The sequence below is a fragment of the Rosa chinensis genome, chromosome 3, assembly GCF_002994745.2.
Source record: "Rosa chinensis cultivar Old Blush chromosome 3, RchiOBHm-V2, whole genome shotgun sequence".
NCBI classification, from domain to species: Eukaryota; Viridiplantae; Streptophyta; class Magnoliopsida; order Rosales; family Rosaceae; genus Rosa; species Rosa chinensis.
In genome coordinates, this window is record NC_037090.1 from 868,904 (window position 1) to 994,056 (window position 125,153).

The following is a 125,153-nucleotide window of genomic DNA, read 5'->3' on the forward strand; positions in this document are numbered from 1 at the left end:
GTTTCAATATGTTGGGTTATGAATCGACCATGTTACTAATCACATTGTTTTGGTTTAGGATTTCATTTCATGGCAATTAAGTTTAGTTTTTGTAACCTTACTAGGGTTTGATTTCTCTCTACGTATTCTATCTTGTCATGTGTAGACTGTTGAGAATAAAGTCCATAAACATTTACCTCTGCAAACTGAGCTCAAGCCATTTCACATGGCTTCTGGTCATGTAATATGTGCTGTTCAAGTGTTCATTATCCACATGCATGACCATCCCCCTCCTTTTGCAGCTTGGTGCTACAGCAAATGGACAAGATCCCTTATTAATGGGGGTTTTCACTTCTCCAAAAGTACTATTATCAAAAAATCACCTTTTCACCTGTCTAGATTATAGAACCACCCACCACACCCAACAGTAGCACCAGCAGAAGCAACCAAAAGTTTTTGCAGCAGCTATTCACATTTAAAACTCAATGCCCTTTTCAACTTGTCCATACCTCCTCTCATGCTTGTGCTACAGTTGAGTTGAATTCACTCTTTCATAAAATTAAAAATCTGTTTCAGTGCTGGCCCCCCACCTGTCTGGGAGAAACCTTGTTTAGAACTGCCATATTTATAAAGGTCTCTCTTCCTCTAGGCATGGCTGCAATGTGGCACTGGATTCTTGGATACATCCATAAGTCCATAACCACTGAGTCAACTAAACCACTTCCCACCACCACAAAAGCTAAAAGCAGCTTTTCTCCTCCTCCTTCTTTTTCTTATTAGACCAAAGTCCAAACCAACAACTCTCTCTCTCTCTCTCTCTCTCTCTCTGCAATTGTAAGCATAAAAAGTCACAGCTTGCTAGCCCATTCCCCTAAAACAAGGCCCCTTTGTTGCTCAGAACCTCAGCTGCTGACCTAACTGAGCTGTATTGCCATAAAAGTCTAAGTAAAGATCTATCTATCTCAGTACCATCTCTCTCTTTTCCCCTAGATTCCCTCTTCTTCTCCTTCTTCACATTCTGACCCAGAAATTATATCCTCTTCTGTGGCTTCTCTGCACAACCCCACCTCCCCCTTGTGCCTCTTCAAACCTATTTGCTCCCTTTATAACTCCCCACCATTTTCCCTTCTCCCATTCAATTTCCACACTTTAGCTTATTGGGTTCTTCCTCTCTTGGCCATTTCTTCCACAATGGATGTAAGTCATTTTCTTTAACAATATTTCAATGCTAGCTTTACTTGTTTGATTTGTGTGTGTTTAGTTTATCTTAGTGATCTATGGTGGATGTGGTTGATGGTGATGGCAGGACTATTGTAAACGGAGCGGCCAAATTCCGGCGTTTGGGGACTGGGATTATGCCAATGAGCTGCCCATCACTCAGTATTTCGAGTGTGCGAGGCAAGCCGGTTTGATCAGGTTCAGCTCTTCTTCCGGTGAGAGTGATGCACAAGCAGCCTATCTGCATGCTGACTTGTATGCTGTTGATGTTAAGAAGATGAAGAAGAAGCCTTCTCGAATTGTTGCTCCCCATACTCGAAAGGTTCTCACTTTTACTACTCTGCTCCCTTAAAATTTAATTGTTGTTAGTAATCTGTATTTAAGTATGGGGAAAAAAGGTTGCATTTTGTCACAAAATTTCATTCCTATGGTTATTGGGGATATTTGTGTTACTATTGAGTGGTTGAGTTTTAATGGTCTCTGCAATTTTGGTTGGTGTATAACGAGCCAGGGACGTACTAGCTAGGTAGTCCTCTTTCATTTCTTAATTAAATAACCCCTGACATTATGTTTTCACTATTATGTACTTCATATAAGAGAGACTCAAGTTTTTAAATTCGAATGCCAATGCATATGATTTAAGTACCCATTTCAGAGACATGAGCAAAAAGCCTTTGTAGCTTAAGATTTCTTGATATTTTTGAAACGATTTTGAAGAACTTGATTTTCTAGTGATTTTCTTCTAGTACATTATTTACTTGTCCATATTTTCTTATTTTCCAACTCCATTTATGTGATTGTTTCAAACATTTCCTCTTAATGTGTCACATTATAAGATCAAATCAAACTCGATCAGTTTTCTCTTTTGGGTTACCAAACATCTACCAAACAAACACCTAAGCATCCATCAATGTCATTTACCAAGTAAAAGTTGTTGATGGATTTAACTTGATGGTATGATGACCAGTGAAGTGATGTCGTTTTATGACTGCTCACGAGTTATGATGTGATGGTGACACTGTAAGTGCAGACAATTGCAAGAGGGAGAGAAAAGAGATCCACTCATAATCCGCATGTCAAGGAGCAAAAGAAGCAGCAGCAGCAAGCTAAGGTCTATGACGACGTGACTGAACCGCCAAGAAAGTTACACTACCAGCAGTATCACACTCGAAGCAAAGACACCGTTGTGCGACCGAGTAGGCCTCCTAAGCCTGTTGACGAAGACCTCTACAAGATACCCCCTGAGCTACTTCGCACTACCAAGCGGGTAACATATATTCTCATTCTCTATATAATATGAAATTATATGAGTCATGACGCACAAAGTTTCTAAAGTTTCACATGATGAGTTTGAAAAAAATGGCCTCCAATGGCTCCCAAGTTCAAAGTCCAAAACCATTATCGACTCTGAATTGACTAATTCCTACTTTAGGACTTAATCTATGCTGGTTAAATTATTATTTATCATTGTGTTTTTCTCAACATTGGCTGCTGGTTTAATAACTGTACTCGATGTTATTTTGTTTTTTGCAGAAGAAAATGCTGGGATTATTCTCTTGCTTGGTGCCTGCTTGTGCTTCATGAGTTTGGAATCCACAGGGAGGGGTTTCATTTGCTCATAGGAAAGGAAAGAATGCCCTTATAGGATATATTTCACAAACAGTAGTGCTGCTCTGTTTATTTTGATGGGGATGTATCAATCAGCAATGAGATAAAACTTTGACGTTAATGCCATTCAATTTCTCTCTTTTGTTCCTTTTAATTTTGAGTTAAATATCCTACGTAGCTTTATCAAAAAAAATTCTAGAGGCGAAAAGTTACACCATTAGTGTGGTACATGCATCCAAACAACTTGTAATGATATTTCCTTACTGTGATCACCCTCAAAATTATCTCCTAATGTTATACCATTGGTGTGGTACGTGCATCCAAACAACTATCATCAAGAAACACAAGTCAAAACTAGTAGATCTCAACCTTCTGACTATAGAGCTTTCACTGCAAGATGCAAATTGGAGAAGACAATGCTGGAGCTCAAATGAAATTGAAATGAAGTCCAACATCATTAGAGATAATACAATGTTGTATCGAGAATACATCAGTCTAGCAAATATACTAACTACATCATAACAGTTTTAATAATGAAGCGAACATAACTAAAACAGACAAAATCTTGCACCAACAACTATCAATTGCACTAGGCGAAGCTTAAACCCTAAACCCTAAAAGAAGTTAAAAACTTAAATCATGACAAAATTTGAAACTCGAGTATGTAATTGGAAATACTCTTGCAGTACATAAGATAAATTGTACAGGTTTGGTTTGGTGGGATATACCGCCCTCATTTTTTTTTTTTTTGTACTCGTGATTGGTTGGGTCTTCCTAATTTTCGTTTCTGTTAGTTGTTTGTCTGATTAGTTTGTAGAAACGAGGTTTTTTTTGTATTTCATTTTTCGTGTTCTGCTGGGGTAAGGTTTATGTTCCCCTCGAGTGGCTGTCTTCTTTTCTTTTTCTAATATATTTCCTCATTCATCGAGGTTTACCAAAAAAAGAAGAAGATAAATTGTGTTTATTCCTAGATATAAGCCGTAGTGATGCATACAAATTCAATAGATGAAGGCACTTTTCCTTTTAAGGCGTTGCATAGCATGATTTCTTGCCTCTTAACTTCTTTTTCCTTCTCCACTTTAGGCAGACCCAGATTATATATAGGTTTAATAACGATTTTCTCCAATGCCAGGGCATTATTGATCAAATACATGACATGCTTAACGCATGGTCTACCCCGATACGGCGATACCCTTAACCCTTCTAGTTCAAGTACCTTGAGCTTGAGGTAATAATGATTAATGAGGGCAGTGGGCCATTTTAGCATTTTCTTTACGTTTCCTATAAACTTGGAATGTCAAGAGGATCGCACATCGCTCCATCTACACAAAGAAAAAAATTCCATCAAACATCAAATGCTGGAGCAATAACTCAAATAGCAAAGTTAGAAATTGGTTGAGGAAGAGCCATAAAGGGATGTCAAGAATCAACGTGAGAAAAGACAATCACAAATGGTCAATCAGTTTCAGTCCTTCTTTAATCCCAACTCTTTACCATTCAAATTAAACCAAAGATAACAGCTCTCATTATCTCCTTTACCATGATCTCAATTCCTTGTTTGTGTAGTTGAATCAGTTGATAGCTTCTAGATTAATTATTATGCATTATTACATTAATGACAATGAATAGTCTTTTTTCAACTATGGAGCCAAGTAACATACCTTCAACACAAGTTTTTCCAAATAAGGAGATGCCTGCAGGAAAGATATGATGCGGGAAGCGTGAACACGATAGTAAGAGGCTCCGTCAAGCGTCGAAAGCCATATGAGATGAGCTAGAATCCACTAGCAATTACGAGCACAGCCGTAAGAAAAATAGAGAAACTTCTCTAAGATTTGTTTTTTTTTATTGATAACTTGAATGAAAATTACAATCTAAGAGGTGCCTTATATATAGGGCACATAACATAAACCTAATACAACTAGAAAACAAAAAGAATAATTTATTATAGACTAAAACTAGAAAACCTAATTAAACCTCATTAAATAAAATCAGAAATAGAATCCTAGATACTAAAGAATATTACGCAAATATATAATTGGAATCCCAACCAAGATTTTGTTCGAGAATCCCGATATATCCAAAATAGTAATTTATGATTAATTCCATCATTAAGAAGCCTATTTGAATACCAATTTCCAATATTCAAATTATTCTTCTTAATGTGAAGACGCTTCTTTCTTTTCGGGATTCTTTGTTGAAATTGGCTAAAATCTCGTCCTACATCAGTCTCCTCCACTTGAAAAGAACTCGACCTCGAGTTCCTCTTGTATGCAGCTCGATCATTAGTAGGAATAAAACATGATAAGCCATCAACTTCAATATTCTCGAAATTAAAAGGAATCACCATGAATCCAATACCGTAGACAAGTTTAGAATAAGCATCTTGAAACTTGAACTCCTCCACTTGAAAAGGAATGGGCAATGACTTCTCCTTGGGTTGATCTTGAACACAATTAGGCATGCATGACATGGATATCGATGTGATGAATGAATCAGCTTCCTTATCCTTAATGAGTTTCTCTTCAATCTTCAAAGTTGCTTCTTCATGTTCCTTTTCACACACCTCAAGATGGTCATTCTTGATGTTCTTCCTTCTAGGCTTGATTTTAATTTTGTGCGACTCCCACCTAAATAAATATGTGTTGTCTTTGCAATAACCACCTTTGACGCTTTCATGCCATGGTCTTCCAAAAAGCACATTAGTGTCGTCCATGTCAATCACATGACAAGTAATCTCTTCTTTATAAAATTTTCTCATAGAGACAGGAACTTTACAAACCTCTGTTACTTGTGAATATTCATCCTCTCCAAATGGAATCCAGTATGGATCACTCAGCTTCACTGTCGGCAATTGAAAATAATCCACAATTTTGTTTGCAACAAAATTCTCTCGTAGACCACTGTCAATTATTACAGAGCATACCTTGTCTTTGATGACACATGTAGTTCGGAAGTCGTCGTAATCCGGCGTTGTGAATATCCAATGTTCCATGTTTCTTCTTTCTTTCTTTTTTTTTCCTTTTTTTTTTTTTTGGATTGATGAGGTTGTCCTAGGGCAAATCCCTTGGTATGTTCCTCTTCAACGAAACTTTCTTGGATAGATACTCTACGACCAGCGTTGTTGAGGTTGGTGGTAGTGAACTTCTCCCTTGGATCGTCGTCTGCTAAGAAGCGGGCGAAACCCGCTTTGATACCAAATGATGCGGGAAGCGTGAACACGATAGTAAGAGGCTCCGTCAAGCGTCGAAAGCCATATGAGATGAGCTAGAATCCACTAGCAATTACGAGCACAGCCGTAAGAAAAATAGAGAAACTTCTCTAAGATTTGGTTTTTTTTATTGATAACTTGAATGAAAATTACAATCTAAGAGGTGCCTTATATATAGGGCACATAACATAAACCTAATACAACTAGAAAACAAAAAGAATAATTTATTATAGACTAAAACTAGAAAACCTAATTAAACCTCATTAAATAAAATCAGAAATAGAATCCTAGATACTAAAGAATATTACGCAAATATATAATTGGAATCCCAACCAAGATTTTGTTCGAGAATCCCGATATATCCAAAATAGTAATTTATGATTAATTCCATCATTAAGAAGCCTATTTGAATACCAATTTCCAATATTCAAATTATTCTTCTTAATGTGAAGACGCTTCTTTCTTTTCGGGATTCTTTGTTGAAATTGGCTAAAATCTCGTCCTACATCAAGATATCAGGTTCCAAAGACACCTGTAGCTGTTCAACCATAAGTTCTAAATGCTTGAGATTTGCAAAATTGGGAAATACAAGACTGGAATTGTAGTCCTGAAAACAAAGTACAGTAAGAAACAATTGTAATTTTGGACAATGGTAGGTGAATGAATCACATTTTGGTGAACCACTTTTAAATCATTTGATGTGACACTGTCTAATTCTACTGTGTTTGGTATTTTTTTTTTTTTTTCACATCGATGCAGTTTAAAACTTTAAATGTGGTACACAAATATATTCCCAAAAAAAAAAAAAATATGTGGTATACAAATATATTGTTCACCTATCCAGACAAAAAGAAAAGAAAACCAAAACACTAAAAATATGTACACTAACCATTCCACAAATATTCAGCATGAGCATCTCCAGATGAGTACAGCACGAAATTTGAGTCAAGAAATTCGCTAAATCCATGGATATCAAAAATATTTTGTGGGAGACCTCAACAAGTGATGGTACATTACTGAGAAGTAGGCTAATCTCAGTAGCTCGAGAAATAGTTAAGGAAACCAGGTTTGTGTCACAAATCTGAACGCTTTTGAGGCCATCAAAATTGCTTAGCACTAAATACTTCAATGCAGTCGAGGGTCCAGCTACTCCAGCAACTCTCAAACCAACCAAACTTCTGGTAGAATTCACATTTAATCTCTCAAGAACTGTACATTTATACAAGAAGTCAAGAAGTGCTCAAGAACTCCTTGGGTAAGTTAAAGTTCCCTGAAATGAAGAACTCTAAGAAAATTAAATCCAATATTGTATCCAGAGGAGTGTAGACTTGGAGTGTCAGCAGAATCCAAATGCTTAAGCTTCAAGTCAGACTCCTTTTCCAAACCTAAAAGTTTTTGGGGAAATGGATACATATAACTACGAATCTATGATCCATCCAGTTACATCCTTTCAGGGTATATACGCTCGAAAATTGCAATTCAATTATTTGAACTCTCTTATTCATTGCAAATTCAATCCATCTATCAATGTACGTTGCAAAACGACGATCTAATTAAAGCAAACACTGAATCGTTTGATGGTGCATGGCAGCATGAGGGCTCTATGGTGTCCTATCACAGTGTCTACCCAATCGATATATCTGCGGCTTTCCTGGTCCATTTCTTCGGCTTCCAGTTGACTATAGCGAGCAAGAGGTTCACCAGGCTCAAAATTGACGCCAAATTAAGAGGGTAACTAAACTTCCATGTTGGAAAACAATTGGACTTGGTCATTATCTAAATGTATTGAGTTAATAGTTTTGATTTAATATGAAAATAATTAACAGAAATACAACCCTAGAACTCTATCTTGTTATCCAATTGAGGTAAATGTCTCTCAATGGAAGTTGGAACCTTATCTGTTAATTAACCTGATTGACATTAAGTCTATAGGATAAACATCAAGTTTCTGCTGATAAACTTTTTTAGTAAATCTTGGACTCCTTCTGGGATGAGCACAATGTTAGTGCTAGGCCTCTATATATATCATATGAAAGTCATTAAGTTCAAACTCATTCTGAAAGCTTTGAGCAGCATAACATAGATTTGTTAAAACCAAACGATCCAACAACCAACAAAACAGAAATATTGCATCGTTTGGTTTTAACAAATGGTATCAGAGCCATGCTGTGAGTTCTCACACTCCCATTTCCACTAAACTTAAGGTCATTGAACTTTCTTGACAACCTGGCTCCCTCTGCTTTATCACTTTCTCTGAACTTCTGAGCTATGGCTTCCATGAAGTCAACTGCATGCTCAGATTCCTTAATGCAGCCTCTTACTATATCTGACATAGTAGTTCTAATCACATTTTTGGCCATCCTATTTACTCTATGCCAGTCTCTATAGCCCTTCCTGTCTTCCTTAGTGCTCTCATCATCTAATTCATAGGTTGCTCGTCAGGAAGGTAGAGGTTCATAGCTAAGTAACTCTGCTTAATAAGGCAGAGCAACCTATGAATTAGATGATGAGAGCACTGAGAAAGACAAGAAGGCCTATAGAGACTGGCATAGATCAAATAGGATGGCCAAAAACGTGATTAGAACCACTATGTCAGATATAGGCTGCATTGAGGAATCTGAGCATGCAGTTGACTTCATGGAACCCATAGCTCAGAAGTTTAGAGAAAGTGATAAAGCAGAGGGAGCCAGGTTGTCAAGAAACTTTAATGTGAGAATGGGAGTGTGAGAGCTCACATCTTGATACCATTTGTTAAAGGCTTGGTGACCAGTGGCGGATCCGGGATTGGAACCTTGGACGGGCTGGATTTCTTAACAAAAACAAAAGCCACAATTTTATATGCACAATGAAAAGATAAGAAAAAAGTATCTTGGAAAGCAATAAGCATTAGATTGTAGCTCCTTGAATAGGCCGTAGATCCTTATAAAATTAAATAAAATTAAAGTATTAAATAAAATTGAACTTACAAAATTAAACAAAGCAGCTCCTTGAATAGGGCGGCGAGAGGAGGAGGAAGTGGGAGAGAGTGAGACTGTGAGAGACGATCGATTCTCCAGTTGACCAGTTCGAAACTTCCAATAGACCGTAGATCCGTAGTCGATGAGTGGACTAGTGGAGTCGGGAGAGCCGGCTGAGCAGCAGGCGGCGAGAGGAGGAGGAAGTGGGAGAGAGTGACTGAGTAAGAGTCCGTAGTCGATGTCTCGATGAGTGGAGTCGGGGACCCGGGAGAGACTGAGAGAGTCACTGGGCTTCTATTGTCCGGACAAACCCCAATTAAAAAAATAAAATAAAAAAGCATACATCTATTTTTTTTTTTGTGACCGTCCTAGTCCGTGAATGGATCCGCCGGTGTTGGTGACCAAGAAATTAATGGTTTGCTGATCAACTGAACATCTCTATACTATAATAGTATAATGTCCTTCAATAGTATTATGAAAAAATTTGACAAATGTTCGGACGTACCCTCTTCTTGCTTAATGCCTTCATGAGTTTGAAATCCAAAGTGAGGGGTTTCATATGCTCATAGGAAAGGAAAGAATGCCCCTATAGGATCGATCAATAGGGAAATTAATGTCACAAACACTAGTGCTGCTCTGTTTTATGTTAATGGGGATGTACGAGTTTCATTGCTGATTGGATAAAACGTTGACATTAATGTAATTTTTGTTAAGTTTCTCTCGCTTGTTCTTTTTAATTTTGTGAGTGGTTGTCAAAAAACCAAAAAAGCTAGGTTATTTTTTTTTTTTTTTTTTTTTTTGAAAGGGGTTTGGAACCCAGCCTAACTGGGAGGCTCAGCCCCACGCCCGGTTCCATTTATTGAAATAAAATTTTGCATCGGGGGGACATATAACCTGAACCCCGAGCTACATAAGAAAGATTACATTGATCCTCATAGAGAACGTCCTGAATGATAACAGGCGTCTCCTCTAAACAAAATTCATCTAAATTCCCACATCTAGCAAGGTGAGCTAATCTATTAGAGGCGAAAGATTCATCAAAAATTTGAATATCTGTCATTCAAATAAATCAAAGGGGCATTCTTCCTGGGAAAACTTTACTTACGATTACCCACCCACAAGCACCACATCACTAATGATTTATGGAAAATGTAATGTCCCAACTCGGACAAAAAAAAATCATCAATGTGAGAATGGGAGCCAGGTTGTAAAGAAACTCCAACACAGATCAGCTACATGCTTGATGGCCTCGTTGTCTTCATCGTGGTCGTCGCCTGTGGTGCTGCCCATAGTCATAGACTCATAGAGAGATTTGGAAGGGAATTGCGTACAGGTGCTCAGTTAAAAAATACAAGGAAAAAACTCAAATTTATATGGGTATGTGAGGGTTAAATCAGAGTGGTCAATCCCCCCTGCTCGACTCTATGGTACATTGGTAATTTTAAGTTACATGCATAGAAGTTTGGTGTGAGAACTCATGAGATAGTCACCTTGGGTTCACACTCATTTCATTAAACATGCAATTACAAAGTGTATACATAGATGGTTGTCTTATCCTTCATGTTTTCCATATCTTAATCCATATGTCTAATCCCAGGGCAAGTTTCGTGTTTTGCTTCCATGAAATGGTCAACAAAAAATTCAGTGTGGGCTGGGCCCGTACTGGTCGCAAATCGGCCTGGTGGTTTCCACTCTGGCATACGACGTTGCTAATCTAGATCAAATGGCGGCCTAATTTTTGCCGGAGGACTTGTTGACCCATTAGGTCATTATGGGCCTTATGTGCCCTCTTGTGGGTTTGGGCGTATACATACTTTTATTTGAGCGAGTTTGTTTATTTTTTGTCATTTAAACTTAAGAGTGGACTGTCCGTTGATTCTTATTTGAGCTGTCAATTCTTACACAACCTGATAATACGACTCGAAACTCACACGAAATAAAACGGGTTAAACCCACACGATTAAAAAGTGGGTCGGCCGCGCATCAACCCACCATGACCCATTGAATAAATGGGTTAGTCATGGGTAAACCTGTCAACACGAAATGAATCCGTATAACATATTTATTAAATGAGTAGGGTTATGTATTTTATATAATCATGTAGACGACCCATTTAAAAAAAGTAATATTATATGTATATAAGGGTTGAATAAGTCATTTTCTCACTTTAAACTAGGGTTGCCATCTCCCCATTAACATTATAAATTCTCAAGTGAAATTATGCATTTTTTTAGTTAAATGGATCACACTGTTAATCCTTAAATGTGTCATTTTTGTTGGAGAGGAAATATCTCACATTGGAAAAGTGACAAATAAAATATAACTTATAAGTGGGTGGATCTCACCTAATTGTACCGAGACTTTTTGTAATTAAAACTCAACACCTAACAGGTGGTTAAGTTGAGACAATATCGGTACAATGGTAGATCACGGGCCACGCTTCTCGCTGTTTAACATGGTATCAGAGCGGGTCTCTCTCCAATTGAGTCTCCAATTGTCATCGGCTCGAATTTGGGTTTCATATATTACCATCGGAAATTTCTGATTGGATTGTTACCAAGTGTCCGATGTGGGCCTTGGATTGTTATACTGGCCAAGTCTCCAATATGAGACTTATGTCCCAATTTCCAATGTGGGAATTGGAATTAACCGTGCAGACCTAGAGTTAGGTTGCACGTGAGGGGGCGTGTTAGAGAGAAAATATCCCATATTGGAAAAGTGAAAAATAAAATATAACTTATAAGTGGATTGATCTCACCCAATTGTATTGAGGCATTTTGTAATTAAAACTTAACACCTAACAGGTGGTTAAGTTGGGATAGTATCGGTACAATGGACCAATGGTGGACCACGGGCTACGCTTGTCGCTACCAATTTATTATATGGGTTAAGTGGGTTGGAAATGGGTAACCAGTTTAATAAATAGGTTGGATTTGAATTTAAATTTTTGACACGATTATTAAATAGGTTGAGTTTGGATTTATCTCTTGTGACACGAGAAATACTTTGATCCGACACGACTGATTTACGGCCCTAATTCCCACCACCACACGTACTGTAAAAGAGACATAGCTCCCGGATTTCCCTCTACTTAGTTCAACCGTAATCAAACATGTGTATTTCGCTCTTACAGGTCAAATTGGCCTCATGGTTGTGCTGTTTTGCTGATGGTGCTCTTGCTTCAACGTTGCAAATGTTCATTGGATTGAATCGTGTCAAAATATTAAACATGTCACAATAGATAAATTCAAACTCAATCCATTAATGCAAGCAACGAAGCATGCCCCATGAACTCCTCTCGGCTCCCATATTTTGTGGCAGAAAGAAGACTCGCACACAATATGATTAGTATCTGAAAAGCTGTGATTCTCCGCTGATTGTGGGCTTTCATTCTACAATTCCGCAAACATCTTTATTTATGGCCTTGTCAGACTCAGAGCAACTCCATCATCCCCTTACCTCTCGAGGAGAGGACCACTCCAACCGAAAGCAGATCAAAAATTGCTGCTTTGACTCTCACTAATTGGTATGTACTACGTAGTCTAGTAGACAATTGTTCAATACATGTCTACTACATGCGAGACAAATAAAATCATAGTCTACCATATGCGAAACAAATGAAATCATAGCCTACAATATTACTCAATAGGATGACTAAACAATATTTAAGATAAAATAAGTTTCAAAAGATGATGTAGAAAATGAACACTTTGATTTACAAAATTAGATTAGAGGAAGAAAAGAACAAATCAGGTTCCAAATATCCTTTGTGAATTCAGATTCCTCATCTTCTCCTTTTGGTATTCAAAAGTTCTTCATGAACTTTAGCTTTTTAGCGAGGATGGGACCATAAAATGACATATGATCATAGGCAGGCTGCAGCATATGAGTGAACTGATTGTCCACTTGTTCTGGTTGGGTGCTATACAAGTGACATGGATAGGGTTTGCAATGTCCTCTAGTGAACTGTGGTTAGCATTTTCCCATGTGTTACAATCTTGGGGGTAAGACTTGAGGTTTTCCTTGCACCCCCAAAGGCCGCCCCAAAGTAAGGAACCTAAATTTCTGCACCATTCAAAAGGCCAATTTGCCACCCGTATTAGATTCTGCAGCAGCAGATGTTCACCTACTGTCATGTCATGTAGACATGTACATTATTCACTATACTTCCCTTTTCAAAACCAAAGTGGCAGCGGAGATTATGGCTGTCATTAAGGCTATTGAGTTAGCTCAGGTCCGGGACTGGAAATTTATTTGGTTAGAAGTGGACTCGGCTCTTATCCTTTCATACCTTCATTCTCCTCACCTGGTACCTTGGCAGCTAAGAATTGAGTGGCATAATTGTTTGCATCGTATCTCTCAGATGCAATTTCGTTGTTCACACATCTATCGTGAGGGAAACCAAGCTGCAGATGCTCTTGCTAACATGGGTCTTTCTTCTACTGGTTTAACCTGGTGGGACATACCCCCAGATCTTATTCGTTCTCATTGTCGGAAGGACTCCTTGGGGTTGCCTAATTTTCGTGTTCGTTAGTTACGCTTTTTCTTGTACTTAGCATTTGCTTTCTCTTCCTTTGGTTCTATTTGGAGGAGTTTTTGGCTTTTTGCTGTTTTCTTTGGAGGAGTTTTGGTTTTATGTCCCCTCCTCCCTTTGTTCCTTTCTTTTCTTTTAATCGAAATAATCTTCAATGGGGGATGAGCCGTCTAGGCTAATCCTCTGTTTAAAAAAAAAAAAAAAAAAAGTATCATGGAATATCTTGATACACACGGAGTGAATAAAGATACAGAAGAATAATCTAGATACATAGCCTTTGAAGACAAGAAGAGACAAGTTGTAGAACTTGGAAGGTCGAAGTAACAAGAAAAAACTTCTTATATATGCAGGGTTATGACTTATGAGTAATCCAAGTGAATCAAGGTTCACCTTATAGATTCATTTTCAACTAGATTAGGAGATATAAGCAAATACCAGATCCAAGAATAAAATATACATAAAATAAAAAATAAAAACACCAAAACTATCTCTGGTTTGCCCACAATAGCACCTAGTATCAAATTTTGAAAATAGATTAAAGAATGTGATTACTGACATCATTGCTGTAGCCAACTAGAATATCGATCCACCTAAGAATTGAGAAGCCATTTGATTCTAGTAGTGGATCATGTACTAAAATATAGAGTTTGTTGTGAGATTAGTAGTTCTAAATTCCTAATAACAAAGAGAAGACAAATGAAAACAGAGAGCATCAGAAGTATTCTTTTTCCAAGAATATTCAAGATGAAGTAGCCTAGCTTCTCTAGGTGTTGCATCATTGAATTTATATTCTACAATTCACCTACCTCATTTAGATTTGTAATGTGATCTTGTTGATGGAATAATGAGTCAGCTGCAGCATGAAAGACCAGATTTCAGCATCACTCTCCTCCCAAATTACCTCTTTTTCCTTCCTTATTAAAGTTAAGCAAAAATCTTATGGCACCTTCAGAAAAAGTCATAATCAAACATTAAAGTTGAATACTTTGTCCACTAATTTGGATTAGTGCATTAACACAAAAGAGGTTTTGAAATTGTGCAGTATAGTGCCTCAGATTTTTTTGAGAATATAATCAATATATAGTGCCTCAGCTTGCCGACACTCTAAAAGTTGAACAAGGAAGACCCTACAGATCCCCCTAATTCAATAGGCCTTGACCAGGTCCTTTTTGAATAAGGACAAGATACCAAATACCATCATTATATTGAGCTAAATACCATCATTGGAGTCGAATTATCCAAATGAATTAATGTTTGCATTTCAGAGAAGTAATATTCACAATTGGCTAAAACAGGACATGTCGGAAAATAGAAAATGATACCGAGCACAAAATCCAAATATGATGGGACATTTTATGGAGCTTCGAAATATTGAAATTCTTAAGATGTAATCCATTATATTAGTTCAATGTATAATGCATTGCACAAGTAGTGACTAACATAATGATTCACGTCTCCGCAATTTCAAAACTATGGAGCACTAAATTACTTTTGAAATAATGTCAATACGTGTGGAATTCTTAGTGAGGAAGGAGAGATTCCAATGAGATTTGCATGAACAAGAGCAACATACCACATAGGAGGCATATACCATCATTTCAGTCAAATTATACAAATGTATCAATGTTGGCACGTCAAATAGCAGCTGGCACAAATTGGACATGTCAGAAAATAGAAAATGGGACAGCTAATACAACTCAGAAAAACCAAATACTAGTGAATTTCATAGTGATGAGATTTACAATGTCTATAGTCCTCAAATGGACCAAAACTTGACTGGGTTGAATTACAGGTAATGTATGACTACTTTTGTACAGGTTATGAAGCTGAGATTGGGGAGTATAGTAGCAAACTGTAGCAGCATTTACATGGGGTCATGGGGTAATGTACCTTCTTTTTTCAGGGGTCGAAAAATGAAAAACAGAAAGTACCATTTCCATCAAGCAGTGTGTGTTACTGAACCAGTTTTATTCAACCTCTCAAGAATTCCAATGGCTTTCCTCTTAGCTCTTGAAGTTCCACTCTGTGCAAGCCTAGAAAATGTACCATTTACCATTTCCTCGTCCTTAATCTCCTTCAATTTGGAGCGACCACTAAAGCAGATATTGTAAAGGATTACGATGCAGTTCTCCTTGTCACGCTCACAATCACTCTCCCTTATGATCCTAATCAAGCAAGACACAGCGCCAAGCTCACACATTTCCTGAATAGCCTTCTGATTGGTTGAAATTATTGCGAGTATAGCCAGCAACTCAGCGACCAATACACCATCCATTATCTTATTCAGAATCACCCACACCACTCCAGCATTGACGGCTCTTCCTCTATTTTCAAGGTCTGTACATAGGCGGAATATGGCCGTAGCAACATCCTTCATGGCTAATGGATGCCCCTCATGCAACAGGTCAATCAAAGGTTTGAGAGCACCAGATGTTCCAATAACAATCTTGCTGGAATCGATGGCTGATAGTGTGAAGAAAGTTGCAGCAGCATTGCTTTTTGTTTGAATTGTTCCAGATATTAAGGAATCAATAAGGAGAGGGATCACCAAGGGGTTTTCAGCAACTAATCTCTTATTGTTGTCATGAATCGAAAGGTTTAGTAGAGTCGTGATCACGTCTTCTTGAAGGTCAGGATGAGTGGCAACCTGGCCTTGTGAAAGTGGACTCAGCAGTTGTGGAATGATCTCAGCAGACTCGCCAAACAATGCCCGAAATGATGAACTCCTCTTTGTTAGCAGCCGAAGTTCCTTTGCTGCTTCTTTCTGATCAGCCAGGGATGATGATGAAGTCTTGTTGAGCAGTGCATTCAGATAGTTTCGGTCTGCCTTGGTGACAACTTCCTCACCAGTATCCTGAACAGGTTTCGGAGACTCAATACCATGCTCCTTGCACCATTGTGAAATCATTTCTTGGACCAAGTTATTTGGGGTCAGGATAGTGTGAGCAAGGACTTGCTTGGTCTGAGGGCATGTCCGGCTGCCTTCATTCAACAACCTCTGGATGAATGGCCTATCATAAGTCTGTAGTTCATCACAAGAAATTAAGAAGGATTAGAAATTGCACAAACTTCGTACGGAAAACAAACCCTATTGATCCGTTTCTTCACCAGAATCTCCGTTTTCATAGCAAAACCAATTCGAGTAATCAAGAAAGCCAATTTTCTGCCTTTTAATTCTAATAGAGGAAGAGAGCAACATGTACTCGCATGCTTTTCAAATCAAGAAAATTCTTTGTTTATATCAAAGTGGTGAATTGAAAAATAAAAACAAAAAAATTGCATACAGTTACTCACATCTACAAGAACAGTGCCAGAGTTGACAAGTCCTTAAATTCACGAAGTAGATGCTCCAAATTAATTTTCTTTTCTGGGTTTTGAAAGATCAAGCAGAAATACCAGAACCCCAACTCCAAAAACACATGAATGACATTGATACCCAATTTTGATGTAAAACAAAAAGCGAAATCCCAGAACTAAGAATGACCAAAATCTCAATTACTACATCAACTTCTTGCATGCATAGTCATATTGGTCAGAAATCAAACAAGGGTATTCATACAAATTCCAAACCTGTCCAGTGGCCAAGACAACAGGATCAGTCATGAGCTCTCCAGAAATAGGACACCTAAACTCTTGAGGAACATCAAGAACACCAAGTTTAAAAGAGAGAGACTTTGTAGACCTCTGCAAGTTCTTTAAACAAGACAAGGCCCTTATAGCCTCATCAGCAGTCTCTACCCTGTAGTCTTCTTCTTCAACAATCTCCTTGACCAGTTTCCCCAACTGCTTCTTTATCTCCATGGCTGCTTCTTTATCAGTCTCTGCCAAGACACCTGTCCTGGCCATTTGTGAAGAAACCCAAGAAAATTACAGAGGAGAATTGCTTACTGGCTTGTTCAGCTAATGGGATTTTGTCAGAGAGAAAATTATGAGCTTCTTCTTCATCATCTGTCAGAGCAAAACAAGAAGAAGAAGAAGAAGAAGAAGAAGAAGAAGAAAGAGTCTCTGTATTTTGTTTGCTCTGTTGTTTTTGGGGTATCTGAAAGAATGTGACACGCAAACTTGAGTTTCAACTGACAAATGGTATAAACTAGTTACAGTATGTTATGCTAGAGAGGAGAATGATTGACTCACGGGGTGTGGTTGGCATTTACCTCACTGTATGTATGTGCGAAATTGAATTATGTAACACATTGAGGGTGCAGTGGAAATCTACTGGACTTTTTTGCTTTATTGCACTCTGCACCCTTGTGTATGTTTGCTCGTATAGAAGGAATTTTTAGTCGGATGACACAAAATAGGTTACAATCGGATTTCAGTCTATTTTCAACGTTCAATCTGGCTCCAACTTTTAAAAGTCCAAGTGGGTCAGCTCACATTGGGAAATAGTACTTGCTAGATCAAATTAACAATGTATAAAAATTTTAACAAAAATTAACGGTTTTTAACTTCACATATCTCGATTAATTAGTCGTTTTTTTTTATGTGTCATTACTAATTTTTCCTATATTTTTTCTATTTATGTTTAAGAAAGAAATTAAACTGTTCACTTCTTAGTTAAGTAGATTGGCACCATAGATTTTTTTTTAGAATTATTTTCAGTGTTTAACGCCTTGATAGATTTCAATTTATGATCAACTTTTGATGAATAATGTATAGCATAAATTCATTTATTTTCTTTTAATTGATGAAAAGTGTCAGTTCAAGAGATCCCCCTGTAGAAAAATTTTATCAACCGATTGTCAGTACAAATTATTCTCGTTTAGAAAATTATGATAAAAAAGTCGTCCATACAAGTCATTTTTTTCATTTACATTCTTGTTACCGACTAGTTTTTGTCAATAAAAATCACCCCTTGTGCAACTTTTACAACTTTTACCGACAAAAAAACCTGTCGATATAAGTCATCTCCTCAGATTGTTATCTTACAGACTAGACTTTTGTCTACGGGCCATGCGTTAGTCTAGTGATTTGACTTCTAACAAGAACCGAAGGCGTTGTCTTGTCACGCCAGTAATGAGGAGCAGCACCTTACCTCTCTCCTATAGCGCTGCCTTCCAGGTTGATCAATTTAGGGGTGGTTGCTCTAGAGGGTTTACTTTCTGTTATTCCTTTGTCCATCAAAAACAAAAAAATGGAAGAGGAAAATAGAACCCGTGTTCTCAATAAGGAGGTTCCATATATAAAACCAAAAACGCGTGGATAGAGGTACATGAAATTCAAGTCGAAACTGGCAATGTCAAAAACATCCATATAAATACCAAGCAAGAATACTTGAATACAATTTCTTCCATTTGCATATTTAAACGGGGGAAGAAGCCAGGCGCTATGTTAAGACTAGTATAAGGACTTGTTATCAGCACTGAACTGCATTCTTTGAGCAAAGAATTATTACATACAATAAAAGCTCAAGGGCCAGTAGTCTGCTGCATCCAGCTTTCTCATCTTGACCTTCACGCAGGCCAGAGAAGCTTTGAGCAGTTGACCAACCATCATATTGCCTTCTTTACCAATCTAGTAGAAGCTGTGTTCTTGTAGCTACAAGCAAGGAGAAGAGGTTTCAGTAAATTCAACCAAATACAGGTATCTGAGAAAAGCAAGTAAATTTCATCTATAAATCAATAAATAAAATGATAACAAAATTAAGAGGGCAATTACAGCTTCCCAAATGGAAAATAGTATGATGCTCTGCTTTGCATCCAACCGCAAACCTGTCAATCCTTATGTGCAGAGGAACTTGCTGGCCTTTGGTAAGGATCAGTATATTAAATTATTCTCCTAGACAAACAGATTAAAAAGATGTCGCTTTAGACTTGCTCCGAATATGGCAATAATTAGTTGCTAGAATCTTGAATGCCATTCACTCAGTGTAACCAAAGCAGCTAATTTAATGGGGTATAGGGGACTATGCCACAATCCGTTGGATCAGATGTTATACTCCACCCATGTTGGAGAAGCTTCTGCTAGACGGAGACAGCTAGCCCATCCCCTAGTATATTTTTACTATCATGATTCGAAATCACATCAATGCTGAAATAACTAGATCTGATTTGGTTTTTCCTTCTCTAGAAGGTAAAAGATGATCTACATACAAACAAGAAAGACTTCAGTCAACTAAGAGGGTTAATGTCTTAATGATAACCATGATATTCATGGAAACTATCAAGCCACTACGAGCAATATTTTGTTATTGTCTATTCAGAATAAGAATGATTAAGAAACTAGGATCAATGAATTTAGATATAAATGCTTAACAGCTAACAAAAGAACAGTCAAGGATACAAAGGAGGATACAGATGAAGTTAAAATTGCTGAAACCTGATGACTTCGTACTGCAAAATTGTGTCAATAAACCATGTCATAAAGGAAAGGTCACTCTCAGAATCAAATAAGAGCATACTACAAATACATAGAAGAAAAGCAAGGACAACTTACCCCAGATTGCACTCTGATTCCTAACTGCACTCCGGACTTTGCTCATTTACTGAATATCTGCCTGCTCTACCATACTTTTTGCTAGAAGAGACATCTTCTACATATCTGTCATGAGATTCCAAGGGATCATATCTATCGTCAAAAGTATTGGAATCATATCTATCGTCAAAAGTATTTATCTTCCGAGAGTTTGAACGATGATTCTCATATGTTTTCTCATCCCTTTTAATTTTTGACTTTTGGTGCGAGTTTGACAGAGAAGATGATCTACTATCATGATACTTAGATGACCAATTGCTTTCATGATGCTTGGTATTGGTCCCCTGCCGATGGTCTTGTTCACTCTGCCCATGTGACCATCCACGACTTCGGGAGCTTTCTGGGCTTCTGGAATACTCTGTGTCACGCCTGTTTCTACTGAGACTTCTCGAATCTTCTAGATATTCTCGGTGATGACTCTGTTTTGGTTTCTCTTGATCTTTAGTTGAAGCATGCCTGGAAGTTGTAGAATGGATAGCATAGCGTGAATGTGATTGTTTTCTGTCACGACTTGGGCTACCTCCCTCTGACTCATTATTTCTTTTTGTTGGATTGTCATCAGCAGTGGTGAAGTCAGTAGCAGCAGGTAGTTTGAATGGAATGCTCCCTTGCCCTTCAGTTGCTCGCTCAAAGCATCCAATCCCTCCAGCTTGCTTGATTTCCTCCATGTATTCCTCTATAATATCCCTGGTAACCTTTGGAAGGATAAAAAGTAATTATAAAGTATCAGTAAATTAAAAGGGCAGGAAAAAGAACTGATGCCAATATTTCATGATTTTTCTTGAGTTCGTCTTAGCCTCCTACCTTCAGTGGACAGTGCCCCACAATAACACATGGTGTGAAATAGTAACAACAACGTTTTTAGCTCTATAGGCTATATTTCAACTGACAATATGGTGAAAGACTATTTTGTGTGACAAAATAATAAGAAAACTGAAAGCCAATACTATTTTAGCAGCTTGACTGCCCTTAAGCATACTACTTGCTAATCAGGCATTAATCTCAAATGTAGGGCTTTATATATATATACATACTAGCAGACCCCACCCACTATGTGTGTGGAGAGAAATTAAAGTAGTGGAAAAACTTCCTGTACAACTACCACATTTTCTGCTTTTTTTTTTCTTTCTATTTTACAATTTACCATGTTATCCTTATTGATTAATTATATTTCATAGTTTTTTAATATATAAAGGTTAAATTAGTAACAAAAATCTATTTTGGAGAGCAAGCTCTCTTCTCTTAATAATAGTATAGATATATATATATATATATATATATTTTCCCCTTAGCTCTACCTTAAGACTGTATTCCATTTTTGATTGTTCCATTGCTTTACATTTTGATTAGAATACAGTAACAAAAGCCAACAAACTAATGAGACATATCTAAGTTAATCAAAGGAGGCATATGTCATAATATATGTAGGCAAACAAGAAGAGTTAAAAATTAATATTATAATGAGATAAACTTGATCCCTTACCTGCAAAGTTGTACGCTTCACTTTTTTGCCACGATATGACATTCTTCGTCGTTTGTAGTCCCTTTCTTCTGCCAATAACTCTTCTCTTGTCTTGGTCTTGTTTGTTTCCTTGTGTATAACCAACAAAGAACAAGGAACTTTAGAGATTCTAAGAGTGAGACCAATTTTCTAATATTCACAAAAGGTTGTTTTAAGAAGTAATGCCTGAAGATAACAATCTAGTAAAACATCATATAAAAATGCATGAGAACCAAATTCCACACTATCACTATGTTTATTCCTTTAGGCGATTACAGCCATATATACACTTAACACTACCAGACAGGTATTATGTTTCTTCTAATTTATCCCAAAATAATGCTATTACCAAGTACCTGGTTACTTGATTGTTGCCGAGGCAGCCCATCATGGTCAATAATAGGTCTATACTGACTTCGGTTTTTCCGCTCCTCATCAGCTCTTTGTGAGACATACTCATGCTCAAGCACTCTACAGAGAAGGAGACTTAGAATTTATTACATTGGAAATCTAATTAAATGAGCATTTTAAGTTACCATACTCATGCTCAAGCACTCTACTAGTTATAAATTCAATTTGATTTTAACATATTAAAAGTAAAACCTGCAAGCAAGCTCAATATAAAAGAAACTGAGCATAATGTCATACCGTTGATGTCTAGTGAGGGTTTGTGAAACTCGTTCTCCCTTAATTTTTTCTTCTAGCAAGAAACGTTCATGCAATGCTGCAATGGCTGCTGCAACCTGGGACACAAATACCACCTTATTGATAATGTTTCCCTTCATCATACTATATGCACCATCAGTGCTTAGTGATTTCGTAACTTCATCATCCTTAACACAACTGCCATCAACCTCCGAATTCAATGAACCTTCTTCTAAAGTAGGAGACTCTGTCACCTTTTGCTCCAATGGGAAAACTAATGAGCCCAAGGCAGCATCTAGTATGCAATGCTTGAGACTGTTTATGGCAAATAATTTTCCATTCAATTCACCATAGGGTTTGGAAAGCTGAGATCCCAACCACACTAATGCCTCAACCAAAGTGGGACACTCAAAAGGCCCACTCTCTGAATCTCTATACTTTACCTTACTTAAAGCTTCCCTTACAATTGCTCTTAAGCACAGGGTAATGAGCAAAACTATATGATCTTTCATGGGCACGTCAATCACAATCCCATACTTGGGCGAATTTGCTATTACCCATATTGCCAAATCACACTCTCTAACCACACCTAACCCCAAAATGGCACGTAGCACACAGTTTGAGTACATAGAAGGATAATCATTCCATCCCTGAACTTCTCTTTTATAGCCCAAGACTCTGATGGGAGAAATCTACTACATCCCTTGTCACAATCCATCATCTCACTCTCTTCGCTACCGGAAAAATTTGCACACTCAGCTGACAAAACTGAGGGAAGTGTGAATGTTTTGTTGAAACCATCCAGTGCGGAAGAGTTAACAACACCAGGGCAATCACGGTAGAAAAAATTGCAGCCAAATTCTGTGTAGTACTGCTCCAAGGACAAGCACATATCAGCAGCGTCGGAGCCGTATTGCGTTTGAATAAAACTTTTACCAGTTTGTGACTGGTCAGGGGATTTGAGGGTTTTGGGGTAATGGAGCGGTGGGAGAAGGTGGTGGAGAGAGCGGGGGCAGCGCAGGGAGTGGGAGAAAAGGGAGTGGGGGTGCACACGGTGGTGGGGGTTAACAGGGCAAGGAACGAGGCAATCATTGTCCCTAAAATCCTTTTGGCTCGGGACAGGGAGGAGAGTGGAAAGTGAGTCAAGGGTCCGGGAAGATTCACGAATGAGGCTACTTAAAGATGAGATTGTAGTAGAAAGGTCAGGAGGCAAATGGGGAGTGTTGATTTCGGGTTGTGCATTCTGCGGCTGGGAGTGGAACACATTGGGGTTAGGATTAGAGTTACGAATTGAGGGAGGGAAAGTGAATGGTGTGTGGGAAAACTGAGCCGGGGTGCGGTTCATGGCATATATATATTAATCTAAAAGCTGCACTAACACTTATCCGAAAAGGCGAAAATTCCCACCTGCATTATCAGGAGTTAGAATCTCCTAAAAACACTTTTCCTCTATCCAAAAAAACAAATCTTTATAGCTAAATATGAACATCCATGAATTATATATAGCTAAATATGAACATCCATGAATTATATATAGCTAAATATGAACATCCATGAATTATATAGATTTACCCAGATTGAAATTCAACATGATTCGAGATTAAGCTAATAAAAAAGTAAACTTGATTTTGAAATTTAGAGAGCAGAAAATTATCAAATCAAATGGTGGAAATTGAGAGCAATTAGGGTTCCATGTAGTTCTACTGAAGCCGAATTGAAAAGTAGCAGAAGGAGTTACCAAAATCGGCTGCGACGTCGTTTCGTTCCAACTCAATAGCAAGGTGGTGGGAGCTGTAAGTGCAGAAACTCCAGCGCGCTCTCTCTTCTTTTGTTGAAGAATGAGAAGGAATGCAAGCCGACGACGTCGTCTGAGTATCAAAAAGGATTACGAGCAGGACGGCGTCGTTTCCCTTCCTTTATTGGTTTTTTTTTTTTTTCCTTTTCTTTTTGGCAATGTTTTTTTAGAAGAAAATGTTTTTTTTTTTTAATAAAAGGCTGGTGCGGCTACCCTCAAGCCTTGACTGATGAAACTGTCAAATACAAGAGGGGGACATTGAGCCTAAACCCCAATCCCTGATTACAATAATAAGCATCTAGAGAAACATAGGTGTTTTTTGTTTGGGTATACTAGGGAAACATAGTTGTTTTTTGTTTATTAGGAAAGATAGAGTATTTCATTGATATAAAATCATACGATCATGTTAAGTCAAGTTAGAGAAGTCAACATCGGCAAGAATCTTCATAATGTCGAAGCCAAAAACAGTTGGACCATATTCCATCCAATGAGGACTTCTCAATACACATCAACATGCGCAATTGTTTAGAGACTGAAACCCAAAACAAAAAGGATATATACACAAATACAAATATGCTCATACTTTACAACTGCTGGCTCCAATATTATGCAAACATAGACACCTAAGAACATCATAAAACAACTTTGTGTTTGATTATTTCATGAAATAAAATAAATTTGTTTCATATAAAACATATGAGTAAACAAATATCGTTAGGTTCAACCATTATGTTTGAACTTCACCACACTCTAGTAAGAGAAGAGAAGAAAGGTTGCTCTCCAAAACTGAAATTTTTTACCAATTTAACCTTTATGTATTAAAAAACCAAGAAATATAATTAATCAATAGGAATAATATAGTAAATTGTAAAATAAAATAAATAAAAAATAATAAAAACAGAAAATGTGGTAGTTGTATGAGAAGTTTTTTCATTATCTTTAACTTATCTCCACACACATAGTGGGTAGGCCTTCCTAGTATTCATAATATAAATTTAAAGATGCACCAAACAGTACATATCTAATCATCTCTTTTAGTTTTCAACCTTGAAGAATTTTTATTTCAGAAACAGATTGGATCGATTCCCCACATGGAGCAAAGCAAATACTTTAACTTACTAAAGGCATGAAAATTCTATACTCAAAAGGTCACTTTTCATTGGATCAGCAAGAGTTTACTTTGGAACTCATCAGACTGCATGAAGAAATATGGAGTCACAGCTGAAAGAGGAACCTCCCAGAAGAAGTAAATCCTTCGCAAATCTACGGGCATACAAATTCTATAATAGAAGGAATTTCTTCCTCAAGGTGTGTCAGAGCTCTTGCTTTCGCTTCATCAACTATTACCCTAGTTTCCCTATCCATTTTAGGGCCATAAAGCCAACGCTTGACAGGATCCACAATAATTTTCTCCAGTGCAACGACATTGTTTATCATGTACTTAACATGTCGAAGAGTATGTTCATGGCAGCGATAACCAACTATTTCTACCACCTTGAGGTAACGATGGGGACATTCGACAGCTTTCTCCGCCCTTCCTCCATATATGCAGTAAGGAGGTGAGAAGCCCAACTGCGCACCAACGAAAACAAACAGTACTTTAGTAAAAGTTTAACTTGTGCTTTCCATTAGTTCTTGTACGTGTTACTACAAGTTTTACCAGATGTAATTTATGCATACCTTCAACACAGGTCTCTGCATATATGGAGAAGCCTCCATGAAAGAAGTTAAATGTCGAAGACCCAAATCATAATCTGGATGAACAAACAACTCCAAATGCTCCAGATTTTCTAGGATTGGAAATGCATAGTTCTCATTGTTGACCTGAAAGCCAAACATGGATGGAGTAACTGCATAACTTGAAACCCAAGAAAACAATCATAAAAACTCATACACACACACACACTAACCATCAGTCCACACATATCCAGTTTCAGAATCTTTATCTGGGGAAAACAGATAGAAAGTGGGTTCAAGGCAAGCCCCATGAAATCATAATGACGCTCCCGTTTAACAATATCAACCTCAACAAGCAATGGCACATTACGAAGAAGCAGGTCAATCTTACGACCTACAAGCAAATGAAACAACATTTGCTTCACAAATCTCAATGCCTTTGAGCTCAGGACACTCTTTGATCACCAAATACTTCAATGCAATAGATGGACCGACGACTCTAAAACTGACCAAACTCTTGGCAGCATACACAGATAATCGTTCAAGAGATGGACAGTTAGACAAGAAGTGCTCAAGAACTTCTCCTGTCACACCAACCTGTTGGAAAAAAATAACTTTGAGGGATTTGATAGCATAACCTCCTTCAAGACCAAGTAGCTTGCCGGGAAAGGTATAGTTTTCATAGGTATCACGAAATCTTTTCGCAAGAAACTGCAACTGGAGTACCTCGACTCTTTTTTCCATTGCAAACTTAATCCACTTATCAATGGATCTCCTAAATCTCTTATCTAGAAAAAAGCAAGCCCTGAATCGTTCAAGGTTTTCCTCTATGATGTTTCAACACACCATCCACCCAATCCACGTAGTTATGGCTCCTCCGATACCTTAGCTTCTCCATTAGCGACTTGAAGCGTCGAAAAGCATCACCAGCAAAAAAGTCAGTACGTTCAAGGTTAAGAGTCATGGTGTACTCCCACACATTCTGCCATCGTCTCGAAAGAATACTAGTAGCTGCTGCTTCCTTTATCTCCAAGAAAGACACGATACTAACAAGAATGTCATCCGGCAATGCACTGATTCGATCCACCAAGTTGTACTTGCCTCTAGCTTTCCTTCTCTTGCCCATCTTTTTCTGGTTGCTATAATAAATGGTCTAACCAGAAAAGAGAAACGAAGAAAAAATAAGAATCAATTCGAGAGTACCGATTTGATTCATGACTCCACTAAAAAGTTCAATGTGATTCAATATTCCGGACCTCATAAATCATGATCAAGAAAACATAACAAAGATAATAAAACCAAACCAAAACTCAGCTCAAAAGGGCTTTTAATTTTGTATTAACTAAACTGTTTGACCAAACCAAGTTAGACAGATTTCTACCCAAAAAAAAAAAATGGGATAGCTGCGAAAGAAAATAGAAAACAGCCAGATGTTTTACCTTGTCTTCGGCAGATTGAGAGGTTGGGGCTACTGTAATTATTAATCTAGGGTTGATTGGGATTGGATTTGGATTTAGGGACTTAGGAGGAGGGTCTCCCCGAGTTATTTATTAAATACATTATCGCAAAACGATCAACCCTCTTAAACTCTTTGCGCTAGTAGAGTTCGACTCCTAGGACAATTGAGATGTAAAAACCAGACATCAGCCCATCGAATATCAATTGCCTTTGCGAGCCTTGACCGACATTTGCACGAATGAGGTGACTAGGGCAGGCCACGGTGAGAGAGCAAACCGAAAATAAATTTCAAAACAGACCGAGCCGGTATTGGCATTAGTATGGTTTTGAAGTTGTTTTCAGCTTTCATATTTCAGGCTAAAATTATTATTTTCAAAGCCTGCGTGTAATTAGGCTAATTGGCGCAAAACCGCAAACCATCTCCTCAACTATTTTTTTCCCATTTTCATTGAAAAGGCATTACAAAATATTCAAAAGACCATTTAGAATGGGTAATACGAGAACGTTACAATTTTGGCTGCTGCAGAAAATAAGAAAAAGAAATCCCCTACCCAGTAAACCCAGAACTCACCGGTTTAAAAACATAATGTTACAAAAACAAAAACCCTGGTAAATGACGCATAATTGCCAAATCAAAGCATAGAAGCAGATGAACCATTGCATTAACACTACAATAATGTTACAAGGGCAGTTGGTGGTTAACGCCAAAGATACAATCAGTATGGAACTCTAACATACAACAGCTAGAGTTTTCCACTCCATCTTTTGGCAAACGTAATGGGCATTAATTTTATCTCCATTATTTAAAGCACGTACAAATCATGAGATCTTAAAGCGGGGAGGGATGCTTCTTTAAACTGGAAACATGAAAAGAGCACCATTTCATAGTTTAAGAATTTCCTAGAGCATAGAAGTGACCTTCCTAATTTGTCTCTCCTATTTTATCTACAATCCCGTCTAATGTCCTCTCTATCTATCATAAGGGAAATCCAAATCATTCTCAGCAACTTTAAAATGCTGGGGACGCTGGCCTGAGCAATGCAGATTCCACATTTTGAAATAAGCCCTTTCCAGATTCCTCACCTGCAGCAAGTTGTTTCAAAAGCTTATTCAGCACTTTGTTCTCTGTATAGCTCGGGAATACTTATTTTTTACTAGCGAAGTTACTGCTTCCATAAATAACACTATGAAGACAGAATTTTACAGATACAGTTTCTACAAGACTGGAAGTTAGAATTCAGACTCACCCAGCGTGTTGTGTCAAACAGAGGGCAAGTCATTCGGACTGCCTTGAGTTTGTTGGTAAGCGCCTGGAGCTTTGAGGGATTCAATGCCAAAGATACTGCCTTCTCTTCATACTCTTTCATACTGCAGGAGCAACACGGGAAAATTAGAATACTAGATTTACATTTAACCCAACCTCTCAAAAGCAACCTGGAAGTAAACAGCTCACAGACTAACAAGGCTAACAAGGGTACTTCTACAACAATTATCGAACGTCTAGACTGAATTTTTGTCCCCCTACTCTGCTACCAGTGAACTACTCACACATGCTATAGAACTCCACTAGCAGCTTAACATACAGAGACCTAAATTTATTTTGCCATTAAAAAAAAAAAAAAACTCGGTTGCCTGATGACTTCCCATAAAAAGGAGCTTGCGAACCAAATGACATCTAACCAGAATCAACATTTTGTTTTTAATGACAACTAGTACAATAAATTTTCCAAGTTAATGACAACTGTTGCTCCATTACCCAAAAGCACAGAAAGCTTCTGTAATTGGACAATTAGGAAACACTACTGAAACTTTACGCAGACCAAGAAGTATGTTCCAACTTCCATCAGATATGTTTAGGGACTAAGAATCATGTTAAACTCTGATTGTTTGACATAAATACTAATGAGACCTACCTGCTAACTATCATCTCCTCCCCCAGTCCAGTGGCGAGACACAAAGATCCAGCAACCCTGGTGGCCATCTTCTCAAGGGGAAGGGTCACCATTGGTAAACCGGCCCATAGAACATCTGTGCCGGTTGTATGTGCATTGCATAAAGGCCTATAATGAAAACACACAGCAATCAATATTCCAGGCTACTGTGTGGAAAAAACAAAGGAGAAACACTTGAGAGTTTAAATGAATCAAGGGAAAAGAAGATTACGTGTCAAGGAACAAATCTGCTAAAGCACTGCGCCTGATATGTTCACCTTTCATAGCAACATCTGTAAAAATAATCTGGTCTGCTTGCACTCCTTGAGCAGCAGCATCTGAATAATGTCCAATAATGAACAAAAATAACAAAAAAGAATGTTGATAGATGGATTTTATTTTAGTCACAAAAGCAAAAGGATTGCATTATTAATTTCTTTAAGTAGATATTCACAGTTTGATTTAAGGCTGACAGACGGTAAATCATAGCATACATGTACGGAGTCTCATTTCGCCTGCAGCTGGGAATCTGAGGAGCCAGAGTGCACTGTTGGGTACACGTTTAAGAATATTGCACCTAGAACAGAGAGTAACACTAGTGAGATGCGAAAATTTTGCAAATGCACCTCTATGTTTTAATTTCTTCTAAGCAACGCAGTTCAGAAAATGAATTAAGGACCATCATGTTCTTACCAAGTATTAAATATTTCAGGATCCATTTTGTACAACTGATTGAAGGTTGCAAATATAAATTTATCCTCTGGGAGACCATAATCTGATCTTTTGTGCCGACAATTTGGATCCAATACATCCAGATTTTTCTGAAAACAAAAAACAAATAATTCAGGTGTCATGCAGCTATGCTCAACTTGCACAACAAAAAGATTAAATATACTTCTGGGAAAAGTACCAACCTGCTTATAGTCATTCACAAAGTAGCAATGTGGAAGATGAACAAGCTTCTCAGAGTAAATATGTGAGAAGCGCAAAGGGGAGACAAACTGAAAGCAATGACAGCATATCAGCCAATTACAACGAACAGAAAATCAAGCTATATGACAAAAGTGGCTCAACCCCTACCTCATCAGTGACCAAGTAATCAATGTAATTTGCCCCAGTGGTCCCAGGGAACCCCATGTATGAAACCTGAACAGGTGCAGGCTGCATAGCAAATATTTCATTTCTCGCCCCCTGCATGATTCAAGTGCCATGAAGTTATTCAAACATGTAACAATTGATGTAGATTGTGCATGAAACATTGCTACATTTTCAATGTGCTCATATTGCACAATAATGAGCCACAACAACAAAGAGGTATAAGAGCTGGAAACATCAGCAGAAGTATACCTTTGTATAACCATTAAGATTAATTAAAATCTGGATGTTGTCCTCATTAATCATTTTGGCAATCATATCTGATGTCATAGATGAGACATCAACAAAGTGCTCTGCTTCAGACTGGGTACGCTGTCTCCATTCCGTTCCATCATTTGGACTCAAGGCATAACAGAAAACCTATACAATAATTCTCAGTTTGTCAAGGTAGTAACACAAATAGAAAGAAATGTATGCTTTCCGGTCAAAACTAGAGTCGAAAATCACAAACCTCAACATTCTCCTTGTTGTGCATCCCAAAAACAGATCCCATAAGATGTGACAATGGGTGATTACCAAAGTCACTGCTTACATATCTGCAGATCAACAAAGTTGTTTCATACAGTTAGAATAGTAGTAGAGACCTAATGAAATCATATTGCGTAACAAAGAATTGATACAGTCAAAACATACCCAACTCTAAGTCTCTCGAATCCACCATTACACTTTATGGGAATTGGAGTAGGATGGTTGAAGGCAGTCAATCCAAACCGGGATGCAATTATGGAGCACTGTGCAGCATATTTACGGCTGCATAAAAGAAAAAGAAAGTTTAAATGAGAAGAAATAGTTCCTACACACTGCTTACCAACTATTAGCAACAATAATAACCATACGAGACCATACCTAATATCAAGTGCAAGCATTGGATCAATAGGATATGCTATTGCGTGGAAAGGCTGCACACTAGGCAAGAGAGACATCTGAAATAAAAGGAAAGTAGGTCATACCTAGATATAGATATGAGGGTATAAAAGGTAAATTTTCATCACATGAGAACTGACATTGATCTGCCTCCTGATAATCCCTTCAACTTCAGCGAACATTTTATCACGGTCCTCCCAACTGCACACACACTGGAACAAATAATTGAATTAAATTAGTTAAATGGAAACAGAAAAGTAGTATAAGGCATTATGTCTAATTCATCCATGCTCCAAGTGCAGTCTTTACAAAAAAGGACATGTCGGTCAAATTGATTTATGTACTACAAATAAATGAACATAAAGGCACTTTTTAGTCGTGAATTAGAGCTTCAAAAACGGCCGGAGCATATTTCAACAGGTTAATGCACTAAGTACATAGTATAATAAGTAATTAATTCAATCAGATTCTACATCCGCATTTAATTGAAACATTTGTTAAGAGGAAGACAATGACCACATAAACCTTGCACATTGGACGAGCTTCTAAGAGCATACATAGCACAGAAGACAGACATGCCTAACCGATTGAACACAAGCAAGTATGCACACCGATAACTTTTTCATCTGCCGAACCTTAAGGGATGTTGTCATTCTTAAAATAGGGAATTACTAAATGCACTCCTATTTATCATATTGTACTTCCAGATCAATCACTTTTAATGTTGAAAAGAAACGACAAAGAACACAATATTATATGTCAGTCTCATTTCAACAAGCATTTGGGCAAATCTCTAAACCAGTTGCAAAACCAAATTAAGACTATAAACATTAGCTGGTCCAGGAACAGATAATACCTGTAACGTATGTAAAAGATTACAAGTTGCCTCTGGAAAGTCCGGTCGAAGATGTAATGCCTGTTTGTAGCTCTTAATAGCAGCCTCCACATGTCCACTGCAACAGATATGTACTGGAGAAACTATAATTCCACTCAAATGGTTTTGACTCCACCACCCCTTAAAAAATGAAATGCTACAAGTGGAGTTTGTTGGGCCCTGACTAATAAATATGTGCCTCTTCCAGAGGCATTAAATCTAATCATTTGGAAAGAAAATTTGTAACAAAATCCTTTTGATTGAATTATAGGGTGACTTTCCTCAGGGTAGTCCAGTTAGGGTTAGGGTAAAACAGATTCTCAGAATCAGAGAGCTAATTAGTAGGATTCATGCTCTGTAGCTACATAAACAACAGAAAGAACAGAAAAGCATACCTATCCTTGTAAGCTGAAGCCAAGTTTGCATGAGCTTCTGCCATAGTTGGCCGGACAGATATTGCATGTATGTAATCCTGAATTGCCTCACTAACTCTACCAATCTCCTTGTAAGTGTTGCCCCTATTGACAAGCCCATCAGCTGCCAAAGGATCAATGCGAAGAACCTCATTGTAGCAAGAGATTGCATCTGCGTAATTTCCCTGTGATTAAAGCAAACATAATACAAATTAAAACTGCACCGAGGCAATATTGTTTTATGAATCATCCTAATGTGATCAATTAAATGCTGTTAAGAGTATGAATGAGTTCTTAGCCCACATCCTAACAGTGTACTTTTAAGGAAACAATGATACACTGATAACTATATCAGAGCAGGAGATATTTAACTTGAATACCTCCCATCTACAATGTCCGATACACTGATAACTATATCAGAGCAGGAGATATTTAACTTGAAAACCTCCCATCTACAATGTCCCATTTATAAATTAAATTTCCATCTTGGCCATATGTACCAAGGAAGGAGAGGGTTGCATGTTAACATATGTAAAGTGGTTGGCAACATGCTAAGAGCTTAAATAGTGGTGAAGAATAAACTTCAGACATTCCGTATGTCCTCTTGGATAAATGCCCAATTTATTTGTATTCTTAATTTTACAAGTTAAGCTTTCCCTGTGAGAGGGTCTCACCTATAACTAACCATCCTGAGAAAAGGGTCACTCCCTTTCCTCCCAAACATCCACCAAGGAAACTTTCTTTATAGCGTGACTAAATGTGAAATAGATCTCTAATTACCATGTTTCCAAATACTTTATAAAGAAAAGTTGGAGAGATGAAAAAATGTTGAGGTGAGGATTTTATGCATTAGCATAAAAACGGGAAGGTCATGCATTTATGCAGTAAAGCAACCAATACCTGTTGTTTATAAATTATAGCAAGATTATTGAAAGGAGCAGACAACCCAGTTGTCACAGTCAACGTGGCCTTATAGTAAGAAGCAGCAGCAGCTACCATGTTCCTATAAAAGGCAACATTAATTGTTAAATTCCATTCAGCACTAGTTGTCTCGATATTAATAAAGATTCATAAATACTTCAGAATCACATACCATTCCATATAAATATTCCCGAGGTTGGTAAGTGCTTGTGGATGATTAGGTTGTAGAGTGAGGCATTGCTGCATGCAGACACATAAAATGTTGAAGTAAAATGAAAGATATCTACAAGCAACCTTAAGTAACTTAGAAACAAAACTGGCATAGTCAGATGAACCTACATTGTAGCATTGAATTGCTTCGTCCACTCTGCCAATGTCTTTCAAAGCATTACCCTTTAAGTGGTTGGGAAAATAACAATCAAGTCAGTGGAAATTCAAATTGCAATTCAAAATTCTCAATAACATTCTGGTATCACAAGAACGAACCAAATTATTGTAAGCCTCCAAAAATCTTGGATCACAAGCAATGGCTTGCTTGTAATGTAAGACTGCCAAATCCAGTTGACCTTGCTCATAATACGTACTGGCCAGATTACCTGCTCAAGACATTTCAAAATACGGTAAAGTAAAAAAGAGTAAAATATTCGAGACTGAAAATTGTAGTTACTTTTTTTTAGTAGGTTGCATACGAAAAACTCTTGTAAGCCATTTACACACTCAGCTAAGCTTATTAATGTACAAAGTTGACACAAATGTAGTTGACAATTTGTAAATTTTTTTCTGCTATTTTATTTTCTATGTAAAGAACATGTATTTGAAGTTTAAAGCACTTAGTTGAGCCAAGAAAGTAGGCATCAACTGAGCTCAACTGACTCATCAGAGAGCAGTATTTTCAGCAATGCTATTTTCTTTTGCATCAACCAGGTGGCACTACCAATAGGACAATATGTATCTCTTAACTAGGTGGCAGCAACAACTAGATATGAAACATTGGATACAAACATAATGCATTGCAGATTAAAAATTTGCCTTACTATAAAGAACACAAAAGGGAAAAAGATTCAATAAAATTGTAAGAATAGATTCTTTACAGTAAGGACATGGTACAGTAATACTTACCGAAAGCCATGGCATAGTTAGGTCTTGTCTGCAGGGCACGCTGATAACACACAATTGCCTCTTGAGGCAATCCCAAAGCCTGGAAAAGGCAAAAGAAAGAGCTCGTTTTTCTCCAATACAAGTCCAGCCACTTGCACCTATCCAACCTTACTGGCATTATTCATGACAGCTTACCTTATAAACATTCCCAAGGTTGAGATACGCATCCGGAAAAGCAGGTTTGAGTTTCACAGCCTCCTGAAATAGTACAGATAAATCACATAACATCAGCAGAAGCACAAAATTTCAAAACAGTTAAGTATGACGAGAAAATGAGCACTAATAAAAACTATTAAACCAACAAAAATAGCCAGCAGATATGAAACACGGGAACTCGAACTTGGTATACCAACAACACGTTAAGTTCAACTGATTAAAAGTTGAAAAGAAAGTGGATACCTTATAATACTGCAGAGCTCTATTAAGATCACCAGACTCCATGAAAAGGCCAGCAAGATTTGACCAAGCAATAGCAAAATTTGGCTGTATACGTAGAGCCTCAAGGTAGCAACTGTATGCCTGCACAAAAGGTTAGATTCTGACTATTTGCAGTCTTGGAGATGGTGGTTAGAACAAGACCCTGAGCCCTGGCTTGAGGATAACAACTCGATATCTGTTTGAACTGTGTCAAACTGTGAATTCAAGCACAGTTCAACACATGATTATTTCCATCAGTACCTTTACTGGAGAAGCATTAGTAAAATAAATTATGAAATGGAATTAGTCCTTCCAGCAGACTACTGAGGAAATTAATATTCATTTAGCCCCCACACAGGCTGTGCAGGGCTGAGATTGAGCCAGGAGAAAAATCATTTCAGCACTAGGTCAGACTTATGTACTAAATTCAGTAATAAATTGTTTCCACTGTCATCAGAACAGGGAGTGATACATGAGTATCATAATTCTAGCCACATAGCATGGCACCTTGGAAAGCATAGATTGTACTAGAAAAAAAGTACCAAGTCCTATATATTGTAATGCAGATCTTAGCTGCCACTGTATATGAAAAGACTAAGAAAAGAAATCCAAAGCACTGTATTTTATTGTTAAGACTTACTTCTTGCACCAAGCCTCGTGCTTTCATTAAATTACCAAGGTTGCTATGGGCGTCAACCTGATTGCCAATTGGTGATTGTAAGTCAACTTGCACATATCATTGACACCAGAATAATGTGTAGCCTTCCATCAAAGTAAATAACAAGAAAAACATCACATAGACAGTTAAATCAATCTAGATTGAACTAACTTACCAAATGGGGATTCAGCTGAAGCGCCTGATGACAGCACTGGGCTGCCTCTTCAAGCCTTCCTTTCCGCATGTACGCACTAGCTAAGTTTGACCATGCATCACAGAAATTGGGTCGTAGCTGCAGCGAAACGAGACTAAGGTCAAACAATTAAACAAAAATATGAGAATGCAAGAACATTCATCTTAAGCACTGCATTCGAGAGCTAAATCAGATCAACTTGAACTTTAAAACAAAGGACATTACTGGAAGTGAGTACAAACCTCAATGGCAATCAAATAGTAGCGGATCGCAAGGTCACTATTGCCTTTTTCCTGTATTAAGAGCATAACACCTCTAATACCATGAGAATTGTTCAGGTATAACAGATAAACTACCTCCAGGCAATTTTGTATTTCATAACATTACCTTCCAAGCATTGGCCATGTTGCCATAACACTCAGCAAAATGTGGTTCAATTCGAAGGGCTTCTTCATTCTTGGCAATACACATATCAAAGTCATGCAGCTGAAGCAAAACAAAGAACACGTACATATTATTAATTGCTTTCAAATTCCCAAACCTACTTAACAAAAAGAAAATATCAACCAGACAAGTCTTGAGTACAAGGAAATAAAAATCAAACCTGATAATATATTGCACCCAAAAGAAGGAGGTTATCAGTTCGAATTGGATTCCTCTCATATACGATATTGCTACGCTCCAAGGCCTCTTTATAGTTGCCGGACTTGTACATTTGGTGAGCAATAGCCAAATGCGCATCCTCATCCACTACACAATCAAATAAATCCACCATTTCAGATTTGACTTCAACAAAAATCAATAAACATATTAACATAACACAGAGCCAGAGGCTAGCTCAATATATACACTTCTCATTTGCCATAACAGAAAGTTCACGATCCCTAGAACTATGCTCCATCCTAATTCCAAACCAATAGACAATTGAAGCTACTAACTTGCAAGAAATTTAAGCTTTGATGAGGACTATCTCAACAAAATTCACAACTCCAAGCAAAAACTGATCGAAACAAAAATCGATAAACATATCAACACAACACTGAGCTGAGCCATAGACAAACAAATTAACACCCTAGCTCAATATACACAAATCTCATTTTCCATAACGGAAAATTCACGATCCCTAAGAACGAAGCTCTATCCTAATTCCCAAACAATATGCAATTGAAGCCACCAACTCGAATGAAAACTCGCCTTCGATCAGGACTATCTCAACAAAAAGATGATCGCGAATTCACAACAAAAAAAAAATGATCGAAACAAAATTCAAAATCGCGGATCGCGATTACCTTCATGAGAATCAGGAGGCTTGAAGGAGACTAAGCTGAGCGAAGAAGGCTCAGGCTTAAAAGACTCCACACCAAACTGAGCCCTAGACGCCACCGCCTGGGGCAGCCTCGCCTCGCCGTGCACCGTCATCATCGTCCTCCTCCTCTCACCCCTCCGATCACAATCATCAAACAGCGATCGGACGGCCACCGACGACTACTCTCCGAGCTGCCTGCTCCTCTCTCTGGTTCTCGCTCGGTCTAGAATTTTCTGATTAGTTTCTTCTAGAGAATTGGGATCGCGGCTCTGGTTCTCTCTCTCTCTATAAAGCTCCGTTCTTTGGGTGCGAACAGGGACAGCGCGACAGAGAGAGAGAGGGGTTTAAATATAAAAGGGTAAGAGAGAGAGAGAGTGAGGGATTGGGGTGTAAATTGTGTGAGATTCGGTTAAACTGACTTGGACACGTAACCTTTTAGGTTACCGCGTTTCCATAATAAACGTAATTATTATTTTTTAATTGCGTTGCTTAATTTAAGAAAATTATTAAAAACTAGAAATATTCACGCACCCAATGATCGTTTAAGCATTCTTTTTTTTTTTTTTTTTTTTTTTTTTTTGAAATTGAAGTTGATTGCATTAGATCAACAGCCATGAAAAGGCTAGAGACTAACAACACTTAAAGGTTAACGATATTGGCGGGGAAACAACCAAACATTCACCCAAGTATCGCAGCTCATTACAAACCATTCCGCTCGCTTAAAGCAAGCCTAGTACATGTTATAATAACCTCGCCTCCTAAGGAAAAATCAATCATCTACGCCTCGCTTGCCAGGCACGCAATTGTGGTACAAGCGACACATAGAAACATCTTAGAAAGCTCCTAGAAGCTACCATCACATACGCACCCAATGATCGTTTAAGCATTCATAATTGTGAAATACTAAATATAAACACGAACAGTTCAGGTTAGACATATTCGATTTGTCCATTGATTTGATATAATTCAGTATCCGAACGATCATCAATTTGGCTGAAAATTTGCATAAGTTGTCTACTTATAGGGGCCTAAAAACTGAACGGTGGAGATGTCAATATGTGACCGAAAAGTTAGTCTAAAATATTGTTAGCTTCTTAATACGAAGCTAATCGGGTAGCACTAAAGTGCTCCTCTTAGAAATTTGGGTGGAAAATGTGGACTATTAAGCTTGTATTTTTTTTTCTTTTTTTTTTGGTTATTTGTAATTTGACACTTTTATCTTTTTTGATTGATTTGGTAGTCAAAGTAATTTAAGGGATATATTCAATTCAGATTTCCATGCTAAGTTTGTTCTTTTGTGTAACTTTGTTGGGATTGGCTTTGGTTTTGTCCTCCATCCCACTTGTACTCTTTTGCTTCTTTAATCAATTTCTGAGGGATGATGTGTTCAGTCCTCCCCTCGTTTACCCCAAAAAAAAAAAGTATTCAATTCAGATTTTTAAACATTGTATTTGAGTTTTTTAGATTCAATGGATTTACAAAGTCCACGCATTGTTGAAATTTCGTATGGACTCAGATTGATAATAGATAGATTTATCTGTATTAGATTTTAGTAGGTCATTATGATATTTTTGATAATGTTTTTTTTTTCTTTTAATTGAGCAAATGGATATATGAATCCAATGATATTGCTATATCAACAACAAAGAAGTACCAATGGCAACAATTCTCCCCTTCTTCATGTTGTCTGAAAGAATAACAATAAAAAACAATTAAGACGCAGCCAGAATAAGAACTGATGAGTGCAACGGTTAGGTGGAACTTACCCTTGTTACAGGAGGTGTTCACAGTGGAAGAAGCAGTTGTCATTGCTGCAATTCCCTTGAGTAGGAGAGCAATGAATGATCGGCTTTGTTGAAAGCTTTCAAAGGATGGAAACTTCTCAGTTAAGATGGCCTACAGGTTTGCTTTCTCGAAGTCTTCCTACTATCATCCACTGCAACTCCCAGTGGGTCCGGTTTTTTGGAAAAAATTGTGGAAAGTGGTCATTCCCAATAAGGCCAAAATCCATGTCTGGAGGGCGTGTTTGGATATACTCCCTTCACTGGATAGTTTGGCTTCGAAACGAGTGGTCTTGGACTCGCAGGTGTGTGTCTTATGTGAGACTTACAATGAGACGACTCTTCATTTATGCAGGGACTGTCCCTTTACAAGGATGGTGTTGCACAAGAATGCCTTGCTTCACCGGGTATGTTATAACCCTCGCAATATGTTGGGGGATGTCCTTAGCTGGTTGAATCGGTGTGCTATGGACTTGTCGTTATCTCAGTTTGGTGAACTTTTGTTCTATCTATGGGGGATTTGGAAGGAAAGAAATGATCAAGTTTGGAACCAAAAGAGGTGTGAGGCTAGGGATGTTAGTTTGGGGATTGTTTCCAGGCTGCAGGAGTTTAGGTTTCATAATTTGAAGTCTTCCCAGCCCAAAACTACATGCTGAGCTGTGTGGAGAGCTCTTCCAGTGGGGCTGGTTAAGATCAATGTGGATGGTGCCTTCCATCATACTACTAGGAAAGGTGGTTTTGATTTTGTGATCAGAAATGAGTCTGCGATGATGTTAGGGGAAGGTGCTTGGCCCTTGAGTGGTTTGACTTTTCCGGAGCATGTTGAAATCTTGGTGTAGGTACAATTCTTGTACATATCGTATTGGCATTCCCATACAAAACTATGACAAAACCCTTTACTGATCTTGGAGAGTCACAGGTAATTGCATCTGCATATGCATGGGATTGCAACGTGTGTTGCAATCCCCGAGTCAGCTGTCAGTTTTATGTGGAGTCCGATTTTGGAAAGTAGGTTTTAGGTTTTATGTATTTATGTCTTTAAAATATTTTTCTGAGTGTTAAAATCGTGGTGTTGATGCCCTAGGGTTTTTAGGACTTGTCTATTCCTAATTGATTTCTCTTAAGATTTGTTGGAGTTCATATATGGGAAGTTTCTTTCCAAATTAATTAGGAATTAGGGTAGAATCTTTGCATCATCTTTGAGTAGTTGCCGCTGGTCTATTATATGAGGAGAAATATACACGGTCTGAAGACACATCTACAGAGGCAAGAATTTTGATAGAGTCTTGCATGTTTGTTTGAGTTTGTGTCTTCACAAAGAGTCAAAACACTTGGTCCATGTATAAGTGTTTGTGATCATAGTTTCATATGCATAATACTCTCTCAAGATCAGTAGGGAGACTGTGAAGAAAGAAGAACAAGATTTGAAGATCGTTCAAGTGAAAGAGTTCAAGAACGAAGACAAACTTTGTATTGGATTTTGTGTGAATCTTATAGCCGAGCTAGTGCTATTCAAAGTTTGTAAAAGAACATATCCTTTTCAATATGATGATCTTTATTTTGGGTTCTCATGAGTAAGAGCCCCGCAGTGTTTTTTTAATCTCATATTTTGAGATTTTCACTGCGTAACCAAAAGTCTGGAGTTTGGTTCATTGTTTCTGATATCTGCCCAGTAGGGATTGATCCATACACTGCAATCCTCGTTTTCCAGAAAATCATATTCTGTCCTTGTATTTTCAATTGGCATCAGAGCAGGTTCTAAAGCTTTTTTAGTTGATCCGTGGTCAAGGATGGAACGTGAATATAACAGAGCCTCTAGTTCTATAAATTGCCCGCCTTTGTTTGATGGTGAAGACTATTCACAATGGAAGATTATGATGAGGGCTTTTCTCTACTCTCAAGATGAAAACATGTGGAATATAGTTGAGAATGGATGGGAACACTCAACCAAGGCCGAAGAATCAAAGAAAGTAGAAGGGTCCTCTGCAAGGGTTCTCAAACCTAGGAAGGAATGGACAGAAGAAGAAGTTCGTGATAGAACTTGTGACTTTAAGGCAAGGAATTCACTATTCACAGCTTTGTCCAAGAAAGAGATGATGAGAATTAGCCACTGTGACACAGCCAAACAAGCTTGGGATCTACTTCAGGTTACTTATGAGGGAAACAAGAAGGTTAGAGGTCAGAAGCTTCAAAGACTCGTATTGGAATTTGAGAACATGACCATGGGGGAAGATGAATCAATTGATGATTTTCATGCTCGACTTCTCAATGTGACAAACCAATGTTGTAGCCTTGATGATCCATTTGAGGAGCATCGAATAGTCAAGAAATTTCTCAGAGCTCTTCCTTCAAAATTTCAAGCCAAGCAAATTGCAATAGAGGAGACTCAAGACCTGGACACCTATTCTCTTGACGAACTTATAGGTAATCTCAAAACATTTGAGATGAGGATCAAGCCCGAGAAAAAGGTAAAAAATATTGCTTTCTCTTCTGTTAAAAAGAAAGATGTTGTTGATGATTATGTGGATTTATCGTTGTTGACAAAAGAGTTCAAAAATTTTCTGAAAAATAAAAAATCCTTTGGAAACTCTTCGAAAATTTTACCTAACAAACCTAAATGCTTTGAGTGTGGTGGAATTGGTTACCTTGCTGCCGATTGTGGCAATAAAAGGTATAATTTGCGTGGAAACAAGGCTCTAAAATCTACTTGGAGTGATAGTGATGAAGGCTCTCAGTCAGATGGTGAAGAAGTAAATCTTGCTCTTACTTCCTCTCTTAATATTGATGTTTCTGATAATTCTGATTTAGAAGATGACATTTTTGATGAAGAAACAAATGTAAAATGCAAGCAATTGTATAATGCCTCAAGAATTGCATGTTCTTAAGAAAAATAATAAACTTGAAGAGGAAATTGAATTCTTAATGGGTGAGAAAGAGAAGATTGAGAAAAGATTTGAATTATCCTTGAAAGAATGGGAAGATGAGCGTACTGACCTTGTTGCTAAGATAAATGTTTTGCAGGGTAAGGTCAAGTCTCAAAATTGGGACAAGGAGCATGATGAGATTACTAACAAAATCAAAGTTTTGCAGGTTGAAATTAAGGCTCAATCTTCCTTAAATGTGTCTCTAACCCTTGAGAATGAGAAATTGCAGGAAGAATTATTGAGGGTCAAGGAAAGCTTTAACAAATTCTCCATTGGATCTGAAAAAGTCTCTAAGATGATGGGAATTGGCAAAGCTCATGGCAATAAAGAAGGATTAGGATATGATGGTGAATCATGCAAACCAGTGGCTTTTGTAAAAAGTAAGGGGAGTGAGAGTTCTTTAAGTCAGTCACAAAGTTCTTGTGAAAATGGGTCTGGTTCCAAGTTGCTTGAAAATTCAGAACCACGTGTGGCTCACCAAACACTTCAGAAAAGCTCCTCGGTAAGTCCTGACAAACTTTGTCAGCCCAGGTATATTCACAACTCCAAAAACTTTGTTCCTACTTGTCATTATTGTGGAAAATTAGGACACATACGTCCTAGGTGCAATATGCTTCGTATGGTTACTCAAAATCAGAGGAAAATGATGAGAATTAACTCACCTGCCTCGTTGCAAGCTGAGTTGAAAGAGGGTCTGAATCTGATCGCCAGGATTGCAAAGCTGGCTTCAATCCCAGTGGATCTGGAAACAAAAACGAGGCAGAAGCAGATCTGGATTAAAAAAGGTTCAAATAATCGTTTTTCTACTCCTATGGATAATCTTGATAATATGCTTGAGCGTGCTTTTGTTCCTACTGATCAGAAATTGGCTAATTCGGTTACAAGGCCTTTAGACATAACTTAATTTGAATCACTTAGAAGCACCGTTGGTGGATGCTCTAAGTATTGATACTCTCACTTCATTTGATCCATTTTGCATGCATTCATGGTGTATGTCTTCATGATAGTATAGGTGCATTTTCTTTATGTTTCTGCATTGTTAGGTTCAGTTTGTGGAAATTTAGGATTGAAAAATAGTGGTTTGTATCCCTGAGTGTCTGACATATTATTTTGAACTTAGATTGACAAGGGCCATACTCTTTTCTTTAAATATGTGTGCAATAAGGTGCCTAGCACGTTTTGAACTTGTACTTACGTCACTCTGTAATTGTGAGCTTGAACAACATATTCTCTACAATCTTGAAACCTCACATGCACACATACTCTAAGTGGTCTTAATTGATGGTTGGCTTGTTCTCATTGCTCATGTACGAAATTACTCTTGTTGGTTGCTCCTTGATATATATATAAAAAAAATTTAAAAAAAATGTAGTTGGTTAATGGAGCATGGCCAGGCTATTCCCAAAGTAAACAGGCTTTGGTCGTGACGAACGATATGAGGATTGAGAAGAAACAGGAATGGTTTGGTCACCCCGGTGGATTGTGAAACTATTGACTCAAGTAGATGTGCTCTTTGGGATGTCCTTGTTACATCTAGTACCCTAAAGTCATCTGACTTGGGAGTTGCTAGCATAATACTTGTTACATGGGTCGTAGTCTTCTTGAGAAAAAATGTTACTTTGTGTGAAAGGCAAAAGAAAAATTCAAAATCATGCCCACACGGTGTTATAAGGGGGAATAAAGTTTATGTGCTTAAATGTGTTTCGTATGTGAGCCTTGCTTTTCAGGTTTCCACAAATATTACACACCCCATCTTGAGTTATGTTCACTATTCACAACAAGAGGTATAGAATACTCGATCACTCTCTATCTTACCTTGTGATTGTCGGAATCCATTCACTCGTGTGAACTTATTTTGTTGCACTCTTGTTTATGGTTAAGTGGTATTGTTCTTGTTGGAAAAGCTATGCGAATTAGATCTGTTCTTAGCATTTGGATACAACCCACTCATTGTGTGTTTGCATTTCATTCTTGCATCTCTCATCACATGATCACACTTAGGGGGAGTATTAATACTTGGACTATCTTCCTCTGATTGATTCGCCTTGAGCACCTTCTATTTGTGCTCCTTCTACATCGCTTCCGCTACGTAAGTTGCCTTTGTCATTCCTATTCAAAAAGGGGGAGAAGTATATGATGTTAAATGTGTTGTGTGATCTGTTGGATTTTCATGCTATATATGTTTAATCAGTGGTATCATTATTCTATCTTGTGAATTCTACCAATTGTGTGATAAGTGTTTCAGGAAAATTATGGATGATGAATTGTGTTGTCTCTCTTGTACTTGTTGAGGGGGAGTTTGCATGGATTAGATGTGTTTTGTATAGGAATGCCAAAGGGGGAGATTGTAGGTACAATTCTTGTACATATCGTATTGGCATTCCCATACAAAACTATGACAAAGCCCTTTACTGATCTTGGAGAGTCACAGGTAATTGCATCTGCATATGCATGGGATTGCAACGTGTGTTGCAATCCCCGAGTCAGCTGTCAGTTTTATGTGGAGTCCGATTTTGGAAAGTAGGTTTTAGGTTTTATGTATTTATGTCTTTAAAAGATTTTTCTGAGTGTTAAAATCGTGGTGTTGATGCCCTAGGGTTTTTAGGACTTGTCTATTCCTAATTGATTTCTCTTAAGATTTGTTGGAGTTCATATATGGGAAGTTTCTTTCCAAATTAATTAGGAATTAGGGTAGAATCTTTGCATCATCTTTGAGTAGTTGCCGTTGGTCTATTATATGAGGAGAAATATACACGGTCTGAAGACACATCTACAGAGGCAAGAATTTTGATATAGTCTTGCATGTTTGTTTGAGTTTGTGTCTTCACAAAGAGTCAAAACACTTGGTCCATGTATAAGTGTTTGTGATCATAGTTTCATATGCATAATACTCTCTCAAGATCAGTAGGGAGACTGTGAAGAAAGAAGAACAAGATTTGAAGATCGTTCAAGTGAAGGAGTTCAAGAACGAAGACAAACTTTATATTGGATTTTGTGTGAATCTTATAGCCGAGCTAGTGCTATTCAAAGTTTGTAAAAGAACATATCCTTTTCAATATGATGATCTTTATTTTGGGTTCTCATGAGTAAGAGTCCCGCAGTGTTTTTTTAATCTCATATTTTGAGATTTTCACTGCGTAACCAAAAGTCTGGAGTTTGGTTCATTGTTTCTGATATCTGCCCAGTAGGGATTGATCCATACACTGCAATCCTCGTTTTCCAGAAAATCATATTCTGTCCTTGTATTTTCACTTGGCCTGTAAAGCTGCGCTAGAGTTTGTGGGGGAGCACGATTTTGGTCCAGTTGTACTGGAAACTGATGCTATGGAGGTTCAGCGTCAACTTTCATTGCATGACACTGCTAATCTATCTTTACTGGACAGAATATATGAAGATGTAGTGGCTCTGTTGGAAGCACAGAATGTTGTGCAGGTGCTACACGTAGGTCGCCAAGGTAATGGAGTAGCACATTTGTTGGCTAATCATGCCCATTCCCTTCGGCATAATGATTTTTATTTTTCAGTCCCAGAATTTTTACAAGCTGTGATTGCAACTGAGCTTTATACTGTGTAATTTTCTTTTCTTTTAATAAATGGCTGACCTCCATTGATTAAAAAAAAAACAATAAAAAACAATTACAACTTGAAACAAAAGAGTTTTATACTTGAGCTGGAGTATCAGAGGTGATTTGATTTTGACAACCAAACGAGCTAACGACTCCAAGTGTTAAAGAAACACATCACTAGTTTGTAATTTACCCACGTCCTCTGGTTACATATCTCTTACACCTAAATAATTATAAATTAATTTCAACTTTCTAGTTCAATTACAAAGAACAAAAAAAAGATTAACATTTGAGGTAGTAAAGCAGGGTTTTATTAGTTTGGCATTTGCACTTTGCAGTTATTACCATTCCATTGACTCATATTCTCCTTATATTCTCCTTCAAAGTCATTAACTTTTGTAGAGTATTATGCTTGATTTTAAAGTATTTCACAACTTTAGGCATTGGTTTTCCCATCTCTTCATAATATTACATCAGTAAAAAAGTTACATAAAATTGAGGTAGTGAATCAATGACATAATTTATCATTTTCATGTCTAATTTTACTGAAAAACACATGTGTTAATGTCTAAAAGTTCGGCGGTAGCTGAACCTTCGTTAACGCTGATCCGATGGGCGGATCGATACTTGCGATGTTCTCAAAGCTTCCGCTATCTGTCAAATAAAATACAAAGGGACGTCAGAGGGAGACCGCGTTGGGCGGTCTTCAACTCTCCGATGCCTAAGTTAGTCAATGTATTTATGTTGACAAAGTAACAGTAGGTAAGTATTAAATGCGTAATTAATGAGGAGAGAGGAGAAAACCTTTTGTAGGTGAGGAAGAGGTTGATCTTCTCTTTGTTTTCGATGTGGGACTGATGTGCTTCAGTTCCCAGTTTCAGAAGCTTCTGATGCCATCTTGGCGCGACGCGTGGCGGCTCGTCGGCGGTGATCTGGAGGTGGTCCGACGCTGAGGCTGTAGCCCGCCTGGCGGTGTGTCTGCATGTCATTCCTTTGGTTGGAATTAGTGATAGGAGCATAAAATGCGACGAATTCATAGTTTAATCCTTTACACTTTTGCTTAGTTATTTCGTTAAAAAGATCAAACTAACTTTGTTATTTTCTTAGGAGGTTTGTGGATCAACCATGGAAAAATAGGAGCTCAATTGTGGAAAGTTATGGCTCAGATATATAATAGTGATGCAAAAGATGAAGGACAACCATTTATGTGGTCAGAAACAATAAGGAAAGCTTGTGGAAAAATTCGTGCAAAACAGTTGCTGAGAAGCAAAATATGAAAACTGGAATCTGCCTTATTTTCTTCTGTATTTGGACCCCATTTTGAAGATATTTTGAGTGCACCATGGAAGCAATTCTTGACTACATTTGAAAACCAGATATTTCACTACAATAAAGCCTAATCAAGTGATCATAATAGTCAAGGATGAAGTCTGAAACGTTGCAGAAAGTTGGCATCCTGATCAGCTTTCCACCTTCAGTCTTATCTAGGAAGCATATTGGAGCTGTCTTTTGGAGACTTTCTTGGAAAGTCTTTTGGAAGGTTATTGTTTGGACGTCAATAAATGATGCCATAGGGAACTATAGCCCTAAGAAACGTTCAAAAAGATAGCTACAAGGTCGGTGTACAAGCCCATAAATTTGACCAGAAGATAAGGAAAATCTGGAAATTTCTGACAGACCTTATCTTGAAGGCTTTTCAAGGCTGCTTTTGGGCAAGAAGTTAAGGGGATATTTAGAAGAATTTTGTACACCCTTAAAGGTCACCATCAAGGGTGTTATCTTGCTGAAAATCACATTCAAAGCTGAAATGAAACCTGGTTAAAAGAAGGGCTAAAAAGGCAATCCCAAGTGAGGCAGATAAGTGAATCACCTTCCTTATCTCTTGGCAGATTGTCTTGAGGCTTCTTGGGGATCCTTTGCTGAGTTGTATACGTTTTATATGAGCTGTTAGCATGCTTTATATCAGCTGTAAAGGATCTACAAGTCAAAGAATTCAGCCTAAGAAGAGAAATTCAAATAGAACAAGTAAACAAACTTGGTCTAATTGCAAGAGTGCCCTTTAACTTGCAACTCCTATATAAAAAGGCCTCCTTCCACATTTTAGAGAGTGACCAACCACATACAGACCATATCACATAAAAAGAACCAGAGACACACCAAAGAAGAAGAAAAAGAAGAAGAAGCAAGACTGCAAAATCTCACCAAAGACGATCGATCACTGCTTCTCAAAGATCGATCGTTGATCGTATTTTTCCCAATTTCTGATTTTTGTTGTCTTCCTTTTTCATGATCTCCTTTGTGTTTTTGATTCCAATTATTTGTAACTAAATTTCCAGTAGCTAGGGAGCTGTTGAAGCCCCTAGACATGATCCATAACATGCTTTGATTTTCGGTTTGTTTTCAATTAATAAAGTTGAGGTTTTGTTTACCGATTTCTCATTGAGGAATTCTATGTTTGTATACTTTGGAGTACTACTTAGTATGCATGCTAGGGTTCTAATACTTTGATTGTTTGATGCCTGGATCAATAGTTGGATTCCTCAAATTATCTAGAGAAGTAATTGGTAGTTTTCACTAGCAAGTAAACAAAACCCTAGGTTTAGCAAGACTCTAAGTTATTTGCGATGCCTAATGATTGCTCAAACTCTTTTCAAACTTAATGATCTCTGCATGTTTAATCTAATAAACATACCTTTAGGTTGCATTGCTTGGGAATAGTCTAGGTGTAGAGCACTTCCTGCCTAGCGTACAAAGTAAGAAAGAGTAATAGGTTGTGTTCAAGCGTACCGAGCCAATCTGAGCATCTTCAACTAAGTTAATTGGTGATAAATTGGACAAAGTGTGTTGTGTGTGATTGTTAGGGGTGGATACTTCTTTCCTAGCTAGTTTCATTATCTTGATCTCAACCAACTTCAAATCTGCTTCAGTTTTGTTTTCTTTCTGTTCTCTGTTTTTCTGTATTTTATTTCCATAGCAAATCAACTCTAAAATTCACCAAATTTTGTACGCTAGACTCTTTACTTGTCTAGTATACCTCTGTAAATTTTCGTATTTTTCTGGGTTGTTTTAGTTAGGTTTTTAGTTTGTTTTTCGACTGCGGTTCAGTAGGAGCTGCAGTCACGTTTTTGTTACTTTTTATTATTTTTGTAAATAATACTTTATTATTTTAATTCTTTATTTGTTTACACAATTACAAGTGTACCCTCAATCCCCGGTTTGAACGATCCCTATTTACCATATACTAACGATGACATTTTACAGGGTTAAATTGCGTGCTACTTTCTAGCGTGTCAATTAGTACCTTTGGCGGTACAATGAGCGTGGCCCATTATAGCTAATTATGCTTGCAAATGTACATGTATGTAATGTATCATCTTAACAGTATCATTAAAAATGAGCTTAATTCTAGAGCTATAAGCTTATAATAATGAAAATAATTTTTTTTTAAGCGCCCGTAGGCAAAAAGATATATTCATAAGCCAGAATAAGTCATTACATACCCTTCCGCTATCATCTAGACAGACACGAAGATAGTGGTAGTACTCACAGTGGTACATAGAAAAAGACATACTCATTGTACAATCAAATACGTAGACAGAGCGAGATCCCCCTTTAGTACTACGCCGGAGGCGCTAGAAGGATCTGACTCTCCCAACCTAACTATTACCCAGTAAATCTAGTCGCCTAGAGACCTCAATTGATGTACAACTAGAGACACTGAGAATTAAGTCGACCAGAGCAAGACCCATATATAAAACTAGATGCACACAAGTGCCTAAGTTGTCCCTGAAAGTAGGGAATTATTGAAAAACTAAGCAAAACTAAATAGGGTCTAGGTCAAACAACCCAGCCCAAAAATTGCAACCCAACAGTCCAAGAAAGAAACCCAGCTCAGGCCCAACTATGAACAGCTTGAACCAGGCCCACCGTCTATCTTCAACCTCACCAGTCGTCCGCCGCCATAGGATACCAGACCGCAACAACGCAACGCCCGGTCACGCTGCCTCAACCCACGTCGAAGCCCGACCAAGCCACATCAAAACCAGTCTGATGCAGTTCGATCCAGCACACCGCCACCACCGTCCAGCCCCTCCATCATGTTGCCAATCATGGAGATCAAGGAGGTACCTCGGCGACGCTCAACCTGCGATGTGTCGCCTCCCACTGAGCCCAAGATTTCTTCCGGTGGTCGTCGCCAAAACCATCCAAAGCCGGACTCGAGCCATAACCCCTCTCCAAGAAGCTGTCGGGCCTCTAAGTTTCAAATTCCCGTCTAGCAACATCCTCTAGCAGGCGAGGAGAGCCAACGCCGCCCAGGCGCTCAGCCAAACAAGAAGAAGAGTGCAAACCCTAGACCAAGAAACAGTCCGGATTTTGTGGAGCTATCTGTTTTTTCTTGATTGCTTTTGTTTAGGCTTTTTAGGAAATGTAGTAGATTATAATAATGAAAATAATTATTAGATGGGAGGATAGTGTGTAAATGGGTCCAGGACAAAATGGATAAGCATAATCTATTGAGATAGTCATCATAGTGAGGTTTTCATGCTTTGAGGGAGAAAGAGTCCATCAAACTCTCTTGAGAAGTCGCTGATTTTTTTTTTCTAGAAGAAATATGAGAACTCTTTTATTGTTCAACAAAATTATACATAGCGATTTATCCCAATGGGGCCGACAAAAAATCACCACCTAAACAATTCTACTTTTTAAAATGAATACTGAAGCTCATCCAAAATTGTTCAACATTACCCATAAGATATCAAAAGAGGCACATATAATGTGAACACCCTTGGTGTCATATATTCAACCTCAGCCATTGGTTTTTCCATCTCTTCATACTACTAAATCAGTCAAAATGTTACACAAAAAATGAGGTAGTGAATTAATGACATAATTTATTATTTTCATGACTAAATTTATGGGGGAAAAAAACATGTATGCACTGTATCATCTTAACAATATCATTAAAACTTTGGATTCTATGCAATGAAATGATTTTGGGTTGGTAATAATGAACTGTGAATGAGAGTGGTCTGATTGAACTTTTGAAATTATAGTGCGTTGGTGATAATTTCATTTTGTTCGTTGATTTTTGTGGCTTCATTTTTTTTTTCGAGGAGGAAAATAATTACAACTTAAAGCTCATACTACAACCATAATTAAAATGATCAAAATTAAAAGCAGACAAAGCTGAGAAAGGCAACTTTTTTGACCGAGTGATAGGAGTAGATGACTTGTGACCCATATTTGTAACAGCATCAACAACGAAGTTGGCTTCCCTGGGAACATAAGAGAAGGAAATAGCTTCGAAATTGCTAGCCAGACTCAAGATGTCTTTCACAAGAGTATGAAGACGCCAAGGTGAAGCACATTTCTTGTTGATAGAGTCTATAGTTAACTTGGAGTCACCTTCGACATAAAGTTTTCGACATTTAAGGAGGAGGCATGATAAAGATCATCACGAACAACACTTCCTTCAGCAATGGGGACAAAAGCACGACCAATAGCTCTTGCACATATCTCCCTCATATGTATCATTTATTTTCTTTAATAAATTTGGGAGTATTAGCTACCTTCTTTCACCTCGTTTCAGTTTTTTTAAGAGAAAAAAAAAAAGAAACTGAATAGGGATATATAGTTTAGTTTTCAAGAAATAATACTATTAATGATCTCTACTTTTCTTTACAAGATGTTCCCTCCCTCTCCTTTGAGCTATAGACATTTGTAACAGGACCGAGAACAATCCTATTCAAGAGGTGTTACAAATTATATCATGAACAGCTTAAAACATCTATATGGAGTGGAATGCATGTGAACATAAGGTATGTACAAGGTACTTAATGGAAGTTTTCTATACTCGTTCAAATAATACAAGGATGGATATACCTGCTGATCAAAATCACTACACATTTAGATATTAGAACATCAAGGTTCAGTACATCTTAGAAGTCGAATTCGTATCAGTATCATCACTTGGGGACTCATTAGCAAACTGTACTGTTTCTTTCTCATTCGACCCAAGAAGCATGGAAACAACTTCTCTCATGGTCGGGCGTTCAAAAGGAGACATGCTTGTGCACAACAAAGCAATTTTCAAGACAGTAATCATGTGAGAGACAGTAGCAGCAGCTTCAGCTTCATCTTCATCTTGTAAATTCAATCGAGCATCGAGTACTTCTGATGACAATGAATTGTTGAGAAAGTATGTTCTAACCCAAGTTACCAGGTCGCCGCCTTCGTCTAATGATTGTACTGGTGTTTTACCAGTCAGCAACTCCAGAAGGACCACTCCATAGCTGTAGATGTCACATTTTTCTGTGACTTTCATAGTGTATGCATACTCTGAAATTCACATCATATATCATTAGCTACATATATAGCATAATTAACCAGAAATCAGGTTCAAAAACTGAACTGATACATAAACAAAATACTTGTAGTAATTTTGCAGATCGAATTCACTGTTGACTAAAAAGGGCTCAAAAGAAAGCTTACCAGGGGCTATGTATCCATAAGAACCTGCTACTGCAGACATTGACTTCGAATAGGGCATGTCAATCACCTTTGCTAACCCAAAATCTCCAACATGAGCTTCAAACATTTCATCGAGGAGAATGTTGTTGGACTTTATATCACGGTGAAAGATCCGAGGTTTGCAATCATGATGCAGATAAGAGAGACCCTGGGCAGCCCCAAGAGCAATATTGAACCTCGTTTGCCAATCAAGATTACAAGATTTTCCATGAAGTAATTCTCCTAAGCTGCCCCTTTCCATGTACTCATAAAGCAGAAGATTGGAACCCTGGTGGTAGCAGAAACCATACAGCTTCACAATATTTCGATGCCTGATATTTCCTAAAGTTAGAATCTCTGCATGAAAGCTACTATCCACATTGTTTCCTTCCCTGTTGGATACTACCTTCTTGACAGCAACTGTGTGACCGTGAAACAAGACGGCTTTATACACAGTTCCAGAAGCTCCCCTTCCAATTGCAAATCTCTCGTCAAAGTTTTCAGTCGCCATAACCAAGTCTTGAAAAGTGAATCCTGCCTTTGGCGAAAAGTACACATCTAAAACTGGAGAAGAGAGTGGTTTTTCTTGCGCAGAAGTTACTACATTGTCTACAGGACGTCTCATCACATATATAATGATTACGATTAAGATAAGAGAAACACCACCAATGGCTGCCGCAACAATAGCAACAATCTTCCCTAAGCGGGTTCTTTTGTTTGCCACATTTGGAGGAAAAGAGAGTGAAGATGGTGTTTCACAAGCACCAAGAGGGCCACCGCAAAGTCTTTTATTCCCAACAAAGCTGCTAACATCCATACTCTGAAAGAGTGGTAGAGAAGGAATAGGCCCTATCAAGTCATTGTATGAAAAGTTGCAGCCAAGTAAACTTGACAGGTTGTCAAAAGAACCTGGAATTCCACCAGTCAAATGGTTGTTATCGAGTAGAAGCAGTTCCAGTAATATAAGATTTCCAAGTTGAGGAGGTATCTCCCCAGAAATATTGTTATAACTGAGATTTAATCCAATCTGGAGGCTTGAAAGGGCACCCAACTCAGCTGGTATACCCCCAGAGAATGAGTTGCCACCCATTTGTAGCTCAGTCAAATGCAAGAGATTTCCCAGTGCAACTGGGATATCCCCCGAAAGATGATTATCGGAGAGCTTGAGAAGCTCCAACTGAGAAAGTGCTCCTATCTCACTTGGCAAGACATCCGAAAAGTTGTTGCTACTCAGATCAAGCCGTTGAAGCATTTTACAATTGAAAATTTCAGGTGGTATCCTGCCAGAAAGTAAATTCGATGAGATATTGAAGATCACCAACTGCGAGAGCTCACCAATCTCTCTTGGCAACTCAGATGTGAAGTAGTTGTCTGCAAGTAGTAGTCTCTGCAAAGTTCTGCAGCTACCAATTGCTGGAGGAATCGCACCGCTGAACTTGTTTTGATCCAACTCAACTGCAGAAAGGTTAACCAATTTGCACATTTCAGTTGGAAGAGTCCCTGTAAGGTTGTTTCCCACCAGACGGAGCTGCGCCAATGACTTGCAGCTTGTGACCCCAGTTGGGATATTACCGGTGAGCCTGTTAGACCCCAAGTTTAACAAAATCAGATTAGAATTTCTGCAGACATGACGGGGAATTCTTCCTGTCAGGAAGTTCTCAGATAAGTCAACCACCCAAAGTGGGCTGTACACCCCAAGTCCTTGAGGAATTATGTCACTCAACCTATTGTTAAACAACTGTAGCATGATCAGCTCATTCATGTATTGAAATCCAGTTGGAATTGAACCAGTGAGAAAATTTATAGACAGGTCGAGCTTTGTCAGGTTTGTCAAGCTTGTGAGCTCCTCTGGAATAACACCTGTGAGATGGTTTTCGAAAAGATAAAGCAATTGCAAACCCGATATCTTACTGAGCTCAACTGGTATCTCTCCGGACAACAAGTTCTCAGAAAAATCAATCTCCGTAGCAAGAGAAAGATTACCAATCTCTCTTGGAACTGTCCCATTCAGCATATTTCTGTACACATATAGCTTCTCTAGAAATACAAGACTCCCAAGCTCCTTTGGTATCTCTCCTTCAAGCTTGTTCTTGTAGAGGGCCAGAGTATACAAATTTGTACAGTTGCCAAGCTCCTTTGGAATGACACCAGAAAGCAGATTTTCCCAAAGAATTAAAACACTCAAATTCTCGAGCATTCCAATCTCTTTCGGAATTCCTCCGCTTAACTGATTTTGAGCTAGACCAAGATAGTTCAAGCTTTCACATTCACCAATCTCGGAAGGTAAGCTTCCTGATATTGAATTCTCCCCTGCCCGGAAAGTCTTCAATCTTTTGAGGTTGCCGATAGAACGCGGCAGTGGTCCACTAAGATTATTAGTGTATGCAATCAATTGCGACAGAGAAGAAAGATTTCCAACTTCTTCTGGGAAAGGCCCTGATATTCTATTATTGCACACATTCAAGACTTCTAAATAAGAAAGTCTACCCAATCCTGTGGGAATTTGACCTTCAAACTTATTGTTATTTAAACTAAGAACCTGCAAATAGGAACAATTCCCAATGTCTTCAGGTATACTCCCAGACATTTCATTGAACGAAAGGTCAAGATAATTCAGGTGAATCATTCTACCAATGCTTGGAGATAAAGAACCCGAAAGATTCATGGAACTCAAGTCAAGAGACAAGACCACCGGATACAATCCTTCGCTACAATCCACTCCCCTCCATCCACAAGGTGTTGAATCATTGGAATTCCAACTACTAAGATGGCCAAATCCGTCAACAATTCTACTCTTTATTTCTAGAAGGTATTGACACTGATCATTAAGCCCCTCAGATTCATAAACCATCAGGGCAGTAACAAGAGCAACTACAGTAATTAGCAAACCCACTGATATCTTCGCCATGAAGATCAAGCGAAATTGAAAACAATAACCCTAGTTCTAGCACTCAAAACATCACCGGCTGAAGAGAAAACTTCCCATGCAGATGTCCAAATAACTTTTGGTGAAAATTTACAGTTCAAGGGCGCAAAGAAACATGGACAAGGACAAAGCAAAGCCTCAGAAAGATACAAGCATGCCAAACTACACGAGGAAGCAATTATTTTACATACCTCAAGTTGATGACCAAGAATGGAAAACAAAAAGAAGCCATCAAAGAGAGCCAACCAGTTCTCTAGGAACCAACAAGAAATATACTTCAGTTTCCCAGAAAAAGAAAATTTACTGGGAAAAATCATTGGGTTTTGATTGCACAGAATGGTGCATTGAAAATGGTGAGCTTCTCCTTCCTCTGAATTGCCACCTTTCTTAAGAATAATGATGATCCTAAAGAACTAAAAAAAGCCATGTATTCATTTGGTCCCCTGCAAAATGATTTGCATGATTCCACTTTGTGTGAATGACAAGGATGATATGAATGAGATCGAGAGAGAGAGATAGTGAGGCTGGGATGGCCGACAAAGCATGCACAATATTTTAGTGTTTCACAAAGCCAACTGAAATAGTGAAATTGCTCTCCATCTCTTTCTTTTTAGTTTTTGACACAGAATACAGACAAAGCAAAGACTCCGAAATATTCTAACGCTGTTTCTTAAGGCAATATTAAACTGGTATCAAAGTTTTGAGCAAGTCAACCTTGACCTCGTGGAGGACACCATTTACATCGAGACAACTTCAAGTTTCTGTAGTTTATATTTTATGGGAAACTTAGCCAGTGCTAGTCGTCAGAGACCCGTACGGTTTTTCCATAGTATTTGTTTTTCATAGGCTAACGCGTAAAGCGTAGTTTGTGCCAGAGCTTTTTTTTTTTTTTTTTTTGGTTTAACCCTCGTAAGAACGAGGTTATTTATTGAAGAAGATAAAAAGGAGAGGGTTATAAACACCAAAACCTCTCATATAAAAAGTGAAACCCAAATTATCGAAAACGAAAATTAGGAAGTCCAGAGCATAATACTGGTTTTGGATCATTAATCATACTTTGGATATACTTGAACTCAGGGTTGACTAAGACTTCAAGCATAATAAAATGAGAGTGGGAGGGTGGGAGGAGGAAGCGCATATGAACACGTTAGGATTAGACTATTATTAAGTTATAGACTTCTAAAAAGATTCTAATCAAATCATGAGCTTATGAGAAAACTACGAGTTTCATGTTTGGAACAGCAAACTAATTAATGATGCTCTGAGCATATGTTTTTCAAAACTTAGGCACCAGAATTCCCATAATATGGCTTTGATGTATACCACCATACCTCGGTGTATGACATATTCTACGTTTTTCACCAGTATACAGGTGTTTTCCGGTTGGTCCAAGGATGAAGACCCTTGGCCTACCGTGTGGTAGAAACTATAGAATTTCCAATAACTTCAACACACATTTCACATAATGTCATTGCTGACGACCTTTCATACAAAATTCTTATTTGACATGGAAGTATTACTTCAGTACGTAGTGGTATGCACTATCCAAGTGGGGAAGGATTTGTGTGGTGGGCCGCTGACCATTTGCCGTATACCACCATACCTCGGTGTATGACATATTCTAAGTTTTTCACCGGTATGTAGGTGCTTTCCGTTGGTCCAAGGAGGAAGAACGTTGGCCTAATTTATGGTAGAACTTCACATATAACGTCATTGCTGACGACCCTTCATACAAAATCCCAGACTTCAGTAGTGGCATGCACTATCCAAGTGGTGAAGGTTTTGTATGGGGGGCCGCTGACCATTAGATTGGCCAATAAGAAGATGACACGCGTCAAAAGTAAGATACTTAGGCAAGTTTGGGATAGTTGCAGAGGATATTTGGGTAGTGGGGTTTGATGTTTGCAAACGCGGCCTCTTCCCTGTTGGCTCGTTTTTCTAATATAATTCTCATTGGAGCTGTGCTAAGTGGTAGGTGGCTCGTAAGTGCGATTCATTTTCATTAGTGGTAAATAATTTCTTCAACAACAATGATCGTTGTCGTATCGTACTCTCTTTATACACGTACAGAATTTGAGTCCTAACATGATCAAGTACAGAAACCAAAAGGAAGAAAAGCAACTAGCACAAGAAGTAATGCGCGGGACCTGATTGGTTCCCATTCAGGCCTCTTTCTGTGGCAGTGTTTCAAATGCAGAGACGGTGTTCTCAAACTTGATCCGGTGCAGAGGGGCACCACTTTGCTTGATGGCACAAGCTGTTTTATCTTCAAGAGGGCAACGCGCCTTTAACATGGAGAACACATGGTTGTTCAACCTCCTTGCTTTCTTCATTACTTCTAACAGGCCATCCCATCCCTTCTACCACACAAAGAAACCAATAAAAACCAAAACCAAATAGGCACGCAAAGAAAATTGGCAGCTAAACCGAACACCTGTAATAAGTTTATCACATGCATTAACTCTGCAAACTATTATGCAGTTTACTCATGCGATAAAAAAACGGTCGAGAATTATATGCGAGGGTGATCATCTAATTACATTATGTTAGAATAGCTCATACCAATAGGGGCTCAATACTATAAAAGTTTAGCTATGCATGTAGAAGTCTATTTAGTTCATGATGTCATTCGCTCAAGTTTTATCCAGTGTAAAACTTGGTATGAGAACTGATAGACATGGTAACCAATTAGTTTAGAGACAAGCAATTTATTCAACAGAAGTTGAGAACAAGAAAAATTGTGTCGTTTCTATACCTGAACATAATGAGGGCTCTTATGGGTTTGGGTAATTGATGCAACCTCCACTTCAGCAACATTGAGGACCTGATATGAAAAATCCAAGAGCTCGAAATGCAGCTGTTGCCCAAGCAAGTAGATTATGGTGCAACCACCCCAAGCTACAGAATCACCCAGCACTTCTTGATTGTTTGGCAATACTCGAACAGACTCCTCTAGATACCACTACAATTTAAGAATTAGAACAGGTTAAGCAATATAGCAGCACATCAAGTTCACATTCTCCCACAATCAAACTAGGTATACTCAATCTTAGTTATCAACATACTGAATCTTAGTTATAGACAAACACATGGTCACATGAACCATTGAAAATTAGCCAATTGTCCAAACTAGCAATGTAGTTCATAACTATTTTCAGTCACAAACTTTTATGCCTGGAGGTATTGATGTTTATGTTAGTGCATTTTGTGTGATTGGGAGTGTTGACTTTGAAACATCACAAGGGCATCCAGGCTAAGATAAACATCCTCAAGAGGACCCATTCAGTAATAATTTATTGAGCAGTACCACAATTCCGATGGTTAATAGTTAACACTCTCTCTTAAAACATCCATGTTTATTGGCATCACCCACTACTACACCATTTTGGCAACACAGGGTACTCCCCAGAGTCTCTAGATCAGTATGTACTAGTATTAAAGACAAACCACAACCACAGGATACCAAAGTACTAAGCATTTGCATGTAAAATGGGATTCCTATATGTGTGTGTGTGTGTGTGTGTGTGTATTTGGTATCCCCATCTAGATATTGCAGAGATTACAAAATCAAATTGCTGAACTACACAAAAGAGGTTACCAAAATATGCCAATAGTTTTTATTTTTTATTTATTTTTATTGATTTATGGTCTATCAACTAAATGATTTAAGAGAAACATACTGTGCAAGGGTATTCCTTACAATTTGAAGGCCACTGTATATACGATAGAAATCCTTTGAAGTTGTGATATCAATAAACCCTGTTTTGGGAACAGCACTCCATTTACTACAGTATTTATCCAGTGCTGCACTAGTAAAAGCTAGAGAATATTCCAGCACGCTTCCCGTGTTCATGTTAGCCTTGTACAAAAGATCTGCAAAGAAAAGGAAAAGTAGACATATGACTTAATTAGAGAACAGCTATGAAACAGGAATCAAAATATAGTTATACGTTTCTCTAATTCCAGTTTCAAGTCAAAGCATGTGAAACTAATATTTCTAGAACAATTTACACAGAGAACTGCAACTGCACACCTGCAGCTTCTGCCTGCTTCGATAAGGTATTGAAGGAAGCCGGATTTGGACACCCAGGGTTTGACACAATAGCAGAAGTAGCTGATTTAAAAAGGTTGACAATAGGGCTTTCTCCACCATCTTGAGAATGTAATATTTGTCCATCTGCAGCAGGAAGCAAGCCCAACCAAGGGGATGTTTGCATGAAATGTGTGGTGTCTGTTTCTCTCTGCAAAGCATGTTAGATTGTGAGGGTATGGATTAAGCAGCCACAAAGATTAATTAAAAAAGTAACTTATATGATAGGCAAGTACTAGAATTCGCCTGCCGAATATCATATAGAAGTGATAAAACTTGTGTTCACAATATAATTAGATGCCTCATAAGTCACAACATTGAATTGTCTTGTCGCATTAAATGTGGAAATCTGGAAATGCTTTTATGTCATAACATAGATTCCTTGAGATTTACAGGAGAACACCTCAGACGTTTTCCCTGTTTTGTTTACTTTTTCTCCCCATTCAACAGTGAGTTTTTTCTTTCCACATAATGAGAAGAACCAATGTCCAAAGAAGTGACAGTACCTGAGTACTAATGAAAAGCCCAAGTGCTGAACTATGTATACAAACTAATTCTGTGCTTTCTGGAGATGGACAAGAAGGTCTATGGGTAACATGTATGTGCTAGCATAGACACACATGAGCATGTGCCTCTTCATGTGTATGATGCAGGAAAATCTAAAAACAAGAAGTTATGTGGCAAAATCAAAGTGAGATGTGGATCAATAACGTGCATATCTCAATTTGCATTACATCTTTGAAGTCCCTAGTAAAATGTGCATCCTTAATGAAGTTGTAAAATGAAGAATTTAGATCACTAACCAATACGATATCAAGAAGCCCCAGCCAATATAATACGCTTCCAATCTCCTTTATACCCCGAAGAACTTCTCCTTTGAGCTCTGATTTGGTTCCCCAAGTAAGCTGTTCCTTAACAAGCCTCATACAACCTGTGCAAGCACATATAAGCATAAACTATGACATATATTAGCAGGGGGAGGTGGTGCCAAATGTGCAAATTTACAACTCATTTTTATAATATCACATAAAACCTACAATGGACCTAATAAAAAAAGAAAAGGCCACAAAATTCAAGTAGAAGGTGTCGATTGCAATTATGTGACCACGATACATCATAATTATTGATCCACTTCATTTTATTTTTTCTATTTCTAATTGCAAAAACTGGACTGAATTTCAGCCTTATGAAGGAGAAACTGTGCTCTTTTCCATAAGAAAGCAGATATAACCTATCTATGCACCTGCAGCCGTGCATGTAAAAGTAAACAAAAATTAAAAAAATGCCATGTACCTGTCACGCCTCCATCAAAAGGAAGCAGTCCAATAGATTTTGGCAATGCTTCTTGCAATCCTGTTATCAAGGGTTCCAGGGTAGCTGTCTGTAAAAAGAACACATAAACCAGAGGCCAAACCTCAGTTAACCTTGCGCATTATCAAAAAACTACCGCTAACACAGAAAACCCTCTAACACTATGATGAATTCAGATGAAACATCTTAAAACTACCGCTTAGGAATTAATTAATTTGCATTTGCAATTTATCTGAACAACTGATCTATCTGCATGGCATGACATACCTTGTTAGATATATGATCTAGAAGTGCTCGGATTAGCCAGGGCAATGATCTGGACCCTAGAAGCCTTACAATGGAAAACATGTGAGGCATTCCAAAAAATCCACTGTGCAACCTTGCAAAACTTTGATGAGCTGCATTTAAATCCTTTCATGAAAACAGTAAAGTTAGAAAACAGCATGAGAATGAAGTAATAAAACTTGTTTTCGTCTACCTTATTAATAGCATTTTTTTTACAGGAATTACAAAAGGTGATACGAGAGGATTCATATACACTGAAGAAAAAGGGGTGATGCAGGTTACAGACCATATCAATTGCATATTACCAACAATTTAACAGATATAGTAAGAAATATTGCTTACTTGAGTACCACAATAGAAATTAGGCTTGGCGTGGGGAAGTGATGGCTTTTGAACAGGAACAAGAGGAACCTTTGCTGATCGTGTAAAACGCTGGGTAGTATTGCAAAGGATGAAGTTTGGCAAGAAATCATTCTGCATCTCTGACCAAATCTAACAGAAACAAAATGAGTAAGTGAAGACTGGAAATGGATGACTCAAAATTTACAGTTCCAACCTGCTAACCAAGATTATCTAGAGCAGGAACATACTCATTGTTACATTGGTTCCAGTAAGACTGTAGTAATGTCAAAAGCACATTACTTTGAATTTATTTACCGAAAAGAAAAAGTAATTTCATTTTGTGACATAAATGAACCAGAATGACATATAGGCTTATGATGCCACAGTCAAATGGTTAAGTAATTTTAATAATAAAAATTAAGAATGCATTGACTTAAGCACTGATGACAAATGACCTCAACCTATAAACCATAATGTCCAGGGTAAGTTGAAAGTACTTTGCATGAATTAAAAAAAAATGATAGAGAGAAACTTAGCCAAACCTGAGAGGCAAGTCTACTAGAATATGACACCAGTGATATATTTTCTTGCATCTCATTCAACATTAGACTGAATGAGTCTATTGAAAGATCTCTGGAGAGCAATTCATGGGCATGCTTTAAGGTATCCAGCAGATTTTCTAGTTCCTACCAACCAAATGTCAATTTGTTAACAATGTCTTTGCTGATTTAAACTAAGAGAACAAAGTGATGCTGTGAAACTACTTACCACAATAGCACATAGATCTTGAGACTCAAAACGATCATATAGAAACTCAATATTATCTCTGAAAACTTTGTTCATCCGCTCAGTAATCAAACTCCTTAAATCAATCATCCTTCCAAGCAACTGTACACAATCAAAACTATACTAAGTAGAGAATAGAAACACTAATTCAACTCATATGTACTTTATGATATGTACATTGCCAGTTATAACTTACAAGTATAGAACACGAAAAACTAAAAATTGGAAATCTCACCTTCACTCTGGTCATCTTTAGCAGTGTTGTGAACCTCATAGGCTCGACAGAGTATCTTTCTCCATTGTCCAATGCGAAAAGGAATGACGTATCAAGTAGCTTGCTGCAAGAAATGACAAGCAACATATATGAAAGGTTGCTCCACTGCTGACAGAGTAGCTAAAAGAAGTTAGCATACCTTGCTGCCCAGCTCTTGTAATATGTGAAAATTGTATCACAGAGTTTTGAAACAAAAATGTCGAAACAATGATCCACCTAAGAGGGGAAAAAAACAAATAAATCATCTAGGCGCAAGAATATTCTCAAACTATGACCCATAGTTGTTGGATGTAATAATGCATTAAATTTCATTAAAAATTACTGTAACATTTCAGCATGGCCTCACAATGAAAGATGGACAGGAATATTCTCTTGGCAACCTGGTGACCAAGAATTTGTGGTCACCCACTCAACCCTTGATATCAAATAATATCAAGGGTAGGTGAGCATGAACTTTTTGGTGACCAACAAGGCCCTTCAAATATGAAATATATTTAAGATCTAAACTTAGCTGCAGCTAACTTTCCAGCCCATGGCCACAAGGACTCCAGTGTGAATTAACCATGTTCAATGTAGCAAAGAACTAGGTAATCATGAATACAGTGAGACAACAGGTGCAACCAAGTGCACAAATTCAGGTACCTCAGCCTCAATTTCATCATAGAGGAACCGTTGCTTGAGCACAACCAATGCTTGCTGAGCAGAATCGTTATAGATGTCAAATGGTATCAAAACACTCTCTAGAATACCGGCATTATGTGACTCAAGCACATAATCCACCAACATCCAAGGAAGAGAGCATTCGATCGGAAACTGCACAGAGTGTAAAATCATCACATTTAAAAGGAATCAAATGACGAAAAACTGGCTAAAATATTCAAGGATACAACCATACAACTAAAACAAGAAAAGTTAAGCATATAAGCGAACATGGTCAAAAATAAACCAATAAAGTATATTTCTAACAATATTGGCTGCCTAAGTACCACTGGCAGAATTTATTTTTACATGAGTTCAAGAAATAATATAAAACGATAAAAGACACCCAGTTCATATGTGAAATAACGTCTTTACCTGAATAACACGAGAAGACTCCAAATAAAATTCTCTAAACCATAAGAAACCAAGATCCGTCAACATTGCGACAGTCGCTGCAACATAATTAAAAGGACAAATTTCAATTTTACTGTAGGTGACTAAAAATTATAACTTAAGAAATGATCGAGACAACTTCTTATCCGTTTCAAACAGAATAATCAGCACTGGCAACATGCACAGAACTAGCAGGTATGTGTGTTCATGCACCAATAACCAGCTCAATGATGAATTGCATTGGGCTAGAGCAATACCATAAATTTGCAAGAACATCAAGGTTCAATATGTTTTCTAAGCATCAAGATTAAGTTCATGAATTCTACTAAAAGGGTGCATTAGGTAAAAATAAGAACTGCTGGGATAATCTGATTGCCAAAGGACCCAAAACAATGATAACTCAGGATAAGTTCAACGAGTACGTTGCACTTCAAAGGTTACTTTAGAAAAATTGGTCCTGCTGGGATATGTAAAGCACAAAATCTAAGGCTCCTACCTAAATAAAGACAAAGTAGAGTTGGAATAATACCTGAATAGTCCAGAATATGCAGGAAGAAGCTAAGCTTGTAAAAAAATGTTTCTAACTGTTTTAGGTCATTAACAGGGATCTCAGAACCACTATTCCCAAAGAGCCCTCCAGGCTTCCTAAGGTTACCACCAGAAACAACTTCATATATCAGGAACTGCAAGCAGTGCACCTAAGAATAGAAATTGAATTGATCAATTAGCTCAATCTCAGGCGACAAAATTGTGTGAGAATGTACAATGTCCAATTAGTCATCTATTTAAACACAATAACATTGAGCAGTCATGAAAAGAGGAATGTGCATGCCATACGAGAACCATGCAGAAAAGAAACATTAAATTCAGATCAAGTCCCATTACTGATGAAGAAACTCTACAGAAAGACAATGCTTATATATGAAAGGACAACCCCAGTAAACAAATCATGCAGAAAACTTATCTCTACTGGTGGTTTTATAAAAATGGATTACAAAATATAAAAAGTTTCAGAAGTGATAGCAGGATGTGACATCAAAGTGCATATGCAATGTGTTGAGAATTAGTGCATAAACCCTTTGTCATCATGAAAACATTTAGAAATTCATCTGTCCTCCCCCGGGCAAGGTTCCACCATGCACATTGTACACATATCACGTAAGTATATATATGGGTCTGTAACCAGGTAGGTATTATGTGGAGATTCAATTTATGCAAGCATGAAAATGCAAGTTTCATGTGTACACATGCACATTCAAACGGGTATATATCCATGCAAAATGCTCATTAACAACTCTGCGGGCATGTATTAATGTGGTCTGCTATGGTCACTTTCAGGAGAAAAGTTCATATGAAATTCAATACCATGATTTGGAATTAAAAGGAATGACTTATTTATCCTTAATCTGCCTCCTTCTGTTATGTAAGATTATTAAGGAAATCCCAGTTAGATTATACATAGTAGTATTCTGATTAACTTCCTGTCTAAAAGAACAAATGGAAAGGGAAAATAAAATAAAAATAGCAATAATAGGTAAGGCAAAACTCTTGGTATAATAAAAACAACTTATATTGCATTAAATGAGCTGGATGATGAGGGAAACCTGAGCGGCTGTTGGTGCAACTGGCCTTGGATAAAAAACATTTCCTTTGCTTTCTTCACTTCCATGCTGAAGGGGTCCAGATTCAGACTTACTTGTATTTGCCATCCAGTCTGCTGAAAGAGTCCGCATATCGGAAAGGATCCTGAATTGTATCTAACTAGTTAGCAATTTAAAACTGATACCCCAAAACTTATATTGCATAAATAAGGTATTTCATTTTTCTTCACAAGAGACTAAACAATTTTAATAAACAAAAATTGATAAGGAATCATATGATATATTTAATCTATAAGCTTGCAACTTGGAATCATTTGATAACCAGAGTCATTCATTGATAAATCATCACTATGAGTCAGACTCAATAGAATTTGATCAATCTTTTTTTCTGTCATTAAGGTGGATAACGGGAGTTTCAACCGCAAAGTTTAAATCAATTTTAAGTAACTTAAATACCCACCTAGAAAGGTCCTTCTTCTTTCGAAAGGTAGTACGCAACATAGTGGCCAATGTATTCTGAACAAAATCTTGAACCTCGGCATGTATTGTCTCCCATAAAGCATCAGCTACCAATGTGTCACTAGACTGCATCATAGATCCTATGCTCTTTATGTAGCTAACAAGTTCCACCAGCGCTTTCCTTTCCTCCGCACTATAGTTATAACGTACCACCTAACATATATTCCAAGATTATGTCACTATCATCTAATACGATGGATGTGATCAACATATAGGCAGACAAGAACTGAACTGAACTGAAAAATCAGGATATGCGTATATTAGTTAATTGACTTAATTCAGGTTATATTTAGACTATTCAAGTTTCTTCCATACTGAACTGAAATACTTAGCATATGCATATATTAGTTAATTCAGGTTATTTTTAGATTATTAAAATGTATAACCTAAAAGCCATTTCTTAGGGTATTCAAGACCTTTTCATAGTCAGAAAATGATGCTGAAGCCTCTTGTGATTCGGAGGGAACTATATCCTTGCAGGGGCGAGAAAATTTCCATGCACATTGTTCCCAAATGCGTGCAGTCCATCTACTTAAAAGCTGAAAACCTTCAACAATCATATCATATATATTTCCCTTGACTTCTTTGCACCACTCAATATCGGCACTATCTGTTGACTTCAACAACAATAGCTGCATAGAACAGAATGAACAAAAGAGTAATGGATTTCAGAAAATTAAAAATGAGTGCAAGTAAGAAGAAATCATATTAGTAAATACAGGACCTTGAAAAGGAGGACTGAGGAGGAGGAAGAGGAGAAGAAGAATACCTGATTCATGGAGGAAGCAAAACGAATTGTGAAGTCATCATGTTCGGCACGGATGGATCCAATATGATTGATGATTAGATAATGCCTCTGATAAGTAAATGAAGTCAAGGTCTCACCGGAAAGGTTACCTACCTTAGCCATGCTAAAAGGTTATCATGTCAATTCAGTTAACAAACTGACAAAAAAGATAAACAAAGGATATTCTTGTGCCTCACGGGCTGGAAGCTCATGAGGTGATGGAAGGCTGAGAAGACGAGTTTGGGCAGAAAACTTTTGGAAGTACATTGACAATTCTTTCATGATTGCAGCAGGAGAAAGATGGAGATCTGGAAATGCAGGAATTACTGGATCATTCTGCAAAAAATAAAAAAATAAAAAAATAAAAAAAACAACAACAACAACAAAAGTGTTTAGATTTTTCTTTTTCTTGGGGCTCTGGGGGAGGAGGTGAGAAATTGGCTACTTACAATCTTGTGTAGCTATATCTATACATTACCTTGAATATGTTAATAAGTCTGTTGATTTTCACTCTCTTGTACAAAGACTCGCTATCTTTTTCTGACGATGTAGCTAAGACAACTAGAATCGGCAGAACACGAAGAAGAATGTGCCGCTCTGGGAACAGAAGTGCAAAATCCAGCTCTAGTGACTCGACAGCAAAAACTATGAGTACTTGAAGAATATCTTCTACGCTATATCGAGTCAAGGAACGCAAAATAGACTAACTGCGTCAGCGTGTATCCTCAATTGTAAATGTAATGATAACAACAAAAGACATATTACTATATAACCTCTCGACAAGATAAAATCTAGAAGCTCATAAAAAGTAGAATAAGAATAGATGCAAGTCATCAGTTCTTCTCTTCATGTCAACTATAACTATTGAACACAGGATACTTGTTCACACGGAACATCTCAGCATGCAAATTCAACAAGATGGCCCACCTTGTGCTAAGGAAAATCTGCAGCAGTTAATTAAGAAATAATTAGAATAGTTCGATTATAGGGCCTGATGTCATATCACACTACCAAAAACAAAAGAAATGAAAACAGTTTCCAAGATGGAAAAACTTAAATAGTACATACTCATCAAAAGCTGTATAACGGGACGATACTAAGATAGAGAAGGTAGCTCTGCCATACCTGTAAGTCATCCAACTCCTCTCTCATTGAATCAGTATCATGCCACTGTACACTTACTTGTGTGAATGTCCTGAAAAATTCAGAATAGGTCAAAAGCATGCAATTTAACCACTACCAAAGTAGCATCAGATGGAGGAAAGAGAGGATGTTGCAAATACAGCACTAGTAAACAAGCATTCGTATCACATGCTAGACCTACTTTTTCAGTTTTCCCCTATTTCCTTCTTTTCTTGGTAACTCATCTTACAGATGAGTATAGAAGCAGTATAAAATTTCAGTAATAACAGTTTATTAACTAATTCTAGTGCTAGTGATTTGAAACCGTAAACTATGCGTTGAACACTAGAACCATATACAATAAGCTAAGCGAGAGAAACTTAAAAGGAGGTATTCATACTTTATAGAAAATCAGTTTGTCCAGGATCACATGGCATGTCGTATAGTCCGCATCGCTATAGCAACCATATATAGAGCAAAAATAATTGGCATACCTTTTATACCAAGAGAAATCATTTGGTATGCTTGCCTTTGCATTTTTAAGATGATCAAGTTGCACCAAAGTGTCAAGTAACTTCAACATGGACCTGTAATGAATAAATTAGCAGACTGACGTTTACATAGCCATACACATCACAGTGACCAGTGAGTAGATTTGAGCTCAAGCATGTCTGAGAACATGTGATAGAGGACTAAAACAAAAGTAAACAAAAAAAAGTTGCGTCAGAAGAATATTAAGCATACCAGAGATGAGTTACTGTAGGCCCATTAATGCGTCTCTCGGGCCTTGAGAAGCGTTGCATATCTGCAGCTAGCTGCATCAGAGAAAAACGTCCATGGTCGGTGACAACTCAACTTGAGAACAGCAAAGAAAGAGTGTAAAACCAAGGTTTAGACAAGCTCGTACCTTTGATGCAGCCGAAGCTTGCCAGCGCTGTATTTCACGTAAGCGACTCATTTCCAAGTCCAGAACTTGATAAGTTTCAAGGTACAAGTCAGCTTGATTTTGTTTCATAGAATCGGGAAGCTGCAAAAACATATTTATACACACACACACATACACATGTTAGTTACAAATCAGCTTAACCATATCACGTCATATGGTAAGAATGATGAAGGAAGAGTTGGACCTGAGGAAGTGCCTTGACACAACTACGATATGTATACAGCACAGATCCCATCTCCTTTCCCTCGAGTATAAGAGCATTCTGCATAAATATCCAAAACACAATCAACGACAACAGTAAGATGCATTTCTAAAGTGAATGAAAAGCTGAAAAGAAAAAAAAAATTATAACATCCATTGTTTTCATTAATATTAATCTGAACAGAAGAAGAAAAATTATATATTTAAACAATGCCTTACAAAGACAAGGCGAAACAGTTAAAAACAGGTGCATACCAGTTGATTGAGAGCTTTTGTGTCTTCAGATAAAGACAAGCGATATGCAGAAACATCGCTATACTCTACAAAATGGCAACAGTAATGAATTACAAGGAGAGTACTGTCATATACAGTGATAGAGGATTCATCCATCTAGCAGTAATTACAGTCCTATCAGTGAACACTAACGTTCAAATTCGAACTTCCCATGATCCATTATATTTCGCAAAAATAGTTAAAAATTTTATATCATGTATCATAATATCAACTATTTCACTCTAAGATTTCCTAACATACACCAAAATCTCAATTACTGTAGAAATGGAAACTTGTCTAGACAAGAAATGTACCAATTGGACTGTCAGTTGCTCCGGTGTCAGTCGAAACCCAAACTCCTGGTCCTTGAACCTCTGCTTGCTCATCCTACACACCAGAGTCACAACGAGCACAGTTCAAATCATATCAATGAAGAAAATGGAGGCAAATTTTTCCACAAAATTCAACTAGAACTGAGCGAGAATGAGCTAGTGAGAAGACGAGAAAGATCACCTCCAGTGAGAATGTAGATAGCGCAGCAATGGCTTCTTCAACCGGAACAGCCATGAGTGTGAACGCAGCAGAAAACCGGTGTGAAAATAAGATCGGACCGAGAAATTGAAGCGGTAGAGAAGCTTAGAGGAGACGCAGTCGCCGCATTATGGTTGAGGTTTGGCCGGAAACGGAGAGCTAGGGTTTGAAGAGTTTACGTCCGCCGGAGAGAGAGAGAGAGAGAGAGAGAGAGATCGCCGGCGAGTCGTTTTCGGAGATTTGTCTGAAGAGGTCTGAGTGGAGCGGGTACTCTGTACTGTTTTACAAACTTGGATTTTACTCTACTCCAACTATTATAGTATTGCACTTTTGCCCCCTGTAAAGTTTGTATTTTCAATTCAAGTCCAAATCCAATTTATTCGTTTACACCATATCAATTAATTACCTAGTTAAAAATTTGGGAAATCACATCGAAAAATGATAACTCGACAATCCACCCTATTTTCATTGAGTTTCATCCCCATCCGTCAACTTCTTAGCAATCTCTTTTGGAATTGGATCTCCCATGAAGCTAACCATGATGCCGATGCAGCAGCAAAGCTAGCCAAATCAAGGTTGTTCGCTAAAGTATGGGTTAATCCCAACCTTATTAGTGTCTATTTTAACTAGCGATTGACTTCCTTGTCCTCACTAAGTTTTCATTATTCTTTGTTGTTGTTTGCCTGGTATTACTACCAAATGTTTCAGTTGTATTTGGTTTATGTACTTGTGACTTCTCCCTATTGAGTTTTTATCTGACGTCTATTGATCCAATTAAAAAAAAAACATACCCAGTTAGTAAAATAGTAAAACTCACAATGAAAATCATGGTCGTATTGTAGGCTTATTACAAAACACTGTTAATTGACTTAACTTTTTGACAGTTTAATTATAGATTAGATTGCCGACTGTATGTAAATAAGAGAGAGTTTGGATGCTCACATACATACTGATACAGATGCAAATATTTTCCAGAAAATTATAAAAGATCGAGACGGAGACGGAGAAGGTAGAAGAAACTAATTTAGGTTAAAAAAAAAATTGGTTCTTTGTGGATAAGCCTATGACAATGTGTATATACCAGCACAAAGAGCCAATATATGTGTGACACATGTGAAAGATAAGATGTTTTGGTCCTGATAGGTCATCAACCTATTTTGTTATAAAGTCAAAATCGAAAAGGTAATGAAATTCCTTGTGGGTAAGTCCGACCCACATAGACTAAGCAATTAAAGACTGAATTGAACTGAAGAAACTAATTGTAAAGACCGAGGCGAATGCAAGACTATCCAGATCGGATTTCCGAGCTTTCAGGTCAAAATGCCCAACCTTACTGAAAAGTGAATCACATTCCTCGACTTTGGTCAACAAAAACTAGCAAGAAGAAAATGGGGTAACTTTTGCAGCCGAATTTCAAGTTTTTAGCCCTCATTTTAGCACCCATTTCATTGAAGCTCCAATTTAGAAACCACTCAACTCCCCAATTTTCGGATATTAAGTTTCCGATTCTCCTTGAGAAGATGAATCAATTCGATGGAACTCACGGTGATGAGGAAAGCCTGGACTAAGCATGACATTTTGCAAAGGCGCCATGAAGATGAGTTGCAAAAGATCGCCACTAAAGCTCAGCTTTACAAAGTCGTGTGAAAGATATGTTGTGATATGTTTGAACTTACCATACATTTGTTACACAATAATTTTCATTGTCGTGATGTATCATTTGTCACATTACACATAATGTCATTCGGTATTTTAAAAGAAATGTTAGGTTTAGATGCTTACATTTCCTAGCAGTACTCCAACACAATCTAAAGCTCTTACTTACGGTCTTCCTTCAATTTGTATGTTCTTTTATTTGATTGGTTTCTATCTTCAATTGATAGAGCACAGAGCCACTAAGACCTCCACCGAATTTTAGGCTTTTAATGATTAATATCAGACCAACTTTCTTCCAATAAAATATAAAAACATGAATAAATTTGTTAGGAGGTGTTGGAGTCGAAATACAAAGCGAGAGTAACCGATCACAGTGCATAAGGAAATTAAGCATAATTCTCAATGCATAGCGAGTAAAGAAGAATATAGGTTAGTTAATGCAAATAAATTATTAATTACGATATCTCTAAATCCACGGAAATAGTTATTTGTAAGTAATAACTATATATCCAGATCACGTTTCTTCACCATCCACAACGAAAATCTTTAGAATTCTAGACACAGAAACAGCACAGTTTGTTGCATCCTCAAGGGTGATGGTCAATTTAGATCTTCTTAGGGTTTGTGTCGGTGTCTCCATATATGGTTAAAAAGGTAAAACGACATATAAAAGCATTCATCTACTTATCCTCTTGTTATAATCGTTAACTTTGTTTTAATGAAGATTGTCGTCTTCCATTCATAATTCTATTCGAGTCAATTTGACGTTACTACAATAAAAAATTATTTTTCAATTATAGGTGGAAAGTCATATTTTTTTTTTACCCTAAAAGTCATATTTCTCATTGAGCGGCAACAAATTAAAAAAACGGCCAATTCTCTCTAAATATAGGATTACAATCCATAGATAAATCAAAGATGATTGTCCATTTGAACTACCTAATGACACATGTTAGATATGGATTGTAGTGCTCACTTCTCAGCCCTCTCTACTTATCATTTGTAGCAGCTTCCTTCATTGCAGTAGCTGCCTCAACATGCTTTTCATGAATGGCTTCATAATGTACTTGTGCCTCATTGAACTTGGTGAGATCGTAGTGTTTTTTACAGAAACCACAATAAAAGTACTTGGTTGGCTGAATAAAAATAATAGAAAAGTCAACGTTGTAAGAACATGATAACGTACAACAATGAAATAAATGAGTTGGCAGTGGAGAGCAAACCTTGGTTGATTTGTTGTTTCAGCGAATTGGCCTTGGATTCTCCATCTCTCTCTCTCTCTCTCTCTGAAACCCTAATTCCCCATCTCGGACTGCCATACCCATTGTGCTTGTAAAGCTTATGGTCGTCCATGCCGAGAGGATAAGGGTTAAGAGAAGTTGCTAGAAGCAATTCAAGGGGATGAAGGAAGCTACCAAAAAGATCGGTTCTCTCCGCAGCCGAATGTCTGTCTCCGAAAGGTAAATGTATCAGCGATATTGTATCTTCTCCGAAAAAAAATTTGGATTTTGTCTCAAGGAAACACTATAGACTCCAAAGCTTTTGATGATCAAGAATGATGTCAGCTAGGATTCCAAGGATTTGGTCCAATACCTCAAATTCAAGATGGCCCATGTCGGAACTTCCATTGTTGGAACACACCACAGCCTGCTCGAAAACATGAGAAGTTTGAGAAGTATCGGGAGAGACATGGAGAAGAGGTAAAGAACTACGGGAAGGAGAAACGTTGCATCATGTTGCTTGCAGATGACGACAAAATTTTTGTAGAGACTCGGGAGCAGATGAAATTTCTCCAATATTGTCCACTTTAGTTGTGCACAATATTTTGTCATGCTAAATATTTCTTCTACAAAATCTTGTCTATTTAGACATGGAGTTGTTTGTTTTGTTCCGGATGGACACATTACAAACTATGTTTATACTTTCTACATATTGAAATACATAAAATCTTTGAAAATAGTTATTGCAAATTATAATTTTGTCACACTAAATATTTCTTCTAAAAAATATTGTCCATTTAGACATGGACTTGTTTGTTTGTTTGTTTTGTTCCGGATGGACACATTACAAACTATGTTTATACTTTCTACATATTGAAATACATAAAATCTTTGAAAATAGTTATTGCAATATAATACAACAATATTTTGTCATGCTAAATATTTCTTTTACAAAATCTTGTCCATTTAGACCAGGAGATGTTTTTGTTTTAATTCCGGATGGAAAAATTACAAATTTTGTGTATTCTATATACATATTGGAATACATAAGATCTTTGGAAATAGTTATTGTAATGTAAAACATTGACCAAAATTTCAAATATCAAGGAATTACTGATGATCCGAAAAGTGGAAATTTCGACATAAATATTAAGAATATATCGATATCAGTAAAAACTCAAGAAAAATGATGGAAATTTGAAGAAAAACATAGAAATTTTATATGAAACTTTTGGAGATGTTTATTTAATGAATTATCTGTTATTAAAAAAAAAAACCTTGAATAAACATTATTACATAGTGAGTCGTAGTAATTTACGGTGACATAGTATATGCTAAGTCGCTAATAATTCTTAAAAATTCACTTTAAACATCTCAATTTTTTTGGATAGGTATAGTTATTCATACACTCTCTCTCTCTATCTCAAGAAGAGGGCGGCTAGGGGCTAGGGTTTCTTTGGGTAAGCTTGGAGGCTCTCGTCCGGCGGCACGCGTGCCGTGCCAGGCTTTTAGCCTTGTCGGTGAGCAGTGAGTGCTACCGGGAGGGGTTATTTTTTTGTTGGCCTTTTCTCAGCCTGTTGCTGAGGCGGCGCAGCTCAAGTCTTGATGAGCTTGCAAGCTTTGTGGTGGTCTTGAGTCTTCTGATCGCTTAAAGGCTCTGGCGGGAGCAGTCTTGTGGTACCGGCATTTTGTCTCTTATTCGGCAGCGGCTGGCAGGATAATGTGAGGTGGGGTTTCGACGGGCTCTTTTGGATCGAAGTTCTCCGATCTGATATTGGTGCTTCGGGACCATGCGGGGAGAAGGTGTTTTAGGGGAAGTGGTGCTGCTTGTCGGCGTGCTGGTGATAATGGAGGAATGAATGGTGGCCGACGGCTACTCGTGGAGGTGGCTAGAGTCTTGTAACCGTGGTGGAGGCGTGGTGGCTGCTGCAGCTTGGAGTTGGCTAGGGTTTGAGTGCTTTTGGGTCTGGGCTTTGCTTTGGGCTCAACTTAATTGTTTTTTGTTATCTCTTTTTTTCTAATAAGGCTCCCTCTTTTACGGGTGTTGGAGTCTTGCATACCTTGTTTCTCGACGTTACAATGTGCCCAAGAATCAGTACTGATGTACACCATGAGGGTCTTAGGTGGATGTACTGATTTTTTTGGTGTTGTAGCTTCTTAGTGTTCAAGGCGTAGTAGTCTAGGCTAGTAGTCATTTTTAATGTGCAGTCAATGTACTACTTGAGCAATGATTGTAATATGAAGGGTGTTTGTACCCCTCATGCTTGACCGAGTGAGGTCGTATGATTTTATATCAATGGATCAGTCTTCCGGTCCGCTAAAAAAAAACACATCTCAAATTTTTTTTTGGATAGAAACCCAATGAGAGACTAAGTCATCACGCCATATATACATATTTTTTGTAGGCGCAGATTCGGTTAACACTCCAAAACTAAACCGATGGAACCGAGTCCACCCTAATACGGAGTATGCGAGATGGAGGCATTTGTATAGGTTACCTAGATAGTGGATTGTAAGCTTTGTTCTACTAAGGAAACCCGTTGATTTTAAGCACCTGTGGATCCAATTGATCCAAATGATAGTTCAAATAGACCCTTGAGAGGATAAGCAAAAGCAGTGATAAAGATTAAGATAAAAATTAACATTGAACACTACCGCTGAGCTGAAAAATTTACCCACTGTCCTAAAAATAAATGGAAAATGAATCAGATGCATCAGCGATAGAGCTCTTTATGATTATAAAATCACATTATTCAAGAATAAGGAAGAGCTGCAGCTATGAAGACGAGTCATTGACAGTACTGTCATGATGTCTGTTTAGCAGAAATTACCCTGTCCAAGGTCTCGTCTGGGACTTTGATCCCAGTGGTCTCCAAGTCTGCAACAATGGCAACGGCTGCATCCAGCTCTCCAAGATCAAGGCATAGCGAGATAATTTCATCATAGAGTGGACTGCAAAAAATGAGAACAAAACAAGATGTAAAACTCCAATATATAGAATCAAGCAGCTTGTAGCAAACATAGATGTGTCAATGAATGTGTTAAAATGATGCATAACTGGATCATTACATGAAGTTCTTAATCAAACCGGTTCATTACTTTTTAAATGGGGTATTCTTGTGACCATTCCCTAGGATCCTGTAACTTATTAAAGCTGCCTAATCAAATTTCATATCACCATCAACCCGAGATGTTCCTTGTTTAACAATTCATCTATTCAGAAAATAACACATCTGGACTCTGGAGACCAAACGTCCAAGAACAATGATTAAGCTTGTAGATCAAGAATCTCTCTTTTTACTTCTGACTTCCCCAAATTATGAAACATGGTCTTACCTGCCAAATACATAGCCAAGACAATGTGTAGTCTGTAAGATCTTCAAGAAAGCTGAAGGGAGAGGAGCCTTTATGGCTGCACGCAAAATCATGGCACAATCCCCAATTGTGGGTGTTCCCCCCAATTCCATAACCTGAAATGAGCCCAGTTTCTTCAAATAGTACTCTAGAATGAGTGTTTTGAATTTAACTTTGTGAAGCATAGGTAATGCGAAACAGCTAATGAGGAAAGGAAACCTAGCATTGCAGGTGGAAGAGTACAAATATTAGAACTTGCCTTGAGCATAACTTTAATTGCCAACTCAACTTCCCATTCTTGTGACCATCTTCTTGGAGGTCTATTCTTGTATTCTCTCTCCCATGTCCAACCCCAAGCATCAGCGATTGTATACATGTCAGATTCATCAAAGATACTCCTTTTCCTCAGCTCCTTAAATGCCTCAAAGATATCCTCAGGAAACCAGTCATCATCAGCATCATCCTGCATCCATGTGCAAACTGTGTATAAATATATATATTTCTGAATTACCTCTCCTAAGGTAGAAGTTTAATCCCTAAAAGTAAATTATGGTGCAATCATTCTAAAGATGGTGAAAATTGGAAAATAAAGATTAGATGCTGGCATACACAAGTACAGAATCCCAATGAGGATCATATCAAGATTATAGTAATACAATAATCAGCACTCAAAAGTCAAAACTATTGAGAAGGGTTCATGTCAACAGATAAAAAAAATTAATAATAAAAAAATATACTTTTTAGGTGTCATTTGGTAAAATTTCATTGGTGCCATCGAGACCCGTGATTGAATTTACCCCTCACCAAGGGTATGTAGGGAGCAAGTCTTCCAATGGACCAGAACTGAGAAAGAATCTTGGTGGCCTATTACTGTTTGAATCCTCAGGGTGACTAAAACTGAAAGTCTATATACAAAAAGAGCTCCCAGTCCTAAGATTTTCTGTTTCCCAGAAACAAAACTAGAGAATATGCTGAAATATTAAGTTGATGAGTTGCCTATCCTTAATGCCCAAGAAAAGGGATGCAAAGCATAGACTATTATGTCATACCTCAGCTGATATTCTTCGAGAAGCTCTTCTCCTTGACTTTTTAGATGATGTACTCGTCTGGTCAGAATCTTTTAACAATTGTACTCCAATCATTTGAAGAGGCTTCTTAGCTTCATTTTCCTTTTGCTTCACCCTTTCTACATCTTGTCTCTCAGCTTGTTCTACTTCTACCCCCGCCTCTACTTCCTCCTCCTCCTCTTCATCGTCGTCATCGTCATCATTATCATTATTGTCATCCTCATCCTCATCGTCAGCTTCCTCAGCCTCATCATCTTCAACCTCTTTCGCCACATCTACAACATTGACACTATCTGTGACATCTAGAGGTTCAAATTTGCCACTATCTAATTGCTTTTCCTGATCGCTGCTGAAGCCTTCTCCAAGGAAACGGCGTTTCCAGAACTCTGTATTCCCTTCTTCCAGCTTGATCCTTGAGATTAGTTCATCCAGCTCTTCATCAACCTGAGGGTAAAATTATGTTTTGACCATCAGTCTATTGTGAAATCTCAAATGCAGCAAGAAGAAAGAAAGGAAGAGATTGGTTTCCCAGACAGTCACGTAACACCCTAGCTAGAAAAACATGACATAAATTAATTTACCTCTTCTTCCTCCTCCTCCACAGGAGGAACCCAGAGGGGTCGACCACGAGAGCGATTTATTCTCCTTGCTTTTTGGACTCGCTGGTAAAGCACATTTCTAGTTCCATCAGTTGGCAGATCCTGAGCTTCTAGTTCTTCCTTCAGTTCAGATACTACCATCTTACTAGCAGCTTTGGGCTTTAAAACACTCTGGTCAGGACCCTTTATGATCTTCCTTAACCTATTCTCTACTCTAATATAATCTGATTCAGATGCATCCCCTAAAGCTGCAAGTCCTTCATTCTGTAAAGTTCTCAAGAGCTTTCTGTGGTGTGTCTTCCAATCCTCAAGACACCGTTGTTTGAATGAGGTTTCCATAGGGTTAGAATATATAAAACCATCAGCGTCAGGATCTAGTGGAGTTTTCCCTCTTCGAGGCACCCATCGCTTGCGTTCACCAGTAAGCCCTCCCTCTGCAATGTACCTGTTTGATGAACATATCAGTCAAGAACACCATAACAAGGTTATATCTGTACTTGTGTGTTTGACTGTTTTCTGAAGTTTCAGTGTGGGGTCCTAATTACACACAGCATGAAAGTGAGAGAAAAAAAAATGAAACATAACAAATCAAAGCACTTTAACCAAAACAGTACATCAAGTATAAGAAAAGCAAAAGAAGAAAGGAGAGGACGAAGGGAAGCCAACGTTATAAACTATCAAAACACAAGCACAGACCTGGCCATGTAATCAATCTCATATCCAAGTTCAGCTTCCTCTTGCAAAGGTTCAATCCATGAGCTCACCAGGGTTCGATACTTTCTGCTCAATATCATGGCTCGCGGTGGAATTGGTTGGTTGTCTTGGGCCATGGCTTCTAAAGCTTCTAGCAACTCAACCACTCTTCCTAAAATAAAACATAACAATAACATAACCATCAAGCAAGTAATAAACTGTTGAATCTCAGAATGGAAGTCCGTAATATAGGTTCACTGTGAAATCAATACCAACATGCAGCAATAGTATGATAGGTTACTCACACCACAAGTCAACATGGTGAACCTTCAGAATAGCTACAATCCTTCTATTTCTGATCATTAATGGTTATAAACCAAATCATGTAGGACATGAAAATAAAAAAAATCACTAGAATCAAATAAAAACTTAAAAGGACTAAATGTTTGAATACAAACTAAATCCATTGCCTTATTAGTGCCAGGAAATGTAATCATATGATCTGATGTTGATCAACGAGATGCTATAAGCACCACTTGACTTCTATAATTAATCAACTTAATTTGTTCTGCATGCTACACAAAACAACAGATGTGCTGAAATAAGGTTGCTTTTGCAACACAACCTATGAAATTAAATGAATTGACCACTCTAGAAATCACTTCAACAATTTTGACCTCAGTCAAGTGTACACTTTAAGGCTACAACATTTAATAAATATAAAATACAAAGTAAAAAAAAATTAACAGAAATCATCTTATCTACTGAAATCATTGGCCATCATATATGAAAACAAAAATTTTGATACCTTTGTTAGGAAGAATAAATAAAAAATATGGATACCTTCTCGACATAAAGCTCGAAGATACAAAGATAAGGGGTCCCCAAAGTTTCCTTCATTATGTAAAACTTTTGTCCCTCCTTCAAAAAATTTGAGAGCACGAAAATGCCGTATTGCTTCTCGCACCACACAATACTTGGTAAAGCACTCAATCAGCAACCTGTACATCAAGGCAAAAAAGAAAAGAAAAAAGAATATCTTGTAAATAAGATACAATGTTAACAAATAATGTTAAGTAATCTCTGCATGCAAGCCCCAAAGAAAAGAAACAATTGAGAAAACAAAACTATAAGACACTGTTGGCAGCCAAAGCTTGACAATTAATCAAAGGTCGATAGTCCCACATATACTGACAAATGGCTTTAAGCAGCAGATTGAGTCTCTAAACTACTGGATATAATTCCAGATAGTTTAGCCCTGACTTTGGCATTATAGACCTCTAGCTAGGCCTAATTTGGTCTTACAAATTCAAGACTGATCTTGTAAAAAGTCTTCAGGTTTAGAACTCTCTAACTTTTGTTCCGAAGTGCAGTACAAATCCAATTATCTTGGTGTCAGTACGTGATAGTATGGAAACTGAAGAGGGATTTGACTAAAATCAATTGGGACAAATGCCCTTCAATAGAAGGCCAATTAAGGTCATCCCTGGTAAATTTAAATTCTGAACAATGCCAAGAGAACTCACTGTGAACTATAATGGCTTGTGACATTTAAAAGGTTTTAGACAAAAAAAGAAACACCATTAACATTTACATGAGTACTTACGCATAGGTTTTCACATTAGGCTGCAAACGCTTGTGGTCTTCAACCATCAGGCCAAGTAACTCAGCAACATCTTGCACTCTACATTATCATTTTGAAACTCTGAGGGAAGGACCAGTATCATAATAGAAACCAAAGTATATTGAATCTTTAAATTGAAACAACAACGAATTTGTCAGAACTCCACATTATTAGACAAGAAAAATTGAAAGAATACAGGATGAAACATAGAATTTCAAAATTTGATCTCTCAAAGAATGAACTTTGCTTTGGAACAACAACTATGAGTCAGCAGTACATTGTCTCTTAAGCAATGGTACAAAGCCAAGAGACTAATCCTTTAATCAGTGTCTTATATCTATCATATCATACTTCTATCCATGAAAATTAAGAAATGCATGGACTAGTAAACAAATTTATCCATATGACACCAAGCTGACTGCTATATTAGATTCACATTGTTATTCAGTCCATTGCATGAAAATCTGTCATATTCATTTCATAACTTGAGATTGCCTCCTACAGAATGCTACAGGTTACAAGTATTCATAACTCATAAAGAAGCAGTAATTACTTGTGACTACAGAAACTACCTATCATAAGATTCAGCTCTGGTATATGCTTGAATCACCCAATTATATGTCTCTGTATCAGGTTTCATGTATTCTGTTTTGTAAAGAAAACTATAAGTATAAACCCTGAAGAACAGAAAACAAAGGCTTTTGAGAAGTATTAAACTAAAAGAAACATAAATATAACCCTGCAGCCAGCAATATATAGAAATCATATATAGACACAAGAACCAATAAAGTTTTAAAGAAAACAAAATAAAAACAAACCTTCTCCATACTGCATGTTCTCAAACGTAGCAAAAGCTATTTCAGGAATTCCACAAGTAGCCTTCAACATTCAAAAGGAAAAGTATCAGCGCTACACATGTTTGCAGTAACTAACATATTGACATTCTATACCAACTGTCAGCTACTATAATTACGATCATGAGCTTGTAAAGAAAATCTGTTTTTGTTCACAGAGGTATGATCCTCTAGAACAGATCCTGTTCAAGTAAGGTCATTTCTTTTCTCTAATCTGTTTCAAGAACATATCTAATCCACGAAACTAATTAAAGGGATACTGTGTTCAGATAAAAGTACGCATCCACACCTGCACACTAAGAAGGCAATTGAAATGAAAAGTTGTTGCCATCCGCCCAGCTGCCTCCATCTCATAAGAAATTTCCAATGCATTAGAATGATCCCCGACTTTACAGTCCTCCACTATAAGAAGATCATACACCTCATCCGTAGCTCTCAGCCCACCTTTGGCACCCTTCAAGAACACCCTGTTGGCATCTTCCAAATAGCGTGTCCGAACAAGCTCCTCTGTCCACAACACTCATATAAGAAAACCCGACGATAATCAACAATGTGCAACTTATCAAAACAACAGTATATACCAACGAGAAGCATCCAAGCTTGGCGAATGTCGTAATTTAATTTCTCCATGGCTGCAAGGATTTCCAGTCCCCTCGTAGCTCGACCCTTTGAGCCAAACAACCTAATCAAGGCGATGAACGTTTCGTGGAGAGGACGAAGCCCCGAACTGAGCTCCCTTCTCAACGTTTGCATCTACAGTAATTTCCACACACTCGAACAATTTCAATCCATAGGAACAGATTATCACAGTGACAATCACAAAGAAGTAAAATCACATGAAGTAAAAACTCGAAATGTTACCGCGGACTCGGCGTCGCCGTTCATGGCGTGAGCGACGACCAATCCGTGGAAGGAGCGGGGGCCGGGGGTGAGGCCGGCGGCGACCATGTCGTAGATGACGTCGGAGACGCCGACGGCGTCGCGGTTGCGGGCCCGGGACATGAGCTCCTCCATGAAGGTGAAGCGGAGGCTCTTCTCGGCGGCGGAGGAGGAGGATAAGGGCGAGGAGGACGGGGAGGAGTCATCGTCGCCGCGCTTCGGCTGCCGCTTCTTGCGTCGGGTGCGCTTTTCGGGGGCGGAGACGGCGGCGGAGGCGCGGAGGGTTACGGAAGCGGAAACGGCGTCGTTTGGGTGGTGGAATTTGGAGGGGAAAGTAGGGAGGGAGAGGAAGAGAGTGGACATTTGGAGAGCATAGGGGAAGAGTGTGAGAGTTGGATAAGGTAACACTAACAAGGCGGGTTTTTCCTTTTTCTGCGCAAAACGGCTGAGCGGGAGAGAGAGGGTTTAACCGGTTTTTTTTTTTTTCTTTCTTTTTTCGGACAAAGGGGTTTAACGGTTTTTCAATATTTTTTGAGTTTTGGGCCTTTTGGGCTTCTATTTTCGCCACTCGATAGTCGCCATGTAAGTTCATGATCGGAACTATTATTTTCCTAGTGTGTCTAATAAAATTATCTATAATTAACTACGTGATGTGATAAGGTTGGTCGAGTGGTTTAGCATGGAACTCTAATGTCTAGAGTTCGAGTCTCAACTCCTACCAGTTTGTGGCTAATAGGTTTCAGGGGCCTTTGTGGCGGAGATAATTAGTTTGTCTTTACCGAAATGCCCTCGTAGACTAGGTGGGTATATTACTAACTCGCTAACATTAGCGAGAAGGCTTGCTACCTCACCCCCAATCAAACAACTATAGTTGACTGTATGGAGAGTTTTTTGCATAGGGACATAACTAGTGAATATTTTCGATGATTGAATTGCATTATATGGTAACCGAAAAAGATAAAAGTCTCGATTATATTCCTTTTGCGACAATCTATTATGGATTCACCAACCAAAGATCAATGTAATGATGTAAGCTTACATGTACTCAATTATTGGTGGGTATAACTAAATGGGGAAAAAGAATTATCACATATCGTCTGAAATGAAAGTAAACTTGCATAGATGTATAAATAAAATGAGAAGATAATCTTATTAATTATTATTTTTTCCGCCATTACAGAGTTGATGTAACGAATAAAGGTATACAGTGATCGGTTGAAAAAATTCACGATACATACCATGAATTGATTAATCATTGTCTCCCTGTTCTTTCTCCCTCTCCCTCTCCCTCTCCCAATCTCTCTAGTTATCGTTTATTTCTTGAAGAATGGAGGTAACATATTCAGGAGTTAGAGGCTTTTCATAGCAAGAATCTGCGCCCGCTTCATTGAAAACTTGTTTTGCAAAATCAAGATCACGAGAAGTGACACCAACAATATGGCCTTCAAAACCCATTGCTCGTAGTTCCTTCGTTGCCTAACAAATCCAATCATTCAAGACAAAACTTACATAACACATAAATAGCTAGGGATAATGTCTAACACCAAGCAATGAGTTGATTTTGTGACGACAAACCTCGAGTCCATTCATAACAGGCATCTCCATATCCATGAGAACAACATCAAAACTAGCTCCCGAGCGAAAGAGATCGATTGCTTCCTTTCCATTCCCCGCAACATGACTTTCACATTTGAATCGTTTTAGGAGCATACGGTGGCGCATCTGAGTGACTCGGTCATCCTCCACGATGAGTGCATATATTTTCTTTTCTCCGACCATCATCTTTTGCTGCTCAACTTCAGGAGTACGTAAAACCAGAAATGACATTAGTTAGAGGTAGATTTGTCGCAGTGATAATACAAGAAATCAAAAGGAAAATTTGAATCACACCTTAACGACTTGCTGAAAAATGGCCAAGTAGGAATTTTCTGATGCCTATATGCTCAGACAAGGCTTGTATATATAGTAGAAATGAAAGTTAAAGAGGTTGCAACTTTTTTGTGAGTAAAGATTCTCTCAAATCCACTCTCATTTTGTTTCTTTAACTTTTTAAGTGAAGAATGTCGTGTGGTTAAAAGAAGATCGACCGGCGCCCATAGGTTAAAGATGGAGATACAACAAAATGCAAAAAGAAAAGTTCTTAACTTTTCATTTTTAGATTACAAATTATATCATTCACGTCGTTGTCTGCATTTTCATGTGGACAAAATCTAACATTTCAGTTCCCGCAACTTCTTTTTTATTTTATATTTCTAAAAAGAGTCTCATTTTTAGATTTTTAAGCGTATCATATATAGACATGTTTAAACCATATCCGATCTGACAGTCGTATTTTTTTTTTTTTGAATATGATTTAATGTTATTAGATATCAAAGTCATGAAAACATGCGAGAGTCTAACATACACTTACATAAGAATCTGGTGAAACCGGATAAATCTATCTAAGCGAATACTAAACTCATTAAAATCTAAAGGGACGCTCGCCAGAAAGCAAGCCTAAAACGAGCAAGAACAACCACTCTATTCTAAGAAAAAATCATTCATCTAGTATAATTTGTCAGCACGTCATTGTGGTACAAATAACAACTGGAAACATCTTAGAACAACTCGTAGAGACTATTCCAACTCTAGAAGGCTTGTAACAAGATGTCTAATAGCATAGACTTAAGAAAATACTAGCTCCTCCCCCTTAGGGTTGGAGCCAGCACCATCCTTAGCCTCTTCAAGAGCCAACAACTTAGGCAACAGGTTGGTCTTGCTCTTCTTGTCCAATGCAACTGTAGAGGACTCAACCAGCCCAAGCTTGAGCTCAAGTCTAGGCCCGAAGGCCCAACTGCCCCTTAGTCCAAGTTTAAGCCCCGGCTCAACAACCCAAGCCCAATTCTCATACCTACTTAAATGGGCCCAGGTATGCCCATGTGATCCAGGCCCAGGCCCAGAGGTCCAAACCCAGACAAGGACGCTGGTTCGAGCATCCTGTCCCCACCAGCCTATCGCCGCTGCCGTCTCCACCCTGTCTGGGGGTCGTCCACCCCAGGCAGCCATCCTCAAAAGCAGCACTGCACTACCGCACCAACGCCTACAGATCGGTAGCACTCCAACGCCGATTGTCGATCGCCTTGACCTTGACCTCGACTTCACCCAGTCAGTATGAAAATCCGACCCTCTAACCCGCCGGCACTCGTCCAACATCGCAGTGATTAGTCTTTCACCCAGACCCCAGTCACGGCGGTATCAGTTCGACGTACCTACAGCTGATCTGCCTCGATTCACATTGCCAAGACCCGGCCACCAAGATCCTAGAACAATCAGATCTTTTCGAAACCCCTACCACCACCAAACATACCCTAAGATCTGCAACGCAAGAACCTACGACACGGCTCGCCTGTGAAGACGACCACGTCGCCGCCACAGTACTCTGCTCAGAAACCCTAGGGCTCTGCTCTAATTAATCCCCTTAATAATATTGTTCTTCCTGATTCTCCTGACAGTCGTGTGAATATACAAGAAATTCAAGTTTACTATTTTTGCACATAAAACTCTTTAGAAAAAAAAAAAAAGTACATTTGTATATATAATGTGTGTAATTATCCAAATTGAATCGGATCAACTAAAATTCTTATTATTTATGTTAACTGAACATATCATCAAATTCAGATCATATTAGATTCATATTAATCGCAAAGTTCGTTTCTTATTATTGCACTCGGATCACAATCCGGTTAATCGAAGAATCAAATTTGTAAACACGAGTAAAAGTATTCTTTTCCTATTCTTTTGTTTGTAAACTAACTGAAAAGTGTGCAATATCTCAAAGTGACGAGGATTGATCATTAATTAGGGTCTTAGACAATTTATTGCAATGCATGCAGACTGAAATTACACAATTGTAGCTAGATTAACTCCATGGGAGAGATAGTAAATTACAACTTGAAATTATTACATATAATAAATGCATATAATTTGTTCGAGAAATTGAAGTAAAATTTATTGATTTGATCATCGATCAAGTAGTAGAGTCCAGGGCCATGATTGTGCTGAGGTTCATGGGGCTCATGTAGCGAATTGAGCCGCTATTCATCTTCTGCACAATAATTCTATTAGCCTTCTCAGATGGGTGGAAGGCGTCCCAAAACGCATAGAGAGCTCTGTTGGGGCACAAGTTGGACAGAAATGTGCAGAGACCGACTCCATTGTAGGGTCCTTGCCCGCAACATGCAACCTTGGAATTAGTAAACCCTAACAACGATACACAAACGATCGAGTTAATTTATAATCAATGCAATAATTTACATCTTAGATTAACTACGTAAATACATAAATACCAAATGCTCGAGGGTTGTTGATGAAATCCAGATGCATTTGTCCATTATTTGCAGAAATGAAAACGTCTTTCCCAAGTTTCTTGTTGAGTCCTTTCAACATTTGATCGAGTTGCGGATTGTACAAGGCACCGGCTCGTTGAACTTCAGCTGAGCATCCACCGTTCGTGGCTCTAGTCGCCAATTCTCCGGGGACACATCCCATTGCTCCGGTACCAGTCACCAGAATCCTACGTGGTCCTAGCTTATACAAGTTCTGCATGTGATCCCAAATATTATTAATTATCCGATACATTATTAAATATATAGATCACAAAGATTTAGTTTAACTTATAGGTGCTAGCTTTACCATCAAAAGTTTCTCGTACTCGGATATGACATACTTGACATATCTTGGGAGGGGAAGTTGGCGAGATCGAGCGGAGGAAGGGCCCAAATAGTAGTTGTTGACGAAATCATTGCCGCCGACAGTGATAAGGACGAGGGATTGTTCTATGAGTCTTTTGGCTTGGTCACGTCCGATGAGAGCCTGCACTCTTCTCTGGTATTCTTGGAAGTACGCTAGTTGTATAGGCATTCGGAGTATATTTAGCTGCAACCACAACCCATTTAGAATTAGGGTTCAGTAGTTATGGGCTAATGGTGCAAAGCAAGCATGCGTCCTTAATTAGTAAGTTAGAAGTCACTTACAAACTGAATTCCGGTGTCATTGAGAATTCCAACCCCGGCTGAAGCGAAGTTGGCACCAATAAGTAGCCTTCTTCCATTTAGATCCGGACTCAAGTATGGCAATGGCGGTTCCACTGACCCAATTTTCTGACCTGATCATCATGCGACGTGGTGTGAGATTACAGGCAATGTACCATCTATATATCAACTAGAAATTAACGACTAATTAATGTTTGAGAGACTCAACTGATGATGTCCGCAATGTTAAGGCCATTGGAGAATCTGCCGGAGGGGCGGTGTGTCGGAGAATCAATGCCGTAGGGGTAAGAGTCGGCACGAGCACTGGTGATCAGATAGTTGTTGTTGCCATTATCAACCAGTGAATCACCAAAAACAAAGAAAGCTCGGGCCGCTTCTGCTTGAGGAGCAAGGTAAATGGTTCCCAAGAATGGCAAAAAGATCAGACAACATATAGTCGTCACTGAATTTGATAATGAATAGGTGGCCATTAATTGGATCATCAAATCTGAATGACTCACCAATGTATATTAGTTATCTATACATGTACTCTGTATGAACAATATTTCTGAGGGTCACTGGCCTTTATATATATAGAGGCTGTGCCTTGAGTCTTAGGTTCGTGGCTTCCATTCCACCACAGCTTATGGAATCAATTATAATTGAAAAGTACAATATGAAAGCAAATTTACTTTTTACGACGCAAGCATGTGTACAGTAGTAAGTTAAATTGTTGCCTTGAAATTTTATTGGCATGTACAGGTAGAAATATAAATATATATATGAAGTTTTGAAAACCTCTAGCACACTAGCACCCACCCAGAGATGCATGAGGGGAAGAAGGTATAAAGAAAACTTTTCTTGCTAATATCTGATGGCATCATGTGACGTTCATAATTAAACTGGCCGGGGTTAGATCCATCATTGATGTACAAACCCAAGGCCCCTAGCTAACTACAACCTAAAAGTTTCTTCCACCGCCCCAAAACTCGATCTAGCTACCTGCTACCTACAGCGCAGTAAGTAATATTACTTTGCTTTGTAAAATAAAGAAATTAATTACTAGAGAGTAAATTGGACAGATACAACTAGAAGCCAGAGTAAATAGCAAAAATAACCAGAAGCCAGAGCATTTCACATGTGTCGAAAGAATATATTTTGGGTCTAGAAAGCCTTTAGGTTTCCTTTAACAAAGTCTAAAAAAAAAAAAAAAAAAAAACCACCAGAGTAAATAAGAAAAATAAGTTCAATTCCCTGAAAGTGGAGAGTAGAGTTCCAGCAACAGATCGACTGTACGTGCCTAAAAGTCTGGCATGGGCTGTTTTTATGAAGTTTTGATTTTTGAAATGGCAAATTGCATAGAAAAGGTACTTCTGATCAGCTAGCCTACAACTACACCTCCACGGACTCGATACAAGATACATATAGAGCGAATTTATGGCTCTGTATTTTGCAACATCAGAAGTACATGAATATTCTAACGAGCTGGCTGGCCTAGCTATATATCTTTTAAGTCTCAAGTCACAAAAAAGTTGAAGTGATATTCGTGTTCACATGATACTTGGTAGGATCCTACATGTACAAAAACGACCCGGATCCTCTCCCAAGTACATTTCTTTCCTAATCTACCCAAGCGTTCATAATGGAGATGAAGACACGTGTCAAATTTACATTGGATATGTCTACTGTCTCTCTCAAAGTAAAAAGTAAATGATTTTGTAAAAATACCCTCATAATTTTTGTCTGTATTCTCTCCCACTCTCTCTACTGAGTCTTTTCTATTCTTTCGTATCTTCTTCCTCCCTCTCTCCATATTAAAGACAACTTTATTATCCTAGCTTACTGTCAAACCCAGAAACAGAGAGAGAGAGAGATCGAGAAGAGAGCTAACGGGGTTTCATCATGTATATGCTGCTAATAAACCATCACCCAATCTTCTTCCTCCCTCTCTCCAGAATCAATAGATGCATATGATTCAAGTCTTTCTTATAACGTCTTGTTAAGAGTGAAGCATCATCAGCTCATAGTGAATCATTATCAGTTCGAAGTCAACTAGAAGCAGCATCAAGTCAAGGTCAGAAGTCAGCAAATGAGAAGAATAGGGAGCTTAGTTAGTCAAGCAGATCACACGTGTCTGTCATCCATTCATTCTGTTAAGGATTAGCCAACAGAACTCTATTTGCTACTGTTAGTTTTGAGCTAAGCATTTTTGTAACAGAAACACACAGAGAAAAGAGAAAAAAGTTGTTTTAGCTCTCTTTATCATTCTTCGTCTTCTTCCTCACCGTAGCCATCGTCCTCGTGTTCTCTGCTATCTCATCATCACACCATGTTTTCTCACATGGTATCAAAGCCCATGGCGGCATGACTATCGATCCATCATCAAGTTCTCCGCTGCAACTCCGATTCGAGTCATCATCAAGTTCTCCACTGTAACTCCAATTCGATCCACCATCAAAACCCTAAGTTCCTCTTCTTCTCTCTTTGTTCTTCCTTTCCTTTACTCAAATTACCAGTAGAAAATCATTACTGTTCAAGATATTACTCAAGAATCAAGCAAAGTCAACAAGAAAATACCATATATAAGTAAAAGAAATCGTTTTCTCTACTCATAGATCTACTATTATGTTCTTGATTTGTGGAAATTAGTTTGTGAATCAAGATTTGGGGCTATTTACATAGCAACTTGTGTGGCTTATACCTATTGGGCGTTTTGTGGCTACCTCCTGTAGTTGTTTGTGTTACTCATCAAGGTTCAAGATTCAGTCTTTTAGCTCATACGGTAGCTAGTAGCTGTTTATCTTCAAAGTTTCAGAGAATTGTTCATCTTCAAGATCCAGATAATTGTGCATCTTCAATCTGATATGGCAACCTCATGTCAACATTGCAATGCGGTCTCTGTGCGGCTAGATGAGACAAATTACCCAACTTGGGTATTTCAGATGCAACATCATCTAAGGGGGCATGGTCTACTGAAATTAGTGAATGGAACTCATCCATGTCCTCCAGAATTCATTGCTGGCACTGATGGTTCTCTCACAGAAAATACCGAAGCTTATGAAAAATGGTTGCAACAAGATAGTTTTGTTATCTCTAAGATTACCAACACTCTCTCTGCTGAGGCTCTTATATTGGTAATTGGCTGTGAAACTTCAATGGAGGTATGGACCACTCTCAAACAGCAATTTGCACCAAATTCTGAATTTCACATTATGCGATTGAAGTATACTTTGCAAAATATCCGAAAAGGATCAGATTCTATTGACAAATATTTGTTGCGATTTATAAATGTCAGAAATCATTTAGCTGTTGTTGGTGTTAGTATGTCAGATCAGGATATCAAAATGCTGATTTTAGCTGGCCTTCCTAATGAATATGCTCACACTAGGCAAATTATCAGAGGGAAAGATCATATTACTATGGCAGAAGTGAGGTCATTGCTTTTATCTGCTGAGTTTGAATTGGAATTAGAGCAAAAAGGTCCTCCTTTCTCACCAATGAATGCAATGGTAGCAAATAATGTCGGCTATGTTGGAACTTCCCCTAGATTTAGTTCAAATGAAGTTGCATGTTCTGTACCTAATGCACCTTCTGGGTTCATTGTTGCCACTCCTGGACCAATTATTGCCTCATCTACATCATACATGCCTACTGGTGTCACTCCACAAGTTGGTGTGTTTTCAAACAATGCTTATGTTCAATCACAAGCCAATACAGTTCCGAACAATTACCCTCAGTTTCCAAACAACAACAATTCAAGGAATGGAGGCAATAACAATATAAACAGCAACTCAGGGAGCTACTTCAAACCAAGGTTTAACTCAAATCAAGGTCCACTGAAATGCCAAATTTGTGAGAAGCCTGGACATAGTGCTTATAAATGCTTTCAGAGAAACCCACATAAACAAGGTGAAGCCTCTAGCTCTACTGTTGAATGTCATATTTGCAAGAAATCAGGCCATACTACAAAAACTTGCAGGTACAGAGTCAATAATCAAAATGGGAATACTGTAATGGATGCCTGCACTGATAATGCATCTGTTCATGAAGTTTGGCTAGTTGGCATGCAGAAGCAACGTGATGAATGTGCACCAACTATTTTTGAAAGAAGAATCGCTGATAATGATGATAAAATGGTGGAAGTAGGAGCAGCTGTAAATGCAGCAGATTTCCATAGGCACTACTATGGTATTCAACCACCAACTTGTGCAGCACCTAAAGCTTTGTCTGCTGCCATCTGCACTCAACCAAAGCCACCGTCCATTGCTACTCAACCAAATACCAATGCTTCTCAATCACAAGTTGTCAAGCCTCTGCCATTTGCATTTTCTCTATTATCAGTTCCTACTTGCCCTCGTTTGCAGCAAACTCTCCTTAAGAAAATTGAAGCTTTTCCGTCACCAGGCACTTGGCTACTTCCTTCTAATCCGGACAGACATCTAATGAATTGTAGGCAAACTTGTGAGTCTACTAATTTGTGGTAATCACTTCCTCTCATTCCTCCTGGTTGAGCCACATTCTCTACTGCAACCTAGTGCTTGGGGATCCCAGCACTAGTTTGAGGGGGGGTGTTAAGAGTGAAGCATCATCAGCTCATAGTGAATCATTATCAGTTCGAAGTCAACTAGAAGCAGCATCAAGTCAAGGTCAGAAGTCAGCAAATGAGAAGAATAGGGAGCTTAGTTAGTCAAGCAGATCACACGTGTCTGTCATCCATTCATTCTGTTAAGGATTAGCCAACAGAACTCTATTTGCTACTGTTAGTTTTGAGCTAAGCATTTTTGTAACAGAAACACACAGAGAAAAGAGAAAAAAGTTGTTTTAGCTCTCTTTATCATTCTTCGTCTTCTTCCTCACCGTAGCCATCGTCCTCGTGTTCTCTGCTATCTCATCATCACACCATGTTTTCTCACACGTCTATGTTTTGCCCTTTTGCGTATATGATGATGTCATGGACAATTCAATGATATGATCTGGGTACAATGTAGCTCCATATTCAAATTGGTTTTCAGTTTCTGACGTTCTGTGGTGGCCGGGTTTTTGTCGATCTGGTTGCAATCTAGAACACAAAGGATCATCCCTCCAGAATTCATTCCGGAAGATTAAGATATTATCAAGTTCCATTAATTAATTGATGGGTTTCTTCCCTGTAAAAAGTCATTCATTGATCCTTGAATTTCTCTCTTCAAGAGTTCAAGCATTGCGGGATCAACCGTAACCATCAATTTGGTTGTTGTATTTTATTTTCAGAATATCAAATTTAATGAAAACCGCTATATTAGCAGTTGGTGTATGTATTGGTGTTGAGAGAACTCAGAGAAGGAGTAAACGAAGAATGAGAGAGAGAGAGAGAGAGGAGATCAGTGCTTTGGCGTGAAATGAAGAAGACAAGAATAACATAGAGAATAGAAAATGAAAAGAAAAGATAGTTTTGTTGTAGACCATTGGATACGAAAATTAACACGTGTCATCATCTCTGTGAAAACTTAGGTAGGTTAGGAGAGAAATCTGAGGATCCGGGTCCATGTAGGAATCAGAAATGAATAATCATCTAGGTCATTGTTAGACTCTTGCAGAAACTAAACAGCTTGAAAACGGAGAACAATTACACATATTAGAAACCCTAATTAATTGTGACACATATATATCAAACAATATTTGGATTTCCATAAAGTTTCTCTTGAAAGTAAAATCAATCTACGATTTTAATAATGCAACAATTAGACTAATCGTTTCTGAGTGCAAAATCAATCATTTTTACTTACAAATGAGATATTTGTGTCATTAAACAAAATAGTCATGTCATATTTCAATAATACTTTTGCTATTAAATTGAGATTAATAAGTACGTGTGCATACATACAAACAAATAACATCATATTTCATCCAATGTCTTCTTGTTCGTGGTTAATTTTAATTTTTTAAGATTTCAAATTGCAAGAACTTGAGTTTAATTTGAAACGGAGATCATAGATGATATGTTTATATGCATATCTAACTTAGGGGACTTAAAAAAAAAAACTTAGGAGACATTTTTTTTTTTTTTTCAGTAACACGGAACCAATCTAAATCTGGCTAGCCAATGTAAAATTTAACCCTAGCATGTTAGGGCAAGTATAAAACGTTGGTACGTATCTGATACCAGTGTCTTCGGCATCAAGACACTGACTCCCAAATCAACTAACCACTGTTTGTAACAGAGAGCTACTTTCTGATCCCCAATGACCGTCACCAAGAAGAGCGTAGTCTAGAAAACGACGACCGGGTTATACATCCTCAGCTGCACACAAGAAAGTAGTGACAAAGAGAAAACAAAGGCCAAGGTAAATTTCCTTTACAATAATTTGTTCACTCCTAAATCGGTACCAACTTGTATATATATATATAACATTCCATGCATGCCACTTTTAGACTTGGTAATTTCCTAGTTGATTTAGTAAATAGTCTTTGGTAATTTCTTAATTACACTACTAGAATTTTTCTTATAGGACACCCTCCTACAAGGGTGTCTGTTGTTCACAAAGGTCACCAATGTCTTCATTAGCCACTATGCAGCCACTAAATACATGACAGTAGTGATTACCCTAGTTTCCTTTGTAGCATACCTAGTTTCCTTTGTAGCATAGAGCACCAAAATTGAAACGGTGCCTGGTTTTCAACTCAAAAGAATGTTGTCATGTCAGCTTTCATGTCCGATACCATACACCAATTATAGTGTTAATAGCCAGCTGTCATGTCTTCTCTATTCTTTCCCGCCACCATAAATCCGACGGCCGGCCACTAACCCAAAGAGAAGTATCTGTGTGCAGTGGCGGACGCATAAATTTTTGTGAGTGGGGGCAAAAAAACAAGGTTGAACAAATAAATATAAAATATTACAATGAATGAAGCATAATTTTTCAATCTTTTGATAATATTTTCAATGAATACATATTTTAACTTCCTAGCAGATAAAATGACTTTAAATTAATATATTTTTTTATACATAATTTTTTTTTAAAATCAAATAAGGGACACATAATTTATTTCCATCTATTTACTGTAAAATACACTTGCTATATTTCCTAACAAAAAAAAATACAAAATCAGCGTGCATTAAAAGAAACACACCGGACACAAGCAATCCAATCTTCTTGTATAAAAACCAAACAATGTAAGAGATTTTTTTTTTTTTTGAGAATAGTAAAAGATATTTCAAAGGAATTCAAACTAGTCATGAAGATTGGATTGCTCGTGTAAGTTCCATCGGTATCAGGCTAGCACGTACTCTAAGCTAGCTAGCTAGCCTAGTCCTTGATGAAGTTTCTTTTTCATTTGTTGTTGGAAAAGGCGTGCCTTGTAGAGTTGTGGGTATTAATCTAATGCTTTGTTCAATTTGAACTTGGTAATGCAGAAAAAGCAGCTAACTTTCCCGTGTAAGATTATAAAAGCCAAATGCTTGAACACATTTACACGTGTAATTAAGTTTCTTTAGTTTAATCGTTGTGAGGCAGCAGATTACACTTCCTCTGGGGGCAGGGCAGCATAATCTCTGGGGGCAAACCAATGAACATAACATATATATATATATATATATATATGAAGCTGCTGCGCAAATGAAAAAAATCCACTGGGGGCAGCTGCCCTCACTCGTCCCAACTCCCAACGTGCGTCCGCCAGTGTCTGTGTGCTATGTTCATTGCAACACCTAATCATTATTAGGTGTTGCAATGAACATAACACACAGATACTTCTCTTTGGGTTACTGGTCGGCCGTTGGATTTATGGTGGTGGGAATGCCCGGCCCCTTCTGATGAACAGGGCACCACACTTCTTGGCTATGCATGGAGGCCTTTTTTACTTTGGGAGTTGCCTCCTTAATCACAACGGTGATCATTATCTGGAGGGTTTTCCCACTGATCCATTGCCCTCATGGTAAATTACCTTGCCTACTTCCTCATGGTGATTTTGAATTTACCTGGCTGTTACTCTGGTTTATCTTCGTCCTGCTTGCTTTGTCCCTCTTGCCTGGCGATGTAGCTTTTGTGTGTTACAAGAGTGAAACTGGGTGCCAACCGATAATGAAATTAGCTAGCTAGTGATTGAGTACAAAATCGGAACACAGTTAACAGTTTAATTTGGTGGGTTAATTATGAACCCAGTTTGTTTCTATAACAGGAGTTCCGGACTCTTATAACTTGGCTTATTTCTATAACAGGAGTTCTCCTATAACAGTCTTGTTCCATATTTGGTGCTCCAACTAATAATAAGAAAGAACAACCACATAAGAAAGAAGAACACCAAAGTAAGCATTGATTGGTGGAGTTGAAAACTAACAGAGGAGAACCAACTCAATTAATGATTAATCAAGCTTAAGCCTTCAGGAACTATGCAAAAAATATAGACAAACTCAACCTTAATTAAACAAAAACCAGTCTTTAAACCCAGGAAAAAAAAACCAGAAGAACGTAATAGCACAAATGTGAAATTGATCACAAATCTTACCAGGTCAAGCTACCCAGACACGAAATTGATCAAAATTCTCAACAGATCAAGCTACCCAGACACCAAATTCTTAAAATAATTACAACCCATAAACAAATGATCTATAATAGAGGCGATAGAGAAAAAAGAAGGTAGAGGGTTGAAGGGGAGAGTGAAAAATAATCGGTGCAAAGAGAGAGAAGATGAAATTGAACCCAAAGAAGAGGTGTTAAGGGAGGCTGAAGCAAAAGAATGGCATGAGAGAGAGAGAATGATGAGGTTGAGGCGAAGAGCAGATCCAGTGAGAATGGATTTCAACGTCTACAACACCGGCTTCCACAATCCCATAAGTTTTGGCGTCGCTCTCGTAGACGATGTGGGCTGTGTTTTGGAGACTGTAGAGTCTCATTTAACACAGTTCAGGTTGTTGCCAAACACGGGCTACCTCGTGTTATGGTACCCCGTCCCATCCAGTCCCTCATAACAAACACCACCTATATGTGTAATTTGTAGGGTGCTATGTTACTCTGAATCATATGTGAGGCATTTAAGGGTTATGAACATATACGTGTAATTTGTAGGGTACTATGTTAATTATGAACATATATGTGTAAACGCTTCTTCTTTTGTAAGCTAGAGATTCCCTTGTTTGTCTTGCTGGGCTCAATTTCCAATTTTTACAGTAGTAGCAAGGAACATTGTTGTAAGCAATCATATGGTAATCAAACTATTAACTATGTACTTAATCATGTAGTCTCTCGGTTTCTACTCCCTACAATTGTGTGCATCTAAATCAATCATATTTTGTCCGTTGGGAGGAGTACATAGTGACATGATTGGTAGGAACCACAGGAACAAGTACTCATTTTTGTGCTGATTTTTAATCGAGTTTTGAATTTTCACCGACTTGGGGTCAATTAGATCTTTGATGTGCGTATGTTACTATGTGTATGAAACAAAGAACGTGGGGAATTCTGTTGCCTGCTTATCCAATTATCCACCGGCGGAGCCAGGATTTAAGGGTTGAGGGGCCGAAATGTAAAGCATAAGATTAATTCATGGTATATACCTATTAGAGAAGTAGAAATAAAATACAAGTTGTTTGTGATAAAATTAAAGAGATACTATCCCAAAATAATTTTTCTAATTGAGTTTTACCGTTAGTCTACTATGAGTACCTAGCCATTCGTTCTAGTCTTCTTCCTCTAGATGTTGATCTTATTTATGGTTTATTATGTGGTTAATCTTATTTATGGTCAATTATGTGGTTAATCTATTGAAAAGCAAAGGACCCTTTTTGTGTAAAAGCCAGAAAAAAGAGTAATTTAATAGAATTTATTGATACAATTTTAGTTACCAAAATAGTTTGAGGGGGCCATATAAGCACAAATAAATAAGAAACATTTCTTGCTTATGTTAATCATACAATATATAACATATAATTGCATAGACTGGGGGGTGCCAAGGCCACTTCAGGCCCTGGTGTAGCTCAGCCATTCATCAAACTATCAAAGATTAACTAGAAAAATTGAGAAGTACTTGACAATCCAGCATACAAAGGTACAAACACGTGAATGATAGCTAGCTGGTATTATATAGTTCTAGTATACAGTGAAAATAAAGTCTCATAGAGAGTGTGAAATGAAAACATGCAAATGATGTCTAGGTCCTGGAGTCCAAAGCCAAAATGGTGCTGAGGTTCATGGGGTTCATGTATTCAGTAGTGCCGGACAGAATATTCTGAACAATGTACCGGTTTGCCCTTTCTGATGGATGAAATGAATCCCAGAAAGCATATACGTCTCTGTTCGGGCACAAATTGGACAATCCAGTGCACAATCCCAGCCCATTGTAAGGTCCTTGCCCGCAGCAGGCAATTTTCGCTGTAGTAAATCCTGCACAAAATAGTGATTACAAATCAATCGCCATTCTTAATTGAACGACATAATTAATTTACTACGCTTTAGGAAATTATAGCAGACTTTACGTACCATATGCTTGAGGGTTAACCACGAAGTCACTAGCACTCTGCTGAGTGTTAGCAGCAATGAAGATATCGGCACCCAGTTCCCTGTTGAGTCCAAGTAGCATCTGAGTAAGTTGCGGATTAAAGAGACCTGCAGCTCTTTGCAGCTCGGCTGAGCATTGACCGTTCGTACTTCTCGTGGCCAACTCAGCTGGAACACAGCCTAATGGTCCTGTACCTGTCACCAAAACCCTACGCCCTCCAAGATCGTATAGCCTCTGAAAAGGACACAGTACGTTTTTATCATCAGTGACAACTTGCACGTCATTAAGTAACTTGGTCCACATTTTTTGATCAAATGGCGAGAGTAGAGTCGGTAGAAGCCCCAACCGAAACATTACTGAGTTAAACAAAAGTAATTCTGAAACATTAATTACCGAGTTAAACAAAAGTAATTTGGTTTTAGAGAAGTGACCGGATTACCAAAAGAAGTTTTCTGAACTCAGAAATGAGGTATTCGACATAATCTGGAAGAGAATATTGACGAGATCTAGCAGAGTAGGGAACCAAGTAGTAATTGTTGACAAAGTCGTTGCCGCCAACAGTCATGAGAATAAGTGCTCCGCTTACAAGTTGCTCCGCCCGTTCAGATCCGATAAGGGCACTCACTCTTTGCTGGTATTCTTGAAAATACTCAAATTGTCTGTACATTCTGATTATGTTTACCTGCAAAATTGTTTTTAGAATTTCCATAAGCACTTCCATAAACGTTTTTGTCTCTACGACTTCTAATAAAAATGCTTCCATCAATATTGCTATTGAAAATAACACTTCAAAATTAATAAAGAACTTTGCAAATCCCGGAATTAGCCCTCTTTTAATAAAGCAATATACCAAAAACACCTCTCTTCAAGATCCTAATTAGTCAGTCATACCGCCACGTGGTTCAGCTTTCCTATCTAAGAATCTCTTCTTTTGTACATAAGCGGTCCAAACAATTTGGTGTCCTAAATAAAACTTACAAACTGAATTCCGGTGTCATTGAGGATTCCAATGCCAGCAGAAGCAAAGTTGGCACCAACAAGTAGCCTTTGTCCGGTGAGCTCTGGACTCAAGTAAGGCAACGTGGATTCTGCACCAAGTGCTTGACCTGTTTACACAACACATTAAAGTCAACCACTGTTATTGAAGTTAAGTTACTAATATATAGAGAAAGTTCAACATAATTAGAAGTAGTAAACCCAACTGATGAAGTCAGGGATGTTGTAGCCATTGGAGAAACGGCCCGTTGGTCGACCAGTTGGATAGTCAATGCCATAAGGATAAGCGTCGGCACGAGCCTGGGTTAGCAAGTAATTGTTGTTGCCATTGTCGACCAAGGAGTCTCCGAACACGAAAAAGGCACGAGCCTCGACCTGCTGGGTGCCGAAGCTTTCCAATGCAGTGAGGACCAGACTGAAAATCAGCACCAGTGAGCTAGCCATGTAGGTGGCTTGTTTTGAAGATGGAACGTTAGATATTCAAACAAGATTAAGCAACTTGTGTGTTGGAGTGAAGAAGATAGGGTCTTATATAAAGGTCCTAAAGGTAGGGGTTTTGTCAGAAGGAGTAAAACAAGGCCGGCCCACTTGAATAAAATTAGCAAGCTAGAGGGTAGATGTGTTAATTTTTTTTTTTTTTTTTTTTTTTTTAAAAAAAAAAAAAAACCCCACCCCATTCCCAGCCTTGATGGGGCTCGAACTCTTGACCTCTTACATATGAGACCAAAGCCTTACCACCCCACCAAACACACACACCCAGGGTAGATGTGTTAATGGCACTACCAAAAGTTATATCTCTGATGATAGGTGTGCACAATACTATTACATACATATGTCTAAATATATGTTCCGGCGACGTATTTTTATTTTTCAGTGGTGTTTTATTGTCCGGTTTAGTCTAATAAGTCCATACTCTTTTGAGCTAGAGTGTGGGGGTCTTGTTATTGTAGTTGAGGCTTGTCACTCCCAGGAATTCAATTTACTGTTAATACCTTTTTGTGGTCAAAGTAATGGGAAAAAGCTCATGTATGTGGTCTGGCTATGAGGATGTACTTTGACTCCTGGGTCAATGTGGACGAAGTGACAGTGATATGGCGTTATTTCTAGGGGCTATATGTTTTACTCTTGGTGTTTGTTTTCAATGTGGTGGTGACTTGCTCTTGCGTGGTGTTGATGAAGGGGAAGTGACTGTTTGTAATATTGGCGGCAAAGATTTATCGTGACTCTCATAATTGGTCTTATTTTGTAGCCCGAGTTGAGGGGTGATTAGTTTGGTTAGAGGTTGGGCCTGCTTGGGTCATGGATGTCATTGTGAATGACGGACTTGTAACTGAGGTTGTTCTTATGGAGGAGAGTGGAGAGCTTTTGTCCACCACCGGTCATTCTCGTCGTATGTAATATTATTACTTTAGAATAAAAGATTTTATTCATTCTCAAAACAAAAACAAAAAACAAAAAACCATAAGAGTAGTAAAGGATCCGGGTTGCTCTCTGTCTAAGATGTTTCTGCTGTTGTATTTGCTTTCTTTGCTTGCCCTTGTGCCTTACTGAAGTTTCATTTCAGACCAAAAAAAAAAGAGTAGAGGATCCGGGATTCCGGGTTCCATTTTTGGTTTTAGTGTTCTTGTTTATCGATCAGCACCCAAAATCTATATGGAACAGCGACCATTCTAAATATCTGCATCATATCCCCGCATATCCTGATACCCCATATTTCCCAAACACAACATAATGAGCTTTTTTTTTCTCTCCAGCAATTACTTCAATATAAAATAGTAAAATGTCTCATTATTTAGTCAATAAAGTTTGTGGACGTTTGATTGCAAACCAACTACTCTTACAGCTTTTAAATTTGCTAGCTGCTATTCCTTCTCTAAGATTAATGGTTCCGAATATTTAGTTGCCTTGATTGAAATGATTACAGAAACAATGGAACACCAGCTGAGCAAAATTCAAAAGCATGGCTGTGCTTGCTTAATATCAGGGAGAAAGTAATTTGGGGGTCGACCAAGCAGAAAATAGTTATAGTACCAAGCTAGCATTGATTTTGGGGGACCAAGCAAATTTATACATCTTTCAAAATTATTATAGGACCAGTAGTACTAGATCCATAGTAATAGTACAAATGGTTTGTGGGTGCCATTATATATGACCAACTACTAGGCAACAATATTATTCCGTACGAATTAAATTGAATTAGCTAGCTGGAAAAAACAGTTTTGAATGTTCAAGCAACAAGCTAGCTTCGTTAGCTTTCTCAACTGAATTTGGAGGCTTTTTAATTTTCACAACGCTATAGCATGCATGGATTTGATTTGGAAGTACTCATGTTCTTTAATTGGTCACCGCAGCTGGTAGCCTTTAGCTTCATATGATATGATAATTGCCCATTATTATTTAATTAAGAGAAGCAGAATTAGCTCTGATTAATTTATAGGGCTGCCGCTGCATTAACTTGTCTCGGTAGGCATTGATAAGAGTTTTCAAAGCCGGCCTCATTAGGTTCAACTGCAATATTGTAGGTCATAAGCTGTATTGGTTCTATATAATACATTGGAGGCGATATTTCTAATTAGTAATATAATTTTATGTTAAAAAATAAATCGTTTCAGGTTTAGGGTTTAGGGTTTTATGATCCAGATAGCTATCTTGAAGGAGATTATTATTGCTAATATCATTGTCGTACTTCATTTCTTGGAAGAGGGAACATAGATCATAGAGCATATATAGTATCTATGCAACATATTTGGAGGCTAAGTTAATGGAAATTTATTTGGAGGCTTTGATGGCTTCACAATCAACTGACATCAGTACTTGCTGGACCACAGCAATGTATTTGAATCCAATTTACTTCAACAAAGTTCATACAGTGAGCTTAATTATATATGATTATATGCTCAGCTGTATGAACCATATTTAATTATCCAATTAGTTTCTGGCCCATCATGATTTATTAGGATTTTCTTTTTCTCACAATATTGGAAATTCATGTAAACAATCAATTAAGTGTGCCACTTAAGTAGTTGCCCTTCATATATATCTTGTGTGGGGGAGAATATCTGGCCTAAGTACCCATTACAAAATTGGGCTGTTTGTGCAGATTGTGTTTGGAGCCCAGTTGATCTAGGTCTTTCATTTTCTCCTACCTTTATATGTTGGGTTTGGATAATAGATTTTCTTGTGCGTTAATGGGTAGTTTTGTTTCGAATTGAGTCAAGAAGAATAGAGATTTGGAATTTTCTGATATATAATTTACCTTCTCTAAGAACGGAGTATATATACAAGATACATCAAGACATATTATGAAACTAATTACAATAGAATAATCCTAATAATATACAATATTCACGATCCTAATTACATTACATGACTCACTCCAACACTCCCCCTCAAGTTGGTGCATACAGATCACAGATGCCCAATTTGTCAAGTGAGTCACAGAAGGCTTTACTCAAGAGAGCATTCTTAAGAATATCTGCCAACTGTTCTTCGGCAAGAACGAAGGGGAACATAATGATTTGTCCATCCAGCTTCTCTTTAATGAAGTGTCCATCTACCTCTACATGATTCGTGCGATCATGTTGAACAGGATTGTGAGTAATATCAATTGCAGCCTTATTATCACAATAAAGCGGCATAGCCTTTTTCTGCCTAAACTCCAAACCCCTTAACAAAATTCTCAACCACAACATCTCACACAGTCCTCGGGCCATTCCTCTATACTCTGCTTCTGCACTAGCACAAGCCACCACCTTCTATTTCTTGCTCTTCCAAGTAACCAAGTTACCACCCACAAATGTGAAGTAGCCCGAAGGAGACCTGTGATCTGTAATATTACATGCCCAATCCGCTTCTGTGTATCCGGAAACATCCAAGTGACTATGTTTTGAAAAAAGTAATCCCTTCCCTGGAGCAGACTTCAAATACCGCAAAATACAAAATACAACATCCATATGAGTCTTACTGGGATTATGCATAAACTGACTTACCACACTAACTGCATAGGCTAAATCTGGTCTAGTGTGAGATAAGTAAATCAACCGGCCAACTAACCTCCGGTATCTTGCTTTCTTCGTAGGTACTTGATCCAAACACTCTGCTAACTGATGGTTCTACTCAATAGGAGTATCAACAGGTTGACAGTCAAGCATACCTATTTATGCCAGCAAGTCGAGAACACACTTCCTTTGACTCAACATAATACAATCTTTCCCACGAGCAACTTAAATTCCTAAGACATATTTCAAATTACCCAAATCTTTGATCTCAAATTCAGAAGATAACTGACCTTGTAACATTTGAATCTCCTCAAAGTCATCACCTGTCACAACCATGTCATCAACATAAATAATCAAGGCAGTCAATTTACCACACTGATGTTTAAGGAACAAGGTCTGATTTGAATTACTTTGCCGGTACCCAATTTTCTTCATGAACTTGGTGAACCTGCCAAACAGAGCTCTGAGACTGCTTCAAACCATAAAGAGATTTTTTTTAATTTGCACACCACTTGCTCTCTAATAGAAGTACCATATTCAGGAGGCAAATCCATATAAACCTCTTCATGCAGATCACCATGCAAGAATGCATTCTTAACATCAAACTGTTGTAACGGCCAATCAAGATTAGCAGCTAACGAAAGAAGTACCCGAATTGTGTTAATTTTGGCCACTGGTGCAAATGTCTCATCATAATCCACTCCATACTTTTGAGTATAGCCTTTAGCCACTAGTCTTGCCTTGTACCTGTCCAAGGATCCATCCGAATTATGTTTCATGGTATGCACTCACCGACAACCAACTATCTTCTTCCTGGGTGGTAATGATACTAACTCCAATGTACAATTCTTCTCAAGAACATCCATTTTGATTGTCATTGCTTGCATCCACTTCTCATCCCTCATTGCATCTTGCACTTTATTAGGGAGAGATACAGAAGATAATTGATTCATAAAGGCTACAGCCTATGGGTCGACACATAACTAGCAACGGGGTATTTAGCTTTTGCACTTAGAGTAGGTTCATAGTGTTTCGGAGGCTGACCACAGGTGGAATGACTAGGCAGAGTTTTGGTGGGAACAATGTTTAACATAGAAGAAGGAACACTAGCTAACATAGAAGGAGTATTAGATAAAGAAGGATTAGAACATACCTCGGGTGATGATTGAGCAGATGAGACCACTGAAGGAAAGGGAGAGACAGGAGAACTGTTCAAAACGACATTGGTGGCATCAAGAATTTCCTTTCCAGGCGACTGGTCGGACTGATCCGATCGGCTGGTCAGTAGCTGACTGCCCAAATTCTCTTCTCCAGTAAGTGGCTGCTGTCTTCTTTTTCAAGTTATGTTCCCAAACACTCCAGCCTTGAGAACTCGGATGCCAGTCTCACATCTTGCCCACTAAATGAATCTTCATAATAACAAGACTTATCCCCCTGACAAGGAGTCACAGGAGGCAAAAAATAATATGCATCTTCACTGAACATAACATCCATGGTGACATGAAACTTCTGAAATTGAGGATGATAACATTTGTAACCTTTATGATGAGAACCATACCCTACAAACGCACACATAAGGGCTCTAGCATCCAACTTTGACCTCTGATTCTTATATAGATGAACATAAGCAATACAACCAAAGACACGAGCAGGAAGGGTATTAGAAGATGGAATAGAAACGTAGTTAGACAAGACCTTAAGTGGGACACGACCTTGAAGAGGGGCAAATGGAAGACGATTGATTAGATGAAAAGCACACAAAATGACCTCTCCCCAAAGATACTTAAGCATGTTAACACTAAGTAAAAGAGATCAAGCCATGTCCAGAAGATGACGATTTTTCCATTCAGACATCCCATTTTTCTCAGGTGTCTGTGGACATGAAGTTTGATGTATTATGCCATGGTGTTGGAAATATTCATGAAAAAAATGATTGACAAATTCACCCCCATTATCGGAATGAAAGACCTTAACATGAGCATCATATTGAGTACGAACAAGCTTATAGAATGCTGTAAAAGCAGATAGTACAAAATCTTTGGACTTAAGTAAAACTACCCAAGATAATCAAGTAAAGTCATCAATGAATAACACAAAATATAGCATTCCAAAAATGGTAGAATGTTTAGAAAGACCCTATACATATGAATGAATTAACTCAAAAGGCACAGTACAAGAATGAAAACTCGAAGGATAACTAGACCTATGACTCTTAGCCAGAGCATAAGTTTCACAATGCAGGCTAGACACACTAACTCCTAGAAACAACAAAGGCATGGACTTCTTCATAACTCCAAAAGATGGATGACCCAAATGCCTGTGCCACAACCATAGCTGACTCAATCTGTCAGAACTCAATGTCAGGGCCAAAGTTTGTTCTGGTGCTTGTGTTGGCTCTGCGTGCATGCAATCTAAGTGAAACAGTCTCCTCCTCAGGTTTCCCTTGCCCATGATCACCCGGGTGCACAGATTCTAAAAAATAACATACATTGGATAAAAGGTTACATAACACTTATTTTGTGACCCCAACTAGGATATAGACAAAAGATGATGAGACAATAAGGGTACATAAAGCACATCATGCAATACAATGGATGGTGTAACCTGAACATACACAATACCTAAGACCAGAAAAGACGCACCATTCGCATTAGAGACATGAGATATAGAAGGAGATGACATAGATACAAAGAAGGACTTATCATAGGTCAGATGGTCAGACGCACCAGAATCAATTATCCATGTATCACTACTATTAAAGTCAGAAACATGTAAAGCAACACCAATTTTACCTCGAGTTAAGGAAACATTACCCTTTGAGGGATCTTGCCCTGCAATGCAGTAAATGTCAGGTTTTGGTACCAATTGGATTGCTGCTTTGCCTCTTTGACCACCACTACATCTTCCACATCCTCCAGTATTATTGCCTCCTCTCCAACCAGAGTTGTTGTAGTTAAACCTTCGTAGCTTAAGACATTGATTCTTGAAATGACCAACTTCCTTGTAATAGTTGCAAGTCATTTGGTTATAATTCTGATTCTGTTGATATCCCTAATTCCGTGGTTGATACTGACTCTGAGATGGAACTAGGATAGAATTTCCAATCTGAGGTTGAGGTGTAGGTGGAGGTGTAGCATGGATTGCTAACCCAGAAATTTCAGTATGAAGGTTCTGAGCGGCAGCCTTATTACCTTCATCTCTTCGGATATAGGTAAACGCTTGTTCCAATGTAGGTGGAGTTACAAAACGCAAAAACTCATTCTTTGCCCTTTCAAAGTGAGGATCCAAGCCAGCAAAAAAAAAATGGAACGCATCTTGTCCTGCACAGTTCGATATGAATTAATATCAGCTTCACAAGTCATAGGATTAGAGTTTTGCTGATCAAGCTCTTGCCAAATTGTCTTCAAATTCGCATAAAAGGTTGCAGCAGGTTGTCCACTCTTGAAAGCTTTGACATTCAATTCATGAACACGAGCAAAGTCACTCTCATCATAATATGTAGCAGCAACAGAATCCCAAATTGCTTTGGGAGAATCATATATAGTTAGCAAATAATCTCATTACTTCTGGAGTCATAGCCTTGAGAAGAATTCCCATCGCATTAATATTTTCCGTATCCCATTCATCAGCTTTTGGTCCTGCAATAGGTCTTGCTACACTGTCAGTAACATAGCTCCACTTTCTAATCCCCTGAATATGGATCTTCATAAGTCTCTGCCAGAGCTGATAATTGGTACCATCTAGCTTGACACCAAAACTAGAGTTGTTTGTAACATTGATTATACGCATTTATATGAGTATAATTATATCTAAAGCACTAGAATTAAGTCAATCCTCAAGTCAATTATTATGTAATTAATCTACTTTTATTTATTTTGTAGGAAATAAGTGGAGTTGCGGAAACGAAATAGATTGACGCGAAAATGGTGAAAATTTGAGTTTTCGACAAAAGGATGAAGTTGTAGATTTGTTAATTGCTTAATTAAGCTTAATTGCTTAATTAAGTTGAATTGGTTAATTAATGCAGCATGCACGTGCAGTTTTGTTTAATTGTTTGGAAACCAATTCCAATTGGACATGTGGCATGGCATGGTTAATTGGTTTAATTAAGCATGATTCTCACCTCAGGTTGGCGTCCTCCCCTCACGCGCAGCAAGATTTCTTCCTCTTTTCCTCTATTGTCATGCCACGTGGCCCTAAGTTTAATCATCTCTCTCCAGCAGCACACAGTAGCGACTCACATATACATATATATTCATCTCACACGAAGGAACAACCAAGACACAGCAGTCGCACGACACCACCAAATAGAGGCAGCCCCTTTGGGCTGCTCTCTCTCCTCTCTCTCTCCTCCTCCTCCTCCATTTTTCCTCTTTTCTTTAGTTTTATTTTAGAGATTTCAAGGATTTACTCACACAAACCTTCAAGGATCTATTAAAGGGCTCAACCTCTACAAAATTCAAGATTTGGGTAATTGTGGGAGTTATAATTCAATAGTAGTCATGTTGGCTTTCTAGCTAATTGTGGCTATTATTGTTTTCTCCTACACTTCTCTTTCTTTTCTCTTTGAATTTTGTATTTTTGATGTCTATAATTATGGGTTGTGAGTAATTTTCTTGTTGGGTTTTAGGGTTGTGTCCCTAACCCAAAATTTTGTGTAAAAGATGTTTAATTTAATGTAATGATGCAATTTTCATATGATGGATGCTTATATCTATTTTTGTTGGGTTAAAATGCATGTTTAGGAGTCTAGTCAACTCTAGGGTGTGTATTTTGAGCATGTCTAGGATGGAGTTAGGGGCTTGACTCCCTCTAATTCCTAAGCTAGAAACCTTCAATTTCGTATTCGAGGGGTTATAAGTATGGTGATTTACACCCGTTGCGTGAATGCGCGGGCGGGTCGCTTAGTAGTCTAATTCCTCGATCTTTAGGCCTCTTGATGTGAATTAGAGACCCTTGAACCGGCTCTAATTCATGCCAAGTGAGTTCCTACTACCCTTGAACCGGAGTAGGAATACCATGAAAGAGAATTTCGGTCCTTGAGCCTTGAACCGCCTTGGATACGACTACCGCCAAAATAGGAAATATGCATCTACATTAGATTATCTTCCGACACATGAGATTTGGGTGAAGGAACCTCCCTAACACCCCGACATTCTCATTTTTATTGTTTACATTTCATTTTTATTTTTTATTGCTTTACATTTCATTCTTATTTGTTAAGTTAGAATCAACCCCCAAACATTAAACTCTTCCACTCATTTGTGCATATCCACCACTAGGCTCTTAGTTGTGATTAGGTTTTGGTGAGAACCAAAACCGAGCATTGCTAGGGCTTGGTGCCTTAGATTAATTTTTTTATTTATTTTCTTTTTCTTTTCTTTGTTTGCTAAGTGTCTTTATTTCCGATTACCCAAGGATTGTGGGTTAGCCATTAATCCCCGTGGTACGATAAACTTTGGGCTTAATATTTCCCTTATTTTGACAACGATACGTACGCTTGCGTAAATGTGTATCCAAGTCAAACATTATGAACAACAACAATCTCTCGGGCCATATGACTCTTCTCTCCGAATGAACCCTGAGACTCTCCATCCTTCCCATCGGTAATCTTTAAATCCACCATCTTTTTTTTTTCCTCTTTAAACCCCTACAAATTGTAACAAAAAGAATACCAAAGAACCAAGAAGGATGCGGACGGACACAAGAACAAAAGGGATGAACTGATGGACAAATGATGAAATCAACTTGCAGAAGCAAAAGAACCAATTCATGACTTACAAAAGCAAAAGAACAATTTCGACAAGAAAAACCAAGGCAAGAGAATTAATCAACCAAAAAAGCTAATTCCACCAAATCAAAACGGACAGAATCAAAAGAACCCTATATTCGCAGCAGAAAGAACAAATTGAGTCTGAATGGATCTCGATTCTGATACTAAGTCAAGAAGAACAAAGGAACAAGAGATTTGAGATTTTCTGATATATAATTTACCTCCTAGAATGGAGTATATAAACAAGATACATCAAGACATATTAGGAAACTAATTATAATAGACTAATCATAATAATATATAATACGGGTAAAATATTTATATGGTACCTGAACTATCACGAAATGCACTTTTTGGTACCTACAAATTTTTAGGGAGTCTAATGGTACCTATATTATCCTCTGTTAACCATTTTATTACTTCCGTCAATTATTCCTTTAAAATATGGGTAAAATCATAAAAAACCTATTTTGCATATTTCTTTTACAAATTTTTTATTAAACTAAATTAAAATAAATTAGACTAGGTTAAAAGAAAGACCTAGAATTGAATTTAGTGAATATCTAGATTTACCTACCTAATCAATAGGGGGCTAAATACTGTTTAGTACCTTGTGGTATCGGTCCAACCTCGATTCAGTCCCTCGACTTTCAATTTCATCAAAAGCACCCCTGCAATATCATTTTCTCGTCCAATAGGTCTCTCGGTAGGGATTCCGTCAATTTCAGACGTTAACTACTGACGTGGCAGTCCAACTCAGCAAAAGTGGGACCCACATGGAAGTCAAATACCGAAAATGACCCTGGCAACCAGATATGAAAAAATCCAAAATAAATTTTGCAATTGGGGAAACTCAAACCCACCCCAACACGCAAAGGAAAACCCCAACCACCATGCCACTTGCACAGCATTGATATGTGTCCAATAATATATATATATATATAATATATATATATATATATTTATACCCAACCGGATATGGAAAAATTCAAAATAAACCCCAAATTTTGCAAATGGGGAGACTCGAACTCTGACCACCACACATGCAAATGAAACTGCCAACCACCAGACCACTTGCAAGACATTGATATGTTTCAAACAAAATAATATATATCTGTATATGCAACCGGATATGGAAAAATCTAAAATAAACCTCAGATTTTGAGGTTGGGGAGATTCAAACTCACCCCACCACATGTGCAAATGAAAACCCCAACCACCAAACCACGTGCATCTTTATGGTATGTTCCAAACAAAAATATATATTATTTTTGGATTTTTCCATATCCGGTTATACTGATATATATCATTTTTGTGTGGAATCTATCAATGCCGTGCAAATGGTCTGGTGGTTTGGTTTTAAATTTGCATGCGTGGTGGGGTGGGTTCGAGTCTCCCCAACTGCAAAATTTAAAGTTTATTTTGGATTTTTCTATATCTTGTTGGCCATGGTCATTTTCGGTATTTGACTTCCACGCGGGTCCCACTTTTGCTAAGTTGGACTGCCACGTCAGCAGTTAGCGTCTAAAATTAACGGAATCCCGACAAAGGGACCTATTGGATGAGAAAATGATCTTGCAGGGGTGTTTTTGATGAAATTGAAAGTCGAGAGACTGAATCGATGTTGGACAGATACCACATGGTACTAAACAGTATTTAGCCCTTAATCATAATTATTCAAGAAAAAAGTTATCTCCAAATTAGTATATATTAAATATTCATAAAATAAAAAAAACTAAACAAAAATAAAAGTACTTAAATTAATTGACCCAAGTGTCCCGATAATAGTGAAGAATAAATTGGGTATTATTTGTCTTTTTTTTGTGTGTCAAAATAATTTTTTAATTATAGATATTCAATATATTAAATTCTATAATTCTAATTATGAATGAAAATACTATTTTACCCTTACTATTTTACTCACATGACTGCCACATAGGTTTTTTTAACGGAATAATAGACGGAGGGAGGTACTATAAGGGCTAACGGAGGGATAGTATATGTACCACTGGACTCCCTGAAAATTTGTAGGTACCAAAAAGTGCATTTCGTGACAGTTCGAGTACTATATGGGGATTTTACCCTAACTTCATGACCTAATTACATGGCATGACTCACGCCAACAAATTGCACCCAAATTATTGTTCAGCACACCAATCTATATCTAGTTTCATAACAGAATAAAACTAGCAGCAGCTCATTTTTCTTGCAAGCAACGAAATCTTTATTAAGTTTTAAGTTTAAGAAGCACTAGGCTAGCAAGTAGACTCTGTGGCCCAATGGATAAGGCGCTGGTCTACGAAACCAGAGATTCTGGGTTCGATCCCCAGCAGAGTCGCTATTTTTTAATCTAGTCCTCCGTGATTTGTAACCATCACCTTTGCTCCTTTTTTTCTTTTTTCTTTTTAAATTATTATTATTATTTTAATAATTCATCAACTTCTTTTGATCAAGAGTGATTATTCAAATTAGCTTCCTTTCAAAAAGAGCTGGCTAGTTATACTGTATTCATAAGAATGAGAGAGATAAATTAAAGAGCTAGCTTGGATTTGATTAGCAAACCAATACCAAATATAACTTCCAATAATACAGTTTCCATGACATATATAATATAATGACATTACAAGTAACAAAGACCCATAGATTGGAAATACTATGAATTCATCATAACCATGCAAAACCCTTGCCTTTGATAGTTGCACTAGGTCCTAGAGTTGTCCAAGGCCAACATAGTACTGAGGTTCATGGGGTGCATGTACTCTTCGGTCCCAGTCAGGATTTGCTGCACAATGATCCTATTAGCCTTCTCCGAAGGATGGAACGGATCCCAAAACGCGTACAAGTCTCTGTTCGGGCACAGGTTCGAAAGGGGTGTGCATAGTCCGATCCCATTGTAAGGTCCTTGGCCACAACAGGCTATCTTTGATGTTACAAACCCGTAGGCAGCGGGGTTACTAACGAAATCCATGTGCATTTGGTAGGCGTTTGCGGCAATGAAGACGTTGGACCCGAGATCGCTGTTGAGCGAGCTGATCATTTGGACTAGCTGCGGGTTGAAGAGCGAGGCAGCGCGTTGGAGCTCCACGGAGCACTCCCCGTTTCGGCTATGCATGGCAAGCTCGGCGGGGACACAGCCTAGTGGTCCTGTGCCTGTGACCAGGACTTGACGGGCTCCCAGTTCGTACAGCCTCTGCATTGTGAAGGCAACATGAAGTCAAGTCGATCATATGGTTCATGTCGTACTTAATACATGTACATAAGAGTCACAGATTGCTAGCTTCTAGCAAGTGAAAGACAATTAACTGGTAGTTTATATGACCCTATTCATGTTCGATCAGAGTTTTTAGAATGTAGGGGTAATACGTCTGTAAAAATATATCGAATTAAGTAAAAGAGGAATGTAAAGTAAATTAATTAATTGAAACAAGATGTTAGATGAATTGCCTTAAAAAATTCATGATCGAGAATAATAATTAGGTAAACAAAATAAGTTAGCATGATGGCCGGGTTCGTCACCATAAATGGTTATCTATCGATCATTGCATTAGCACCATTGAGGTTAGGGCTGGCCTGGCGAACCGTAAAACCGAAGGAACCGCACCAAACCGCACCGAAAAACCCGGTTCGGTTCGGTTTTAGGGCATATGTATTTACATTTTTCTCGGTTCGGTTCCTGACGAAGTCTTATCGGTTCGGTTCCGGTTCTTGTTTTTAAAACCCCCTTGGAACCGAAATACAGATGTCAGTGTATAAGTGGATATTAGGGCCGAGCTTATTTCTGTAAAATAGACTCATTCTCATTTGATCAGGCGCCAACATCCGATCCTATCCATTCGATCAAAAGTTCAAAACCCTAAAACTTCTCTAGTTCTCTCTATCGCAGTATCACACTATCGCTCACTGCCTCACTCTCTGTGTGTCCAACGCGTCTTCGACGAGCAAGACCATCGCGTCTTCGATTTGTGTTGGGCTGTTAGCCATCTGCGATCGATTTGGTTGATGCATCCCCGTCTTCGACCTCCATCAATGTAAGTCTGGACCCCAGTCTCATGCTTTTCTTTCACTCCCTCTCTTATCCTTCTCCTTCATCTTCTTCTTCTTCTTCTCTCTTCAAGTTTCAGTCTTTGATCTTTCAATTATTTTCCATCGCCGTTGACTTCAGGCGTTATCATGCATGGACCAATCGGTTATTGATGACATCTTCAGCCGTCTTCTTGAAGTCCGAGGCCGACCCGGAAAGCAGGTGCAGGCGTGCAGCTATCGGAGTCCGAGATCCGACAACTCTGCTCTGCCTCTAAAGATATATTCTTGCAACAACCCAATTTGTGGTATAAAAATTCAAACTTTGTTCTTGTTTGTTTCAAAGTTTCAATTTTTGATGGTTTTTGCTTACTGGGTTTTGTTTACTTGGTTGAATTTGGAATCCTATGTGGTTAATTTGGCAACCCATTTATTCGATTTGATTAGGCAATTACTTGGTCATGGTTGGTACTTTGATAATTCACAAAGATCATATAATAATTTGCTGATACTAGTTTACCGTGGTCTAAATGGATATTATACCAGAAAAGGAACTGTAAGTTTACCATGCACTCGAGCTAGTACTAAAGTGTTAACTCAGAAAATGTCCTTTGCAATCATTATTTTCTTTCTGATACCTACTGAGATATGGATTGATCATACAAACAAAAAGCAGGTCAATGTTTGCCAAAATCTTGTTTTCTCTGAACATTTGCTTTTCTTCTGTTGTGGTTGAATATTATCATGCATTGATATCTGTTTTCTTCCTTTTAATGTCTGCATTTTTTATGAGATTAGTGCTATCTGAAGATTGCCTTTTTTTTTAAAGATACGCTATATTGCTTTTGCAGAGTACTCTTGCTCTTGAGTTATACGTAGAGAACATGCTAAAGTTTGAGAGCGGTGCGCTTGGCTAAGTTGTTCGGGTCTCGGTGGTCGCATATGTTGTGCAACTGCTGCTAGATTTGGATGTATGTATATTGAATGTTGAATTTGATTTAGTTATGAAAGAAATGTTGGCATTTATTTATGATAACACTATCATCTGATTTCTACAGTTGGAAATTGGATCATTGAAGAATTCTCACAAGATCATGGACTATTTCAGATGGAGCTGGAACACCTTTATCTGAATGATGGTAGTGAGGTATGACTGAGTTGGCTTAAACTAGGTAAATTGAAAACATGATGCATGTTAGCTTTGGAACTCTTTTTGAATTAAGGCTGTTTCTAAGGAACTCTTTTTGAGAAACATAGTGTGCTGTGTGGTTTTTGCTTTTGAAAATAGAACTGATGTATAGGTACTTAAATATAGGTACTGGTTTTTTTTAAAGATTAGTGTTTCATCACTGCTTTCTTTCTAAATGTTCTGATTTTGTTCAGTGCATTGCAAATTTGCAATATCATTCTATTCTTCTTTATGTACTGTATTAGGAACTGTGGAGCCAATCCATGATGATGCATTTTATTTACCACAATAGAATTTGATATTCATTTTGTGTGGGATTGATTGGACTGTGTGGGATTGATGGTTTGAGAATTAGGAACTGGGCATTTTTGTATTTACCATGCATTTGAGGTGAACTGGTAAATGGGTTTTCTTTTGCTGTGTCTGTTTTGCTCAGTTTTGTTGTTTGTTAACTGTTAATGAAAAAAATATATTGCATCTGTTTTGTTGTTTGTTAACAATCCACTATGCATAAAGGTCTGAACATTTAGGCAGCTTTGAAGTTCAATTTTTTTTTTTAAATTATCCTAATATCATTGATTTCAGATTTGTTATTTTGTATGCAGATTTGGTATTGAATCTATTGATGGCATTGATGAAGAGGAACTGAGGAAGCCATGCTGGAAATGTTTGATTGTTTGCAGTAATGCACTTTGATGAAATATTGATCATTCATGAACTTTTTCAATTTTAGTTGGTTTGTTTCAGTTTGTTTCAATTTTAGTTGGTTTGTTTCTGTTTGTTTCAATTTTAGTTGGTTTGTTGCATTTTAGTTGGTTTGTTTCAGTATTTTAGTTTGCTGCAAATTGATGCAGTTTCAATATTTTGTGTGTTTGATGGTTTAATAATGCTTTCATCAGTTTCATGCTTTGAGAGTTTGGGAGTTGGCTAGAAATTTCTAATTTGTTATGTTGATGTTGATTGTTGAGTTTTATGAGTGATGGTATTTGCAATATTGAATCATTTGAATGTATATATGGAAATCAGGAAAACTGGAAGCTGCAGACTAGAAAAGGCTGAAAAACAGTTTTTCTGTATGAAAAAACCGAGGAACCGTTAGTGGAACCGAACCGAACTTGGAACCGAAAACCGAAAAACCGAAACAGGACCCGAACTGATCTTGGAACCGAAAAACCGAGAAACCGACCCGAATATGGTCGGTTCGGTTCTATATCGGTTCTTGATACAAAAAACATCATACCCGAACCGATTATGTGTTCTCGGTTCCGGTTCCGGTTTCTGGACTTGAAAGTGTAGAACCGACTCAGGCCAGCCCTAATTGAGGTATAGTTCGAGACCTCCGATCTCATTCCTACTTTATTGTTATAAGCATGAATCTTAATTTGCATGCATGTTAGTTCATTTTCTAATCATTTAATAATGGTCCGATTGCTTGTTGATCTAAGAGACTAAGGGTACGTTTACTTACTTTGAATGGGAGGCAAATGATTACATGATAACATTAATGCGTTTATTAACACATAAAGGAATTGGAATGATTCTGGGTAAAAAAATTCATGGATTTACTAACACATGAAGGAATAGACCTAGATGTAGATCCCACCTTCTTATCAGGAATCGATTCCTGAATACTCAGAAATTTGATTACGAAGGGAGGAAATGAGTTTATGAATCAATCCTCCGGAATTAATACCGATTTTTTTTTTCTATTCCACTTATCTCTGATTCATGATTATTTTTTATTTCAATTAAGTAAACGTGCCACGATTCCTACTAATTAATGTTTTGGATCCAAAACAGCTTTAAGGTAAGCAGATATAGTCACAAGTGCAATTGACCAAGGGCATGAATGAACATTCTTTGGTTGGTGGTCTCACCAACCAAAACATATCTTTCATAATTGCTTGCTCCCCCTTCAGTCACATCACCATTACTACTCACCCTATCCTACCTTCCTGTGACCGGTTCTCAAGACATATATGGATATGAATATTGTACGTAGCTCAAATAAGTAAAAGGGTTTGTTGAAAAAATTAAGTGAGTTGTAATAATGCAGCTGCAGAAAAGAATAGAACTATTGGTACTTGGCTACTTACGTTGAGGATTTTGCGATACTCAGAGATGAGGTAGACGACGTAGTCTGGGAGAGAGTATTGGCGAGACCTAGCAGAGTAGGGAACCAAGTAGTAGTTGTTCACAAAGTCATTTCCACCAAGGGTTATAAGGACCAGGGCTCCGTTCACAAGGCTTTGAGTCTGATCAGGTCCGATTAGGGCACTCACCCTTGTCTGGTATTGTTCGAAGTATTCCAGTTGCTTGGTGATTCTGATTATGTTAAGCTGCCAAATGATGTAGCATACACATATATATTTAGTCATATATTACTGAAAACACAAAAGAAAGTATGAGTTTCGGTGTGTAGTGACGCAGCGTATCATTTCACGCAAATATTGTTCATGTTTAATTTTTAGACATATATAATTATATATGTACACTAAAGACCTAAACTCGGAAATATGTATCGAACCCTATCTATGTTGCCACGTGTTTTATTTTAATAACGTATTAGATGAAAAAAAGACTTTCCGGAGTACTAAGATGTACTTACAAACTGGATTCCAGTGTCATTGAGGATTCCAATCCCAGCAGAAGCAAAGTTGGCACCAACAAGTAGGTTTTGTCCAGTGAGGTGAGGACTCAAGTATGGCAATGTGGGTTCTGACCCAATTGACTCACCTGAAAATATGCAAGACCAAAGTAATGAACACTCACAATCTTCTAAAATCTAGCTAGTGCTATCCGCATGAGAATTCAATCACAATAAGGACAGCCTAAAATGTAAAAAACATACTGATGAGGTCTGGTATGTTGAGGCCATTAGAAAACCGTCCGGTTGGTATGTGAGTCGGGTAGTCGATCCCATAAGGGTACGAGTCGGCCCGGGCAGTGGTGACCAAGTAGTCATTGTTGCCATTGTCCACCAGCGAATCTCCGAAAACAAAGAATGCTCGTGCCTCGGCTTGACGACCAGCACAAGCAACCAGCAGGACCAAAGCAACCCAAAAAGCCAACATTGTGTTTGTATGCATTATGAAAAACCTGGTTGCAAGAAACTCGAAAACCGCTTGTTTCTTGCACAGTTAGCTTTGCTCCACTGGTTAGTGAAGTGAAGGAAGGGCTAGGTATATATATTGCTCATGCTTCAAGTGTCTGGCATGGTATTAATGGCATCTAGGTTAACAAAATTGGGCCACCATATTTACAGAAGCTGATAGTTCTGTTCTGGTAGTTGCTGCATGCATTACACTGTACTGATCCACTATGACCTAAATTGACAACTTCCTTTGTATTTTGTAATTAATACCTGCATTGGAAATTTTGATATAGGTGATTTGACAATCTACTAGCTTTTCAAATTTGCATGGAGTGAAAAAGGAGGTGAAAAATTTGAAGTCTGATGTAGACTCTTCAGCTTTGCTACCTACTTGTTACAGCTTTGAAAAAACCAACTAATTTTTTTAGGCCTAGTGATAGTGGTTCCTATATATGTCACAGATATAAAACAAAGTTCCGAAGCATAAATGATCATCATGATATCATTTTCCATTCAGTAATAACTCTTCACCTCTGTGAGCTGTTGTATCAAATTATGAACAACCAACTTGCATATGTCACAGATATCATTTTTCTTCTCTAAACACACACACAAACACATATATGTTAATATGTATATGCATATTTATATCTTATATATATATATTTTCATTTTTTTTTTGTCTTTCCTTGGTTGAACGGCTGGAATGTGTTAAGCTAGCACTTCATCAAAGTTCATGATCCGGGCTAGTATTTGATTACTGTAATTAGCTTGATAAAACTAGTGTTCCTTTTAGTTCATGCATGGAACGGAAAAAATTCAATCTCTGAGGGGAAAGAAAAACATGCAGCAGTTTTTTGTTAATTTTTTTTTGTTTTTTATCCGAGCTTGCATGCCAAACACACAATGGTGTGCTTCTGTTCCCATTCCAGATCCTCTAATCCGCGAGCCAAGAGAAGCGTATTTAAGCATAATATACAAGGGAAACATGCATGGCACATGCCTGAACTAATAACTGGGAAACAATTTAATGATCTGGCAGTGGCTTATAGCAGTACCCATGCAGAAACAGATGCATATATACCGGCCAGTCTCTGATCGAGTATGTTCAATAATGTAATGCTTGTTAGGTTTATTGACTGAGATTTGCTATAATAAGAAGTCTAATTATCTTAGCAAATACACATTCAAGCTATTAATTAGGAAGTTGTTTGATGCATTTTTAGCTTTGCCTTGCAGTAGAGGTATGATGGATATATACTGGACATGCAAGAGGGGACAGACTAAAGGCAAAAGATCAATAGGCCATGTGGTCAAAATAAATAAGGTGGGGTGAGATTCAACTACTTTTAGAGGTTCTTCGTCTACCACCTCACTGTACATTCAATTGACTTTATTTATGGGAAAGTTTTATATGCGACTTATTTAGACAAGCTGAGGAGATCTCACCAAAACCCCCAAAATGCTTTGTTTGTAATAAAAGCCTTCAATTCCAGATCATTTACATGTCACCAACATTACAGTAATAGAAGGCCCCTCATGAAGGTTTATGGAGTGCGATATATTTTTCATTTGTTGGTATTAATCTTTTGATACAATCACCTTTCACTCTAGATACAAATGGCTATCACTCTAGATAGAAAATTAAGTGTTTTACTCTAGATACAAACCCGTTGCACTAGAAGTAGTGATCGATACTCTTAAAGTCTTAATCCCTTATATATGTTAGAACATTGTTCTTGGTCAATATGCAGTAGTAGCTAGTCATTAAGACGTACTGTCTCAAAATCACAACATCAAGAAAAGAAAAGCAGAACCCCCATTTTGTTTTTCCAGTGAAATTTTCAATTTGCCAAAGCATTAAACTCTCATGCAGCTCCTGCAAAACCACACCTACACACTTATTCATTCCCACAGACCAAGAATGATGCTGGATTGCTGGATAAGAAAATATTATTTAAGAAGATCAAAGCCTGGAGATTTTTATGTGCAGCCATGCACAGCTAGTGTGCAATAAGTTTGGTGCTAAAAAATTTATAACAGATATACTCGGATTATTATATTTAGAAACTTAAGAGCAAATAATAATCAAATCATTCTGAAAAAAGGTTCTCACAGAGTTAATTTTTGTTTTATAAGTTATGTGATACTATATGATGAAATAAGGTTATGAGTTGGTATATAGAAGATTGAATATGATGCCAGCTTCTTCTACAACAAACACTCACATGGCATAGCTAAATTAGACCAGCAGCCAACTGTACAAGAAATAGACATCTCGATCTGCCACAGATCCCCAGATTGGTATGATGACCATAAAGTTAGAAGCCAATCTTTTCAGGCTCTTAAATTCTCACCAAGTACAAAAGGTGAGTTGGTGATGTAGGACGAAAATGAGCCTGGTTTAACCAAAAAATTAGAAAAATAAAGAAGCGGAGTGGAATCAAGAAGAGTGATTGGAAAATAGGTTTCACGCATAATGAGGTTACTAGCCACTGCAATATCCAAGAAAATTTGGTTTTGGACTTTTCGGGTTTCTCGTGCGAAAAGTTAGATTATGGATTGTGAATCAGATTGGAATAAAATTTGGTTAGAATGTCCGTTTGAGACGCATGATACATTTTCAGAATGGAAACGACGAGATCTTTAAGACTCACTTTAGTGAGCCCTAACGGATTTAGGCCAAAATATGTCGTTTTAATTATCCGATTTGGGATTTAATATTTTTAGGCTACTTTTACATTTGTTTTAGAATTCTTTTATTTTAGGTTTTTAGTTTCCTTTTAAATTTGGATTAAAGATTGTTGGATTATGATTTTAGGTCTTGGATGCCTATATAAGCACCATCATGTTTTGTATTAGGATCAGTTTATGATATCAAATTTAATAAAATTTAGAGATTTTTCTCTATTTCACTGGTGGACTCCAGAACAATGTCTTTTAGGGTTTATCGCTTGTAAACCCCGTTACTCCCAACTGCGTCAGTTGGATACATATATTTCTTTGTAATTGTCTTCCTATCTAGTTCCCAGTCTACAGTTAATAATCTTTTCCACTTTTGGTAGCCAGCCAGCTATATAGATCGATAGTTGACAGTCGTTTCCACTGCTCCTCTCTGATCTCACTAGTTTTTAGTACTATTTTCAGTTTTTCACTGCTGCAAGCCGGTTTGAATTTCGATCGAGTAATTCTACTATGTCGTACAACATGTCATGTTACATGTACAGCATGTCGGTAAAGAGGGTTAAATTAATTACTAGTCAACCTTTGATCATTTCTGGAAGGAAGTCGTTTCCTTTGAGTAGATCTATGATGGGTTATCATATTTTCCCCACAGGGTTAATATTCTAGCATGACAAGCTTGGAGTTATTCTTTCAAGAGTTAATTAGATCAAAAAATACACCTCTTCTTTCAAATTATGAAGTTTGGTTTTGTCTGATATACATGCTTGGCATTTAAGCAAAGTTTGCAATTAGGGCACATCTGTTTGTCAAAATCGATCATGTTCCTAGTTAGCTGCACTATTAGCTTTGATGAATCTGACTGAAGTGACTCAAGGTTTGGATCATAAAAGAAAAAACATGTCATGCTGGGCAAAGGATGTTGCTTTGATTAAGATAATAACAACCAAAATAGAAAGAGATTGGTTACATTAATTAGTGATGTAGAGAACTACTAAATAGTCATGGTCATGTGCCTCAACATACTTAAATCAACAAACAGAAGAACGGAGATTGAAAACGTAAACAGATTTCTGGTGTTGCTTCTGACGGGAACATTTGACCATCATTGTTTTGGGCAATGATTAGGATAGGCAATTAATTAAGTAAAGAGCCACTCCATCAAGCCCTCCCTATCAAATTGTACACATTTCTAGGCCCAATGATACATACATTACCCAACCCAAGATTGGTCTCCCAAAATTTTGTGATCTTAAAAAGAGAGTTGGGCTCTTTCCACATTTCTCCTTCTTGAGGAAAGCTCTTTATTAATTCCAGAATAGACTTGGGTGTTGATGACTTGCAGTTTATTTATTTATTATTATTATTTTATTTTATTTTAATATATTTTTGTCTTGGGCAAGATATAACTTTCTACAATAATATCTCTTTGGTCAAGGGTCAAATGGCGATTGATGACACACTTGATATATTTTCACTCTTCAAAGTTTTGAGAGTAAAAAATATATTGAACTGATTAGACTTGAATGAAAATCCCAAAAGGAAGGAAAATAAAAGATAAAAATAGTTACTTTTTCCGGCAAAATAAAAATCAAGATCAAATTAATAGACTAAAATATACCAACAAGAGAACCATCCTAAAGGAGTAAAGGACCATATATAACCCACAATGCTACTATATATAATATCCCCTATTCCCCTAGCTAGCTCCTTATTTAAAACCTTTACAAGCTCCATGGAGCTTCTTCCAAAGAAGCCTCCCAACTTACAAAGCCATTTCCACCCATCATAATTCCTATATCATTCAACTCTAAGAATTCCCTCTCCCCACAAACTCCAGACCAATCAGCACTCAACACAGGATTACTCTCCCACAAGCAATCATTCTCTCTATTATTACTACTCCAACCTCCATGCATATCACCTGAATAAGCTTCATGCACTACTAGAAAAAGGCCCTAAGGGCACACATAAAATTGGGACAAATGAAAGATGTGTGCCTTTAAGTGAGCAATAGGCACAGGAGAATATATGTGTCCCTTTAGTTGGAAAAGGAACAGATGAAGTGTCCCCATTTGATAAAAATACCACATACACACTACCAATATGTATTTTTATCTCCACAATGGGGAAAAGGGACGGACGAAGTGTCCCTATTTGATAAAAACTAACACGTCTACACTGAAATACGTATTTTATCTCCCATTCTCTCTCTCCCGTTTCTTCTGGTTTGTTTTCACGAGGTGTGTATTGCGACTCCACTTCTGTTCCCAGTGCCACATCTCTCTTTGACAAACCCTAATCGAAGCCATCTCTCAAAAATGAACCCTGACCAAAACCATCTCTGCCTCTAGCTAGGTTATTTGATTTGTAGCTTACGAGTTAGGGGTGGGAAACTTGAAGATCTGGGTTGGTTTGGGAAAACTGAAGGGGATCTAGCCTGGGTTTAAGGGTTGTTCAATCTGGGTTCTTTGGTTGTGTTGTTCCATTAGTTTCTTCACCCGATTTTCCTTTTGTGTTGTTCAATCCGATTCTTCGATTCGGTACCAATATCTTCTAGTCCTCAAACGCGAGGCGGTACCAATCTCGATCTGTTTCGGTTTTTTTTTTTCTTTCTTTCTTTTACTGAATTGGAGTTTTTGAATTTGGGTTTGATAGGTGCTGATGGGTTTTTGTGGGTGATTGCAGATCTGTTCGGACACGAGGAAACATGAGACGATAAGATAAAGGTTGAGGTTTTGTGCCCCTTTTGTGTGGAAGATTTCGATGTCGTTGGGGTATAATTTTGCAAAGAACGGGGTATAATTATGCAAGTTTTAATTTTTTTTAAATTTTTTTTTTCAACTTGAAGTATGAAGCTTTGTGCGTAAATTGGTTGATTGGAGCTTGCTTTGTCGTTAGCATTGTGTAAAGATGCAACCTTTCAAGTTGTGTTTTATTCACTGTAAATGAACCTGTAAGTTCAATCTGAAGTACAAACCTTGTGGTCAAAGTAGGCTCAAGGAGATTTTCCTTTGCAGGATAATCTTATCCAAGGTATAATTGTTTATTGGCTTACTTGCTCTTTTCATAGTGAAGTATTGGATTCTCAAGCCATGGCTTTTGAGATGTTATTTCTGTTATCTTAGAGGCATTTTCATGATTGTCTTCTGTTGAATAGGTTGTTTCCTTGCTGACCTGACAAAGCAAGTGTTTTATGATCTTTCTGCCAATAAATATCAGGTGCTTTCTTGCTCTGCTACATTTTTTCATTAAAACGTACTCAGGTCTTCTTCACTCATTTAGCCCCTTCTAATTTTTTGTATCTACATGCTTTAATTAATTATGATGATTTGGTATTTTAGATAAAGATGAGCCTCACATGAAAAGGAAGGTGCTTGCTGAGGCCAAATTAAGGATGGGGATTGATTGAGATTGAAGTTGTACGAGTACTGTAGCCTAAAATTTTTGTATTCATCATATTTCTCCCTGCTTAGTTTCTCGATGGAAGACCCGAAAAGATGAGCCGCCTATTTTTCTAGGTCGCACCTCTCGCGCCACCATAGGAAAGAGGTAATTGATAATCATTCATTGAGATTATGAGTTCGCTTGGTTTGAGCATTGAAATGTCAGACTCCAAGTTCAAGAATGTATTTTATATCTTTGATTAGGAGCAAATGGATCGAGTTTTATATTTCTTTTGTGCTTCCCGAGTTTCATATCTTTTATGTATTTTACAAGCTTGATAGTTGATACATGAAGTCACCAACTGATGTGTATAAGAAATTATGCTGATTTTGAATCAATTTGGCACCTTAAAAATGGTGAGCAATGTTCAATCAAAATTTAAGATCCAAGGATACAGTGTTGTTGTCAATTGTGTATGAATTTGGACTGCATTGATGAATAGAAGCTTGATACCATTTGAATAGAACTTATGTTTTGTATTGAATGGATCCATTAGGCTAACTGCATATAAGATTACTAGCATTTGAAAAATCTGTGTTTACTAAGACTCTAAAGACAAATGGAAGGGTAGAAGATATGTAACAATGGTATTATTGAAGTACATACAGTGCCACTCCAGTGATTTTTTCTTTTTCTTTTTGATATGCTACAAAAAGTTATGTTATAACACCAGATTTGCAGTCTTCATAATTTACTATTGTATCTTATGCAGCGGAGCTAATCATGTTCGAGTGCAACGTTATATATAAGTTTGTGCAGGAACTTCACTTCTTTGTGACTGGAGGTGACGATGAAAATGAACTCATTTTAGCAACTCGATCTACTTCAGGGATTGTTTGATGCAATTGCCCTTGTCTTGAGGTAGAGTTGTTCATAACTCTTGCCTCTAGCTCTTTATACTTTGGATAATTATTTATTTTTTGACCTTTTGCTATATATTCATACATATTTGCAGAAAAAATGTCGACAAAAGGGACGCATTAGAGCACCTAGATCTTATACTTCTATAGTTCAATGCTTTGATGTGATCATTGATCAAGGATATGCAATATGTTCCTTATATATTTACTCTAAAGTTAGCACACTCTTCGAGTGATGAGTATGGTTAAGTCACTTAGATGAAGTGGGCTTGATTTGTTCTTGATCTTAGTTCTGTCAACAACAAGGATATGATTATACAATGTTTCTTATCTATTCACTCTAAAGTTAGCACTCTCTTCCAGTGATATGGCAAAGTCACCTAGACTAATAACTTTCTATCTACTTTTGCTATGTGAAGATAATGTTGTTATTTTTTCCAATTTTTTTTTTTTTTTGAGGTTTCACCTGTTACTAAGATGGCTAATGGGAACATGCATAAAAATTGATGCTTCTTTATTAATCTGTGATCTTGAAAAGCCACATACTCTTGTCCTGCTAGTTTAGTTCAATGCTATGATTTATGCTAGACCTGTTCAGAAGTTGCACAGCTTGTACACTTGTGTCTGGTGAAAGACGAGTTATATTGATCATCAAACATTCATGTGCAAATTAGCTTCATTCAGGATGCAGCGATGATTCCAAACATGCCTTGACTGAATTGTGTAGTAATATGGTAGGGTTAATAGTAGTAGTATGTGCTTCAGCTTATTAAGTGCTGCTTTGATCATATAATTCACATACTTGTGCAGTTTGCTGGTCTGCTACAATCTCTATTCAGGAACTATGTGTATAAAGGTAGTTGATTTCATATTGGAGCGGGTCGGACTGTTGGACCAAGTGCTGCTGAAGTACTTAGCTTTTTCATGTATTAATGATCCACTGAATTGAAGTTTTGTAGTTGGATATGGTAACTTATTCTATTGTAACATTGAAATACTTATTCATTAATCGGATTGCGATTACTGTTTTTATTATTTGATATGGTTTCTACTGCAAATTGGAGTACTTTACTGTTGGAATTGTCCAGGATTGATTTGAATCTATTATGGTCAGGGAACCGAGGAAAAAAAAAAGGTCATGGGCACAGATCAAGTGTCCCCAAGAGTGAGTATATTTTTATGTATTTTTACAACTGTAGTACAATACTTGATACAGATTTGTAGTGTAGAGAGACCCATGGGAGCTACTCCTTTATTTGGGGACACTTGAGCTTGAGATATGTGTGCCATTTAGCAATAGGAACACAAACAATAGGCACACATATGATATATGTCTCTATAGCTCAATGGGGATACATATTTGTCCCTATAGGTATCAAAAGGCACACATATTATTAGTCCTCTTAGGCCCTTTTTGTAGTAGTGATGCTTGTGTTCACCACAACCTTTATCAGCAGAACTCGTTTTCGAAGACGGTGATGTGGAGGAGGAGGATGAGGAGGAGGAGGAGTGGTCCGGCAAGTTGAGCTTGGCGGAGGAGCCGTACAGCTTTCGAGCCGCATCGTCATAAGCCAGCGCTGCCTCCGTGGAAGTGTTGAAAGTGCCTAGCCAAAGCCTAGCACCGCGTTTGGGCTCACGTATTTCCGCCACCCATTTGCCCCAAGTTCTTTGCCTGACTCCTCTGAAAGTGCACGTAGCGTTCTCAGGGCCTCCCTTCCCTTTCATGGAGCCCTTTCTCGACCTTCCCATGTTGGCTTTCCTCGTCACCTTTCTCTCTTGGTCATTGTCCATGGTCTCACCGAAACACGGCCTTAGTAAGTAGGTTTTGGGAAATCTGGGACGACATGCAGGGATGGGATAAGGCAAAGTGATACTTAAATAGTTGGGAGAGAAAGTGCGAAGTGGACATGTGTAGAGCAACAGCTTGGCTAGCTGTTGCCCTAGCAGACGACCTTTGATCAACACATGTCAAGCGGTCAAGGGACAGCTGTCTAGTATTTGACATTGTTTCAAAAGCTCCTTAAGCTTGAAGATAAACTGATAAAGTTGATGGCATATCGGCATATCCTTATTTGGGGACACGTGTTCTTGTATGTATGGAGAAGAAGCTTAAGCTACACTGTCATGTAAATACACACACTTCAGTAGTTTCATATCATGCTGGAAAACCGGCCAGCTGCTTGATCGTCCTTGTTAACTTCAACAATTAGATTTAATTTAGATGTTTTGTTATTGTTACTTGCTACTTTGTAGTAGCTAGGCCAAGTCACATCTGACTTAGTTATGTTAGTAATATGTGATATTCTTGTATGCAAATGAGAAGCTTCAAACGTACATCAAGTTATGGAGTTGCGGAAAAGAATGAAAAAAGAAAGAAAGAAGGTGTACGAAGGTGAGATCCCATTTCATGTCTATCTCCTTACTCCTGAATTTTCAAAGCAGTAGAGACTTGTGATTTAGTCACTTCATTTGAAGTGAATGAGGGCTTACATAAGCCATAACACGAGAAAGTGCATAGGTAAATCAACATAAATGCAAGAAAAACATGAAAAAGGTAAATCAAGCCACCGCTGGACAAAGAAAATAAAATGTCAACTTAGGGTGTCCGAGACAAAGTTCCTTTGTATTGCTTTCTTTTGTTGTTATGCTTCTTCCTAGACGTAAGGCCTTACGTCCCCATCTCGGAATTTCTATTTTGTACGTGTTTCTTTGAGCAGGGCACATCCCCTTTGGTTCCGTGTGCGAGTCTTAATGCCTTATAGCACCGGAGGAATTAATTTTGCCTAATTCATTTTTGAGCAAAAATAAAACAGACTCATCCATCCTAAATCGACCCGAACCTCAAGAAAATAT

General features: G+C 37.9%; 13 protein-coding genes, 1 long non-coding RNA gene and 1 other non-coding gene across 19 annotated transcripts; 3 read left to right on the forward strand and 12 right to left on the reverse strand.

Moving 5' to 3' along the window:
- The first annotated feature begins 558 nt into the window (after positions 1-558).
- Positions 559-2,959, forward strand: LOC112193235. Its single transcript, XM_024333305.2, has 4 exons — positions 559-1,176; positions 1,286-1,519; positions 2,228-2,464; positions 2,731-2,959. The coding sequence occupies exons 1-4, from the start codon at positions 1,171-1,173 to the stop codon at positions 2,779-2,781; spliced, it is 528 nt and encodes a 175-aa protein (XP_024189073.1). The 5' UTR covers positions 559-1,170; the 3' UTR covers positions 2,782-2,959.
- A 12,241-nt stretch (positions 2,960-15,200) lies between these two features.
- Positions 15,201-17,732, reverse strand: LOC112193818 (U-box domain-containing protein 9). The gene is made up of 2 exons (XM_024334065.2): positions 17,078-17,732; positions 15,201-16,529 (listed from the first exon to the last, which is right to left on the reverse strand). The coding sequence occupies exons 1-2, from the start codon at positions 17,351-17,353 to the stop codon at positions 15,447-15,449; spliced, it is 1,359 nt and encodes a 452-aa protein (XP_024189833.1). The 5' UTR covers positions 17,354-17,732; the 3' UTR covers positions 15,201-15,446.
- A 982-nt stretch (positions 17,733-18,714) lies between these two features.
- On the reverse strand, positions 18,715-23,859 carry LOC112193102 (U11/U12 small nuclear ribonucleoprotein 48 kDa protein). Its single transcript, XM_024333132.2, is given in 6 exon segments — positions 18,715-19,839; positions 19,943-20,676; positions 21,465-21,572; positions 21,839-21,953; positions 22,131-22,788; positions 22,791-23,859. Coding segments are annotated over 5 exon segments (2,277 nt in total). The 5' UTR covers positions 23,473-23,859; the 3' UTR covers positions 18,715-19,839; positions 19,943-19,962.
- A 1,097-nt stretch (positions 23,860-24,956) lies between these two features.
- On the reverse strand, positions 24,957-26,971 carry LOC112192097. The gene is made up of 3 exons (XM_024331658.2): positions 25,833-26,971; positions 25,603-25,746; positions 24,957-25,494 (listed from the first exon to the last, which is right to left on the reverse strand). Exons 1-3 carry the CDS (start codon positions 26,013-26,015, stop codon positions 25,186-25,188), a joined length of 636 nt encoding a protein of 211 aa, XP_024187426.1. The 5' UTR covers positions 26,016-26,971; the 3' UTR covers positions 24,957-25,185.
- Positions 26,972-27,681: 710 nt separating this feature from the next.
- Positions 27,682-37,285, reverse strand: LOC112192095 (probable UDP-N-acetylglucosamine--peptide N-acetylglucosaminyltransferase SEC). 3 transcript variants are annotated; one of them, XM_024331656.2, is made up of 28 exons: positions 36,931-37,285; positions 36,246-36,391; positions 36,029-36,127; positions 35,884-35,934; positions 35,624-35,740; positions 35,431-35,487; positions 34,773-34,892; positions 34,509-34,571; positions 34,335-34,413; positions 33,702-33,811; positions 33,555-33,608; positions 33,388-33,455; positions 33,195-33,297; positions 32,277-32,479; positions 31,864-31,960; positions 31,148-31,219; positions 30,990-31,066; positions 30,777-30,893; positions 30,595-30,679; positions 30,336-30,503; positions 30,069-30,179; positions 29,903-29,989; positions 29,682-29,809; positions 29,483-29,565; positions 29,221-29,326; positions 28,971-29,117; positions 28,305-28,425; positions 27,682-28,140 (listed from the first exon to the last, which is right to left on the reverse strand). In XM_024331656.2, the coding sequence occupies exons 1-28, from the start codon at positions 37,061-37,063 to the stop codon at positions 28,027-28,029; spliced, it is 2,916 nt and encodes a 971-aa protein (XP_024187424.1). In that variant the 5' UTR covers positions 37,064-37,285; the 3' UTR covers positions 27,682-28,026. The 3 variants fall into 3 exon arrangements, with proteins under 3 accessions (XP_024187424.1, XP_040372349.1, XP_024187425.1); XM_040516415.1 differs by having other exon boundaries at positions 35,884-35,956; XM_024331657.2 differs by lacking the exon at positions 35,431-35,487.
- A 13,766-nt stretch (positions 37,286-51,051) lies between these two features.
- On the reverse strand, positions 51,052-55,224 carry LOC112193339 (probable leucine-rich repeat receptor-like protein kinase At5g63930). 2 transcript variants are annotated; one of them, XM_040517251.1, is made up of 3 exons: positions 54,845-55,224; positions 51,710-54,729; positions 51,052-51,556 (listed from the first exon to the last, which is right to left on the reverse strand). In XM_040517251.1, exons 2-3 carry the CDS (start codon positions 54,633-54,635, stop codon positions 51,147-51,149), a joined length of 3,336 nt encoding a protein of 1,111 aa, XP_040373185.1. In that variant the 5' UTR covers positions 54,636-54,729; positions 54,845-55,224; the 3' UTR covers positions 51,052-51,146. The 2 variants fall into 2 exon arrangements, with proteins under 2 accessions (XP_040373185.1, XP_024189209.1); XM_024333441.2 differs by having other exon boundaries at positions 51,710-55,223.
- A 1,405-nt stretch (positions 55,225-56,629) lies between these two features.
- On the reverse strand, positions 56,630-69,076 carry LOC112193338 (protein PIR). The gene is made up of 30 exons (XM_024333440.2): positions 68,796-69,076; positions 68,597-68,669; positions 68,265-68,329; positions 67,993-68,070; positions 67,770-67,889; positions 67,607-67,677; positions 67,357-67,449; positions 66,866-66,935; positions 66,620-66,684; positions 66,219-66,414; positions 65,925-66,076; positions 65,723-65,816; positions 65,370-65,585; positions 64,895-65,106; positions 64,438-64,579; positions 63,363-63,531; positions 62,816-62,892; positions 62,384-62,554; positions 61,881-61,957; positions 61,703-61,805; positions 61,450-61,569; positions 61,224-61,367; positions 60,682-60,831; positions 60,322-60,465; positions 60,037-60,124; positions 59,547-59,674; positions 58,687-58,894; positions 58,354-58,526; positions 57,409-57,615; positions 56,630-57,010 (listed from the first exon to the last, which is right to left on the reverse strand). The coding sequence occupies exons 1-30, from the start codon at positions 68,847-68,849 to the stop codon at positions 56,816-56,818; spliced, it is 3,855 nt and encodes a 1,284-aa protein (XP_024189208.1). The 5' UTR covers positions 68,850-69,076; the 3' UTR covers positions 56,630-56,815.
- A 5,217-nt stretch (positions 69,077-74,293) lies between these two features.
- On the reverse strand, positions 74,294-81,206 carry LOC112193340. Of its 2 annotated transcripts, XM_024333442.2 has the most exons (13): positions 80,742-81,205; positions 80,462-80,633; positions 80,170-80,387; positions 79,845-79,905; positions 79,599-79,671; positions 79,009-79,086; positions 78,246-78,403; positions 77,406-77,574; positions 76,692-77,154; positions 76,093-76,554; positions 75,303-75,506; positions 75,026-75,159; positions 74,294-74,641 (listed from the first exon to the last, which is right to left on the reverse strand). In XM_024333442.2, exons 1-13 carry the CDS (start codon positions 81,120-81,122, stop codon positions 74,494-74,496), a joined length of 2,721 nt encoding a protein of 906 aa, XP_024189210.1. In that variant the 5' UTR covers positions 81,123-81,205; the 3' UTR covers positions 74,294-74,493. The 2 variants fall into 2 exon arrangements, with proteins under 2 accessions (XP_024189210.1, XP_040373186.1); XM_040517252.1 differs by lacking the exons at positions 74,294-74,641; positions 75,026-75,159 and having other exon boundaries at positions 75,314-75,523; positions 80,742-81,206.
- A 769-nt stretch (positions 81,207-81,975) lies between these two features.
- LOC112191946 (two-component response regulator 24) lies at positions 81,976-82,677 on the reverse strand. Its single transcript, XM_024331438.2, has 3 exons — positions 82,650-82,677; positions 82,335-82,555; positions 81,976-82,235 (listed from the first exon to the last, which is right to left on the reverse strand). The coding sequence occupies exons 2-3, from the start codon at positions 82,539-82,541 to the stop codon at positions 82,062-82,064; spliced, it is 381 nt and encodes a 126-aa protein (XP_024187206.1). The 5' UTR covers positions 82,542-82,555; positions 82,650-82,677; the 3' UTR covers positions 81,976-82,061.
- A 1,901-nt stretch (positions 82,678-84,578) lies between these two features.
- Positions 84,579-86,385, reverse strand: LOC112193906 (GDSL esterase/lipase At5g18430). The gene is made up of 5 exons (XM_024334169.2): positions 85,998-86,385; positions 85,772-85,902; positions 85,431-85,673; positions 85,085-85,337; positions 84,579-84,998 (listed from the first exon to the last, which is right to left on the reverse strand). The coding sequence occupies exons 1-5, from the start codon at positions 86,269-86,271 to the stop codon at positions 84,766-84,768; spliced, it is 1,134 nt and encodes a 377-aa protein (XP_024189937.1). The 5' UTR covers positions 86,272-86,385; the 3' UTR covers positions 84,579-84,765.
- Positions 86,386-95,611: 9,226 nt separating this feature from the next.
- Positions 95,612-97,743, reverse strand: LOC112191831 (GDSL esterase/lipase At5g33370). The gene is made up of 5 exons (XM_024331257.1): positions 97,444-97,743; positions 97,220-97,347; positions 96,681-96,923; positions 96,223-96,475; positions 95,612-96,126 (listed from the first exon to the last, which is right to left on the reverse strand). The coding sequence occupies exons 1-5, from the start codon at positions 97,679-97,681 to the stop codon at positions 95,894-95,896; spliced, it is 1,095 nt and encodes a 364-aa protein (XP_024187025.1). The 5' UTR covers positions 97,682-97,743; the 3' UTR covers positions 95,612-95,893.
- An 11,530-nt stretch (positions 97,744-109,273) lies between these two features.
- TRNAR-ACG lies at positions 109,274-109,346 on the forward strand. Its single transcript has one exon. It is a non-coding gene; the product is annotated as a tRNA-Arg (tRNA).
- A 188-nt stretch (positions 109,347-109,534) lies between these two features.
- LOC112191873 (GDSL esterase/lipase LTL1) lies at positions 109,535-115,390 on the reverse strand. Its single transcript, XM_024331345.2, has 4 exons — positions 115,069-115,390; positions 114,826-114,953; positions 114,314-114,556; positions 109,535-110,198 (listed from the first exon to the last, which is right to left on the reverse strand). Exons 1-4 carry the CDS (start codon positions 115,304-115,306, stop codon positions 109,710-109,712), a joined length of 1,098 nt encoding a protein of 365 aa, XP_024187113.1. The 5' UTR covers positions 115,307-115,390; the 3' UTR covers positions 109,535-109,709.
- Positions 110,205-113,286, forward strand: LOC112191874. Its single transcript, XR_002933171.2, has 5 exons — positions 110,205-111,036; positions 111,171-111,336; positions 111,880-111,999; positions 112,087-112,175; positions 112,823-113,286. It is a non-coding gene; the product is annotated as an uncharacterized LOC112191874 (long non-coding RNA).
- Positions 115,391-123,643: 8,253 nt separating the features above from the next.
- LOC112192431 (dehydration-responsive element-binding protein 2G) lies at positions 123,644-124,117 on the reverse strand. Its single transcript, XM_040516417.1, has 2 exons — positions 123,746-124,117; positions 123,644-123,666 (listed from the first exon to the last, which is right to left on the reverse strand). Exons 1-2 carry the CDS (start codon positions 124,089-124,091, stop codon positions 123,644-123,646), a joined length of 369 nt encoding a protein of 122 aa, XP_040372351.1. The 5' UTR covers positions 124,092-124,117.
- Between the last annotated feature and the right edge of the window lie 1,036 nt (positions 124,118-125,153).

What these genes read in the sequence shown, in the direction of transcription:
- LOC112193235 (XM_024333305.2), top strand. An exon ending in TTGCTCCCCATACTCGAAAG is followed by an intron (nt 1,520 to 2,227) that starts GTTCTCACTTTT and finishes CTGTAAGTGCAG; the next exon opens with ACAATTGCAAGAGGGAGAGA. An exon ending in TACTTCGCACTACCAAGCGG is followed by an intron (nt 2,465 to 2,730) that starts GTAACATATATT and finishes TGTTTTTTGCAG; the next exon opens with AAGAAAATGCTGGGATTATT.
- LOC112191831 (XM_024331257.1), bottom strand. Translation starts at nt 97,681, where the DNA reads ATGGCTAGCTCACTGGTGCTGATTTTCAGTCTGGTCCTCACTGCATTG. An exon ending in CAACATCCCTGACTTCATCA is followed by an intron (nt 97,348 to 97,443) that starts GTTGGGTTTACT and finishes TTGTGTAAACAG; the next exon opens with GTCAAGCACTTGGTGCAGAA. An exon ending in ATGACACCGGAATTCAGTTT is followed by an intron (nt 96,924 to 97,219) that starts GTAAGTTTTATT and finishes ACAATTTTGCAG; the next exon opens with GTAAACATAATCAGAATGTA.
- LOC112193338 (XM_024333440.2), bottom strand. Translation starts at nt 68,849, where the DNA reads ATGGCTGTTCCGGTTGAAGAAGCCATTGCTGCGCTATCTACATTCTCA. An exon ending in TACAAGAGCTGGGCAGCAAG is followed by an intron (nt 61,806 to 61,880) that starts GTATGCTAACTT and finishes CATTTCTTGCAG; the next exon opens with CAAGCTACTTGATACGTCAT. An exon ending in TAAAGATGACCAGAGTGAAG is followed by an intron (nt 61,570 to 61,702) that starts GTGAGATTTCCA and finishes GATTGTGTACAG; the next exon opens with TTGCTTGGAAGGATGATTGA.
- LOC112193906 (XM_024334169.2), bottom strand. Translation starts at nt 86,271, where the DNA reads ATGATCCAATTAATGGCCACCTATTCATTATCAAATTCAGTGACGACT. An exon ending in TAACATTGCGGACATCATCA is followed by an intron (nt 85,903 to 85,997) that starts GTTGAGTCTCTC and finishes CATGATGATCAG; the next exon opens with GTCAGAAAATTGGGTCAGTG. An exon ending in CAACAACCCTCGAGCATTTG is followed by an intron (nt 84,999 to 85,084) that starts GTATTTATGTAT and finishes TATCGTTGTTAG; the next exon opens with GGTTTACTAATTCCAAGGTT.
- LOC112192431 (XM_040516417.1), bottom strand. Translation starts at nt 124,091, where the DNA reads ATGGACAATGACCAAGAGAGAAAGGTGACGAGGAAAGCCAACATGGGA. An exon ending in AACGAGTTCTGCTGATAAAG is followed by an intron (nt 123,667 to 123,745) that starts GTTGTGGTGAAC and finishes TGATACCTATAG; the next exon opens with GGACAAATATGTATCCCCAT.
- LOC112193818 (XM_024334065.2), bottom strand. Translation starts at nt 17,353, where the DNA reads ATGGCCAGGACAGGTGTCTTGGCAGAGACTGATAAAGAAGCAGCCATG. An exon ending in TTGTCTTGGCCACTGGACAG is followed by an intron (nt 16,530 to 17,077) that starts GTTTGGAATTTG and finishes GATGAACTACAG; the next exon opens with ACTTATGATAGGCCATTCAT.
- LOC112191873 (XM_024331345.2), bottom strand. Translation starts at nt 115,306, where the DNA reads ATGCATACAAACACAATGTTGGCTTTTTGGGTTGCTTTGGTCCTGCTG. An exon ending in ATGACACTGGAATCCAGTTT is followed by an intron (nt 114,557 to 114,825) that starts GTAAGTACATCT and finishes ATCATTTGGCAG; the next exon opens with CTTAACATAATCAGAATCAC. An exon ending in AGTATCGCAAAATCCTCAAC is followed by an intron (nt 110,199 to 114,313) that starts GTAAGTAGCCAA and finishes TTCACAATGCAG; the next exon opens with AGGCTGTACGAACTGGGAGC.
- LOC112193340 (XM_024333442.2), bottom strand. Translation starts at nt 81,122, where the DNA reads ATGTCCACTCTCTTCCTCTCCCTCCCTACTTTCCCCTCCAAATTCCAC. An exon ending in CCTAATGTGAAAACCTATGC is followed by an intron (nt 78,404 to 79,008) that starts GTAAGTACTCAT and finishes CTTGATGTACAG; the next exon opens with GTTGCTGATTGAGTGCTTTA. An exon ending in CTCGAAGAATATCAGCTGAG is followed by an intron (nt 75,507 to 76,092) that starts GTATGACATAAT and finishes ACATGGATGCAG; the next exon opens with GATGATGCTGATGATGACTG.
- LOC112192097 (XM_024331658.2), bottom strand. Translation starts at nt 26,015, where the DNA reads ATGTTGTTTCATTTGCTTGTAGGTCGTAAGATTGACCTGCTTCTTCGT. An exon ending in TGGATATGTGTGGACTGATG is followed by an intron (nt 25,747 to 25,832) that starts GTTAGTGTGTGT and finishes TTTGGCTTTCAG; the next exon opens with GTCAACAATGAGAACTATGC. An exon ending in TGCAGAGACCTGTGTTGAAG is followed by an intron (nt 25,495 to 25,602) that starts GTATGCATAAAT and finishes GTTGGTGCGCAG; the next exon opens with TTGGGCTTCTCACCTCCTTA.
- LOC112191946 (XM_024331438.2), bottom strand. Translation starts at nt 82,541, where the DNA reads ATGATGGTCGGAGAAAAGAAAATATATGCACTCATCGTGGAGGATGAC. An exon ending in CTGTTATGAATGGACTCGAG is followed by an intron (nt 82,236 to 82,334) that starts GTTTGTCGTCAC and finishes TGGATTTGTTAG; the next exon opens with GCAACGAAGGAACTACGAGC.
- LOC112192095 (XM_024331656.2), bottom strand. Translation starts at nt 37,063, where the DNA reads ATGATGACGGTGCACGGCGAGGCGAGGCTGCCCCAGGCGGTGGCGTCT. An exon ending in ACTATTTGATTGCCATTGAG is followed by an intron (nt 35,741 to 35,883) that starts GTTTGTACTCAC and finishes GTTTCGCTGCAG; the next exon opens with CTACGACCCAATTTCTGTGA. An exon ending in CCTGAAATATTTAATACTTG is followed by an intron (nt 29,566 to 29,681) that starts GTAAGAACATGA and finishes TCTCTGTTCTAG; the next exon opens with GTGCAATATTCTTAAACGTG.
- LOC112193339 (XM_040517251.1), bottom strand. Translation starts at nt 54,635, where the DNA reads ATGGCGAAGATATCAGTGGGTTTGCTAATTACTGTAGTTGCTCTTGTT. An exon ending in TTATGGATACATAGCCCCTG is followed by an intron (nt 51,557 to 51,709) that starts GTAAGCTTTCTT and finishes TGTGAATTTCAG; the next exon opens with AGTATGCATACACTATGAAA.